At 36.4% G+C, this 144,179-nt stretch overlaps 1 protein-coding gene across 5 annotated transcripts; it reads right to left on the bottom strand.

Annotated features, from left to right (window-relative positions):
- Positions 1-22,948: 22,948 nt before the first annotated feature.
- PLSCR4 (phospholipid scramblase 4) lies at positions 22,949-74,825 on the bottom strand. Of its 5 annotated transcripts, XM_063093590.1 has the most exons (10): positions 74,752-74,825; positions 48,102-48,129; positions 46,878-46,988; positions 39,137-39,372; positions 35,600-35,642; positions 34,419-34,645; positions 27,191-27,352; positions 25,518-25,676; positions 24,739-24,812; positions 22,949-24,338 (listed from the first exon to the last, which is right to left on the bottom strand). In XM_063093590.1, exons 2-9 carry the CDS (start codon positions 48,106-48,108, stop codon positions 24,765-24,767), a joined length of 993 nt encoding a protein of 330 aa, XP_062949660.1. In that variant the 5' UTR covers positions 48,109-48,129; positions 74,752-74,825; the 3' UTR covers positions 22,949-24,338; positions 24,739-24,764. The 5 variants fall into 5 exon arrangements, with proteins under 5 accessions (XP_062949660.1, XP_062949666.1, XP_062949652.1 ...); XM_063093596.1 differs by having other exon boundaries at positions 22,949-24,812; positions 46,878-46,982; XM_063093582.1 differs by having other exon boundaries at positions 22,949-24,812.
- Positions 74,826-144,179: the final 69,354 nt, after the last annotated feature.

Consider the following 144,179-nt stretch of genomic DNA (forward strand, 5'->3'; position numbering starts at 1 on the left):
AGTTTGAGAAAATGCATTCTAAAAGTTTTAAAAGGTCCAGTTTTCAAATATAACCAAGAAACCAATATACATCTTCCAATCATAAAATAAATCTGTGGATGATCTGAAGTACTAGAGTGACAAACTGAGACTAGGTGGTCATAAATACCTAGAGTCACCATCAAGACAACATAAATCAATATTGTACCCTTCTTATCAAGCATTGCTGAAACTTTCACATGTTCGTGTATAAAAGAAATCTTTTGTGACTTTTTGTTGCACCAGTTGAAGAAAGTTTGGTTTGGTTTCATGGCCATATGGAAAGATAGTTATGGAATGTGGGCTCTAGGTTTTATGTTTCCCTGAATCATCACAAGGCTCTGCTAATATAATTTGAATTTGACATCATTGATGGTGCAACTAATTGCTTTGTACATTTCAGCAATAAAACATTTAGCCTCTCTTAGAGGGATATAGCAGCTGATTGTGAAAAGTAAGATGATTCCACAACGATGTGTAAGGTCACCTTTTGTGCCTTGACATCTTCCACTTCTTCAGTGAATTCTCATCATATAAGTTGCCTCAACTCTCTTTGTGGGTCCCTGATGCTTGCTAGGCCCAAAGTTTCATTAAGGCCTTATATCTTCTCATAGTCTGAACAACTCCCTACTAACTGCCCCGATGGAAATATTTGTAATTAAACTGAATTATGAATTAAGTTTATATAGCATTATTTGATATTTTCGTAGAATTGCTTGAGAGACACATATATAACAACTTTGATTGAGACAGAAGCAGGGTAAATCCCAACACATATTTTTAAAGTTACATCAATGCAATTCTGTTTTAGAGAACTTTGGATGCTAGTTTCAAGGAGAGGTTTTTAATCATGTGTGAGTTTCCAGCCTTATAAATGGTATAACTCCTGCTCTATACTTTTAAGCCATACACTACATTAGAAATAGTCACATTGTTTTTAATCTATAGTGGACATGAATAAGAATATGGATAGTGACTTTTCTAAAATGGAAAAAAAATCCTTTAATTTAATTTGCTGTTCAGTTTAATAAGATTTACCTAAGATGCCTAACTCCAAGTTTTTATCATTATAATTTTTATGAAATAATCTTTTCCTCATTCTTTGCTTTTCATGTGAGCTAAGTACAATCTGAATAAATGATATTTAATAACAACAAGAAAACTGTTAAGTTCTTCCATAGGAAGTTTCAGGAATTCAAAAATTCGTTTTTGATCATTTGCTATTATAAGACTTCATGCTCCTGGGAAGCTTTCTCTCCTGTTTCTGTAATGGCTTGTACAGTTCTTTATCTCTTTCCTCAAGATCCAGCCCATAATCTCAGTCTCAAAAGAATCCTGTCTTCTACGTAATAGAAAAAGTGGAAGCCATCACTATAAAGGTTTTGAGCTCCCTTCCTTCTCTGTTCCCCCTATAGATGTGCCTGCATTCACTGCATCACCAAATCTCCCAGGAAGGCCCCTCCACCCCTGCTATGGGTCCAGTCACTCATAACCTCCTCCCACACTGCACCCTGCCAGTGGCCCTATCTCCTGGACCCTCAGCACCTCTCTGTCCTTGCACTTAGATACACTGTAGATTCTATTATAATAAAGGCAAAAGTCCCACTTGTTTGTCCCTAAAATTCACCTGCCCAATTTCTAGGCCAGAGATGCTCAACTGTTTGGTCTTAGGAACACTCTATATTCTTAAAAATTATTAAAGTTCCCAAAGGCCTTTTGCTTGTGTGGATTATATTTATTAATATTTATCATATTCAAAGTTAAAACAGACATCTTAATATTTATTCATTTTAAAATAATGGCAATGTGCTAACATAAATAATGTATTTTATGAAAAATAGTTATACTTTCCCTAACAAAAAATTTGATAAAAAGATTGGAAAATGTCTTAAATATTTATCTAAATAGAACACAGCTATATTTATATCTTCTGCATTCAATCTGTTGTGATGTTTTTGCTTTTGGGTTGAAGTGTGTGAAGAAAATCTAGCTTCATAAAATATGTAGCAGAAAAAGAGAGGATTATTTTAATAGCCTTTTCAGATAATTGTGGATATTCTTTTTTGATGATATAACAAAATTTGAAAAGTGGTAGTTTCTGAAAGTTTAGTTGTGATGTGAAATCTGAAAACATGTCAATTAATTCTCGGTACTCTGTTATGTTAAAATCCATTAGTCTATCATGTATTTGGAATGATATATTTTACCCATGCTTGATTTTTGTAACATTGTACATTGGAAGTTTGAAATATGTTGGCTTACCAAGTTATGCAGATCTTCCAAATGAACAAGGGAAAATTCTACCACAAACTTGTGAGATAATGAGTGAAAAAGGCACATAACACTTTAATATTGTAAAAATAGTTTTGACTATATATGGACTGTAGGGTCTAGTGACTAAGAGAGCTGGATCTGGTGTCAGACTAGTATGTATGACTACCACCTGTGTCCACCTCGAGAGAAATATGTGCCTCCATTTATCATGGGTATAATAAAAATATGTTTTTAGGATTGTCATTACGTTGAAATGGCATAATACATGTAATATCCTGGCACACAGTAAATGACCAAGAATGATAATTCTTTTTTACATTTCCTTTAGTTCCTAATTTTTCCTGTGCTTTCAATTTTTATCCATGTTCTTGACTTTTCCATTGTCTCCTTTTCTGATGCCTGACATTCAGGGCATATGTGGCCTTAGGTCCTAACTGAAGAAAAATTTTATGTTAGGATGTTCAGCTAAATCCAAGCTGGAAGACCAGGAGACAGGCTAATTCATGCTTTTTAGGAAGTGAGAATATAGAATTTGAAAGGCAAAGTATGTGAGTCCTTTAATGCTGGGGATCCAAAAGTTTCACAGAGAAGGACAGGACTTATTAAGAGAAGGATATGACTTATTAAAAGCAATCTCTAACTATTCTTAGGGTCTCCTTGCGTACCTCTGTAATAGGAAGCAGAGTTCCCCCTTCAGGCTGCTTAAGTTGTTGGAACACTTGGGATAAACATTATGTCAGCCCAGAACAGAAGTATGGTTTCATTTTGGCTCCTGGGCCGTAGGAAAATAGCTGACTTCAGTTCTTTGTAAGAAGTTTGGCTCAAGTAGAGTTCAAGTGTCCTGTTTTGGTTACTATTGCTGTGTAACAAATTACCCCAAAATTTGCCTGTGCAGCTTACAACAACCATTTTGTTAAGCTCCCAGATTCTGGCATCAGGAATTCAGACAGGACACAGTACAAACAGCTTGACTCTCTTTTTACATGTCTTGGGTCTCAGCCAGGAAGATTCAAAGGCTGTGGGAAACCCCACAGAGCTGGAATCATCTAAATGCTTGTTCACTTTCATTGTTGGGCTCAGTGCCCACACAGAATCTCCTGTCATAGCAGCCTCAAGGTAGTAGACTTTATGCAGTGGTTTCAGGCTCCAAGCATCAGTGTTCTAGAAAACAAACTAGAAACTCCACTGCCTTTCATGTCCCAGCTTTATGTTCCACACAGTGTCACTCACACCATACTCAACTGACTGGAACAGTCATAATCACAAGTCTGTCAATACTCAAGAGGAGGGGACATAGACCCCATCTTTCAATAGCATAGTGTCAAAGAATTTTTTGACCATGTTTTAAAACTTCCTAAGTTTCAGACATGGAACTATTCTTTGCAGCTGAAAATAAAAAACAGTTTAATCCTGTGAGCTTGGACTCGGGGATGGGGAACAACAGGAGAAGCAACAAAAGGCTTCAGAGCCCCGGGAGGCTGAGGTGAACTTGGACAGGTTTGGACCTGCCCAGTTGGGCTTGAGAAGTATAAAGGTTTGTCAGCAGCAGAGCCGAATATGAAGAGATTGAATAAGAAAGCTTGGAAAGGAAAATGGGGAAATACAGTAGAAATAAAGGAAACAAAATCACTCATAATACAACCACACAGACGTAACCAGAGTTTACATTTTGATGTTTCTTTTAGCATTGTTTCTGAATATATGTTAGAATGTTTATGATTTATGTATAGTGTGTGTGTGAGAGAGAGAGAGAGAGAGTGTGCATTTGAAGAAACACTTCAGTCACACCAAATAATCAGTTTTATGTCCTGTCTTTCAACTCAAGAATTGACTTACTTACTGGCATTCCACTCTGAAGAGATTTACATTTCAGCTTTATCCAATTCTGCTAAGTCAGACAAGTTAGTCTCACAGAATTCCGTTGTGCGTAAGTTTTTTTGCCCAGTGCCAACAACCTGCCACTGCGGGATTTTTGTTTGTTTTTTTAAGCATTTACCAATTTGAAAATGACTTTCCAGCCCAGAAAGACAGTCACTAATTACTCCCGTTCATAAACCTAAGGGTCAAAGGCTCAAATACAGCAAAGCTCCTGCCTTATAAACCAAACCCTGCCATTTTCCACTAATGCACTATTTCTGGTGCAGCAGCAACAACAGCAAAGAAAAGAAAAAGCTGTTAAAACAACCGTCACTCATCCCTTCCAGAAAGTATTGAGATGGTGCCAGGTTGCCCAGCTGGTGACTTAAGATCTCCTCTGGTTTCCTCCTTGTAATGTCTAAAACCATATAACAGACTCCTGTCCTCCAAACTGGTAGCTTCAGCTACCAGCCAGCAGTTGTTCTGCAACTGAAAATAAGCCAACTATCAGCTACCCTGGCTTTGGTGCTTACTTCTGAGACACCTGTTCCATTCCTGACCTCAGTTTCTAAAAGCAGAAAGGCTCTGCAGAATAATTTGGCGAGGAAGAAGATTATTATTCTCAGATATCTATCCCAGGACAAAACTCTAGCCAGGAGTTAAAAGTCTCTTTCTAAAAAGCTTAGAAGAGTATAAAAGCAGGCAGTCACTCTGAATATATAATGAGTTGCATTGTTAAACAAAAACTGTCTTTTTTATGGTCAATGAATGTTTCCAAATAAGCAGTGTCTCCTTTATAGTAGCTAAGGCTAGGAACACATTTACTCTAATGATGCTACTCTCATCCATAACCTTTTAAACTCCTCTTTGAAATTATTTTTATGAAGAACATCATATTATTTTGCCTATCCTCAATGGCATTTATTCAATATTTATTTAGTCCCTGCTTCTTTTTAGTCACTATGTAGGCAGTGAGGCTATAGTGTAAACCTAACACACAAAATCTTCACCTTTATTATACATGAACAAATAAATTACGTTTGTGATGTTGTTAAGTGCTGAGAAGAAGGAGGTGATGACTTGGCAGATTGGAAATATTTTAGACAGAGGGGTCAGAGCATGCCTTTCCAAAGAGGTGACCTATGAAGAAAAGGAGTGAGCTCCCCGAAGAGACGGGAGGAATGAGCTGGGCCTGTTGGGGAAACAATGCTTGCTTTAGGACGTGTAGGTAAATGAAAAGCCTCTGGAGATTTTCTGAGGGGAGTGATTTAATTTGGTAAATCTCTGAAGGTGAACTTGAGATAAGCGGGTGACTGTGCTGAGTGGTTCAACTGCATCATAGAGTTTATCGTGTGGACTGAGGTTTGTAGTTTGGGGAATGGAGAGTGGTTTCTAAAGATGATTTCCAAAACTGTATTAGCAAGAGACACCTTAGAAGTTTCCCTCACCAGCTTCACCACAACTAAGTCCTTGCCAAGAATGAATATCTTGCTAACAATGGAGATATAGATACATGTGTGTAGATATATGTGTATATATATATATATATATATATATTCTTGTCAGAATAACATATATATGTGTATATATATGTTATATGAAGGCAGTTACATTTGTAAACAATTTAGTATGTCTAAAAATTGAATAGATGAATTATATATAGGTAGATAACATGTTCACTCACATTTCTCTTGTTTTCTTTTGAGGAAGGTTAAATATGCTGTCTGAATTTTTTAAAACTGCAATAGTATACTTGAGTCTAGAGCTTGTCAGAATAACGTATTCAAACCTGAAGGACCCCAAAGTAATGTAGTCACCTTGAACTCTAAAAACAGAAATGGGTTCTAGTTCCTAAGGGGAACTTTGAACTAGCTAACCTAGACATGTGGAAACCTGGTATCCATGCACATCTCTTCCCATCCCATTCATGTTACCACTCAGACTTTGGGAACCTTCCCGTAAGTATGTCTGTGACTCAGCGTTAGTTTCAGATGACTTAATGCTTCCATCTAATCAAGGGAAGGGAACATGACTATTTAACAAATCCACGATTCCCAGTTAGGATTCCAGGAACCTCAGAGAGGGCTAATCTTGTGGCTTGGCACTTTACTTCTTTTCTTTTTCTTTAAAAAACCTGTGCTTATTGGCCAGCTAACCAGACATTTCTCTTATCCCCTGAGGATGTTTCTGGGTCCATTTGCTTTGATAGCTCTAAGAGACTGTATAAGAGCCTGGCTAAATTAAGGTTCCTACATTTCCTTCTTTTCTTGTACCTAGTAAAAATGCTAATGTTTGCAAAATCCAGTCTTAACCAAATATATTATCTCATTCAATATCTCACAACAACGCTATTAGAAACAATTCAGGCATTATGGCTTTAATTTTACAGAGGCAGAAATGGAAAAGCACAGAGCTTCCTATCTAGACTTGGGTCACTTGGCAAAGGTGGCTGCTGGGCTCACACCATAGGCTGAGCCCTACAAAGTCTAGTGCACTCTAACACATCACAATGTGTCTGTAGAAAAGATTCACTACTTACCGCCTGCAACTGAATATTAGACACTGTTACAATTAAAGCATTTGTTGTTCTCTTATTGTATATTTGTTACCTATAGTGGCAATTTGTGCAGTTAATGGAAAATTCTAGAAAATGAATTTTCCAAGTTGGCAGAGATAATAGTCCTTTCTCTTCAATAGACCATTTATAGAAGGAGACTCTTGTGGTCTGTATTTGAAACTGACACTGAAGCAGCAATCGGGAGATAAATTTACCTGAAGTCTTACAGTGACAGTAATACACTGTAGCTTACCTTTCCACACGAATGAAAGTGGAATGAAACATGGAGAATGGATCCTAACAGTTCTGCATGCTCATGTTCTGCACGCACACACACATGTGCACACACACATGCCCTGGTTAACCCATCTGTGCATTTTCTTGATTTGGAAACTTTTCTGTGTGGCTCGCCAAAAAAAAAAAAAAAAAAAGAAAGAAAAGAAAAAAGATTAGCAAAAACTAAAGTAGGTTTAATTGGGTGAAATTAGGAAGGGATTGAGTGTGGGAGTGGAAGTGATAGGAACAGAGTTTGGGGATTACTTGCTTGTTTAGTGAGTTGTGTGAGGGAATCCAGCAATGAAACCGAACCAGTTGCTATAAAGCTTAAGAATACTGGGGAATGGAGATGAATAAAGAAGACTTTTAGGAGGTTTGCCTGGACATTGGCAAGATAATTCCTCTTTGCTTTTTCCTCAAGTATTCAATCTCCTTAAAGCTCCTTTACATACAAAGAAAATCTACATTGCGGTTCAGAGATTTTAGAGTATCATTGTGTTTTGTTTGAAGGGTTGCCAGATTTCACAAATAAAAACACAGGAAAATACAGGAAGCCCCTCCAGAGAAGCAATAAATGTGTGTGTATGTGAGTCTCAAATATTGCATAGAATATACTTTTACTAAAAATTGATGTCTGAAATTCACATTTAACCAGGAATCCTGCATTTCATCTAGCAAATTGGCTAAAACATGGATAAAAGCAAGAAACTGTATTTTATTGGCTTACATGCAAGTTGGGGGAAAGTTTCTTGGAGACTTTCAGGCAGTACCAGCTGTTTCCAAACTTGGATGAACGTTAGAATCACCTGAGGACTTCCAAATGCAGTTGCTCTGGGATTCGACCAGGGCATGGGGTTTTTCAAAGGATCGCAGGTGACTGTTATATTCAACAATAAAGAGCTGGTGACTGATGTCCAGGGGTTCTCAAGTTGCTCTACACATAACAAACAGCTACAGGACTTTTAAATAATACTCATGCCCAGATCCCACCCTAGAGCAATTAAATCAATGTGTAGGGACAGGACCCTTGTATAACAATGCTTCAAAAGGTTCATGAAAACATTAGTACTGTCTTTGTATTCTATTTTTTCATGAACATTTTGAAATACACTCGTATTGCTATTATGAAAATGCTTCCAGTAAATTTTAATATTCCTTCAGTGTTAGAGAGCTGTAAATTGTAGTCTAAAAATAAATGACATCCTAGAGCATTTCAAGCTATAGAAAACTTTTAAAAGTTTATCTTCAATTTTTTAAATTATGAAATTAATACGTATTGTTATAAATTCAGGCAATGGCAGAAGCATCTAAAGTAAACGCCCCCAATTCTACTTTCCAGAGGTATCCACTGTCAAAACCTTGATCTGTATGTTTCATATGCCAAGCATACTATTATTTAACTTATTATAAATTTTCAAACATTTACAAAAATATGGAGAATTATATAATGAATCCCCTTGAACTCCTGATCCATCTTCAATAAATATCAACAAATGGACAGGCAACTTCTTTTGACCATTTCTAATTTAGGACTAACTTTACACACAGTTAGTACACAAATATCAAGCCAGCAGGCCGATTATTTTTTCAATATTATACAGACACCCACATGTCCACAACCAGATAGATACAGATTTCTATCACCCTAGAATGTTGCCTCCCAGTAATAGCATTCCAGTCAATACTCTCCAAAGATGTGACCACTTTTCTGACTTCTATCACCACACATTTGTTTTACCTGGTCTTGAATGTCATATAAAAGAAATCACTCAGTATGTATTTTGTCCAGTCTGGCATGTTTCATTCAAAACAATCTCTATTTGTATTTGCATTTGGGGCTATTGTGAGCACAGCTGTTGTGAACATTGTTGTACATGTCCTTTGGTGAACATGCACACGTCTCTCGAGCATATGCTAAGAGTGGGATTTCTAGGTCATAGGGTAAGCATATGTTTAGTTTTAGTAGACATTTCCAAATATTTTTTCCAAAAGTGATTGAAGCCATTTATGAGATTTCCAGTTGCTCTACATCCTCACTAACATTTGGGTGGTCAGTCTTTTAAATTTTAACCATTCTAGGCAGGTAAATTTTGAAGTAGATGAAATTTTACATACCTCTGCCTGTGGTTTTCCCACCACGCACAGGAAGGAGTAACTTCTTTTGTGTCTTTCAATTTACCTGTGTGCTATTTCCATTAACCCTCCCCCACCAACTCCCAGACATTTCACTGGTTTTAGTCAGCTGCCAAATAAATCCTACGTGTGAGTTGATAAACATGAAATAATAAACAAGAAAGGCAGCAGGCATTACCCTGCAGACATGTTTTTAAGATATAACTAGTTACCCATATTTATATATCAGGAAATTTCACATAATATTCTGGATCGCAGGCTATTTTGAAGAAAAAGAAGATAAAAGAAAAAAACCAAAAAACCCAAAACAAAACCAGAACATCCATGAGGTAGTATTTAGTGTCATTTACGAACTGTTTTCTGTCCTTCGAAGAAAGTGGTAAGATTGTACTTTTTGGTCATTTGATTACATATGTATGATTAGCTTTGGCCAAAAAATTGTGACTACAAGTGAGGTGTACTACTTATGGGCAGAAACTTTAAGAACAAGTCTGTGCGTTGTGGTGTCCACCTTCTCCTGCCTTAGTACTTATAGGAACGTGGGTCAAGATGGGGTCTTCACCAGCACAGATCCTTTTGTGACTGATGAACAGACATGTCCTGATGACCAGCATCAGATGTATAGCATAAGGAACAAATCTTTGTTCTTATAGGCCATTAAGATATTGGGGTTGTTTGTCACCACAGCATAACCTGGCCCACCCTGACTGGGCAATCTATCTGTGAAGTCCCACATGCTCCAATGGGATATAATCTGCTGGTGCTAAATATCAGCTTCTCTTTTTAGATGCCATGTATGGTCTGTCCAGTTTCTCAGTCTCTGGCAGTCCTAACTCACTCATTTATGGCACTTACTAGGCCTCCATGGGAATTTGAGTTTGTGATGTGTCTCAACTAGGGACAGTTTTATTTTACTGGGAAATTCTGGTAGGATAAAAATCCTATTGAATAATGATAAATGAATTTTAAATAGTGGAGTCTCTTTGGTGATATCTGTTGAGTTGCTCAAGCAAAAAAATGACTCTGTTTCTATTCTTTTATTGAGACAGGGTCTAAACACAGTCATTTGGAAGTTCTCATATTTTGGTAAAATAGGTGGGAGTGGTTGGTTAATTTGAGAATCAAGAGAGGGAGAGAACTGGAGAGCTGGGAGCTTCCAGTATGAGGTACACTCCTTCCTGTTTAGAGTCAAGGAAAGCAAACTGCCAGATTATAAGAAGGCACTTGCAGATAACTAAGTACACTTGTACTCTTACAGGAAAATGCCTTAGACAGAAAAATTTTGAAAATCAATTAAGTTATTATACTTAGATAAATCTACCAATTCTTGGACATATCTTAAAAAATGAATATATGGCTCATGGTTTGTATATTTAAAAAGCAAATGTGTTGGGGGTTAAATCTTTTATTATTGGGTTTAGATGCAGGTAACAGAGACCTATAGAAGACAGACATTTTATCCTTACATGAAAGTGTGTCATTGGATGGTCTAGGGATCACGTGGCAGCCCTGTGGTAGAACTACTTTATACTTTTCCTAAGAAATCCTCAGCAACCCAAGTTTCTTCTGTCTTCTTGTTCGACAGTTCATGGCTTCCATTCCCAAGGTCAGCTCATGCTCCAAGATAGGTGCTTCAGCGCCAGCCATCACATTCACACTGGAGTCCACAGGAAGGAGGACAGAATCAATGAGAGGTGAAGGATATGTGGCAGTTATCTTTTAAATGTGTCACACTTTTAATGGGCCAGCACTTTGCCATGTCTCTGCACCTAGCTGCAAGGAAATGCTGTGTTTATTCTGGGCTTCACTGTGAACTCATGAAATCAGAAGCTATAATATCAGGAAAGAAGGAGAGAAGACTTGAGTGGACAAGCACAACCTGTAGCACTATCATGCTCCACACCTGACATTTCCATGTAGAGACTGTGGCCTTAGAGGACTCTCTTGACCATTCTCTACCCCTCATTTACTTGTCTCAGGGAGCAGGGATAACTTACTCAACAAGTGAGTTGGAGAGAAGAAACTGAGCATGCGTTCAGTCTACTCTTTTTGTCTGTGTTCAGGGAGGTAACCTATCTGCAGGGAGCACACAGTCCTAGCTGGCTCCTCCATAGGGTAAGTTTTATAGGGACAAGCCTACACCACTGCCTGAGACAGGGAGGGTAACTGATTCTACACCATTCTGTAAACCTGTTTCGCCAGAGAATATGGCATGTCCTTAAAAGAGCCTTATCAGGATAAAAGTGATTTTTGCTTCCCTCCTGTGTCTATTTCTCAATTGATTTCATTCACAAAGTAATCTCTCAAAACACCGGCGATATATACATAGTTTCTTTTTGAAAGTTACAAAGCTATCAGTGAAGAGAACAGCATAATGTTCCCTGATTTCTGTGTCAAGGCAGGTCCTGTGACCATATCTCGAGCAAGTGGCATGAGTCCTCGGTAATCAGAAATACACAAGGCCATGTAGAATGGAGAGAGATACACAAACACAGGAAATATAGGGAAAAACAGAAATGTTATAACTACTAGAAAAAATAATAATAACAAAGCAATTCAAGGGGATAAAATAGACACTGAGCATAGCAAGGAATAATCTTCATAATTGACTGTCATCTGATTTACCAAAACTCTGAGCAAAGTATTCCTACATTCCCAGACATGTTGTCTGTTCCATGTAGTATGTCAGGCCAGCAGGCAGTGAGGTCACATCTGGGCAGGGTTTTATTCAATGCCCATTAGCTGTATTTCCTTTCCTCTACTCAGGTAATGGCTTGATTCTGTCTTTGATCATCTGATATTCCTTTTGAACTAATAATTACATTTTTTCAAAGCAAGAAAATCTATTAATGCCTTGCACACAAAAAAATCTAAATATACATATTTCAATAAAGACATTGAACTTGGATGTGAGTGGCAACTGCAGAAGAAGATATGAGTGCATCAATGTATAGATGTACAAACCAATAAAATAAACTTCTATGCTACCCATGACATAAAAGTTCTTAATATTTTTGTTGTTGATATTGTAACATAGCAATTTAGTTTCTCCTTTATGGTTAGAAGACCTCTGTGAAATTAGTCTGGTTTATTAAGGTGGAGTCTGTGAGCATGTGCCTGAAAATGATTTTGAACATTAAAATAATTTGTAACTGGGTTTTTACTTTTTACGGCTTAAAATGTCAATGTTATGAAAGATGTTGCATTAAAATGTTTTAAATCTCTGCTAAATTTTTGGTGTGGTGGCAAGAAAACTGGTTCTACTACTAATTCCCAGTATAACTTTGGACACATGACCTGGGCCTCTCTGTTTTCCTCATTTGTACATTAAAATGTAGAGCAGATCATCTTTAATGTTTCTTCTAACTCTAAAATCCTTCGATTCTATTCATTAAAACATATAGCTTAGTACTGATATATTCTTGGCTGAAAAATAGCATAGTTTAATTAGAAATCCATGAGTTGGTGCTGCCCCCTATTGTAGACTGTTTATTCAGTTTTCTGACATTGAAAGGGGAGCAGGCTGCAAAAGTAGGTAAATATTTTGTCATTATAATCGCTTCTGTTGGGTACCCTCCATTTGTCTCTTCCTGAAAAATCAAGAATTTAAGAAACTAATTTATAACTCTGTTTTTGTTATAATTTAAAAAGTTAAAACTCAATTAAATTATGTTTAATGACTGTTAGCTAGGACAATTTGAGCAAACATGTTTTTAAAACTATTCAACAAAAAGATTGTTCCTATAAATTCTTCAAATCTAAGTGGATTGTGGAAGAGCTGGCACCATATTAAATGAATGTCTTCTACTTAGCAACAGTATTATAAATATTAAACATATTTTAAAAGAAAATGGTATTCAACAATGGGATGATAGATAATGTCATCTCAAATAGAAAATAAAGATTTAGTTGTATATTAGGTGTAACAAATAGTAGTAGTTTGCATGTTCAAAGTTATTTTGTTATATTTGTGTTAAAAGATTTCCTCCTGATTATTTCATAGTTAAATTTTTTTTCTTCTTTTTTAAAAAAGCCACTTCCATTACTGGCAATGTTGCAAACATTAAAACCCTCTTGCTGTATAAGGCCTAGAAAACCTGACTGAAGTATAATCAATCAAGTACATGCAACGTGTAGCTCCTAGGAGAATAAGAGAGTTTAGTAGAGGTCAAAAATAAAGAACAATCTGAAATATCTGACTATTAAGCTTAGGCTGACACTTTCTTTGGCTTCCCACAGGAAGAGTCACCAATCTTCGTTAGCAAGGGGCTTTGATTTCACCCACCAGGATGAGGATGGATGTGAAGCCAATATTACACTTAAACAAGGTGTAATATTGGAATGGAGATACCTTAAAAAGTGGGCCCTCAAAGGGACACACACAGTGCAAAGGGTAAACTAGAAAAAAATTCACCCATTGGCAAATGAAGATTAAGAGAAAGCTTGAGTGTTTTGCCCTGTGCTACAGGGATGGAAACACCTTTCGCTGAAAATTCATAAATCAAGATTTGTTCACATTGTTTAGGGATTCATAATTAAAATACATACATAACTCAGGAAGCACCAAACTGAAAGAATAAGATAAAAAGTTGTCTTTGGTTGGTAACACCACTGGGGCACCAACAGAAAAGTGAAAGCAGACCTCTCCAGAAACCGTGTACCCTCAGACGAGAGCTCCTCAGAGCCTCATGTCTTTTCTAGCCATAATCCTAAATGTGAAAACACATGAAGTAACATGCCACCATTCTCATCTATTTCTGTTTCCCCGTGTTTCTGTGTTAACACATAAAGAAACTAAATATCGGGCCGGCCCCGTGGTGCACTTGGGAGAGTGCAGCGCTCCCACCGCGGGTTCGGATCCTATATAGGAATGGCCGGTGCGCTCACTGGCTGAGCGCAGTGTGGGCGACACTAAGCCAAGGGTTGTGGTCCCCTTACTGGTCACAAAAAAGACAAAAGAAAAAAGAAACTAAATATCACAAAGAGATGAAAGAGCTACATGGCATAATGATTTAGGGTGTAGCCTCTGGAGCCAACTTCAAATAATGGCTTTTAGACATATAGCTAGCTGTGTGACCTTGTGCAAAATACCTAACCTCAGTTTTCTCATCCCTAAAATGGGAATTAACACAGTAATCTATCTCATAGCCTTGTTATAAGAATTAAATGAGTTATTATATGGAAAGTAGTTAGAGCCAGAACCATGCCTGGAATATGATAGGAAGCACTCAAAAGAGATAGTTGCTATTAACATTATAAGCATCATTATCATTGTTATTACAGATAATTGGTCACATTATCTATCTATTGCATGATTAGGTTGGGTTGGTTTTTCTCCAAATATGCCCAGATGCATATCACTCTGGCCTGGAATTAAATCTTGAGGTAAACCTGGCAACTATGCATCTCAAAATTAGATAGCTTCACATGACTGGATTCTTTGCTGAGAAACAGCAAAACTAAGAATGGCAGGAAAATTTACTGGGCTGATTAGAGAACGTGTTTTTAGAATTTTTGGAAAAGGCACCACCATCACCCCAGCCCTTGCACCCCTCTCACCGTCGCCACACGCACTAGGGCACACTCACCACCAGCTCTGGGCAGCTGGGAACACAGGGCTAGGACAATAAGCCTCATCAGTTCTGGTTGGAACTGTAGAGATATAAAAACAGCTGAATATTTCTGTACTCTATAGCTCTGTGGTCACAAGCTTGTGCTTGTTTTAGCAAGAAAACCACAAGCTGTCAGCTCTCAGCTCCTTCTTGTGTAGATGAGAAGCAGGCTAGCTTTCTAAGACCCCTCCTCAGGTAACCACGCTTCCTGCCCTTATACCCAGGTGTGATAAGACCCTTACCCAAAAGCTCCCTTAAAAACATTTTTATGTGGAAAGTTTTATGCTCTGCTGTAACCTCCATATTTCAGCTTCTGCAAGCCAGCTGTGCTCATGGTTGCAGAACATCCTGTGTGCCTAACAGGATGTCACTAACTGCCAGTTTAAAGTTGGCATAAGTAACACCATTTTATATGAGGTTTTTCTTAAACTTCTAAGAGTAATGGGGGGGGGAGGGACGGATAGAAAGCCTTTGCTATGCTAACCACAAAATTAGCTTATGTACTCGAGGCTTGCTTGCATTGGCTAGTTTTAAAGTTGGCGATCATCTGATCGCCCAAGCTAAACATAAAAACCGAAAGTAACTTAGGCTCGGGGCCACCGCTCCTGTCCAGGAGACTGAGTGACCCCAGCATGCTGGAATAAACTCCTCTTGCTTGATTGCAATGGTCTCTGTCTCGTGGTCTTTGTGAGGTGAGCCATCCCGACACGTGGGATTTGTGCATGGTGCACAAGTCTTACAGAACCTTGAGACTTGAGACATTCCACCTCTTCTACTCTTTCTCTTCCAAGAGTTTTGATGTTTCTCACCAATTTATCTATTTATTTATTTAATGCCATGCCATAGGATTTTATTTTTTTCAAATAAGTCCCTTTAAAAAAAGAAATTATCAGTATACAATGTAGTTGATTTTTATGTCCCTATACCAATTCCTTCTTTTCCTTACTCCCTCACCTGCTGCCATCAACATCATAACTGTTCACTTGTCGTAACAAGTTCAAGGAATTGTTTTGATTGTTGTCTTCCCCCCTGCCATTTGTTTGTTTGTATATTTATTTATTTATTTTTATTAGCTCCCCCAAATAAGTGAGAACATGTGGTATTTCTCTTTCTGTGCCTGCCTTATTTCACTTAATATAATTTTCTCTAAGTCCATCCATGTTGCTGCAAATGATAGTATTTCATTCTTTTTAAAAGCAGAGTAGTATTCCATTGTGTAGATATACCACAGTTTCCTTATCCACTCATCTGATGATGGACATTTAGCCTGGTTCCAACTCTTGGCTATTGTAAATAGTGCTGCAATAAACATGGCATTACAAGTATCCCTTTGACATGATAACGCACATTCCTCTGGGTATATTCTCAGCAGTGGGATAGCTGGGTCATATGGTAGATCTGTGTGTAATTGTTTGGGGAACTTCTATACCATTTTCCATAAAGGCTGCACCATTTTCCAGTCTCACCAATGGTGTAGGAGGGCTCTTTTTTCTCTACATCCTCACCAGCATTTATCATTCTCAGTCTTTTGGATATTAGCCATCCTAACCAGAGTGAGACATTATCTCAAAGTGTTTTTGATTTGCATTTCCCGAATTCTGAGTGAGGTTTAGCATTTTTTTCATGCGTCTGTTGGCCATTCAAATATCTTCCTTTGAGAAATGCCTATTCAGCTCCTTTGCCAATTTTTTAATTGGATTACTCATTTTTTGGCTGTTAAGTTGTTTGAGTTCCTTGTATATACTGGTTATTAATCCTTTGTCAGATGTATAGTTTTCCAATATTTTCTCCCACTCTGTTGGTAGTCTTTTTGTTCTGCTGTTTCTTTTGCTGTGCAGAAACCTTTTAGTTTGATATAATCCCATTTGTTTATTTTTCCTTTGGTTGCCTGTGCTTTTGGGGTCATATTAATAAAGTCTGTACCCAATCCTACTCCCTGGAATGTTTCTGCTGTGTTTTCTATAAGGAGTTTGATTGTTTCTGGATGTATATTTAATTCTTTAATTCATTTTGAGTTGACTTTGGTATATGGTGAGAGCTATGGGTCTAGTTTTATTCTCCTACATATGAATGTCCAATTTTCCCAGCATCATTCACTGAAGAGACAGTCTCTTCCCCAGTGTGTAGTCTTGGTGCCTTACTTGAAGATCAGATGGCTGTAGGTACAGGGATTGATTTCTGGGTTCTCTATTCTGTTCCATTGGTCTGTGTGTCTGTTTTTATGCCAGTAGCAGGCTGCTTAGTTACTACAGGTTTGTAGTATAGTTTAAAGTCAGGTAGACTTTAAATGTCTCTGGCTTTATTTATTTATTTATTTTTGCTCAGCATTGCTTTGGCTATTCATAGTCTTTTGTTATTCCATATGAATGTTAGGATTGTTTATTCCAATTCTGAGAAAAATGTCAGTGGAATTTTGATGGGGATTGTGTTGAATCTGTAGATCACTTTGGGTAGTATGGACATTTTCACAGTGTAAATTCTTCCAATCCAAGAGCATGGGATATCTTTCCATCTTCTTGTGTCCTCTTTAATTTCTCACAACAGTGGTTTGTAGTTCTTATCATAGAGATTTTTCACATCCTTGTTTAACTTTATTCCTAAGTATTTTATTTTTTGGGTGACTACTGTAAATGGGCTAGCCTTCTTGATTTCTTTTCCTGCTAGTTCATTGTGGGAGTATAGAAATGCTACTGATTTTTGCATGTTGATTTTGTATCCTGCAACTTTGCTGAAATTTATCAACTCTAAGAGTTTTTCTGTAGGGTATTTAGGCTGTTCTATTTTTAGGATCATGTCATCTGCAAACAGGGACAGTTTGACTTCATCTTTCCCAATGTGGATGCTCTTTATTTCCTTCTCTTCCTTGATTACTCTGGCTAGTACTTCCAACACCATATTGAATAGGAGTGGCAAGACAGGGCATCCTTTTCTTGTTCCTGTTCTTAAGGGAAAAGCTTTCAACTTTTCCCCATTCAGGATGATATTGACAGTGGGTTTGTCATATATGACTTTAGTTGTGTTGAGATAATTTACTTCTATACCCAATTTATAGAGAGTCTTTATCATGACTGAATGCTGAATTTTGTCAAATGCTTTTTCAGCATCTATAGAGATGATCATCTGATTTTTGTTTTTGATTTTATTGATGTGGTTTATCACATTTATTGATTTGCATATGTTGAACAAACCTTGTATTCCTGGGATGAATCCCACTTGATCATGGTCTGTAATTTTATGTATGTGTTGCTGTATTCTATTAGGTAGTATTTTATTGAGGATTTTTGCATCTATATTCATTAAAGATATTGGCCTGTAGTTTTATTTTTGGTGTGTCTTTGTATGGTTTTGGAATGAGTGTGATGTTTGCCTCATAGAATGCATTTAGGAGAATGGGCTCTGTTTCAATGTTTTGGCATAGTTTGTAGAGAACTGATATTAATTCTTCTTTAAAGATTTGGTAGAATTCTGCAGTGAAGCCATCTGGTACTGGACTTTTCTTTGTTGGGAGACTGCCAATTACAGCTTCAATCTCTTTGATTGTTATTGGTCTGTTCAGATTTTTTATGTCTTCTTGGCTCAAACTTGGTAGTTTGTGTGTGTCCAAAAATTTATCCTTTTCTGCCAGATTTTCAAATTTGTTGGTGTATAGCTACTTGTAGAAGTCTCTAATGATTCTTTGTGTTTCTAAGGTATCTGTTGTAATATCAACTTTTTCATTTATAATTTTTGTTATTTGTGTTTTTTCTTTTTCTAGTTTGGCTTGCTAATGGTTTGTCAATTTTATTTGTCTTTTCAAAAAACCAACTTTTTGTTTCATTGATTTGTTGCATCATTTTGGGGGGGTTCTATTTCATTTAGTTTTGCTCTGATCTTAATTATTTCTTTCTGTCTACTAGCTGTAGGTTCAGATTGTTCTTGTTTTTCTAATCCTTTAAGGTGAAGTGTTAGGTTGTTTACTTTTCATCATTCCATCTTCTGAAGTAAGCATTTAATGTGATAAGTTTCCCCCTTAGTACTGCTTGTGCAGCGTCCCACAGCTTTTGGTTTGATATGTCCTTATTTTCATTAGTTTAAAAAAATTTTTTGATTCCCTGTTTAATTTCTTCTTGGACCCATATGTCATTAAGTAGAATGTTGTTTAATTTCTATGTATTTGTATAGTTTCCAGAGGTTCAATTGTTATTGATTTCTAGTTTTAATCCACTGTGGTCTGAAAAATACATGGAGTAATTCCAATTTTTTTGAATTTGTTGAGGCTTGATTTGTGACCTCACATGTGGGATGTTCTGGAGAATGTTCCACGTGCTGATGAGAAGAATGAATATTCTGAGGTTGTTGGATGAAATGTTCTGTAGATATCTGCCAAGTCCAATTGGTCTAAATTGTTGTTTAGATCTCGTATTTCTCTGTTGATTTTTTGAATAGGTGGTCTGTCCAATCTTTAGAGTAGGGTGTTCAGGTCCCCTGCTATTCTGGTATTAGGGTCTATCTCATTCTTTAGGTCTAATAGTGTGCTTTATAAATCTGGCTGCTCCAATGTTGGGTGCATGTATGTTTATGATTGCTATGTCTTCTTGATGGACAGATCCCTTTATCATTACATAGGGGCCTTCTTTATCTCTTTTTATGGTTCTTGGTTTAAAGTCCATTTTTATCTGATATAAGAATAGCTACTCCAGTTTGTTTTTCATTTCTATTTGCATGGTATATATTTTTCCATCCTTTCATTCTTACTCTGTGTGTGTCTTTACAGGTGAGGTGAGTCTCTTGAAGGCAGCAAACTGTTGGGTTTGTCTTTTTAATTTGGTCAGTCAATCTGTGTCTTTTGAGTGTGGAATTTAATCCTTTTATATTAAGAGTTATTATTGAAAGGTGTTGATTTACTCCTAGCATTTTATTGATTTTTGTTTTGGTGTTTTAAGTATCTTTTGTTCCTTTTTTTCTGATTTACTGTTTGTCTTCTGTGTTTGTTGGTTTCTTGGGCTGGTAGATAAACTGTTTTTTCCTCCCTTTGTTGGTAGCCTTTTTACATTACTGGTGGGATTTGTTCTTTCTTGAATATTCATGGTAGTGATGGTTGTTTTTCAGGTACCAAACCCAGTACTCCCTTGAGAATCTCTTGTAAGGCTGGTTGTGTGGTAGTGAACGACCACAATTTTTGTTTGCCTCAGAAATATACTATTTGTCCTTCATTTTAGAAGGATAGCCTTGCTGGGTAAAGTATTCTTGGCTGGCAATTTTTGTTTTTTAGTATTTTGAATATATCATCCCATTGTCTTTTGGCTTTTAGGGTTTCTCATAAAAAGTCTGATGTTAGACTGATAGGGGCTCCCTTTTATGTGACTTGACACTTCACTCTTGCAGCTTTTAAGATTCTCTCTGTCTTTGAGTTTTGCAGTTTGACTATAACATGTCTTAGAGAGGACCTTTTTGGGTTGAATATGTTTGGGAATCTTTGAGCTTCCTGAATCTGAAGATTTGTATTTCTCCATATGCCTGTCAAATTTTCTTCTATTATCTCATTGCATATATTTTCAATGCCATTTCCTTTTCCCTTCCCTTCTGGAATACTCATGATTTGGATAGTTGAGTGCTTAAGATTGTCTGTTATCTCTCTTAGATTTTCTTCTATTTTTAAATTTTTTTCTTTTTTTTGTTCCTCTTGTGTTATTTAGAACAGGCCATCTTCAAGGTGAGAAAGTTTCTCTTCTGCTTGTTCTAGCCTGCTGATTAAGCTCTCTGTTGTGTTTTTTATTTTGTTGTATGAATCCTTCAGCTCCACAAGCTCTGCTACATTCTTTTTCATGGCACTGGTTTCTTTGTACATTTCCTCTTTCAGGTCCAGTATACTTTTTTTCATTTCATGGTGCTGTCTAACGGAGCTTTCTTGTATTTCATCCAGTTTCCATAGAATTGTTGCTCTAAATTCTTTGTCAGTCATTTCAAGGACTTCCTGTTCTATAGCATATAAAACTTGGGAGTTGTTATATTCCTTTTGTGGTATCATACTTCCTTGGTTTTTCATATTACTAGAATCTCTGCATTGGTGTTTAGTGATTGTGGCAGAGGCTTTCACAGTCCACTTGTTCCACCCTGGTGTTTGCAGCAGTGGCAGAGAGTTTTGCAGATGCTCAGCTGCCTGTTGCTGCCTTAGGGCCTGGGGGTTAGTGGTTCAGGCCTCTTGGGTGTGGGAACTCACCTGGCCTGGATCCCATGGGGGCTGCCAGGTCAGAGCTGCAGCCTTGGGGCCTGGGGTTGGTGGTTCAGGCCTCTCGGGGCTGTTTCTAACTTTTTATCCTTTCCTTTGGTTATCCTTCTTTACAATTACAGCAGGAGGATGAAACTCCTCAGCACCCCAGGTCTTTGTTGCAATCATCTCTTGATGAAGTTGATTTTTCCTTTGAAAAAATGGGATTTTGAGAATCCAGTAATATACATTTTCAAACAAAAAATATTTTATTTTATGCAATAATTACTTAGTTTTCTGCTTCAAATATATATTTACTAGTTTTATCCTTGCTGAGGTATAGAGGACTACAGGCTTGTCTCAGTCTCCTTGAATATGTAGCACTGTGTCACACACATATTAGGACTTTCATTCATTCAAATTTTCATTGAGCATCTTTGATTTACCAGACATTGTCCAGAGCTCATGGTTTACTGTAATAAACAATCAGTCCCTGCTTTGCTTGATGAAATTTGCTAAATTCACCTTTTCAATTGCACTATGGACTCAACTTGCAGACATGGCTAGAAAATGCATGTTACTCACCTGTAGCAGTGCCAGTAAGCTTCCCTAGGCATATGACACAACCAGGCACCTAAACTGTTTGATTTAATGGACACAGATATATTATACAGCACCTGAGATGGTGCTAATGACATGGCCTGTACTGAGTGTGTCAACATCTCATTGAGCACATTTATTGTAGTCCTTAAAGATGGGTGTTTTTGCTTATTTAAAAGTCTGTCTTGTCCACTAGCCTTTGAACCCCTGAGCAGTAATTATGTATTTTTCATCTTTGAATTTCCCTCTGCCTTCAGAAATAGCTCAGTGCCTGAATTTAGTAGATGCTCAATAAAGTATTAATGGAATGAAATAGTGATAAGTATGGTAATAAAATTTTACTGCCTACAGTAATAAATATTTCAGAAATATATCCACTTACTGCATTACTGCAGATACTGAGTGCCATTATTAACCCAATTAAGTGGTTATCACATAGCATATTACGCTGCCTCACTTTGACTACATTTGGAATGTATCATTCTGCATTTTTCTTTTCTGGGATTTATAATTTAAGAGCCCTGGAGGCAACAGGAAATGCATTATGTGAATTTATGGAAAAATATCCATTTTAAACATTGGCTATCACTAACCAAACAGCTGAATCTGATGTTACTTTATTAAATCCAGACATAGGTTTTGCAAGCTTGTATCTTTCAATATGAATTAAATCAAACCTTAAACATTGGGGGAAAAGGACTGAAAAGTAGCCAGCTGCCCCAATAGGGGCCAGATGCCATACCCTGGAATCACTGTTTATTTTATGCTAGAATTCAATTTAACATCTAGGTAGTTGGAAAATTCAGCTAGGAAATTAGTCTGGTAACTAGCTTTTTTGAATAATTTCTGGAAAATCTGTCATTTAGAAAAATCATCTTAAAAGACGTCCTTCATGGACAGTTACAAATTCTAGCAGCTTTCTTACATGATATACTGACACTGAAACTACACTTGAAATTTAAATGCATCTTAAGTGGATTAGAAATAAGCATTAATAAATAACTAGGTTACACATGAAAGCTAGTTACCACCAAGCAACACTACAGAAATTATTTTAATAGTATTAAGTTTATAGAAAAAAGCAAGGACCCTGAATGAACCTAATAATTAATAAGAAAATAATTCAAAAATCCCTTTGAAAAAAAGTATTCAAAGATTTAATCACAAGTCAAAAAACAATATTTTACTATTAACCATATTATGTTTATTTAAAAGCCAAATACAATATGAGGAAGCATGAAAACACACAAATTTCAGAGAATGGCTTGTTTGCTTTTTAATCAACCTGATCAGTTTACACAATGAAATACCATTAAGAAATATAGGAATTATAATATGAATTGTATTATAAAAATATGACACGACATTTTTTAAGAAAAGAGAAATTGTAACTGTAAAAGACATGTTAAGATCACAAAAACTTTTAAATGGAGATTTAAAATGTCAAGTCAAAGCTAAATATATATACATATATTAGTATTATGCAGCAGGTCTTGGAATACAGGGATGTAGGCAAGTAAAAATAAAAAAAAGATAAACTTTGTGAATACTACTTGTCTGATTTTCTATATTAAATGCTGGATATCAGTATAGAAAATACATATGTCTGTGTAAGATTGCAATTGCCTTTTCAAATATAAGGCAATTATTATTTTAGAATGCAGCAGCTTTACTTTTTTTAAAAAAACGCTAGTAGCAGCATGTAAAAATGAACATTACAAGAAATTGAGTAAAACAACTTTAACCATGAAAAGATAAATATAATTAAAAAATGAGGCACCTTTCTTTAATTTCAAAAGAACTGTGGGCTAAGGCCCAAATCTCAGAATAACCCCACCTAAGGACACTGAGGCCTTCTTTCTTTAATAAGGCGCATAACAATACATTCCACTGGATGTACAGGCTGTGTTGAAAGAACATAGTCCATGTCCAGGTAAGAAGCTAAAGTGCAGTGGGGGCAAGTTAATCAAAGTGTATTCACTTATACACTGTGCTTTTAATTAGTTATACAAATAAGCACAATTGATAGTTTTTCCCTGGTCCTACATAGTCTTTATTGATAAGCTGTAGATCACAGAGAAGTAGCATCTTTGCTGTGTTTTGTTATTTTCTTTCTGTAGATACATATTTGCCTATCATGTAAATAAAAAAGCAGCAAAGCAGTTTTAAACAGTGTTAGAATTTGCAGCTTTTGCTCCTATAAAGTGCTACAGAAAATACCACATTTCAAAATTTAAAACATACATAACCCCATTTCTTGCCATTAGAACAGCATGGCAATCACCAGGGATCTTCTTGAAAGAAAAAACAATGATCTCTTCTGCGTCACATCACATAAGATACAAAGGTTCAATAGGCAATCTTAGAGATACAGCCAAACATATTTTATATATAAGGCATCTGTTACCAAGAGAGGTTATGTATTAAATGTATAAATGTATTATATATAAATGTATTAAATGCAATCTTCTTACTGATATCTCTAAATTGCTCAGAGATTGTGACTGGCTGTGGCTTCAGTCAGCTCCTTTCCTGATAGTCTGATCCTGCCTTCATATATAGGCAGCTCCTTATTGTCCATGCCAGGGAATGAGGAAACAGTCATGGAAAATATAAACCTTATAATTAAAAACATACATGTTTTATTTTGTTATAAAATCAAATTTCCCATTGAAACTTTTATAAACTTGGCAGAATAGATTTGATATCTGTATGCAAGTTAAATTTTCCTTGTACAATAAAATACAATGTTTCTGTGGGCCTTCCTTTTTGTTTTAAAAGAGTATCAATCTTTTCACCTGGAATCAAGTTTGTCTAACAGGACCTGTTGATGGAGAGGAGAGGTAAGAGACAGTTACAGGTAGAAGTCATGTTACCATGTCACTGCAAAGATTACGCTAAAGAGCCCACCATTTCACTACCTATTAATGTGAGAGCTCTAGGGCTCATTTTCACTTATCTTATGTTTATAGTGTTTTCAAGCTTATTTTGTGTATGTTTACTTGGTCGATGAGTAACAGTTTTTCAGGAAGAACTCCTTGTCTACTAAGTGGACAGACACTCAATTGAAACACACATTTAGATTGTGTTGTTGTACTCACACACCCAGCCTATCTGTCAAAGCTAACACCCAATAAAAATAATCTGCAAAGCAGAAAATACACTTGCAAACAATTGAGGGTTGACTCTAAGCCTAATCCAAGTTTTCCAATTTTTTTATTAACCGTAATTGATGATTTGTTGTATCCTTCTATCTTGATGAACGTTGTGGTGGAGATCTTTCAAAATACATGAAGTCCTGAAATTGGAAAAATAATTATATGCATACAGATTGGAGGAAACATAATCAGGTATAATGCGTACAATATTATACTTCATAATTTATCAGGGGAGTCTCCCATTCCAGTTAAAAATTAATACATCTAATAAAATCTTTGTGTAGAGAACCTAATGCAAAGAGCAGCAATTACAAACTTGGAACTGTTGGTAAACAATAAGCTTTCCATCTTGGGTGTCAATTAACTAAATTTAATCATTAAAAGGAGGAAAATCTTGATAAATCTAAGAATGGTACTACAGCAAGGACTATCCTGAGGCAGTCCTTCTGGCAGTCTTCCCCCCAAGGAAAGGGGAAAGAACATCAGCTTCAAAGGTATTTTATCTCATTAAGAAGTGCTAGGACAGGCATCTGTAAGCAGTGAGAGTGACAACGTGTTTCAATGACAGTCACACCCACTGCACGCCTAACATCTTCCAAGCACTCTGCTGGCACTTTACCCATGTGATAGGTAACATTCATAATCCTGAAAAATACAAGGATGTTTACTTTACAGATAAGAAAACTGAAGCGTGCAATTGTTAAATACTTTGCAGAACACGTGACTAGCAAGTGGCAGAGACAGAAGGGGCCTGCTTTCAAAGTGTGTTCCCTTTCCACCTCACTGCACTGGTTTTCAGCAGAAAGAGCGATTCTCTCAGGATAATTCGAAATCAAAAGGCTTACGATGAGGAAGCAGGCTCCAAAGACCATGGCTTTCATCTTCACATCCAGATCCAGTGGGAAGTGAATGTCAAAATGGTCAGCGTCTGCCATCGCTGACAACATGCCATTCCACCTCCTGATGACACTGCCAATGCTGGACACACCATCAAGGGATTTGACCTAAAATGACAACAGTGGGACTTTATGATGACTGAAAGGTATTAAAGTACACATTTTCACCTTCTATTTAGAAGCAATTTACACTGAGATAGCACATACAATGCAGGAAAAGAATACAGTAATTACATAATTTCAAATGAAGAAATTATGACAAAGAAAGGTTAAGTTCCTGTCAACTGGTTAATAAGTAAACTGGTGTATATTTTATAATTCTCAGGCCAGTGCTCCTTCTACACCTTCAAATGAGTTAATGGGGAGCTTTTCAGAGGATATATAATTTGAAGTGATTGTCAAATTCTTCTTCATAGAGCAAAGTGTGGGAATTGGAGATTGACATTCATTTCTAGTCTAGGGAAACCTATAAGCAAAAGCAGAAAGGCATGGCACTGTGTGCTTTACGTCACTCAAGCTTTTGTGGGCCAAATCCACTCTGTATTCTCAACATAGGTCAGGGTACCCAAGGGCTTCAGTCTCCAAAAGGGGATCTTGGCACTTGCCCCATACAAAAATACTGACGTCTAATGTCTCTTGGCCATGAGAATGATCACACACACACACACCCTGCCCTAGGAATTTGGCTTATCTACATTTCCCGCAATGGTCTTTTAATAAGCAATGCTTAATGTTACGTGATATACAATAAGAACTAAGGAAAATTTATTGGCTATCATAGGAAATATTGGAATGAGCAATTTTAGCAGATGATAAGCCTCACTGAATTGCAGGCATTCAGAAAGTACTCTTTAAGAAGCCCAGGAAATACTATGAATTTTCTTTGTCAGATTCATAGGGTAGCCACTGAGATAAAGGCAATATAAAAGGGCTTTCTTTTTCTTGAGAAAATGTCACAATATAACCTACTATGAATTTTATCCATGTTAATCAGTGTTATCCTATTTCTTGAGGATGCAGACAGACCTCTATCCTGCAAATAAGCAATTTACAAACGATACGCATACTCTATATGTTCTGTGATATACTGGGCTCTTGCATAACACCTATAACCTATATTCTCATCATGGAAATCTTTGGAAAAAATGGTTAATTAAATACAGCCCAGAATAAAATAAATGAATTACATCAGGCTATTTGCTCTCAGATGGTTTAATGTTTTAAATGATTTATTTTTATCTTTATCAAGCACTGAAATCATAAAAACGGAGCTCACCAAAGAAATAATAAATTTTTGGAATGATGAATATGTTAATTACCCTAATTTGATCATCACACATTGTATAAATGAATTGGAATATAATTCTGTACCCCATAAATATGTACAATCAACATGTATCCAGTAAAAATAAATAAATTAATAAAGGACCTCACATATTGGAAAACATTAAGCAATCTACTAACAATAATCTGAAAATCATTTGGTACCAACTACTACCAATCATTTGCTCATACTACTTCAGTCATCCACATGAAAAAAATTGCCTAAAGCTAGATCCTTCTGAATTCTGTTAGTACATGCACGAAAAAATAGTAGAAATATTATTTTTACATATGTTCACCTCAAAAACAGAATCTGAACCACAGCCGTAGGTTGAGCACGGCCCACGCACTCTCATCACATTCTCTTTCTTCTCGTTTTGGATGCTGTAAACTGCCCTGCACAGGTTCCAGTGTTCTGCAACAAAGCCAATGGTGACTCCAGGAGGACACTGCACCTCCAGCTGCAAATGAAGTGATGACAGAGGTCAGGATGCCACATACATATGTACACACACACACATCGACACAATCTAGATGAGATCTTCTACATGCAGCATCGCCTGGGCTTCTCTGCACCAACCCCTAGAATGTGGAGACAGGAACCTACACAAACATGCTGATGCTCATGCTATCTGCTGAGCTGTAATAATGTCCTTTGTCTCTTATCTAGGAATCTCATATCTTTGCACAATCCATGAAACAGTAACAAGCTAACCTCTTATATTTTAAATTGGATAAAACCAAATCTCAGATATGATAATCATAAAAGAAAAGAGAAAAGAGGCACATTGAAAATTGTATATTGTGAAAACAACAGAGTGTGTATAGTTTTTAAAGAGTTTTGTCCACTACCCAGTTTTATTTAATTATCTTTATAACATTCCTTTTTGAAGAACTAAAAATAACAAAAGAGTCATAAAATCTAAATTATATGGTAAAAGCCCAAAGTAAAAGTTCTATGGACTATTTCTCTGGTGTCATATGAACTTTCCTAAGAATTTTGGGAAAAGACTACAGAGGACATGGGGCAGAACCGCACAACTTCATGAATTGTCAAATCGAGATATTATTGTTCATATATGTGAATTTATAGCTATACACAAATACATAAATTTGATCGCTTCCTAGAAGAACTGATATCTCATATAAGTTTAAGCCTAAGAAATAAAAAATCACAATTGTATAAACATAAATTGCTTTTAAAAAATTCATACCACGATATACTACTCAGCCATTAAAAGGAATGAACTATTGATATACGGAACAACTTATATTAATCTCAAGGTAAATACACCGGGTGGAAATAAAACTAATCTTGAAAAGCTATGTATTATATAATTTTGTTTATATAACATTTTTAAAATGACAAAATTATAGAGCTAGAGTACAGATTAGTGGTTGCCAGTAGTTAGGGATGAAGAGGGGGAAAGAAGAGGGGGTGGTAATAAGAGGGGATTTTGTGGTGATGGAACTATTTGGTATTCGTTTGTAGTGGTGAATACAGAAATCTATACAGCTGATAAAACTGCATAAACTAAATTCACACACACATAAATACAAGTAAAAGTGGAGAAATCTAAAAAACAAAAAACCAAAAAACCCTAAATAATCTTATGGGACAAAAGATTCATAAATTGAATTGAGTTTGTAATTTTGATTTGCGTTACTCTATCCTCGCTTCTTGTGATCTCAGAAGGCTACCTTTATAGGCTTTGACTTTAAAAACAACTCACAAATATATTAAAAAATGCCTACTATATCTAAAAGGTTTGAGGATAAAATGTAGAGATCCACTTCAAATATAATGCTGTAATTACAAAGACAATAATGATAAAGCAGTAAGATATCTGGGAACAATACGTAATATTCATTGAGCACTATACTATTTGCCAGGCATTATGCTAAGGAATTGACATTTATTTACTACTTAGTCCTCAAAACAATCATCCTACCAGGTAAGTACTATTAATATCTGCTTTTTACAGGTAAATAAATTAAGGCACAGAGAGACTTATAAATAAATTAATATTTAGTTAATGCTGGTACTTGACATATCATTTAAATATCCCAGTAATCCTATCAGGTATTGTTCTATCCACTTTATCAATAAGAACACAGAGTCTCTGGGCAGTGGGGGACTGGCCTGGGCAGGGGGTCGTGTGGCACCTGCCTGTTCTGGCGTGACTGACTCAGGGTGTGTGGGCCTGGTGGCTCTTGGGCCTCTCTGGGTGGTGGGGACTGGTCTGGGCTGGGGTCTGGTGGTGCCTGCCTGCTCCCCAGGTGATACCCCCTGCCAGAATGACTAAATATCAAAGGAGAGATAAGAGAAATATGAAAAATCAACAAAGTACACCACCACCAAAGGAAAATAATAACTCCCAAGCTCTACATCCTATAGAATAGGAAGTCCTTGAAATGATTGACAAGGAATTTTGAATAATTCTATTAAAACTAAATGAGATACAAGAACACTCAGTTAGACAACACAATGAAATGAAGAAAAATATACAGGACTGGAAAGAAGAAATGTACAAAGAAATCAAAGCCCTGAAAAAGAACGTAGCAGAGCTTGTGGAGCTGAAGAATTCATTCAACGAAATAAAAAACATGGCAGAGAGTTTAACCAGCAGGCTAGAACAAGCAGAGAAGAGAATTTCTGACCTTGACGACAGGCTGTTTGAATTAATACAGGGAGACCAAAAAAAAAAAAAAAGAATTAAAAAAATTGAAGACAATATAAGAGAGACAATAGACAACTGAAGGGCTCAAATATCTGATTTGTGGGTATTCCAGAAGGGGAGGAAAAAGAAAATGGCATTAAAAACATGTTCAAGGAAATAATAGCAGAAAACTTCCCAGATGTATGGAAAGTCACAGATATTCAGATTCAGGAGGCCCAAAGCATATTCAACCCAAAAAGGTCCTCAGTAAGACCTGTTATAGTCAAATTGGCAAAACTCAAAGACAAAGAGATAATCTTAAAAAAGCTGCAAGAGAGAAGCAGAAAGTCACATATTAGAGAGCCCTTATCAGACTAACATCAGACTTTTCATCAGAAACCCTAAAAGCCAGAAAAGAATGGGATGATATATTCAAAATACTAAAAGACAAAAATTGCCAGCCAAGAATACTATACTCAGCAAGCCTATCCTTCCAAAATGAAGGACAAATAGTATATTTCTCAGATAAACAAGAACTGCAAGAGTTCACTACCATACAACCAGCCTTACAAGAAATTCTCAGGGGAGTACTGGGTTTGGTACCTGAAAAACCACCATCACTGCCAAGAAAACTCAAGAAAAATCAAAACCCACTAGTAAAATAAAAATGCTAACAATGAAGAGGAAAAAAAGGTTATCTACAACCCAAGAAACCAACAAATACAGAAGACAAACAGTAAACCAGAAAGAAAGGAACAAAAGACACTTAAGACATCCAAACAAAAATGAATAAAATGCTAGGAGTAAATCATCACTTTTCAATAACAGCTCTTAATGTAAAAGGATTAAATTCCCCACTCAAAAGACACAGACTGACTGGATTAAAAAGATGGACCCAACAATATGCTGCCTTCAAGAGACTCACTTCACTTGTAAAGACACACACAGAGTAAGAGTGAAAGTATGGAAAAAGATATACCATGCAAATAGAAATAAAAAATGAGCTGGAGCAGCTATTCTTATATCAGATAAAATAGACTTTAAACCAGAAACCATAAAAAGAGATAAAGAAGGCAACTATATAATGATAACAGGATCTACCCATCAAGAAGACATAACAATCATAAACATATACACACCCAATATCGGAGCAGCCATATTTATAAAGCAAAAGCTATGAGACTTAAAGAATGAGATAGATACTAATACCATAATAGCAGGGGACCTGAACACCCAACTCTCAACATTGGAAAGATCATCTAGACAAAAAATCAATAGAGAAACACAAGATCTAAATAACACTTTAGACCAATTGGACTTGGCAGATATCTACAGAACATTCCATCCAACAACCTCAGAATATTCATTCTTCTCATCAGCACATGGAACATTCTCCAGGATAGAACACATGTGAGGTCACAAATCAAGTCTCAACAAATTAAAAAAAAAACAAACTGGAATTATTCCATGTATTTTTTCAGACCACAATGGATTAAAATTAGAAATAACAAATGAAACTTTGGAAACCATACAAACACATTGAAATTAAACAACCTTCTACTTAATGATATATGGGTCCAAGAAAAAATTAAACAAGACATCAAAAAATATCTTGAAACTAATGAAAATAATGACACATCATATCAAAACCTATGGGATACTGCAAAAGCAGTACTAAGGGGGAAATTTATTGCATTAAATCCTTAGTTCAGAAGAATGGGAAGATGTCAAGTAAACAACCTAACACTTCACCTTAAAGAACTAGAAAAACAAAAACAATCCAAACCCCACATTAGTAGAAGGAAAGAAATAATTAAGATCAGAGCAGAACTAAATGAAATAGAAAAACCCAAAATGATGCAACAAATCAATGAAACAAAAAGTTGGTTTTTTAAAAAGATAAATAAAATTGACAAACCATTAGCATGACTAACTAGAAAAAGAAAGAAAACACAAATAATAAAAATTAGAAATGAAAAAGGTGATATTACAACTGATACCTTAGAAATACAAAGAATCATTAGAACTAGTATAAACAACTATATGCCCACAAATTTGAAAATCTGGAGGAAAGGGATAAATTTCTGGACACATACAAACTACCAAAACCAAGCCAAATTATCTCAACACAATTAAAGCCATATATGATAAACCCACTGCCAATATCATCCTGAATGGGGAAAAGCTGAAAGCTTTTCCTTTAAGAACAGGAACTAGATAAGGATGCCCACTCTCACCACTCCTATTCAACATAGTATTGGAAGTACTAGCCAGAGCAATTAGAGAAGAGAAGGAAATAAAGTGCATCCAGATTGGAAAAGATAAAGTCAAACCGTCCCTGTTTGCAGATGACATGATCCCATATATTGAACAGCCTAAAGACTACAAAAAAACTCTTAGAGTTGATAAATGATTTCAGCGAAGTTGTAGGATACAAAATCAACACAAAAATCAGTAGCATTTCTATGCTCCAATAGTGAACATGCAGAAAAAGAAATCAAGAAAGTTATCCCATTTACAATAGCCACCAAAAAAAAAAAAAACTTAGGAATAAAGTCAACCAAGGATGTGAAAAATCTCTATGAAGAGAACTACAAACCGCTGTTGAGAGAAATTAAAGAGGACACAAGAAGATGGAAAGATATCCCATGCTCTTGGATTGGAATAATTAACATTATGAAAATGTCCATATTACCCAAAGTGATCTACAGATTCAATGCAATCCCCATCAAAATTTCAATGGCATTTTCCTCAGAAATGGAAAAATCTATCCAGACATTTGGGTAACAGAAGACTACACACAGCCAAAGCAATCCTGAGCAAAAAAAATAAAGCTGGAGGCATTACACCACCTAACTTTAAACTATACTACAAAGCTATATATAATAACCCAAACAGCATGGTACTGGCATAAAAACAGGCACATGGATCAATGGAATAGAATAGAGAACCCAGAAATCAACCCATGCACCTACAGCCACCTGATTTTTGACAAAGGCACTCAGTCAACACACTGGGGCAGAGACTGCCTCTTCAGCAAATGGTGCTGGGAAAACTGGATATTCATACGTAGGAGAATGAAAATAGGCCTATACCTTTCACCATATACCAAAATCAACTAAAAATGTATTAAAGAATTAAACATACATCCTGAAACAATAAGACTCCTTAAAGAAAACAAAGTGGAAACACTCCAGGAAGTAGGAGTGAGTACAGACTTCATGAATATGACCCCAAAAGAAGGGGCAACTAAAGGAAAAATAAACAAATGAAATTATATCAAACTAAAAAGCTCCTGCACAGCAAAAGAAATAGTTAACAGAGTGAAGAGACAACTAACAGAGTGGGAGGAAATATTTGCGAAATATACATCTGACAGAGGATTAATAACCCGAATACACATGGAACTGAAAGAATTTTACAGCAAACAAACAACCCAATTAAAAAATGGGCAAAGGAGCTGAATAGGCATCTCTCAAAGGAAGATATACGAATTGCTAACAGACATATTAAAAAATGCTCAACATCACTCAGCATTTGGGAAATGCAAATCAAAACCACTTTTAGATACCATCTCACTCCAGTTAGGATGGCTGATATCCAAAAAACTGAGAAGGATGTGGAGAAAAATGAACACTCATACACTGTTGGTGAGACTGGAAAATGGTGCAGCCTTTATGGAGAATGTTATGGAAGTTCCTCAAACAAGTACAGATAGCTATTCCACTGCTGGGAATATACCTGGAGGAATGGAAATCATCATGCCGAAGGGATACCTGTACTCCCATGTTTATTGCAGCAGTATTTACAATTGTGGTGTGATTAATTACAGCTGAAATGTCCATCATCAGATGAGCGGATAAGGAAACTGTGGTATGTTGACACAATAGAATACTACTGTGCTATAAAAATGAATTAAATACTACCATTCCCAACAACATGGATGGACTTAGAGAAAATTAAGTGAAACAAGTCAGGCACAGAAAGAGAAATACCACGTTCTCACTTATTTTCGGGAGCTAAAAATAAATAAATACATATACAAATAAACTATTGGCGGAGGGAAGAAGACACAACAATCACAACGATTCCTTGAACAGGTTAAGACAAGTGAACAGATATGATATAGATGGGGGGGGGAGCGGGAGTAAGGAAAGGGAAACAGGTAAAGGGACATGAATATCAAATACATTGTACATTGAGAAGTTAAAATAAAAAGAAGAAAAAAATAACAGAGTCTCAAAGAGTTTACGCAAATTGTCCAAATATAAGTAGTTGGCATATCTGGAATTTGAACTCTGGTTGGTCTCTCTTAAAACTGTTTTTCTTTTCACTGTAGCAAACAACTTTCCTAAAACTGCACAGATTATAGGAGATTAAACTATTCTTCATCACATCTGCATTCTTATTCTAGCATACCAAGTGTGACACTCTTGTTAGTCACTTAATCTTTTTGTGTGGGTTGTGATGGGTAGTGTAAAGCTTTCTCGAGTCCCTTCCAATTCTAAAAGCATATGCTTATGTTCAGCACTACCTTATCTGATGACATGTAGTAATTTAGATAAATGTGTGTGACTATTCTATGTGATATGTAAATTTCTAATTAAGTAGATGCAACTGGTAGAATCACAACCCTAATTTCCTTGATCCACTGATTAGCCCTGAAGAGCAGAAACAAATACAAAAAAGCCCTCTCTAATTTTCTTTAGGTTAGATCATTTGGATTCCTCCCTTGCTATTATCATCTTCCATTCTGAATGGCAGAAGCAGGGAAAATCCCTCTTGTGTACTTTTGGAAGGAGCACAGCCACGCTGTGAAGAGTTGGATCAGGAAGAAACAATGTAGTAGACTTCTCTGTTCTCTGACCTCTTGCCTGGCTGAGGGGCAACAGAAACAACAGCAGGTGCATCTGAAAGGTCTCTGCATTGTCATGATTTCTCGGCCTGTACAGTCAGTTACCCGGAGAACGAAGGGCCGTAGTGTCCGATAAGCATTCCTGGTAAAGTCATCTGTGTCTTCAGTTACGATGTAAACCATCTGGTCTGAGTTGTTTTTAATATCATATCTATTATTAGTTTCAAAATGTGTCATCACTAAAAAATAAAACGAGAAAGACATCTCAAATTAGAACCACTGAAACTGGGCCTCAAGAAATCCTTGCTTAGGGTTTCTTGGGTACTTAAAGCAAAGTAACTTTTTAAAAATTTCAGGTGAAATATATATACCATTGATTAGAACACCAGAAAAATTCATATGCCCTACAAGTATTCAAGTAATTTTGAAAATTTAAGGTGTTTCTTTTAAGAAGTTCGGTGTAAAATGATTTTAAGACTTTTCCACATAAAAGCAAAGATTGAAACAATATTCCTGGATTATCTGAATTCAGAAAACTTTAATATAAAACCATTTAAATGAAATAATACATTAGACCATAAATTAATTGGTTCATAAAATATGCTGAGATGACTAGAGTCATTACTAATTGCCAATAAGAAAACAAACCAAGAAAAGTCAAAAGACCTGTGTGGTGGCCAAACAAGTACACAGAGCTGGTACAGCGAGGGCCGGTGATCTTGTAAGGAGGAAGTGAGCACAGGCGTCATTCTGACTGTGACCACTTCTCACTCCCAAAGAAAGAGCTCTGGACTAGAATTCAGAGATCTGGATTCCATCTCTGGCTCTGCCACTGACTAGCTGACTATGGTGCCCCGGGCTAATTCATTTAGACTCCTGTCTCCTTTTATGTTCTATGAAAGGTGAATATGGAACAGGAAGGATGGGTAAAGGGAGGGGAGAGGGGAGCTGACCAGATAAAATGTTAAGTCCATTTCAAGTCTAAGAGCTTATGACCATATGATGTACAGATAGAAAAAAATTGTAGGAAAAAAATTTCTTTTTGACTTTCTTAAAGACAGGATAATATAGGATAGTTTTTTTGGTCTCCGAACCAATAAAAAGTGATCAATGTAAAGAAAGATCTAGATATTGTATAATGCAAATTTCCACCTGATTACAATACTGTAGAACAACACAAAAATTATACATACTTTCCAGAGGACAAAAATGCTGAAGAACATGTATGTTGTCCAACTGTTGGAATAGAACAAAGTAATTAGAAGGTAGATATAACAGAATTAAATCAAATTAACATTATAAAGGAAACTGATGAGACAGGTATTAAAATGTATCAATTAATACCAAAATATATTTTTGACATTGAATAGAATAAAAAAAATTTATCAAGTGAAATTAGCTTATCTGTATCTGATCACATAGATATTAGCAGCACTGTCCAGATAAGAAAAACACTTTCTTCCAGTTCCCCTTTAAAAAACAAACGCTTGCCTGATATATAAAAAAATCTACTTGCAAAAGTATTAGTACCTAGAAGAAGCTACGTTTACAGAGATTGTTCCTAGATCATCTCTACTTACAGGTCTCTCTGACATGTCATCCACAGAATGGAGTTGCTTAGGAAGTTCAGAATGGTTTAACATGGACCAGCCATAGAGAAGGCAATTCTCTCAGTGGCTTAGTAAAAGCAGATAAGCCAGGGTGAGCCTCACACGGAGTGTCAAATTTTACATCACTTCACAGGCTCCTCTGAAAGCGGTTATCACACTCTCTTGTATTCACTTAAGTTGCTAATGCCAGGTTCTTCCCCAAGTGCATACTTTAATGACAGAGTCCATGAGGGCAGGAAAGGAGAGAACACATTCTTAAATGGAAACCCATGAAAAGGGAGGCTAGGAATACCACTAGAAAAACTTCTATCTTAACTTTGCTTGGGAATCACTCTAAAGATGGACAGTTTGATGAGCCCATTATTTGCTATATTTGAGAACATTCTTGCAGGAGAGAAGAAACCTCCTTGAGGCCAGACTGATTATATCTGTATAATTTTAGATCATTTATAACAGTAGACCATTCCTAACCACTGAGCCTAGAACATTCCCTGAAATGCTATTAAAAATAACTGGACATGAAATGTTTTGTGGTGTGATTAATTACAGGAAGGTGTACAGAGAACACAATCCATGCTTAATTAAAAACATTTTCTTATGAAAACACAAGCGAGAGGTCTAAAATTGTGTTATAAAATATCAAAAGTGGCTACTAAAATGATTTACAGTCCCTTTAAAAAATTCAGAATACTAAAATCTAGAACTGAAAAGCAAAACTATTCACTACATGGTAAAAGTTTCCACAGCAAAGCAAAATATTCTAAAGTACTGATGCCGTTAATGTGGAAAAAGTTTGCCCACTAAGATGCTGTTCCTGTTGAGAAACAGTTCTTTGACAAACTTGTGGAGTCACTGGCAAAGCCAGTCCTTTGAAAATAATATAATCCCGCTACTTTGGATGTTAAGGACTCTTGGTAGTCTTGCTCAAGATTCATGTACTCTGCATGTGAGATCTCAAAAAGACTAGGGTAGAAAGAGGAAATGATTGTCTCAATGTATTTTACACACATGAGAAGGTGTTTCAACTAATGATATCCACATAGCTGTCATCCATTGGGTGGGACGTGTGGGCCAAAAAATTGCACATTGCTAGCCTTATCTCATTAAAAATTCTCATAACAATCTGATAAGGCAGGCATTGCTTGTACTATTTTACAGATGATGAAATTCAAGCACCAAGAGGTTACAAAAATTCTTCAAGGTTTTGGAGCTAGTAGGGAGTAGAGATAAAATTAAAAACCAGATTTGTCTGGCACTAACCTGTGTTTTATTTGTTTTTCATTTTTTTTTTTTGTAATTCAAACATTCCTGAGAAGGAAAATAGAACTTAAAAAATATGTTAATTTAACTTGTCAGGGTAATAGAAGAAATTGAGAAACTGTTTTTTAATATTTAAATAAACAAAGCTGTACAATTTTAAAGACAAATAACTCCAGAAGATACCAGATTCCAAAAACAATTCTGTATTTATCATAGAATATAGAAACGAGACTTTCTAAATGTGGTTAATTACAAACACTTCATAAGATCTTGAAATAATGTAGAGGTTTACTGTGTTACTTTATCTGAATGACTGGCTCTGTATTTTGTTGATATTTTGCTCAAATGATAACTTTTTTTGTTCAAAAATAAAATTTTTGACTCATGTATTATCCAAATTTTCCTGATCCAACTATACGGATTTTCATACATCAGCACAATACATTGTACCAATGGTTTTCAACACACAGCATTCACAGGGTCCCTATTGATAATACAGAATTGAAAAGAGAAACATGTCACCTCCAAAGAATACTTGGTCAACTACCTAAGGAGACACGTATTGAATTGGGAAGTCCCTTGCTTATAATGTATTTCAATATTTCCTTTTTTCAAAAGCAAAACAATATTCAAAACTTTCTAAGGAATTTCCAATACTAGCTTTATCTTACTTTCATTAAGCAGGTTTTTTTCTTAGTTTCTAACATGGGTTTTTAAACAGTACTATTTTATGCCAACTTTGCATATTACTCCAGTTTTTTAACTAGATGTCCTAATAGCTCCAGAATGCTTATACAGATGGAAATTAGGGAGTTATCGTGTTGTGTGAAGGAGGTCTCTAGAACTTGGTCTGAAGCAATATCCTTATTATTAGGTCCCTTATTGTTATTCACATTATGTTTTGCGAGGGTGGCAGGAATGGCTAATGAGAACTACGGGTGGTGAGAAGCAAGGGGCTAAGGCCCTCAAATGTTCACCCACTGTCTAGTGTTCTGTACATTTTATGTCTCTTTTCTTGATGTTAACTCTTTACTTCTAAGCAAATGACACAGCTAGCATCTATGTTAGCCTTTTCCTATTCCTATTCTAATTTTTCTAATTTCCTTCAAGAGGACATCTTGAATGTCTTAAAACTGAACATAGATTCTTTATGAAAACCATACTCATCCGTTAAAAACATCCCTATACTCTACTTCTCCTTCACATTTCTTAAATTAGTATCACCTTTCCTACAGTCTCATTAACTAGGCATTTAAGTGTTCTTTGTATACGCAAGACAAAAATCCCTTCACAGAGACACGATTGCATGTATTTTCTTTCATTTTGCAGGTTTTCTTTTCATCTTCTTGAGAGTATCCACTGATCCATCTCCTTCATTTACTCTAGCTGTTGTCTCTCCTTGTTGATACCTGATGGCATTTGGATGTGTTGTCCCCTCCAAAACTCATGTGGAAATTTGATCCCCAATGTGGCAGTGTTGTAAACTGACTGAGTCATGGGGGCAGATCCCTCATGAATGGATTAGTGCTCTCCTTGGGGGGGGGGGGGGATTAATGAGTAAATTCTCACTCTATTAGTTCCCACAAGAGCTGGTTGTTTAAAAGACCCTGGCACCTTCTCTCTCTCTCTCTTTTGCTTAGTCTTGCCATGTGATCTGCTTGTACCTGCCACTTTCTGCCATGAGTAGAAGCAGCCTGAGGCCCGTGCCAGATGCTGCTGTCCCAGAATCGTAAGCCAAATAAACCTTTTCCTTATAAATTACCCAGTCTCAGGTAATTCTGTTATAGCAACACAAAATGGGCTAATATAATACCCATGGTCATATTTCATAAAAACATAATTTAGATTTGCAAGGAGTACCTGTGCTAAGCATTCCAGACCAGGAGGGCAGTTTGGCATAGGAGTTGGCCCTGGCATCCATGTTATTGGAGCAGACTGATAGGGCACAGGATATTTGCCAGGCTGATATTGGATGGGATGGGTACCACCAGTTGGCTGGTACAAAGGGAAAGTACTGGGCTGCTGTGGACTGTAGTATCCCATAGGCAAACCTCCTGGGTAGCCTGCAGGTGGAGGGACAGCTGGTCCAGGGGGCCCTATATTCAAAAACAAATGAAAGTGTTATAACACTATAATATATTGGAAGTTAGCATGACTCGTAACAAGAAGATGAAATGAATTACACAACTACTTAAAAATAACAAACTACTCCATTTTCTGTGTACCATGCAGTAACAGTATACTAAGAAGATTTATTTACATACTAACTAATCCTCTTAAACCTTATGAGAATATTATTCCCATTTCAGAGGTGCAGAAATAAGGTTTGAAACTTACAGGGCATAGGATGAGGACACAGCATTGAGGGAGTGTTAGCCTCTCAATGCATTAGGTTCTTCCTTTGGAGATAATATACTTACTACATTAGGTTGTATTAGTGGGATTAGTGGGATTAGTACAAGGCCCAGCCTGTAATTACCACTGTAAATTTTTGTCATTATGTTTATTACTGTTATTGTTCAAAGTCACAAAGATACTAAGATCTACTTCACTTTAAAGGGGTGCTTTTAATGACTATGTTGGGCTGCCTCTGACTCAATAACTTGTTTGTATCCTCATCGTCTAGCTCTCAGACTATTCCTCAATCCTGAGATCACTTAGATTCAGTACTTTAAACTTAACACCTTAGTAGTTGGGACTGCTATAACAAAAGACAACAGCCTGAGTGGCTTAAACAACAAGCATCTCTTTCTCACAGTTCTGGAGGCTGGGAAGTCCAAGATCAAGTGCCAGCACGTCAGGCTTGGTGAAAGCCCTATTCCTAGTTTGCAGATGGACACCTTTTTGCTGTAACCTCCAGCAGTGGAGAGAGAGATCATCTCTCTCATTTTTTTCTCTTGTAAGGGCACTAATTCCATCACAAGGGCTCCCCTATCATGACCTAATTACCTCTGAAAGGCCCCACATCCAAATACCATCACATCGGGAGTTAGGACTTCAATACGTGAATGGCAGGGTTGGATACAAATATTCATTCCATAGTACTTATCCATCCACCATTTCTCTCCATTCCATCTCCAACCAGAGATCTGATAAATTTTGTCTTTGTCATTATAAGTTAGTCAAGGGACTTGGATTTCCTAAAAGAGATACAACATTTTTATGTTTTCAGAATAGTACTCATAATAATGTGTCAGCACACAAAAACTAATGTGCAACTTTAGGATTTTTATCAAAGGTTTCTTAAGATAAGCAATGGCAACTTTGCATTTCACGGTAATTTTTTAAAATTCAAGGAATTGCCAGCATAGAGATGTGAGTGCCCATGCTGCTTAGATGTACCACTAATATCGATAATTTACTGAATAATTTTGATCATTAATAATTTTTTTCATTTTTGTCCTCCTTTTCAGGTTTTAACATTAATTGATTAAAATATGCAAGTAATGGGGCCCTTGTTGTCTACCAAGACATATTCAACAGACTCTAAGTTATTTGTAAGGTTTTATAGCCTTCACTGAAATCCTATGAGTGCAGAGCCACAAGCAGCCCACAAGCACTTTTCTCTGAACTGCCAGGAAGACCAGACCTAGATAAAGAAAGGTTTTCTTCCTCTAACACAAATTCAAGAAAAGAATGTCTTGAGAAAAATCTTGTGGTTGAAAACAAAAATAAATTATGTAAGTCAAGGTATTTCATGTTAAAATTCCAATATAGATCTATTTCAGTTCAAATGTATTATTTTACACATGGATATTGAGCTGTCTCAGCACCATTTGTTAAAAAGGCTATTCTTTCTCCATTGAATTATTTAGGCACCTTTGTTGAAAATCAATTGACCACAGATGTTTGAGTTTATTTCTGGACTATCAATTCTATTTTATTAATTTACATGCCTATCTTATGCCAATACTATATGATATGGACTACTGTAGCTTTGTAATAGAATTGGGAAATGGGAAGTGTGAGACCTCTGAAATTTGTTTTTCAAGAATGTTTGGGCTATTCTGAGTCCTTTACATTTCCGTATGTATTTGAGAATCAGCTTGTCAATTTCTGTAATAAAAAAAACCCTACTAGAAAATTGGGAAGAATTGTGTTGAATCTGTAGATCAATTTGAGGAGTGCTGCCATTTAACAATATTTACTTTTCAAATCTATAAACATGAAATGCCTTTCCATTTATTTAAGTTTTCTCTGATTCCTTTCAACAATATTTTGTAATTCTCAATGTAAAAGTCTTAGATTTCTTTATTCAATTTATGCCTATTTTATTATTTTTGATGTTATTGTATGTGGAACTGTACCTTTACTTTCTTTTTCAGATTATTCATTGCTAGTATATAGAAATATATATATTATTATATATTTATACATAATATATACTATTATATATATATTTCTATTTTTGTATATTGATCCTGTACCCTATAACACTGCTGAACTCATTAATGTTGTGTGTGTGTGCGCATGACTTAGTATTTTTTATTTTAATATACAAGATCATGTCATCTTCAAATAGTTCCTTTCAATCTAAATGCCTTTTATTTCTTTTACTTGCCAAACTGCCTTAGATAGAACCTCCCAATACTGAATACAAGCGGTAAGAGAATATATCCTATCTTGTTCTTAATCTTAGAGGAAATACTTTCAGTCTTTACTATTAATTATGGTGTTAGCTATGAGTTTTAGATGCCCTTTATCCAACTGAGGAAGTTCCCTCCTATTCCTAATTTGTTGAGCGTTTTTGTCATGAAGGATATCGGATTTTGTTAAATGCTTTTTCTGTATCTATTGATGTGATTTTGTGACTTTTGTCCTATACCCTATTAATATGGTATACACATTGACTGATTTTCATATGATCAACTGATCATTCATCCTTGGGATGAATCCCACTTGATCATTGTGTAAATTCATTTTTTATGTTGCTGGATTTGGCTTGCTAGTAGATGTTGGTGCATCTATCTATCTATCTTTCTCTCTCTATATATATTTTGTGTGTGTGTGTGTGTGTGTGACCGGTAAGGGATTGCAACCCTCGGCACAGTGTCGTCTGCACCGCGCTCAGCCAGTGAGCACACCGGCCATCCCTATATAGGATCCGAACCCACGGCCTCGGTGCCACCAGCACCGCACTCTCCCGAGTGAGCCATGGGGCCGGCCCTATATTTTTAAGAGATATTAGTCTGTAGTTTTCTTGTAATATCTTTTTCTGATCTTGCTAATTTGGTAATACTGGTTTCATAGAATGAGTTGGGAAGAGTTTACTATTCTTCTATTTTTTGGAAGGGTTTGTAAATAACTTGTATTGAAATGTTCATTAAGCATTTAGTAGAATTCACTAGTGAAGCCATCTGGGCACAGGCTTTATTTGTGGGAAATTTTTAAACTATTCATTCAATCTCTTTATTTGTTATATAGGTCCATCCAAGTTTTCTATTTCTTCTTGAGTTAATTTCAGTTGTTTGCATCTTTCTAGGAATTTCATCTAGATTTTTAAATTTGTTTGGCATACAATTGTTTATAGTATTCCCTTATAATATTTTTTAATTTCTGTAAGGTTGGTAGTAATATTCTCATTTTTTTTTTTTTTTTTTTTTTTTTGTCGTTTTTTTGTGACCGGCACTCAGCCAGTGAGTGCACCGGTCAGTCCTATATAGGATCCGAACCCGCGGCGGGAGTGTCACCGCGCTGCCAGCGCAGCACTCTACCAAGTGCGCCACGGGCTCGGCCCCTCATTTTTATTCTTGATGTTAGTAATTTGAGTCTCTTTTTTTTTTCCTTCATCAGTCTAATTTAAAGTTTCTTAATTTTGTTGATGTTTTCAAAGAACAATCTTTTGGTTTTGTCAATTTCTTCTATTCTTCTTTTCTCTAATGTCATTTATTTCTGCTATAATCTTCATTATTTTCTAATGCTCAGTTTAGGTTTGTTTGTTTTCAGGTGGAAAATTGAGTTGCTGATTTGAAATCTTTCTTTTCTTTTACCATAGGCATCCTGTGGAGGGCCTTGTGCCTGCACAGTGGAAGAGTGACTCTAGCTAGCAGCTGTCTTTAAGTCCTTTAGTTCTGCACCACCACCCCTCACCCCCTCGTGGAACATTACAGGGGCAAAGCAGTGGTCTGTAGTCCACCAAGGCTGAGAAAGTCCATCACCACCAGGAAGGCACATTCCTTAGGACTCCCAGAAGTTCTTTGGGATGAGAAATAGAACAAAGACAGCCCTTTCTGCAAGGCAAGTTGGAAAGAAGTTCAGACTCCTATGATGTGAACACGGAAGGGAAGAGTGGCCTTTGAAGGTGACAAAGTCTGGGGCATTTTTTTTACTCATAAAATCCCCACTCATAAAAGTCATGAACTGTGAAACTAATTCTCCCAATACTGTCTAAAAACAAGGCCATGAGGTAAATGAAACACTCCTTTATTTAGGAAAAGTTCCACAATCCCAAATCAAGGACCAGCTGCTGTGCTTGCTGCTAGAGACAGAAAGATGTACAAGCACATGCTGGTCTTCAAGGGCATCCAATTCTGTGGAGGATACACAAATTTATAAGAAAAAGTGAATGGTTATTATGAAGGGAGTAATTGGAGTAATCATAGGTAGATGCATAGTGTGTTAAGGGATTAAAAAGGACAGGCACCTAACCTATGCAGAGAAAACACACTATGACATAAGTGCTAACAACACATTTGACCTAGCCAGCACCTCCATGATGGGGAAAGGTTTTATAGGGAGACAGACCAGAGTGAGCAGGTGCACAGAGGCTCAGTCCTGCAGGAGTCAAGGCTGTGTGTGGAGATTTAGCAGACAAGGCTAAAAAGAAATGTAGGAGGGAGTGTAGATTATGAAAAACCTTATATTCAGTACAAAGAGCTAAACTTTGTGCCAATAAAAATGGAAAGTGGGGTGATTAGATTACGCAGGAGGTGCTTACATCCAAATCAAAGTCATGGAAGTCTGATTGTGGTGAAAGGAGCAGAAAGTAGACAAATGACAACTGACCTTTAAGAAACAGTATTGACTTAGTAATAGACTGGAGATGAGGAAAAATGACCAAGTTTCTGGCTTGGACTCCTACAGGACTCCACAGGGTGAGAGAGGAAGGCAGGACAGGGCAGGGCAAAACAGAGGAGTGGACCGAGGAACTGAGAGTGAGTAGAGACTAAAGGAAAAATAATAGTAACCTGAAACATTGTCAAATTAGAGCTAAGTGAGGAAATTAAAAAGGTCTAATGTCTTTAGAAAAAAATGAGAAAAATTGTGTGTTTAAGATTGTCATGAAGAATATGCTTTAATTCGTTTAAAAATTGTGTTTAAGGGTACCCACACTGAATTAGAAATCAGATATCCCTCCTCCTTTTTCTTAATCATTATTAAAAACAACAATGCAATTTAAGAGTCACATAAATTATCCTAAGAATACCAATCATTATATCACTTCAATGATCTGATGGTTATTTTACCATGTACTTTTAATATAAAAGGAACTCATGTAATAAAATTTGAGGGTCAATAAATCAGAAAGAAAATTATAATTTAGATCGTGAGGCTATTCAGTATAGAGATTATATTTCTAAGAAAAGTTACATACTCATATATGTAACTGAATTATTTTTGTTAATACGTTTATATGATCCAAAGAGAAGTGAAGGAAGAAGAACAAATTTTGTGTGGGAACCAGCATATTACACTCCCTACTGCATTTCAAAATTTCCTGGTTGTGCGGGAAAACAAAACAAAAAGAATAACAGATGTTTAACTTTGTGTAACTATAGTATTCCATACCTATTTAAATAAAGAACTTTGCCATGAAGCATTGTCCTACCAATACTAGTGTGAAAAACACAGCCTTAAGTGATTTGAGTTTTCTTATATTGTGAATATTATAATTATTTTTTATTTCAAGAAATCTTTTTCTCTTTAAACAGACTACATATAACAAAGATTCCTTTATTAACTATTGTTTTAAACAAGAATAATGGAAAAAAATACTTTCAGTGGGAACACCTATCCTGTATTATAATGCAAATGGAAATTACATAACTGAATTTAAATAAATTCATTAAAAACAAATATTTTAAGTATAGTATTTCAATTTTCTTTTTTTTTTCAAGTTTCTTAATGTGAATTATGGAAACAATTTGTATCATAATAAATAAGTACATAGTCCAGCCACTAGGTGGCGATCATGATAAATTTTTACTATATTTTATAACTGAAAATTCATTAGTTGTATGCCTGGCACTATTTTTTGAACTTGTCATTTAATTTGAGCAATGTTTCCTACTCTCTTGCTATTTTTTTTTTTGATATATAGAAGAATAGACAAATACCTTCCCAGATGAACAGAACATGATTTTACTAGTGTTTGCTTCTAAAAAACAGTGGAGTTTCTGTTCTAGTGAAAGCCAGTTTCCTGTATATAGAGTGGTGTAATATAAGGTAGATTGTGTATATCTAGATGAAAGTCTCTGAAGTGAAATGTAAGGAAATGGTCAGATAAAGCATGACTATAATTTAGGATTGTCAATCCCTTGGATTTAGAAGATGTTGAGCCAGTAATGTGGTAGGTTGTAATGGATCTTATCCACATATAACATGCACATGACAGTAGGAGAAGAGAGAAAGGAAGCCCTGCTGTTTTCAGAAAACGCTACAGGGGCAGAGGCTACCTGAGCTTTATGGATCATATGTCTAGAGCCAAAAGAGTATCTTTGCCATCATCATGTGGCTACTGGGGTTTCTATTGCTCTTTCATGGGCTAATCCAATGGTTTCCACCTCTAAATATATACTTGCATATATATATATATTTAAAGAAATATTGCTACACTATATCTGTTATTTTCTAAGTCATTAAAATGTACTTGAATATAATACTGATTGAAAATATTTCCTTAGTCAAAAGTAAGCGTATTTTTAATTTTTCAAATTTCACACATTGCCAAATAGCTGTTTAAAAAGACTGCAATAACTCAAATTTATACTAGCAGTGTACAAGTATCCATTTTCCTGAGTCACCACCAACAATGAATTCAGACTTATAAAAGTATTTGCCAGAATGACAACTCCTTAATCAACACTCAAGACCATTCACTTCCATTTCTCGGCAATTCTCCTGCCATTTGTCCCATGCATGCCTCATACCAGACCTTCATGATTAGATGCTTTTGGACATATGGTTCTTCCTGTGAGGTACCACCACTTCCCCCTTTTCTTTGACTGCAAAATTCTTATCATGAGAGCAAAACTTGACTTCCTCAATCCGGGCTTTCCTTAAATCTCTGTTAGAGTCAGCTACTATCTTCTGTGCCTTACAACATTCTCCTCATATTTCCATAATAGAACATGAACAGTGACATTAATGTTTGTACAACTTCCTTCCTCAGTAGGCTGTACATCCTACGAAGACAGGAATAGGTTTTAATTGACATATAGTAAAGTACATGGCACTCTATCAGCATTCAATATTTATTTATTGAACCAATCAATTAATCCATTTGTTAGTTTAAAAAGCAACTTTAACCATTAGTATGATCTTTTTAGGCGGGGTGGTGGGGGTGTGTGTGGGAAGAATCCCTTCTGAATATTTAACCTACCCAGGACAAAATGAGTACTGTAGTCAGGAGGGGCATCAGGCCTGGGATCTGGAGATTTTATCTGATTTTCTGTTTCACCTGCAGGCTGCTCAGGGGCTGAGGGAACTACACCTTGTGAAGAAGAGAGGAAATATAACTTACAAAGGAAATGATAATATGATAACAAAATGTGCTCATTTTTTCTTGTTGGTATGCATCAAGAAATATAATCAATATGAGATACACATATTTCTTACAAAACACCATAATTCATCATGATATATTAGACATAAATTTAATAAAGTCCATGAATTTTTAGGCTGAATGAAGATTAAAAAATATAACTAAGCAATTATATTGTGCTTGTGATCAAAGCAATGAACTTCCAAACTAGTGGTTCAGCTGACCTGATGCTGACTCATACCTACATAATCAATTCTTTGTACAATAACAAAAATTATTTTTCCTATTGTATAATATGAAGAATACAGGCATATATAGATAGAGTAAATTTGATATTTTTCCCTTATTCTTTTGGAAAGCGGTGTTTTAATCAACTCAAAACATGACACCATAAATACTTAATGATTTAAAAAGCTGTGGTGCCACACATGACTCAATTAGAGGTAGTTTAGTCTACATCTCCAGTGACTCACACTTTTACTGTATTCTTTCTAAAAGCAACCTAGGTCACAGTAATCGCTGCAAGGGAGATATTGAACTCACTTTTCATGATGTTAAAACTTATCCTCTTGCTGAGATTAGAGAAAGTTTTCTCTGGACTCACTATAAGCAAAACTTTGAATTTCCTAAACTACTGATTGGCTTTAATGTCAAAGAAAACACAAATCACATAAAGGTGGTATTTCTGTCCTTACATCAGTTACTAGAAAACGCAGGAACTTTCAGCCTTCTTCCATTAAGGCAGGATGTCACTGAAGGCTCTTTATTACTCACAACTCCCTTTGCAGATGTATTTTCCTACACTTGATCTTCCTTTACTTAATTTTCCTCACATACTTTAAAGATCTTTCAGTACATATGCACCAACATAAGTCACTTTTTAATCCTCTTCTGACAAAGATAGAAATGTTCATATCTATAAATGAATATATACATTTCTATTTATGTTTTCCAGATGCTAAATAAAAAACTTCAAAATGAAATAAGCTCCCTTTTTGAAAAAAAATCACACAATTCACATTTGAAAATAAAGCATATTCAAATTTATTCACAAAAACTTACCCGACATTTTGAAGAGTTCCAATTAATCCTAAAAAATAAAACATGTTGAGAATAAAAGACGTTGAGAATACAGCAGTAAACCAGACAGACACTCTGCTGCCTACTCTGCTGGAGCTTATATTCTAGCATGGTGAGATTTAAAAAAAAAAAATGCAAACAAATGTATAACTTTAAATTTAGATAGTACGGTAATGAAGAAAACAAAGTAGAGAGTTTAAGGAAAACATGGATGGGAAGTTCCAGGACAGCCTCTCTCAGTAGGTGACCTTTGAGCTATCTGAACTACGAAAACATCACACTAAAGTCATGGGAAAAAAGTTCCAGGAAGACAGGAAAGCAAGTGCAAAGGCCCAGAGATGGCAATGAGTTTGGGATATTCAAGGGAGAGAAAGAGAAAGAGGTCGGTGTGACTGGGTCACAGTGTATGAAGAGAACCGAGGTAAGAGATGAAGACAGAGGTCTGATCACATCTGGAGGCCATGGCAAGGTATCTGGAAGTTGTTGTTGCGACTGGGAAGTCTCTGGAGGAGTTTAACCAGCAGAGCTGGAGTGATGAGATCTGATGTATACTGTAGCTCGAGAGGGCAGGAGCAGAAGCAGGGAGCAGTGAGGGAGGGAGACAGTAATCCAGGTGAGAGCTGACGTGGGCTTAGACTGGGACGTAACACCAGAGAGGGTTAGAAGTGGTCAGAGGCACGACATGGTTTAGAAACAGAACCTACAAGAGTTGTTGATGGACTGTGGAAAATGAAGGAGTCAAGGGTTTCAGTTTTAGGCCAGGGAAACTGAGTTGAAGGTGACGCCATTAAGTGAACCAGAGAAGAGGATGGTGGGAGAAGCAGTGGGGACGTAGGAGGGTAGGAATCAAAAGTGCACATTGGGATGTGTTATATTTAAGAAGAGGCAAAAATATACAAATTAAGAATTAAATTTTAAAAAATATATGTGAACATTATAAGAATAACTCAGAGAAGGAAACTAGAAGTTAAGATGAATTTGAAACAAGGGGTGGGAGTAGAATCTGCTGGATTCAATTAGGCCAGAAAAAGGGCGGGGGACTATTATTAGAGAAAGGAATTTCAGTATTTCTGAATTTCCAAGTTCTGGGTGATGACAAATAAGGAGAACATCATCCACAAAGGCTATAATTTAGGGAAGGTTTATCAAGTGTTAGGAAAAAGGCCCAACACTGTTCATATATTATCTCTAATCACAACAGCATCTCTCTAATATATAAATGGCAACCATGCTAAAGGCAAGTACTCCTAAATCCAAAGCCCCTGTACTTTCTAATACACCTTCTGTTTATCAGAGTACAGAATATAGTCCTGTGTGTTGTTTGAGTGGAGGAAAAGTCACCAAAATACAGGAGGTCAAAGAAGCATTAGAACGTCATGAATGAGTCATCATTATGGATATTTAATTGACTCAGTGAAGTAGCATGAGCCAGTACGTAGAGTCCCAGCTCAAATAAGTGTCTTGCCAAGATGGGTGAGAGTTCAACTAGTCTTGGGCCTTCTTCACTCACCTTTGGAGCTGGCGTTAGTAGTACAGTGTTCTATGCGTCTCAAGAGGATAAAAAAAAAAAAAATTCTAAGTTGCACCAGAAGGTCAGATCTAATTCTGGGCCAGCCAAAGGAGTTCAAACAATCGATCCTATTCCTCACTGATGGTAAACCCTGTTGTTTAGGAAAATGACCACAGTTCTCTAAACTCGAAACCCTCCAGTCCTAAGTTAAGTATCTGCAAGTGACTCTTGCATATACACACAGCATGTACACACAAATGTTCTTGATACCACCGTTCATATTAAAAGAAACTGAAAACTTGCCTAATCTCTATCAATGGTAGAATGAATAAATAAATTATGGCATCTAATACCAGAAAAAGTTTAAAAGCTACTGAATCTAGGTGAACACAAAGATTTGAATATTACTTTTTATATTAATTTTTTATTGAAACATATCAATCATACATGTTTATGGGGTGCAGAGTTATATTTCAATACCTATATACAATGTGTGATGATCAAATCAGGGTAATCAGCATATACCATGCAATAGTATACCGTAGTGAAAAGAAACTATAGCCATAACAGCAACAGGGATGAATCTCAACAGTGCAACACTGAACAGAGAAGCAACTTATTGGAGGCTACATAGAGTATGATTCCACTTAAGAACGTCCAATAGCAAGAAATCTAAGCAAAACACTCTCCGATACATACTTGTATATGGAAAAAAGCTTTTAAAAAATGCTAGGGAATTAATAACACAAAATTCAGGGAAATGGTTACACGTGGGGGAGAAGTTATGAGGGGCAAGTGTTTAGCAGTGGCCCACAAGGTGCTCTAAGTCCCTGTCAATGTTCTAATTCTATCAGAGTGATGGGAAAAGGGGTGATGCATTGTCATTACTTTTTAAAGGGCACATATATGTTTAAATACATATATATTGTTTCACGCTAAACAAAAACCATTTGACAGTTACATGTTGAGTGTAACCTTCTTCTAACTAAGGATCTGTTGCTCCTTTCTATGTTAAGTCTGGGGATTGCAAATTATCAAGGAACCACAACAAAAACTAATTAGAACAGATGTATTAAGTGCCTCCGTGAAAAGGGGCCAAATTATCTATCTATTTATGTATCCATCCATCTATCCATCTATCTATAGTGGAAAACTGGATAGTACAGTACAAAAGTGGCAAAGTTTAAAAAATACTGAATCTAGGCAAACACAGAGATTTGAATATTATTTTTTAAATTAATTTTTTATGGAAACATATTGGTCATTCATGTTTATGGAGTACAGAGTTATATTTCAATACCTATATACAATGTGTGATATTCAAATTAGGGTAATTAGCACATTCCTCATGGCAAAACTTAATCATTTCTTTGTGATGTGAACATTTGATCTCCTCTCTTCTAATCATTTAATAACATGCAGTATAAATCATTGTTAATTATAGGTTCCTGGATGGACTGTACACCAATAGAACTTATGGTTTTCTATCTAGCTATAATTTTGTATCCACTAATCAGCCTCTAACTTTTCTCCCACTTCCCTTCTCTTTCCCTCCTCTAGTAACTAGAGTTCTTCTCTCTCCTTTTAAGAGTTCAACTTACTATTATTCATTTGTTCATTTCTTGTTTTTATTTTTTAGCTCCCATATATGAGTGGGAACATGCAGTATTTGTCTTTCTCTGCCTGGCTTATTTCACATTAAAATATTTTCTCCAAGTTCATCCATGCTGCTGTGATTGGTAGAATTTCATTCTTTTTTATGCCTGTGTAGTATTCCATAGTGTTTATATACCACATTTTCTTTATCCAATCGTCCACTGATGTATATTTATTTTCAAAATAAAACACGAAGGAATAAATACAGAATTCTGGTCCCCAAACCCAAAGTAGTATCTCTGGGGTTCAGGCCTGAAAATCTTAACTTTTGACACAGTCCCAGGTGATCCTTATGATCACGCAAGTTTGAAACTTATATAATATTAAGAAAAATAACAGTCTTCAATCATGCCAGGCAGAAACTAAGAATTCAAATAGGACCCAATTGATTGAATAACAACTTAAAAAAGTAAACCAATCAGTAAAATTTTAGAAATCTATAAAGTTTTAAAAAGCAAGTAGTATCAATGAATTTATTTATTTATTTATTTATTTTTATTTTTTAAAATTATTTTTTATTTTATTTTATTTTTAAAAATTTTATGTCGATATACATTGTGGCTGATTATTGCTCCCCATCACCAAAACCTCCCTCCCTCCTCCCTCCCCCCACCCAACAATGTCCTTTCTGTTTGCTTGTCGTATCAACTTCAAGTAATTGTGGTTGTTATATCTTCTTCCCCCTCCGTTTTTTTTTTTTTTGTGTGTGTGTGTGTGTGTGAATTATATATTAAATTTTAGCTCCCACCAATAAGTGAGAACATGTGGTATTTCTCTTTTTGTGCCTGACTTGTTTCACTTAATATAATTCTCTCAAGGCCCATCCATGTTGTTGCAAATGGCAGTATTTCATTCGTTTTTATAGCTGAGTAGTATTCCATTGTGTAGATGTACCACATTTTCTGTATCCACTCATCTGATGATGGACATTTGGGCTGGTTCCAACTCTTGGCTATTGTAAAGAGTGCTACGATGAACACTGGGGAACAGGTATACCTTCGACTTGATGATTTCCCTTCCTCTGGGTATATTCCCAACAGTGGGATGGCTGGGTCGTATGGTAGATCTATCTGCAATTGTTTGAGGAACCTCCATACCATTTTCCATAGAGGCTGCACCATTTTGTAGTCCCACCAACAATGTATGAGAGTTCCTTTTCTCCACAACCTCGCCAGCATTTATCGTTCAGAGTCTTTTGGATTTTAGCCATCCTCACTGGGGTTAGATGGTATCTCAGTGTGGTTTTGATTTGCATTTCCCGGATGCTGAGTGATGTTGAGCATTTTTCCATATGTCTGTTGGCCATTTGTATATCTTCCTTAGAGGAATGCCTACTTAGCTCTTTTGCCCATTTTTTAATTGGGTTGCTTGTTTTTTTCTTGTAAAGTTGTTTGAGTTCCTTATATATTCTGGATATTAATCCTTTGTCAGATGTATATTTTGCAAATATTTTCTCCCACTCTGTTGGTTGTCTTTTAACTCTGTTAATTGTTTCTTTTGCTGTGCAGAAGCTTTTTAGTTTGATATAATCCCATTTGTTTATTTTTCCTTTGGTTGCCCGTGCTTTTGGGGTCGTATTCATGAAGTCTGTGACCAGTCCTATTTCCTGAAGTGTTTCTCCTATGTTTTCTTTAAGAAGTTTTATTGTTTCAGGGTGTATATTTAAATCCTTAATCCATTTTGAGTTGATTTTAGTATACGGTGAGAGGTATGGATCTAGTTTCATTCTCCTGCATATGGATATCCAATTATCCCAGCACCATTTGCTGAAGAGGCAGTCCCTTCCCCAGTGAATAGGCTTGGTGCCTTTGTCAAAGATCAGATGGCAGTAAGTGTGTGGGTCGATTTCTGGATTCTCTATTCTATTCCATTGATCAGTGTGTCTGTTTTTATGCCAGTAACATACTGTTTTGGTTATTATAGCTTTGTAGTATAGCTTAAAGTCAGATAGTGTTATGCCTCCAGCTTTATTTTTTTTGCTCAGCATTGCTTTGGCTATGCGTGGTCTTTTATTATTCCATATAAATGTCTGGATAGTTTTTTCCATTTCTGAGAAAAATGTCATTGGAATTTTGATGGGGATTGCATTGAATTTGTATAATGAATTTAAATAAAGGAAAATACACCTACATATTGCCTCACAGGTTTCAGATGCTCAAAGAGGCTACCTACCTTCCCTTTCCTTTGAGCCACTAATCTGTTTCTTTCTCACTGCCCTATAGTCTCTTCTCTTTCTTATAAAATTTTATAATTTTAGCCAAAATGTTATGTAAGGCAGTGTAATTTCCAAGTTCATATAACCATGACTGTTAACTTATTTCTCCCCTAATATTCAGTAAATCCTTTCAGATTTCCCTATCCCTCAATAATAGCAAAAAGTGTCATATGTTGAAGAGACTGACTTTTGGCTTTGTATCAGACAGAAACCAGATTAGAAAACTCAGATGTGTCTCCAAAACAGGTTACTATTACAAGGTCCAGAGAGCTCTTAATAGCAGAAGCCTTGGCATTTTTGGGGATTAGGATGTGTACAAGTTGAGTGGAACATAATAAAGAACAAAAGGAGACATGAGATGGACAGAATGAGGTTGGTAAGGCTGGGGCTTTCTGCCTCACAAGGCAGCCCTGATAACTTAAATGGCATCCTACATCAAGAAAGTATTTACATGGATATCACTTGCTGCATTCAACATTGCACCTGTGTTACATGCTTGCTTTTGAATTTCACCTTTGTAAACAGTGACACACAAGCAGAGTTCAATAAAAGCACAAATTCTAGAACCCACAAAATGGATATCTGAAACTTCACTCACAAAACCCAGAAGGATGATGGTCAGCTCTTTCCAGTTGAGTATTTATTAATATCTACCCTGACCTCTGGGCAAGGGAGCCTCTGGGCAGGTGAGAATCTCTAGGCACGAAGCTTGGAGACCTGCACATGCATTCTAAAAAAGTGTGTCCTGCCTATCTCTAATGCCTTCAGCCTGAGAGGACAGAAAAGAAAGCAGGATGTCACTGTCTGGACAATTCCTTCTGCTTCTTAATGGAGGCTGCAGAAACGGTTCCTACAAAATCCTCTGCAGCTACCACAATCCCTATTTGGGTTTAACATGTAACTGTTAGAAGATGATATAATTTTAAAAAATAGCAAATTAAAACCAAAACAGGCATAAGAAAAGAAATAGAGATTAGAGTAGAAATAAAGATAATAGAGAATAGAAAAAAATAGGCAAAATCAACAAAACCAAAATTTGTTGCTATGAAAAGATTAACAAAACAGAAACTTTCAAGCTAGACTAATTAAGAAAAAAGAAAGAAGACTCAAATTATTAAAATTATTAATTAAAGAACACATAATTGCTACCAATCTTCCACTGAAAAGAAAGGAAGGATTATAAGGGAATGATATGAGCAAATATTATGCCAAATAATCTGATAAACTAGATGAAGTGGACAAATTCCCAGAAAGACACACATTACCAAAACTGACTGAAGAAGAAATAGAAAACCTGAACTGAACTGTGAGAAGAGACTGAATTAGTAATCAAAAAAAGTCCTACAAAGAGAACCAAGGCACAGAATTCTCTGGTGAATTCCACCAAATGATAATAAAGAATAAATACCTTCACAAGCCATTCTAAAAAATAAAAGGGTGAACATATACCAACTCACTTTAACATTTTCAATATGACCCTGATATCAAAATCAAATGACATCCTGAGATAAACTACAGTAATATCCCTTAAGAATAGACACAAAAATCCTTAACAAAATACTAGAAAACTGAATCCAGCAACATGTAAAATGCATAATACACCATCAGCAAGTGTGATTAATCTCAGTAATAAGATGTTTTATCTTATTAAAGAAAATCAGTGAATGTACCCTAGTAATAAAATGAAGAACAAAAACCACATCATCTCAAATAGACTACAGAAAAAGTAGTCAACAGAATCCAGTACTCTTTCTTGATAAAAACAACTAACATTCAACAATCTAAAAACAGAATGAAACATCCTTAATCCACAGCTAAAATGATATATATATACATATATATATTTTTTGCAACCTTACCTTTTAAAAAAATTTTTTATTATATATACATGTGGGGTACAATGTTGATTTTCAATAATTGTGTAGAATGTGTAGTGGTTAGATCAGTATAGTTAGCTTATTCATCATCACAATTCATAATCATTCTTTGTGTCCACTGACCAATTCCTCAATAGCCCCGCTCCCTCTCCCTCTCCCCTCTGCTCTTTTCCACCTCTACTTTTTAAAAAGTTCAGCGTATTACTGTGATTGTTGTTTGCTTCTTTCTCTCTGTCTCTCTTTATTCTTCTTTTGTTTATTTATGAATTCAGCTCCCAGTTATGAGTGAGAATATGAAGTATTTCTCTTTCTATACCTGGGTTGTTTCACTTAGGATAATTTTCTTCAGGCTCATCCATGCTGTTGCAAATGGTAGAATTTCATTCTTTTTTATGGCTGAGTAGTATTTCATTGTATATATATACCACAATTTCCTTATCCAGTCATCCATCAGTGGACATTTAGGTTGGTTCCATCACCTGGCTATTGTAAATAGAGCTGCAATAAACATGGAAGTGCAGGTATCCCTCTGACCTGATGTTTTCCATTCCTCTGGATATATCCCCAGTAGTGGGATTGCTGGATCATATGGAAGTTCTGTCTGTAGTTGTTTAAGGAGCCTCCATACTGCTCTCTATAATGGCTGTACTAATTTACAGTCTCACCAACAGTGCAGGAAGGTTCCTCTCTCTCTACATCCTTGCCAGCATTTGTTATTCTCTGTCTTTTTTAATAATAGCCAGTCTGATCAGGGTGAAGTGATATCTCAAAGTGGTTTTGATTTGCATTTCCCTGATGATTAGTGATGTGGAACATAGTTTCATATACCTGTGGGCCATTTGTATGTATTCCTTTGATAAATGTCTATTCAGCTCCTTTGCTCATTTTTTAATTGGGTTATTTGTTTTTTCTGCTGTAAAGTTGTCTGAGCTCTTTGTATATTCTGGATATTAATCCTTTGTCAGATGTATATTTTGCAAATATTTTCTATCATTCCATAGGATGTCTTTTCACTCCATTGATTGCTTCCTTTGCTGTGCATAAGCTTTTTAGTTTGATATAATCCCATTTGTTTATTTTTTCTTTTGTTGCCTGTGCTTTTGGGGTGTTATTCATGAAGTCATTGCTCATTCCTAAATCCTGGAGTGTTTCCCCTACATTTTCTACTAGGAGTTTTAAAGTTTCAGGCCTTATATTCAGGTTTCTAATCCATCTTGAATAGATTTTGGAATATGGTAAAAGGTACGGATCAAGTTTTGTCCTTCTACGAATGGACATCCAGTTTTCCCAGCACCATTTATTCAGAGGCAGTCTTTTCCCCAATGTATGTTCTTGGCGTCTTTGTCAAAGATTGGCTGTAAATATGTGGGTTGATTTCTGAGTTCTCCATTCTGTTCCACTGGGCCACATGTCTGTTTTTATGCCAGTACCATGCTGTTTTTGTTACAACAGATTTGTAATATAGTTTGAAGTCAGGAAGTGTAATGCCTCCAGCTTTAACTTTTTTTCTCAGGATTGCTTTGGCTATTTGGGATCTTTTGTTGTTCCATATGAATGTTAGGATTGCTTTTTCTATTTCTGTGAAGAATGTCATTGGTATTTTGTTGTCCCTGTTCCCAGATGACAAGATTCTACATATAGAAAACCCAAGAGACTCTACCAAAAAACTCTTAGAGCTGATAGATGAATTCATTAAGGTTGCAGGATACAAAATCAACATACAAAAATCAGTAGCATTTTTATACTCCAACAACTAGAAGAAAAAGAGATCAAGAAAGCAAGCCAATGTACAATAGTCTCCAAAAAAATAAAATACCTAAGAATAAATCTAACTAAAGTGGTGAAAAGAAATTCCTTGTTTGTGGATTGGAAAAATCAATGTAGTAAAAATGTCCATAGTACATAAAATTATATTCAATAGAGAGAGATCGAATGTTTTCCCCTACGAACAAAAACAAGAATATCCACAGTTATCACTTCTATTCAACATTGTTCTGGAGGTTCTAGTCAGGAAAATTAGGTTAGAAAAAAATGAATAAGAGATATCTAAATTAAAAATGAAGAAATGTGACATATCTTATATTAGGGTACTTGAAAAAATTCCTGGAAAAATGGAATTGAATGATAATATGAATCTTTCCGGGAACTTTTTGAAGTTCCCTTGTATATAGAAGATTCAAAGGAATCCACTAAAAACTATGAGGATAAACAAGCTTATCAATGTGACAGGACACAAGATCATTTTGTATTTTTATACACTGGCAATAGATAATCCAAAAAATGTTTCATTTACAATAGTATTAAAAAGAATAAAATACCTAGTAATGAACTTAACAAAAAAAAAAGTGCAAGATCTGTGCTTTGAAAACTGTGAAATAAGGTTAAAAGAATTAAAGAAAATTTAAATAAGAGGAAAGATATCTCAAGTTCATCTTAATATTGTTAAGATAGTAATATTTCCCAAATTGATCTACAGATTCAGTGTAATCCCTACCAAAATACAAATTGCCTTTTTCCAGAAACTGACAAGTTGAAAACAAAATGCATATGGAAGTGAAAGGGACCCATAATAAGAAGGACAATCTTTAAAGCAAAAAAAGAAAAGATGAAAAACTCACACTTCCTGGTTTCAAAACTTACTACAAAACTACAGTAATCAAATGGACTTAGAGAAAATTAAATTACGTGCAATAAGTCAGGCACAGAAAGAGAAATATCACATATTCTAACTTATTTGTGGGAGCTAAAAATAAATAAATAAACACAAAAACAAATAAAGGGTGGGGGGGGGAGAGACAGAATAACCACAAAAATTCCTTGAACTATTTAAGTCAAGTGAACAGATACGATGTGGGGGTGGGGGGAGGTGAAGGAGAAGAATGGGGAAAGGAGCATGAAAATCAAGTACAATGTATTTTGAGAAGTAAAATAAAAAATAATAATAATAAAAAATAAAAATTCAACTTATCATTATTAAACAAAACAAAACAAAACAAAACACTACGGTACTGGCCCAAAGGATAGACATATAGACCGGTGAGACAGAATTGAGAATCCAGAAATAAATCCTAACATTTATGGTTAATTGATTTCTGACAAGAATACCAAGACAATTCAACAGGAAAAAAATAGTGCAGGTACAACTGTATATCCACATATAAAAGAATAAATTTGGACACCTACAATACCCCATACAAATAATAAACTCAAAATGGATCTTAAACCTAAATATAAAAGATAAAACTAAGAAATCCTAGAAGAAAATATAGTAGTAAATCTTCAGGACCTCGGGTTAGGCAATGGTTTCATGGATATGATGACAAAGCATAAGTGACAAAAAAAGAAGTAAATAAATTGGGCTTCATCAAAATGAAAAAGGTTTGTAATTTAAAGGACACCACCAAGAAAGTGACAACACACAGAATGATAAAATATTTTGAAACTATATATCTGCTGATGGATTTTTATCCAGAATATATAAAGAACACTTATACTCAATAACAAAGACAACCCATTTGAAAAATAGCCAAAGGATTTGAATATTTTTCCAAAAATATACATAAATGGCTAATAAGCACATAAAAATTATCAATATCACTGGTTATTAAAGTAATGGAAATCAAAACTACAATTAGATACACTTCGCACCAACTAGGATGACTGTAATAAAAAAAGACAGACACTAGCAACTGTTATTAAATATATGGAGATGTTGAAACTCACATACACTGCTGGTGGAAATGTAAAATGGTACAGCTGCTTTGAAAAACAATCTGGAAGTGCTTCAAAAGGTTAAACACAGAGTTTAATTATGGTTAATATGGTTAACCATATGATCCAACAATTCCATACCTAGGTATATACCTAAGAGAAATGAAAGGAAATGCCCTCACAAAAAAATGTGTTCATAGCAGCATAAATCATAACAGTCAAAAAAAATGGAAACAACACAAATGTCTATCAACTGATGGATAAATTTTAAAATGTGATATATCCCTGCAATGGAGTATATAATTCAGCCATGTAATTTAGTACCAATACATGCTACATCCTGGATGAGCCTTGAAAACATTACATTAAGTGAAAGAAGTCTGTCACAAAAGACCATATATTGTATGGTTTCATTTATATAAACTATTCAGAATAGACAAGTCTATAGTAGCTTTGTGGTTGCAAGGATCTGAGGGAGAGGGAGACAAGAATGGGGAGTGATTACTAGGCATGAGTTTCTTTTTGGAATTATAAAAACGTTCTAATATTAAATTGTGGGATTGTGGTGATGGCTGCACAACATTCTGAATATACTAAAAATCAATGAACTGTACACTTTACATGAGTGAATATTATGGTGTGTAAATTATATATCAATAAAGTCATTAAAAGAAAAAGCTAGAGTGGTTGTATTAATATCCACACATAGACTTCACAGCAAAGAAAATTACCAGAGGTAAAGATGGCTACCACTGAAAAGAGTCAGTTTGCCAACAGGACATGGCAATCCTAAATGTAATTGCACCTAACAATGGAGTTTTAAAATGTGTGAAGCAAAACCTAACAAAATTGAAAGAAGAAATAGACAAGTCCACAATTATAGCTGGAGACTTTGATATTCTCCCTCAGTAATCCATAGAACCAGTGGAGAGATATTCAACGATGATACTGAAGAACTAAACAGCATCATCAACCAACACTGATATTTGTAGAAAACACCACCCAACAACATCAGAACATCCATTCTTTTCAACACACAGAACCTTCACTCAGACAGACCATATTCTGGGTCACAAAACAAATCTCAAAAATTACAAAGAATTAAAATCATACAAAATTTGTTCTCTGACCATAATGTAATGAGCTGGGAATCACTAACTGAAAGGTAACAGGAAAATCTCCAACCACATAAAAATGAAATATTACAATTCTAAATAATCTATGGTGTGATAAATACAATTAAATTTGGCCTAAAGCTGCTTTCATATGTAGTGAACTGCAACTATCTTAGTATGTAAATAAATTGCAACCTAACATAAAAGTATATTCTAGTAACTAGAAGCTGAGTCTCAGCCAATCACAGCAGCCAAGCATCAGGCAATTACAGGCTGCCAAAGGATCAGACCATGTCCATATAAGGCAAATGCCTCACCTCACCGTACCCAAATAAGGCAAATGCCAAGCTGTAACCGTTCAAACTGTTTCTGTATGTCAGTTCCTTTTTCTGTCTATAAATACTGCCTGGACACATTGGTAGGGTGGAGTTCTCTAAACTTCCCCTGATTCTGGGTGCTGCCCAATTCATGAATTGTTCTTTGCTCAAATAAACTCCACTAAATTTAATTTGCCTGAAGGTTTTTTTTAAACAGTTTGGTGTCAGAAGTGGGATATGAAGACTTCCAGTGATCTCCCAAGAGCACCAAGTGATCTAGCAAAGGTACCAACTGGGCCTATTATATCCATTGCTCTCTCATAAGAACTAGGGTCTTGGGGGATTCTCTCTTGGATTCAAGCTCCATAAACTTGTCTTTTGAGCTCACTGAGCTGCTTTGAGGCACTTTTTATTTGTACTAGGTTAAGAAGTCATGACAGACACAGGACTGGGTCCTGTAGAAAGGCCTCAGATATCTGACTGGGTCAGACAGATCCTGGACTTGGTTTGGTAGGTAGGTAAATTTAATAAAAGACAGGAAGGAAATCATAGGTTCATCTGGACTCAAGGAGGCTAGAATTCCTCCATCTGGAACCCCAGCCAAATTCATGTCTAATAGCTATTGACCCGGAACCTGTGCTTTTCTAGAGAAATGGGTGAAACTTGCCAAAAGTAACTTACAGTCACAGTGGCCACAGCAAGGAAACTCCTTACAAAAGACAGTCACATGTCTTGACAACCGCAACAGTTACAGGGACCAAAAGGTCTTCCCTGTACATATTTTAAACCAAAACCAAGGGGTCCCAAACCATAGAACCTTGTGCTCTAAGATGTCTTTCTTTAATGTAAACAGTCAGGCTATTGGAAAATAAATTGTTCACTTTTATAACAGTTATCTGATGGGCCCACTCCCTTTGGCCTGGACTATTTCCCTGCGAGAGAAAGCCCCCAAAAGCTTCACTTCTGGGACAATAATCAACTGATCTCTCAGAGAGGTAAAAAAAATTCTTTCTTGGGGATTTCAAGTCAAGTTCAAAAGGTCTCCATGTCCAAACTTGTCTGACACTTGGGCCATTTTCATAAACACATTTATAAGAATTAGTCCTCTCTGTTTTTTCTACTTCATCCTGCTTCTCTCATGGGAACCTGAGTCAACTAAAATTCCTCTTCTCATACCCCTGCTGACTATATGCTCTGACAACTCTGTCCACCTTTTTCTTGTTGTCATGATCTTTGCTGTGCTCCCAAACTCTTTATTGGAAAACAAACAAACAAAAACTGATTGTTTTCAAGACTGAATGACAAACCAAACAAAGAAGAATGAACCAGTCTCTGACTATAAGGTGAGATTAGAGTATCCATGATGCCAGGCATACAAAATGCTTTTTTATTATACCTGGCACATGACTAAAACTTTAGAATAAAAGCTATAAGATCTTTTGCTGTCTATTTGTTTATGTATGTCTATATGTGTGATATATATGTGTGATATTTTTCTATTTTCTTATGACATTGCCAAAATTAAATTTTAAAAGAGCTGTATTTAATTAGTTTAAAGAAAAATAAGTGCTTATATAAATTAAATATTCTCTCAGAAAAATAAGAACCAAATGCTTTTCAAGTTCATGTGACTTGGATAATCTTTGATAAATAAGAATATTATTAATTTGATTAAAACAGGCATATATCCAAGTTGCCAGCATAAATATATAGACATATGACTTTTCCTAAGTTTACTGGTAAAATAAGCTCATGTTATCTTTATTTTACAAAATTTGTCAAGAAAAAATAACTTAATTGCTAGCTGTTTACTGTCTCATCTTGATGAGCAATCCAAGCATAATTGTTAAAAATAAGTGAATTAATAGATGTAACATAAAATACCCACATAAGAGTTGTCTCCCCATACCAGAAGACTTTACCATTCTTATCTTCAAGAATAAAATGTTGAGGCTGAAGGAAATCTTTGCAAACAGCAGTTTAATTCTCAGGCCCAGCAAAAAAACCTAAGAGGATAGAGAGAAAATATTGCCTCCTCTACAGGTTCTTTTAACGGAGGGACTAAAGATATTTGGGAGTGTTAGTGAACATGTTCTGCGCCACATCAACAAATCGTACTATGAGAAAGCTCATGCTTCTAGAAATTATGATTCATATTGTTGTCAATCTACAGATTGCTCGTTGACAGTTCACAATTGCTTGCTCCCTAGTGTTCACTGGAAATTAAAGCCACTAAGGGTTAAAAATTCTAATTACTGTGTGTAACCAAAGTTACCAGGAATAATAAGGGGAAAATTCTATATGCAAGTATATGAAGAATGTAATGTGCTTTGGTAAGAAAAAGCTATAAGGATTGAGGATGTTTTGTTTCATTAAAGAAAACAGTAATTTTTGTCCTGAAGTAGAATGACTAGCTATTTCAAAATGAACAGTATAGGACAAAAAAACTGAATGGATAAGGAAGTTCTAGAAAGTTTGTGGAAGCTGAATCTTGTGAAAGGATGTTCATGTGTTATAAGATAATGTATAAGCTGACTAGAATTAGAAGGAAATTACAAGTTTTTCTAAAAATTGAGCATTAATATCAAAAGTAAACTCATGTAAAACTAAAATTTGATTTTCTCTGTTAAAATAACAAAGTTTTCTCAGAGTGTTCATCTGCTCTTAATAGGAAATTGTGAAAGATTTTTGTTTACCTTTTAGGTAATTGGCTAGAAATCAAAGATTCTATGTTTTACAAAGATAATTTCCTATGCTTTGTTTTGTCCTTATTAGGTATACAATAAAATTGAGTCCTCTCTATTAAAAGAGCAAAGATTTTTCTACAACTGTGTAACTTTCTATATGTGTCTTTGAAGTCTTTTAATTATCACTCTAGTTAAATGAATAACTATTATTTTACAGTGAACTATGATCCAATTTTTATCAATTGTTTGAAACCTTGAATATTTTTGGCAAATTTCCCAAAATCAAATTTTTAAGTCTTTTTCATGACCTCAAATTAACTTCGTGATTTTCTAGATAAGCATTTTGGAGATACCTCAAAAGAATATCTATCTCTCCTTATAAAAAGAGAGGTTTATTTGATATCAAATTATATGGAAAGCACTATCAAGTAATAAGTAATGCTAAACCTTTTCTGAGTTATATTTCTTTGGATGTATTACTAATGTGTTCTAGAAATTTTAGAAAATTGATCATACCCTTGGACTGCATAAGCATTCTCAGAACTCTAATAAAGAACCTGGTTGGCTCATGAAATTGCTAACCCAACATCAAGTAGAACAAGAATTAATTAAACACCAAGGAAATGCTTGGCAGATTTTCATTCTAGCTCATCCTGAATGGAAATTGTTAAGATATGCAATTTGAGTGAACTTCATAAGATTGATCCAAGTCAAATTACTTAGAATAATCTATTTAATAAATAGTGCTATGCACCTAAATTGGAGAAACAAAGATTGTAATTAGGGGTATGTAAATCTCTATGCACTCATGGAGAGCCTGAACAGCTACTTAGTCTTTCCCAAGTTCTTAAAGTTTCCATTATTAAAAGCTCTGCTCTCTAGACTTATCACAAAGTGGATAAAATTAAAAAAATACAAAAAATAATTGGTGGATGACTGTTCTAAAATTGCTAAATGTTTGGTTTGTCAAATCCATAATTCTGGTAAGACAATATAAACTTCAGGTGATACATTTCTCACACCTGCTGGATTAACTGAACTCTTACAGATGGATTTCCTTCAATTACCACCTCCAATGCATGTTTTCTGCTTGTATAGAAGCTTTCCCATGCAGGAAGATCAATGCTGTAATATAGTAGCTAAAAGGTTATCAGAAAATGTTTCCTTTGCCGTGCATTCCTGAAGAAACGTCCAGTGATAGAGGTACTTGTTTCACTGGACAAGTTGTAAAATAGTTAAATAAGGCATTACACACAAAACAGCATAAGGCAATTCTAACTGAATCATTGGGTTGTCTTGGTTAAAGGTATTACTGATTGATGACAATCAGATTTGCCCCAGTGAAAAACACAGATTGACCCCTTATGAAATAGTTACCGGAAGGCCTGTGCCCCTAACAATAGAACCTCATGTATCCCCTGCTCTTATAAACTCTAATATAATTCAGTATTGTAAGGCTTTAATGCATTACACCAAAGTATATTTTCACCTGGCAAAAGAAGAACTTTGTGACCCCAAAACTGATGACAACCAAATCATTTACAATATAGAACCCAGAGACTGGGTCTTTTGGAAAAGACACTACGGAAAGACAGCTCTTGAACTTCATTGAAATGGACCATATCAAATTCCTCTCTATAGTAAAACTTCCAGAGTCTGAAGTCTTGGATCCACATCTCTCAACTCAAGAGGGCCCCTCCAGACTCTAGGGACTGTACATACATTGGAGACCTTAAGGTAAAACTGACCAAGATTTCTCCTCATAAGCAGGTGTCATCCTAGATGCAGACAGCTTTCCCAGGATCACAGATGAAGACTTCTCTCCTCTGTTGCCAATCAGCCTTTGTTCCCTTTGCCCTTTTCCCTGTGATTCTTTACTGTTTAAACACGGCAAGATGATATGATAATTAAGATTTCATAATCAATATCTTTCACAGGGACCTCAATTGATAGTTGGATATGTCATGTTAAACCTAGATTCTTACATAATCTTAGAGATTCTCTGGTTCACCCTGTATCAAATTTCACTGATATTCCAAGTGGGACTGTTTGTTCAAATTGCACATCAGGTTCTTTCTATAGGGTTTAGGTTTCTACATTCATGTATTCCAACTCCTTATTTAAACCAAGGAGGAGGCAAAACCTATAGTGAGGATTTTGCAGTTAAATTATGCCAGAAATTGAATAAGAAAACCAAAAGAAAGATACCTAGACAGTTCGTGGACAAATTTATAATACTAATCCCTTAGATTGTCAGTATCCTCCAATTATGCCATGATTCAATAATGGAGCCTTAGACAAATATTACTAATGATTCCCTTCTACTGACCCCAATACCTAAGGCATCCTAGAGCAAGCTGTTTACTTCGTCTCTCTAAGATATAATTCTATCTGTACAGAATTTAACTAAACACATGTGTGGGCAAAACCCTGTCCCAGTAAGTGGAAAATAAGTGGCCAGTGGATTGGGGATTCTAACTACCACTTTCACTCCATAACCAATTGGAAATTGAACATTGGTCTACAGCTCTTAATTTGCACCATGGAAATTTTCCAGCAGGCATAAATCTCTCTAAATGGGTATCTTTTGGTAGAATGCTCCTTCCCTGGCTTGGCATAGTGTAAATGAAGTTATTAGATATCTGTCTCAAACATTAGCTACTGTAGCTGACTCTACTGCAAATACTATATTTATCAAGCAAATACTTTCAAATTCTCTTGCTACAGTTGTTCCAGATAACATGATAGCTTTAGACTACCTGTTGCTATCTGTTGGCTGAACAGGGGGAAATGTGTAAGATAGCTAACCCCTCCTGCTGCACTTGAGTAAATACTCAGTTGTAAGAAATAAACGAACAGGCTACTTTTAGAAAACACACGTATTCCTCTTCTGTCTCATTTTTTATATATTTGATTTTAATTGGCTTGATTCATAGGGGATCCTGTTAAGGAATCTCTTAGTATTAATTTCCTAGTAACCATCACAATAATCTCCGTGATGTGCTGTATCCTCTCAAGAGTCTTAAATATTATAAATGGCCATTTATCATGTCAAATGGTCTCACTGCAATTAGAATAACAAAAACATGAAAACACTAAGAACATAATCATTCAACTGACTTGATGTTGTGAATTGTGAATTCCATACTGAACTAAATAAACAGGTTCATTATGATGATAACAGAGAGGGGCATTAATGCCCAAGGTTGTGGTCAATCTCTCAAAATCGAGAGCCTGACCAAAAGGGGGAAATTGTTAAATCAAATTAAATTCGGTCTAAAGTTGCTATGTATGAACTACAACCTAACTTTTTATGTAAACAAACTGAAAGTTTACTTAAGAGTATATTCCTGTAAATATCACAGGCTGCCAAATGATCCGACCATGGCCATATACGGCAAATGCCTCATCATAGCATATTGAAATAAGGCAAATGTCAAGCTGTAACCATCAAGCTGTTTCTATTGTCAATTCCCTTTTTGGTCTATAAACACTGCCTGCTCATATTGATGGGTGGTACACTCTGAACCTCTCAAGAAACTCAAACAACTCAAAAGCAAAAAAAAAAAAAAGACCAAAAAAAACAACCAAAACCAAAACCAAATAATCCAATCAAAATATGGGCAAATGAACTAAATAGATGTTTCTCAAAAGATATACAAATGGGGCCTACCCCGTGGCGCACTTGGGAGAGTGCGGCGCTGGGAGCGCAGCAGTGCTCCCGCCCGCGGGTTCGGATCCTATATAAGGATGGCCGGTGTGCTGCTCACTGGCTGAGCGTGGTGCGGCCGGTCACAAAAAGACAAAAAAAAAAAAAAAGATATACAAATGGCAAATAGGCATAAGAAAAATACTCAACATTACTAATCATCAAGGAAATTCAAATTAAAGCCACAATGAGATATCATCTTACTCCAGATGGAATGGCTATTATCAAAAAGACAGAGAATAACAAATGCTGGCGAGGATGTGGAGAAAGGGGAACACTCCTGCACTGATGGAGGGACTGTAGGTTAGTACAGCCATTATGGAAAACGGTATGGAGGTTCCCCCCAGAACTACAACAGAACTACCATATAATCCAGCAATCCCACTACTGGGTGTATATATCTAAAGGAAAGAAAATCAGAATATCAAAGAGATATTTACACTTCCATGTTCATTGCAGCACTATTCACAATGGCCAAGATATGGAATCAGCCTAACTGTTCATCAACAGAAGAATGTATAAACAAACTGTGGTATGTATATATACACAAGGAAATACTATTCAGCCATAAAAAAGAATGAAACTCTGTAATCTGCAGCAACAACGGATGGGCTTGGAGAACATTATGTTAAGTAAACCAGGAATAGAAAGAGAAATTCTGCATGTTATCACTTATAAACTTGGAAGCTAAAAAACTTGATCTCATAGAAGTAGAGAATAGAATGGTGGTTACCAGAGGCTGGAAATGGTAGGTGGGAGAAGGGATAGAAAGAGATTTGTTAAAAAATACAAAATTACAGCTAAACAGGGGGAATAAGATCTAGTGTTCTACAGCACTGTAGTGTGATTATAATTAACAATTTATTGTATACTTTCGATGAGCTAGAAGAGAGGATTTTGAATGTCCCCAACACAAAGAAATGATAAATGTTTGAGGTAACAGGGGAAAAAAACTTAGTAGTTTCCAGGGTTTCAGGGGAGAAGGGAGGAAGGGAGGGATAAATATGCTGAGCACATAGGATTTTTAGGGCAGTGAAACTATTCTGTATGATACATTATGCATTTGGCAAAACTCATAGAACTGTATAAAACAAAGAGGGAACTCTAATGCAAAATGAAATTAATAATAATAATACATCGGTACTGGTTCATAATTGTAACAAATGTACCACACTAATGTGACATGTCAATAATAGAAGAAACTGTGGGTGGGGGAGGGGAAGGCAAGGTCATGGGAGTATGAGAACTATCTGTACTCTGCTTAAATTCTCTGTAAACCTAAAAGTGCTGTAATTAGGAAAAAAATCTTTTAAAATTAAATTAAATTAAAAGGTTAAAAAACTAAAACCATTTTTTTAAAATAAAAAATTTAAAAAATAAAATAAAACATTAAAAACTTTAAAAAATTTTAAAAATTAAAAATGAAATAAACAATGGAAAAACAATTGAGACAATAAAATTGAAATAAAAATTAACACTTTCTGTAGCCAAAAGGGGTATTTTATGTGGATATTTAAATTTGGTTAAGTTTCTAAAATATTTTTTAAGTATATATTCTCTGATTATGACATTAAATCAAGTGTTATTTTAAAAACTTTTGTTAAAATACTATTTGGGGGTAATTCATTTAATAGAAATTTTTTAAAGAATGATTCATAGGATATGCAGTGTTCCTTCAATGAATTTCCCAAATATTAGCTAACCATTGGATGTTAATATTTCCAAAAGGAATATAGACATCTCCTTGCCTTCTTAAACACTCCAATATTGTCAAGAATGTTTATGAAAGTCAAATTTGCTAAATATATCATCAAATAATATAGTTCAGCTTGTTTGTGTGACACTAAAAATTATAACACTTTCATAGTTTGAAACTAAAGAAAAACTGCAAATATTTCATAAACAGAGCTTCAATCACACACAGAACACATACAGACAAATAAGTATACAAGAATAAAAGTTTGAACACCTTCAACTTTTAAAAGGAGAGAACAGAACTGAGGCTACAAGAGGAGAGAAAGGGAGAGGGAGATGAGGGGTTAGTGAGAAATTGGTAAAGGGCCACAAAAAGTGAATACATGGTGTAGGGATATATATACTAATTATCCTGAAAAAAAAAAAAAAAAAGTTTGAACAAACTGATATCCAAGGTTCTTTTCTGCACAAAAATTCTGTACCTCAGCAATCAAATACAATGATTCTCAAAGAGTGAGGTACTATATAAGAGGAATTTGGGACTATTCCAAGTACACCTTAAAGCATATAAGAATGTCTAGGGCAGTGTTTTTCAAACGTTGGTGTACTCAAGAATCACTGGAGGCATGCATAAAACAGACTGCTGAACCTCAGCCCCAGAGTGTCTGATTCAGTAGGTCTGGGATCAAGCCTAAGTATGTGTACTTTTAAAAAGGTCCCAGGAAATGCTGGTGCCCCTATAAAATCATAGTTTGAGAAAGAATAATATAGGGAACTTTTCATCCTAAGTATAAAATGTTTAAAAGCATTTACCAAATGATTTTGATATGTCCACCCCTCTCCTCACATACACACAACCTTAACTGCAGATCTATAACATTCTTCCCCCATTTAAATAAAGATCCATCTGCTATGGGAATCATAATAAACTCAATTAAATCCTCAATTTACCAATACAATACTTATCTAAGTTTTTTTTCTCAAATTTCATTTGTAAACAAAAGTAAATTTATTCTACACAAAATTCCAGGAGAAATCCAGAATATGCTGTATATGATTTTTATTTTAAGCAATTCTCATTGTGAGAAAAAATGTACAGTGGAAACAGTAGTAAATGTAAACTACATAAATGTCTAGCACAATGGTTAAGTAAACATATTATAATAAAACATTATGATAACATCATATTACTTTAAAATGATTTGGCCACAGTTTTGTAAAAATCACAAAATATTTACATTTAAATGTTAAACACAGAATCTGGATAATTATAATACTTGTTTTCTAAAATATGAAAAACCTGGAGGAAATATGCTAAAATATAAACAATATTTCCTCTTCAAATGTTCTACAATAAATGCATAATAGATTTTATAATCTGAATTGAAAAAAAAGAGAAAAACTGACAATGTACTCTCTTTGTAGTAAAACCATAACTAAAAAGTACTTCAAGTTCATCAAAAGTACATTTCTCTTTATAGATTTCAAGCCAAACTCTTGGCACCTGTGGTGTACTGTGTTGATTAGTTTTATAGATTTCTTGGTAACCAGAAAACTGGATAGTTGAGAGGGCTCAACATGAATGGATTAAAGTCCAAGGACTGTGAAGGATTCAGTCATTCCCATTCACACCCTGGCAACCTAACAAGTTGCTGTCACATGGGCTGAAATTAAGAGACTATTCTACTCAAAAAGCAATTATAGTGGCTTGCATTAACAATATAAACCTATATCTGTTGAGAACAATATGCAGTGAAAATGTCCCACAGATTAGAACGATACATGTACATACACTCATTTTAATTATATCTTTCCATAAAATCAATTTTTTAAGAAACTTAAGACAAGTAGTGATTTTCACTATGAACAAATGAAAGTGTTGGCAAAATGTAATCAATTGTATAGTGTTGTTTTTATAACCTATATGAACATATATCTTATTTTATTCACACTATGACACCTTCCAAAGAAAAGGTGTATGGTAGAATATTTCCTTCTTTTTAGCAAATGTTAAGGATCTTAGACGTTGGTTATTTGGCATTATTTTAAAATAAAAGATGATTTTAAAATAAAAGAAGCAAACTGATAGCCACAGTCCATAGATTACTTATTAAACATATAAAATTAGCTCAAATTGTTTAAAGAGAATATCAAGACTCTTCATTTTAGCTTTCAAGAGAGAATGTTTTTGTTACTTGGAGTACAAAACATATCTGAAGAACAATATTATCATAATGTTTATATAATACATTTGAGGAAACATTACCATGCCAACTATATCTGAAAGATTACCAGATTACCTCATTGTGTTGTTTTCTGGTCAGTATTTTAGTATTAAAAATTGTAGTAAAACAGGATGTCATGTGGCTTACAATTAAATCATTTTGATAAAAAAGCTTTACGTTTATAAAAACAGACATTTTAAAATAGGAGTTATGTGCAAATAAACAAATAATAATTGACACTGTTCAGCAGTACATAAATTTATGGTAGGAAAGATCTCTCCTACTCCAATCTACATTTCCCATCTCAAAAGGCAACCACAGATATTAGACTTTTTATTTTCCAAGAGATTTCCTAAGCACATACAAACTAATATATATACATTTCCACACAAACAGCAGCCTTCTATGTACTTTTCTCCATTTTTTTATTTATTAAAATGTCCTGATGATGATTACATTTGTTCATATAATCTTATTCTTTTTAATAGCTGCACCATAATGTATTGAACTTGCTGCTTAATGATGAAAACTTAAATTGTTTCCAATTATATATTATTACAAACAATGCTGAAACAAAACACATACATTCTTTGTGCACCTGTGCATTAAATTCCTGAAAGTGGATCTGCAGATTAAAGTTTTGTGCATTACTGACAGATACTGTCAAACTGAACTCCCAAGAACTGGCATCACACATCAGACAAAAAGTTACATTCCCAATCGTGTGTTACCAAAATTTATGTCATTGCCACTCTGATAGGTAAAAAAAATTTTAGTTTTATTTTCTATATATCTTATAATGAGGAGTTTGGGTAGCTTTTATTACATGTCTAAAAGTTATTTGTATATCCATTTCTGGGAACTGTCATTTGTCCAATTTCTCTCTTTTTTTTTCTTTTCTGTTCTTTATATAAAGGGTATTAAAATTTTATTTTATGTTAAAAGTTTCTTTTCAAAATTTGTCACTTGTCTTTACTGAACTTTTGTTATGCAATTTAACAATTTTTTTTGTAGTCCAATTTTAGACAGTCTCCTTTTTAAAGAACAGCACGTCGATCTCTCTCATTCTGAAAGATGATTACTGTAAAGGTGAATTTTAGTACAATGCTGGTGAAATATATAGGTAGTATGAACATTCCTGTATTTTCTGCTTATAAATTTTAACAGACTGTGAAATCAGTCAGGCAAAATTTTTCATTTCTGTGCCTACAATAAACATAATCATCAACATTGGGGAAGAGAATAAGGAAGGGTTTTCAAAGGATGCAGCTGAAAAAGAACATTCAAAGACAAAGAAAATGAAGAGAACAATGTGGAAAGCTTTGTGAAAAATAATATATTTCTTCTACAGTGAATGACAACTAATATAGATTAGTAAATTATTCATAATACATGTATATCATTAGCAATTTATCACACTATATAAATTACTAATCAAAAACACTTGGGAAATTTCTTATTTTTCCTATTATAATATTAGCATTTTCCTTATAAACATGCATACATTATAAAAATATGTTACTAGAACATGAATATCCATAATAATATAATTCAGTCTATATTCCAAATTATTTACAAAAATATTATGTTACTGTACACACATAGACACATACACACATATATAAGGGTACTTAGAAAAGTTCATGGAAAGATTCATATTATCTTTTAATTCTATTTTTCCATTAACTTTTTGAAGCACCCTTCTATACTATTCCACCTTTGGATGTACCATACATTATGTAACCAAATCCCAGTTAATGGTTACAGAATTGTTTCCACGTTTTCTGTATTACAAACAATCCTACTGTGAAAATCTTTCACACAGATTTTAATTGGTACACTTGGGAGCATGTTCTGCAGGATAAATTCCATTAAGTGAAGAACTTTTTGAAAATTTTAGTAGCTATCACTTTTTAAAAAAGTTTTACCAATTCACATTTCCACTAAAAGTTTGTAAAAGTGTATTTTCCTCCCTTATCATAATATCAACATTGAGTATTATCAGACTCTGAAAATTTGTAAAACAGGCAAAAATTGATGTCTTACTTTAATTGCATTTTTTTGATAATTAGTGTTTTGAGAATCTTCATTCTGCTATCATTTGCATTTCTCTTGCTTTGAATTGACTTTTTTTATCATCAACTAGGTTGTTGATTTAAAGGTCATTAATGAGAGTCCTAGCCATATTAGCAAAATTATTGCTTTTTTCTATTAACAGCATACTGTTGTTTGTATCTGTGTTTTGCTTACAAATATTGATAAAAATCATGTTTAAATGGGTGAAGGCTTTTAACTTCCCCACATGCCATGTGCACAGATACTCATTCAGGTTTTCTTTTTTTATTATTAGGCTTCATATATTTAAATTAGTTAGCCTTCTAGACAACATTTGTGTATTAAGAATGAGGAAAAGTTCCAGTTTTCTTTTAGTTTTCCCAAATAAATAACTGGTTTCCAAGCATTATCTATTAAATGTTATTCCTCCCCCACTCCGATTTAATATGTATGTTTATCAGATGCCAGCTTTCCTTTTATTCTGAAATCTATCTCTTCAGTTTGATTGACATGTCTGGTAGTAAGTCTACCCCACCGTCTTTCAATCACTATAGCTTTACATAAAGTCGCCCAATATACATATAAAATCGAAAACTTCCTAGCTATTTTCAAATGTTTGTTCTTCCATATGAGCTAAACAGTCTAATTGAAAAACGAACAAAAAAAAATTGGTTAGTATTCTATTTAATTTATACATTATTTTAGAGAAATGATATCTTTATCTAGATAAAACTTATGTATATTACTGGATTCTCATATAAACATGTGAAGTATTTTCATTTAAGTCTCTAGAGTTTTACATCTCTTTTCAAAATAGCTTTTTCAATTTTGTGTTTCATGGCAAATTGAAGTTTATTTTGTTCTAGTGTATTTTCTAGTTTATGCATACAACATCAATTGATTTCTATAAATTAAGCATAGTGCAATTGTTTACTTTGCTAAACTCACGTATTCTTCCTATGAGCTTTTTGGTTGTTTCCTTTGGATATTCAACATACAGAATCACATCATGCTTAAAGTGACAATTTTGGGTCTTCTTTCCTAATCAGAATGTTAATGTCTTCTCCTGCCTAATGTCACTGGCCCACACAATTCGCAACAATGTCACAGAGTGTGATAATGAGCATTCTTGTCTATCTCAAATTTAATGGAAATGATGCTAGTGTTTTGCGATTAACCATGATAGCACATAGACAGATGAGGTTACTTATCTACCCCTTATTCTGGTGGAATGTAACTTAAAATAGGATGAAAATCAACCTTGCTTCACCCGTCCTTATTTGGTGGCTCTATTTCACATTTTAATAAAATTAAAAACTCAAATTGTAGATCTTAAAAGAAGATAAAGTCACAGAATAAAAGAAAATTCTAAGTCTTGAAATATGACGTTTTATTTTCTAGAAACAATTCAAGTCCACCCGCAAATAAATCACGTCTCCCCTCTGTCCTGTAGCCCCCTCCACCCGCCGCCTGTCACGACGTGGTCACACCTCTGTCCCCGCGGGCGGCCCGAGACCTAGGGCGCCGCACCCCCTTGGTCCCGCCGAGAGGGGCTCAGGAGGAGCCGCTCACGGGCCTGGCCCGCGGAAGGGAACGCGCGGCGGCGAGGGCGGCCCCGGCGGCGGAGTGTGGCCGCCTGTGCGAGAGCGCGTGTCGTGCGCGTCCCTACGGGAGGCCTCCAGCCCGGGCCGCCGCTGCCGCGGTCAGATCCGGGCCCGTCCTTCCCCAGCGCTGGAGCCGCTCGCCCCCAGAGCCGCCGCGGGCGCCCCGGACGCCCACGACCACCCGAGGACGCGGCGCCCCGGCCGGGACGCCCGCCCGTCCCGCGGCCTCCCCGGCTCCGCCACCCGCTCCACTCACCGACCCGCGACGCCGGAGAAGGCTGCGGTTCAGTCCCGGAGGAAGGAGAGGGAGGAGGTGGGGAAGGGGGCGGAAGAGGAGGATTTTAAAATGAAGGCAGAGCGGACGTGGGGGGAGGCGGCGCGGGGCTCGGGCGCGGTCCCGCCCACCCGGCCCCTTCCCCGGCCCCGCCCGCCCCCGCGCGGGGGACAGTGGCCGCCCAGGGCGCGTCGTCCTGGAAGGCACCTGAAGGCCGCCAAGACCTGCGGACGAGCGCAGCGGCGGGGGACGGGGAAGGACGGTCACTGCTCTCACGGGAGGTGGAGGAGAGAGGACAGCCCGCCCGGGGCTGCGTCTGTGAACCCTGTAAGGGCCGGTCCTTCCAGAGGGATCCCCAGTAGCTAACTGGGACTAACTTCTGAATGCCGCGGAGTAGCCATTTGCTAATTAGAGGTTACACGTGTACACTTATGGGACTTCCATTTCGTCACCTGAACTTAATCAATGGACTGTAAGCTGTCAAATGTTAACGGACCAGAATTTAGGAAGCAGAATCTCTCCTTTGCATAATGGATCGAACCAATCAGGACTGAACAAGCTTGAATCCCTCACTTGCATATAGGACCTGAGCGGAATCTGGACAGGAACCTTTGCTTTATAAGACAGTCTCTCTTTGCTCTGGCAGAGCGTACTTTTCGTGATGTAGCTAAGGCTGTGTCTTAACGGTTTGCACACTCTTTGCCAGATAAAGTCTTCCTTATCTCCAAATTCTGTTTCAGTGAATTTTATTAACCTCTGACTAGAGAGAGGTAGGTTCTAGAGCCCAGGAGAAGGAGCTTTGCTGATAGAAGATTACTGAACTTAGAAAAATAAGCCACTCTTCCTGAAGATCAACCTATGGAGTCTGCATTTGCTCCCACCCCAGACCCTTGGCTTGGAGAACTGGCCTTGGCAACGCAGTGCTGCTGGCTGGAAACACTCAGGCACTGCGCCCAGGCGTTCTGTTTTCCACTGGGCTGGAGGAGGCCACTTGATCACGGAGGGAGGGAGGGACGCCAGGAGAGGGGAGGGGCGCTGGGGTGCCCATGTTTTCTGACACTGGGAGAAAAATGCCATCTGTTGATTGCCTTATATTAGGCACAAATACTTCTTTCACATTAATGGGATTCTGTGGTGCTTCATGGGGAGAAGCACAAAACTGTGACAGGAAGTGGGAGGTCCCAAATGTCCTCTGACCTTATAAAGGGTCGGAACTGGACCGAAGTAGATCTGATTGAGTGTGAGGAGTACTTGGCTCTGCTCCACTGTGGGAGAAGTTTGGATAGAATTCATGTGAGAGTAAAGTTCTAAATTTTCCATTTCCCCTTGGTGTGTATGCTATTTGTTAGTAATCGTGTGAATAGACTAAAAAATTCGTATTCTATTTCTCAGTAATACTTGCACAGGTATTTCTCAAATGTAGAGATAACGTATTATTGAAAGCGTAAAGCAAGAAAACTGGCACCCAAATTATAGCAAAATACAATCATATTTATTACTTTTGTTTTAAATTCATGACAGGGGCCAAGAAACTGAGCTAATGAACATAAACATCTACAACAGACACATGAAAGATGCCAAAAAATTTAAAAGCAAAACATGTCTTGTGAAACGTATTCCTTTGAGATATTAAAAAAAACCCAACAATTGAAAATGTCACATATCCCAAATCACAACTTTTGAGGTGAAGAAGCATTATATAAGTCCATGTCTTTCAGAAATTCCTGATCTGATGACTGTCCAACTGGAGCACTTTCAGGGATAACAAACTATTTCTCGTACTAATCCCATTTTAGTTTCTCTCCTCCTTCATAGCTGTATCTCTGTTGTGTTGCTATAACAGAAATACCCAAAACTGGGTAATTTATAAGGAAAAGAGGTTTATTTGGCTTATGATTCTGGGACAGCTGCATATGGCACCAGCCTCAGGCTGCTTCTACTTGGGGTGGAAAGTGGCAGGCGGCGGGGGGCGGGGGTGGGGTGGGGTGGGGGTGGGTGGGTGTACAGGTAATCACATGGCCAGAGGAAGCAAGAGAGCGGGGTCTTTTAAACAGCCAGCTCTTTGGGAACTTATAGAGCGTGAACTCTCTCATTAATCCCCGCCCCCCAGGAAGAGTATTAATCCATTCATGAGGGATCCACCCCCATGACTCAGTCAGTTTCCAACACTGCAACACTGGGAATCAAATTGTTTTGGAGGGGACAACACATCCAAACTCCATCGATCTCTTTGTATTCTTTTCTTTTTACTGATTGTTCCTATGTTACCGCAGTCCATTTAGAGTTAGTATGTATCACTTCATAAAAATTAATAAATGTGCAAGAGGACTTTTCACTTCCTGAATAGTATGTGCCATTTCTGTCCTGTTTCACATACACGTAAATTATACACTACACAGCAAAATGTTGTGTTTTGCTTCAACAGTCATTTTTCTTTTACAGAAATTTAGAGAAGAAAAAGATAGCTTTTATATTTTCCCACATATGTACCATTTTGTGTGCTCTTCATTTTTTTCTTGTAGATCTAAGTTTTATCTATTGTCACTTCCCTTTAGGCTGGAGACTCTCATTTAATATCTCTTATAGTGCAGAACAGCTAGAGACAAATTCTCTTACCTTTGTTTTAATCTAAAAATATTTTTATTTTGTATGCATTTTTCTAATGGTACTTTACTAGATATAAAATTCTGGGTGGAGAGATTTTTCTTTTATTTCCCAATAATTTTGACCTCCATTTATCTGATAGGATTCATATTAGTAGTTTTAAGACTAACTTTTTATCTTTAGTTTTCTGTAGTTTGCCAATGATGTGTAGTTTTCTTTGAATTTATCCTTCTTGGATTCTATGCGCTTCATAGATACATAAGATGATATTTTTCACCATATTTTGGAAACTTTCAATTATTTTCTTCTTTAAATTACTACCCTGCCCCATTCTCTCTCTTGTTTCTTTCTGGGAATTCAATTAAATGTATATTAGATAACTTGATATTGCCTCACAGGTCACCAAGATCTTGTTTGCATTTTTCAGATTTTGTTTTCTGTTTAAATTGAGTAATTTCTATGGATCTCTTTTAAAAATATACTGCCCTTTGTTTCAACCTGCTGTTAAGTTCATTACATATATTACACTTTTCATTTCTAATATTTCTATTTGTTCATTTTTGCAGCTTCCATACCTCTTAATGAGATTCCACATCTGTTCATTTATTAAGACCATTATGTTCTTTAACTTCTTGAACATAGTTTAATAACTGTTTTACTACTCTTTGCAGGCATGTGCTCCATAATGACATGTCATCAATGATGTACCACCTATATGATAGTGATCAGAGCAATAGGCTGCCCTGTAAGCCTAAGTGTGTAGTAGGCTATAACATCTAGGTTTGTGTAAGTACACTTTATGATGCTCACGTAATGATGAAATCACCTAATCATGCCATTTCTCAGAATATATTTTTGTCATTAAGCAATGCACGACTATACCAATATTCGTTTCACTCTGGGATCTATTTTTATGGTCTGCTTTTTTTTTTTGACTGAATAATAATTTCCTGTTTTCTTAGAATGTATTTTTTTTTTTTTACTATGTACAGGACATTGCAAATGATACACTGTAGATTTTCTGATTTATGTCTTCTTTAAAGAAGATTAATCATTATCTGGCAAGCAGTTGAAAGCTTATTATCTTTAACTTCTAGAGCCTTTGGCTTATACTCTGTTTGGGCAGGTGTATTGAGTACCTGACGACTTTACCAAGCTCTTCTCTCCTTGGCATTACTCAGATTTTAAACTTTGCATTGCACAGCAATTGAAATCTCTGTCCTGTGCTTTCACCTGCTGCTTTCTGCTTTCTGCTAGTATAACTGGAGTCTCCTCAACACATGCACAGTTGAACAGTCAAGGATTTGAAGGCTATTTATAGGCAGGTATTGATGCTCTTCCCTCTGCCTTCCTACTTTCTGGGATTACCCTCAATTTATCCACTGTGACAGCCTAAAATCTCTTCACTGACATTACATCTCAAAAATTGTAAAGCATTCTATATGAGTTCTAGCTGCCTTGAACGTGAGGACTATGAATACACACAGGGGAAAGTCTGTATAAATAAAGGTCTCACTCAGTTATTGTAATTCCCTTCTTTTACTAGTCAGATCCCTTACAGTTTCTGTCTGCTTTTGACTGCCCTCTACTATCTTCAAATAGTTATTTAAAAATATTTTTCAAGAGTTTATTAATTATATCTGTGTGAGGATTATTCTAGTATATGCTGACTTATTATTATTGGAACTGCAGCTCTCACAAACTCATAACTTTTTTTTTTTTTTTTTTGTCTTTTTCGTGACCGGCACTCAGCCAGTGAGTGCACCGGCCATTCCTATATAGGATCCGAACCCTCGGCGGGAGCGTTGCCGCGCTCCCAGCGCCGCACTCTCCCAAGTGCGCCACGGGCTTGGCCCACAAACTCATAACTTTTAAAAGTAGTTTATTGCCAGATGATCCAAACTGTTAGAAAGCACTTTTTATTAAATAAAACCTATATTCATAAGACATTCTTTGTTCCAAAAAAGAAGATATGTTTTTACTTCTTTAATACAACAGCCCTTTATGTTTTTGTAAGTAGCTATCAACTTTTTCTTAAATATTTTCTTCCTAAGACTAAACATCCTTATTTCCTTTTGCTGATTATATTTTTCTTGATTGCAGATTCCTTACTTTGAGATTACCTTCCTTAGGCTTATTCATTGCCTTCTAATATTTTATCTGATATTTATATAATACAATGAGATATCCATAGATCTCTATTAATGAGGCCCAATTGCATGAGATTTATTGGCATGTTAATCACTTGTATGTTGGTGGTTAATTAAACACCAACATTAATTACACTGTAGCTATTCTTTTCATTGTGTACTAGAGAAAGAGTTGTAATTATTGGTGTTTAATAGATGAACTTTCACTTCCTGTCCTCAGCTCTTTAGTCCAATAAGTAATATATGTGAAGACTAAGGGAAACCTAAAGAATTTTAACAAAGAGCATACGAAGGTGGCAAGAAACTAGAATGGTGGGAGAGAGGCTCTTTCCAGCAACTGAAGTAATGGCTTGGTGGTTTTTCCAGCAAACAATATAAGGCAAATTGTCCACAATTTTCAATGCTAATCCTCCATGCTACCTTCAAAATTTTTGTATTTAAAGTACTCTATGGATTCCACAGTGTTTATACATTTTCACATAAACCAAGATGATAAACTTGCCTTCCGACCAATCAGCAAGTGAAGAGCATTTGGACAGTGGGAAACATTTCTATTTCAGTGCAGCATAACATCAGCAATGTGTTTCAGGGTGGAATTTCACACGATCAGATTCCTTCTCGTGGACGGACTCAACTCAAATGTTATCATGTTGCAAACTAATTTCTCTGAGCCATTATTCAGGAAAATTCAAAAAAGAAATCCTTGTCATGAAATTATTTCTCTAAAGCACCCATAATGGGAGTTGTATATGCTCTCTTTAGAAACTTACCTGATGATTTATGGCTAAATTAGGGAAATCTCCAGCCAGGAATTCATTCAATAGTCTCACATCTGACTAGCCATGTTGAAGGGTCTTATCAAACCAGCTCTTTAAAGCTACAGCTATGATTATTGTATGGGCAACTGTTTTTAGTTTTAGAAACAGAAACACATGTTGTTCTTGCATAATTTCATCTTCTTCATTGAGCCCATTTAGCTTCTCAGGCTTATGACTAAAATCAGATGTAGCCTATTGAGGTTAATTTAAATCTATATTCTGTTTACCTATCATGTTAGCTTTTTTCTTAGATTTTGTCATATGAAATTTGATAATCTGCTTTTTTTATGTCTACATTCATGTCACTAATGCAAATGTTGGGCCAAATAAAGAATGCAATAGGTTACTTCTAGAGACTAACCTCTGACGTTAGAAATTCAATAATCAATACTTTCTATAATTGTTCAAAGAGCTAAAAATCCACTTAGATTTTGCTGTAACATAATCTAGTTTTTAATTTCATGCCCATAGCAATGAAAATTAAAATTTCTGTTAAATGTGTTTTAAACACAAAGTAAATCGTGGTATTCTCATGATTTTTTTATGCCACCAATCAGAAAAGGGAAATGAGTCCACTTTATGCGATTTGATATTCAGGAACACAACTTTGTTAATGTTGTTTATCACTCTCTTTGGTAAGTGCTCATAAACAATTATCTTAAAATGTTATGCTATAAGTTTGCCAAAGATTTACACTGTGATATGCTGTGGGTTGAATTTTGTCTCCTCCCTCCGCAAATATGTTGGATTCCCAATCCCTGGTACCTATGCATGTGAGCTTATTAGGAAACAGGTCTTTGTGGGATATAATGAAGTTACAAGAGGCCGTCCTGGATTAGGATAGGCCCTAGTCCAGCAACTGTCCTCATAGGAAGAGAGAAATTTGACACAGAGACAGATGAACAGGGAGAACATCGTGTAACAATAGAGGCAGAGGTTGGAATGATGTGTCTACATGCTCAGGAACACCAAAGATTGCCTGCCCGCAAGCACCAGAAGCCAGGGGAGGGGCATGGAGCAGATTCTTCCTGTGAGCCTTCTAGAAGGAACTAACTCTGCCAATACCTTTTTCTTCAGACTTCTAGCCTCCAGAACTGTGAGAAATTAAAATTCTCTTATCTAAAGTGATACAGTTTGTGGTCATTTGTTAAAGCATCACTAGGAAACTAATACAAAATGTGTGTGGGTGTGTTTGTGTAATTTCTACAAGTCAATATTGTTTTTCTCTTTTTGAAAATTGAAACAGTTCACCTTTCACTAGTTTTCTGAATCTTCAAACATGCTATGACGTTGAAAAGATAATTGACAGCAGTTTTGAAAAGATATTTTTATGTTATTTGGTGCTCATGGATAAAGTTTATATGATTTCAAAAGCTTGAACTCATTTATATTATATGGATCAAATTGACTTTGATACATGGAGTGGAAACGGAGTTGTATCTCCAAAAACATGGGTTGCTGGTCAGTTACTCAGTTGGCAAGAACATGGTATTATAATATCAAGGTCAAGGTAAGGTTAAATATTTGGATCCCCATATGGGATAGCTGCAAAAAAAAAAGTGACAAAAACATGGGAATAAAGAATGTAAAAGAGGAACTGAAGTGTTTGGGGAGCACATGGAACTCCTAAACTCTTATTAAAATCATTTTAATATGACCTCAAGAGGCACAATTAGAAATGATTACTTAAAAAGACAAAAGGATCTCAAATTTTTCTTAAGTGAAATAGCACTTAAAAAATATGGTGGGTGATTTTCTGTTAAAATTAATTTCCCATATACATGTACCTATATGAATGTAGATGTATACAACATGCACATATGTATGCATATACTAAATATGCTTATACATGATTAGATAAGTATAGAGAAAAATGGAAGGACAAATCACTGTTACAAACAGGAGCAATCTGGGATCTGGTGGTAGTTAAAAGACAAAAGGAATAAGAGAACTGTAGCTTGAGAGAATAAAGTAACTTGGCCCAACAGGTGATAACAACTGAGATCTGAACTAAAGTTTGTCTTGAATCTAAAAACAATTGTCATAAGCTTTGTTCAAAATGTTACAATATGTATTCAATTCAATGTAGAAAGAGACATTAGAATAATCCCCTTAAAAAAGTGTGTTCTGTTGCTTGAACTTTGTCACATTTTCTTCTTTTCCTTTCACAGAGTTTCAAAGTTATATTAAATAACTTTTCTGTCCATTCATCTAGATATATTTAAATCTTAATTCTTTTTTATCCAACAGTGTTTCATCTTAGGTCCACTTCAGACTGAATAATACATATTTGTGTGTGAAATGCATAAAATATTTTTTTAATATATTTATATTTCAGTAATGTCTAAGCCATGTGATCATCAGATATTTATGCATTTTTGCAAAACCTGTAAATGCTTAATGGGATTCAACAAAAATTTGAGGAAGTACGAAATTTTAGAAGTCAGCATTCCTAATAGCAAAAAAGAGAAAAGGAAATATTTTTTGAAGTCAGGCAAGTAATTTAACTATATGTGGATGAGAAGAGTATTTCAAATTCAATTTTTATACATGGCAGGCCCAAATGCCACAGTCTGCATAATTATTATGACATCAAGGTTTTTGATTCAGTGGTATGAATGTTTATGTTGGGACTAAAAACCTAACAGTTGGCCATTGTCCTTAAATGTGCATAAATACTTAAAGAAGCTTCTTTTTAAATACTGTTTGTATGCAAAGTGAATTATTTGTTGATTTAAAAAATTTGGGCTGGATCAAAAATTTTATGAATATATTCATGAATGTGAATTCTTAGGGCAAGTTACAGAGTTTTAAAATGATGAATTTATAAAAATTTACTATAGTCTTCTAATTAAGACACATAAGGAAAAAAAATCTATTTCCCATACGAGTGCTCAGGAATTTCTCCTAAAATACAAAGCTCATGATGTCACTTCTTTGATAAAGTCTTTCATTTTAAGTTTGCATTTTATAGTCTATAATTTTTAAGAAAACTTTTAACATTTATCCTAGAACATCTTACATCTGCTTAATTTTTTTTGCTTGACCATCTACCACTCCCCTCCACATTGTCCATGTTCTAGTGATATGGTAAATACTGCACAAATCAGTTTACCATTGCATTGTGTTGGTTCATGACACTGTTTGTGAGGCTCATAAACTCACAAATATTTTGACTCTCTCTTATCCCCACTTCTCCATCTAGCTACTTTATACTTATTTGCCCAGATTGATTTCAAATATCACCCCTTTTGGGAATTTTTCCTTGACCTCTCCATTCTGATATACTGAGTACTTGAGGCCATGTTTTGTACTAGACGCTGGAGATCAGAGGAGAATACAATGGGGTCTTTACCATTGTACAACTTGCACTCTTGTCAAGTGGGAGTCCATAAACAAACAAATGAATTACAAAGTAATTTCAGAGCATTATAAGTAGTTTAGAAGCAATAAAACAAGGTCATATGATAAGTGACAAAGGATGGAGAGGTGGTACTAAATCACAAAATGCTGTTCAGGAAAGGCATCTTAGTCATCAGAGAAAGTGACATTCATAGAAAATGATTAGAAAGAATTATCTGTGCAAATATATGGTGTTTATCAGCACTCCAGAAAGACAGAACAACAAGTTTAAAGATCTGAGGGAGAAGGCATATTGCATATTTAAAGAAAACAATACAAAATGAAACAAAAAAATGGTGCTGCTGGAGCAAGAGGGAGAGGGCATGAGAATAATCTTCATTTTATGAATTCATTCCATGAGTAAATCGACCTTTGTTAGAAGTTTCTCCATGCAGCTCCCTGGCTACACCTTGCTAGTCCTGTTCTGTTTACTCGTAGAGCAGATCATCAGCATAGAAATTCCCAAAATGACATTATGCTCTGCAGATTACTTTTTGCAATTTTGGCCTATATATTTAGATTTTAAATTTGGTCTGGATATATAATGATTTATATTCAATATACAGTATATTTAAAGTAGGTATATTCTGAAATATTATCTACTACACATAGCAAAGGACATGATACAATTATAAATGATGCCAGTAATTTCTACTAAGTTGGTATGGTGTTTTCCAAGAAGGAAGAATCTAGAACTAGAAACCTATCAAACTTGAAAAAGGTTTGAAGCTGAACTTATACACAGAAGAATATCAGCCAGTTTTCAAATTTGAAAGGCTAATAAATTCTGTCTTTAGAGCTCTAATGGAACAAGGGAGTTAAAGTACACATCAAAGCACTATTCTGTTATTTCATTCAACAGATATTTAAAAATATCTCCCCTGAGTCATCTGCTTGGACTCCTTGGGAATAAAAATAAGGAACAAGTAGTGGAGTAGTGACTCCATTTGAAAGCACAAAACAAACCAAAAAAAAGCGTTCTTCTTTTGAATGTGTAAAAAGAAAAAGGAATAACAAAATCTGACTCAGAAGCGTGTGGTCTATATGATGGTTAGAGGAGGTACTATTTGAGGTGAGACCTGAAGCAGAAGGAGATAGCCTCTGTCTTACACCCATGAAGGCATGCATAAAAGAAACTCTGGTTTGGGTACAGGTGATAGACATTCTACTTGTGACTTTAATGATGTAATAATTACTGCCCACATCTCCACTAACTACCACCTGCTCTCACTGTACCTCAGTATTGCAGGATGCTATTCACACTTATTATCCATTCCTAGTTTCACATCTCTTCCATATTAATGCTTTTCCAGCCACCTGCAGGGATTGAATGAATACACCATATCTGGAAACAAAAATTTTTTAAAAAAAGAAAGAAAATAAATCCTTGATTGTGAAAAGAAAAACAAAAAATAGAAGAATTGTGGTTTCTGTTACCTTTCATTTCTCAACAAGTCAGTCTTGCTACACTTTGAGAAAGAGAAGGGCAGAAGGTAGGGAATAGAGAGACAAAGTGAGACAGTGCAGCCTAAAGAACTAAGTTTAAGTTTGTCGAGCAATATATAGTTGTTAAATGTCTGAGGGACCCATGTTTACATAGAATTGTAAATAATAGAGCACAAGTTCAAGAAAGTAAGTCTCATTGTTAGTTAATTGGATCCTGTGAGAGAAATTTTGCAGGTAGTAGACTATGATTTTACAGTGGAGGAGAGGATAATATATGTAGAGTGGACCAAAGAACTGAGACTTCCTAATGCATGAGAAGTATGTTGAACAATGCCACAAAAGCAGGAATATTACAGCTTCATAAACGTAAATGGAAAAGAGTGCATGACATTCAGCTTAATTAGAATGGAATCTACCTGTCAGATGCACCAAAAGATGAAAACAAGGGCAGAAGGTTTAGTGGAAAGAATGTCCGATTGTGCTGATTGTTTCGTTAACTTGGAAGAAGTCTGAGTGAAGCTAAGCAAAGTGCCTGACATACAAGTGGCACTACATTATTTGCAGAATGAAGGGATGAATCCAAGTGAGGAAGCAAGGCAGAGAAGCCACAGCTAAAATGAAATATCTTGCTTTGGCAGAGTTTGCTATGAAATAAGCAACCAACTTACGTTAATTCAAACTATAAAGTACCAAAGCTTAAAAGAACATCAAATGAATGGTACCACTTAAAACTTTTCCTTTCTGGTTAAATTTCCTTTAATATCTGGATGATAAAGATTTTTTTAAATTACAGTAAAATTACATTATTATATTATTGAATTAGGCCAACCTATCAAACTAACAAGAAGTACAAAAGCAATACTTCAAGAAGAGACCCACTAACAATGATGGGCTATGACTTCAAGGAACAACTATTATGAGTATGTAGGGAAATGTTGCTAACCTATGCAGATGGCTAGATACACAGTCACTATGGCTCTCTAAGGAAAAAAGTACCTGGACCCTCATTGAACATTAAAAAAATGAACAAAATTATCCCAGATTGGAGGCATAGTGATATTTATTGTTCGGGTCAAGGCAATATATGAATTTACTTTACTTATATTTACTCTATGATCAAGCAAATTTCTGGGCATGACAGGCTCAATTCAAACTATGTGAAGATGCTTTTTACAAATATAACTATTTCTTTCATGGCTATAGATTAAGAAAGAAAATAAAGAAACAAATCTGAGTGATGAACTGTTTCTGATATAGAGAATTAGGTAACAAGTTAAAGAGAAGGGGTTTATAGAAATAAAATTTAAAGGAAATAATGTCCAAAACATGACGAATAATCTAGCACATTAAGTATATATTAAAAATCTGGAGAAAATGCTGCCAAAGAATGAGAAAAGAGATAATAAACATTTGGCTCAAATTTTGAAACAGGAAATAATGTTCCAAAGAGGTTTCTAATTTGACAAAAACCACCTTTCTAAGATTGTACTTTTAATAAAAAAAGATAAAACTTCATAAATTATTAGTGTCTAGTTTCCAATATGGAAGACTGACATGTTTCCTACTTAAAACACAGATAGATTTCCTGTTTAATTTCTTCTTGGACACTATGTCTTTAAATGGAAAGTTGTTTAATTTCCATGTATTTGCATAGTTTCCAGAGTATTGTTTGTTATTGATATCTAGTTTTAATCCATTGGGGTCTGAAAAAATACATGGAATAATTCCAATTTTTTTGAATTTGTTGAGATTTGATTTGTGACCTAACGTGGTCTATCTTGGAGAATGTTCCATGTGTTGATGAGAAAAATGAGTATTCTGAGGTCGTTGGGTGGAATGTTCTGTAGATGTCTGCCAAGTCCAATTGGTCTAAAGTGCTGTTTATATCTTGCATTTCTCTATTGATTTTTTGCCTAGATAATCTGTCCAATGTCAAGAGTGGGGTGTTCAGGTCCCCTGCTATTATGGTGTTAGTGTCTGTCTCATTCTTTAGATCTAACAGTGTTTGCTTTATAAATCTGGCTTCTCCAACATTGGGTGTATATATATTTATGATTGTTACGTCTTCTTGATGGATAGATCCTTTTATCATTATATAGTGCGATTTTTAATCTCTTTTTATGGTTTTTGGTTTAAAGTCTGTTTTATCTGATATAAGAATAGCTATTCCAGCTCATTTTTCATTTCTATATTTGCATGGTATATCTTTTTCCATCCTTTCACTCTTTGTCTATGTGTGTCTTTACAGGTGAGGTGCATCTCTTGAAGGCAGCATATAGTTGGGTCCACCTTTTTAATCCAATCAGTCAGTCTGTGTCTCTTGAGTGGGGAATTTAATCCCTTTACATTTAGGGTTATTATTGAAAGGTGTTGATTTACTCCCAGCATTTTACTGATTTTTGTGTAGATGTCTTAAGTATCTTTTGTTCCTTTCTTTCTGGTTTTGTTTGTCATCTGTATTTGTTGGTTTCTTGGGGTGGTTTCTTTTTTTTTTTTCTTTATTGTTAGCATTGTTGTTTTAATGGTAAGTTTTGTTCTTTCTTGAGTATTCATGGCAGTGATGGTTTTTCAGGTATCAAACCAAGTACTTCCTTGAGAATTTCTTATAAGGCTGGTCATGTGGTAGTGAACTCCCAGTTTTTGTTTGTCTGAGAAATATACTATTTGACCTTCATTTTGGAAGGATAGCCTTGTTGGGTAAAGTATTCTTAGCTGGCTTTTTTGTTTGATATAATCCCATTTGTTTATTATTTGTTTCTTTTGCTGCCTTTGCTTTTGGAATCGTATTCATAACGTCCTTGCCTTTGTTTTTTATGTCTCTGTGACTGTGAGACTAATCACCTCCCACCTTATGTTCTTAAAAGTAGTCCTTCCTCATGTTTTACCCATCATCAAAGATGCATTTAAGTTTGTATTTCCAAGTCTTCTGAAGCAACAAGTTGTCCAGTTAGAAAAAGCAAAATGAAACAGAACATAATCTGGTTTCTTTGCTCTCATGGGTGCTTTATCCTCCAATCTCTGCATTCATCCCTCTGTTATTGGGCTTTGTCAAAGGAAGAAGGGTTTTGGCATTGTCCCTACCACAATTACAGCCTTCCAAAAACATTAGACAATTGCTCATCTTGGCTTCCATATGGTCTATTCTGAGCCATGCTAGTAGCCCTCATGTCATAGGAGATTAGCAACCTCAACAAGTATCTATTTCTCCAAACAACTGGGAAGGTGGGGATGAGGAGAACATAGTGGAATTGGACCAAGAATAAATACACAGTTCTGGATTCTGCAGCACAGGATCCTGGACAGGTGGTGACTGGAGGGTCACCCTGCCTTCCACCACCAATTCTGAGTGCTTGTTCCTTGGAGTTGAATAGATGTTCATGCCCAGGCTGTCTGTGTGTAAGTGAGGCACTGCATTTTGTGGTGGCCATGTAGTGGGCAACAGATGAAGATCCATGAACTCTTATGCTGAATGAGTCCCTGAAGCCCAGGATTCACATATTAAAGCCAAAAAGAAACTGAAGCGTGCACAGATCCTTCCTACTCTATGCATAGGTGAATAGAAGTATTCTAGTATTCAACTGGGTTATCCAGAGGTTTCCTTCAAATGTCTTAGAAAAGAACACTTGACTCGCTTGCTTTTATTTTATCAGTCTTTTCGGAGTGGAAGCCAGAGTCCTCACAATGGTCTACAGGATCTGGTAGCTCTGGCCTCATCTCCCATTCCTCTTACTCTGTGCTTTTACTCCAGCCACAAGGCATCTTTCTGTTTCTTGAACATCAGGGTCACACTCCTACCTCAGGATCTTTGAAATTGTTGCACCCTCTGTCTTTCTCAAATACTATGTATTTTTCATATTTAAAATTATTATATTTATGAATGCATCCATTAAATTTATTTTCCACTTCTCCCAAGCAATGCTACCTTCACCAGTCCTAAGAAGGGAAAGAGTAAAAAACAAAAGAAATCCATGTGCAATAGAGATAACTTTAGAATTTAAGAATAAATTTAATAAGAAATGGCCTTCATGCAGGGAACTTAAATTTTGATGAATATTGTAAAATACAGGAAATGTAGTCGGTGCTTTTGGAATGGGAAGATTCAAGATGAAAAAAAATCAATAATACATAGTTAACATATTAATTTATACACAAATCCCTAACTTTTTAAAAATTGGCTAAAATAATCTTCAAATATATGGGGGAAAATAAATGCCCCAAATAGTCATGGAAAATATTGGAAATATAATTTTAAATATAGTTCACAGTAAAAGGGTCACTGAATATTAATTTATAATGACTCAATAAAAAATAATTTTGCAAACCATGCCCATTAGCTTTCAAAATCTAACTTCTCTGTCAGCAACCCAATGCTCTCTACTAACAAATATTTAACAATTATCAAAAGTTTTGCTAATCTTTTTTCTACTCTTTCTTGTTCATCCTTCATAGTATATTTCCTGCTATCATAATTATACTGTGATAAGTTTTAAATCTTACAGAAACTGGACTACTAGAAATAGGTTTGTCTATAAAAATTAAAAACAAATAATGCAAAATAATAGAACATTTAAAACGAAGTCTGGTTGCTTCCAGTAAATATGTAGAATTTATTTGTTTTCAACATTTGCATATTTGTTTTTCCTGATTAAGTGTATGTGATCTTCTGTGTCTGGTGCATTCTCAGTTTATGTTACCAAAGAAACTGTTCATTCCTCATTCATAGTTGATGTTTTCCTTCAACTTTCCTAACCTGTTGTTATGTTCATAATGAAAATACTCAATATTTTTCTAATTGTGAAAATAATCTATGAAAATTCATATAAAGAAAATTCAGACAGCACAGAAGCGAGGAAACTGGTCTGTCAGGTGAGAACACAGACACTCAAATGTACCCAGGATGCAGAACACAATTCATTCTGAATTTCAGGGTTATATTTTCTAAATTCAAAACATATTAGTCCAGTCTGGGGATATGAGAAAGCAGGGGGTGACAACCTGGTCTGGTGGACTCCTTATGGATTAACCAACCTGTACCACACACCGTGTCCACCTTTGGGCCCTGGGCACACGATGTTGCCTTTGCGGATTGAGAACATACACCAGACACCATCTACTTCTTCTCTCTCTTCTCTTCTGTCCTGGCAGTCCCTCTGTTCTTTCCATATCCATCCCTTTGAAATGTCCACCTCCTGTGTCTTCAATGACTTTATTTCTGTTTTCTTCCTCAGCCAAAACTTAGGCATACCTGTCTCATCCAAACCAATCCATATATTGTTTCCATCTCTCCCTGTATACACCATCTGGTTTCTCTCCTCTTCTTAACCAAAATCATTTATTCATTTCCCAACTACTTAAAATCTGACTTTCTTTCTTAATTCTCTTTGGAAATGATTCTGACAGTTCATCAATGACTTCTGCATTTCCAAATTCATTGGAAACAATTAAGTCTTTATTTTTGACTCTCTCTGGCTCTCTGTTCTATGTTATCACACCCTTCTGGTACTCACACTTTTGGAATTCTTTTCCTCTTTCATAACTTCTTTTTTCCACATAACCCTTAAATGGCCATGTTCCCTGGGATGCATTACTTGGCAAACTCCTACTGGATAGTCTCATCTTTTTAAATGTTTTCAATGGTTATTCACATATTAAAAATTCCCAAACCTCTTGTTCATACATAGATCTCTGTCCTTGGCTACAGACTCACAAATCCAGCTGCCTACTAGACATTTTCATCCAGGTATCACATGGAATCCCAAATTCACTAGGTTCAAAACAAAACTGACTTTACCCCATCTATGCTCTTATTTATTCTTTGTCTTGATTGGTAGGACCGCAATCTGCTTAGCTAGAAACCAAGATTCTTCCTCAAAACTTCTCTATACTGCACTAACCTGCTTCTAATCAATTATTATATGTGTATAGATCTTGTCTCCCAAATATTTTTCAAATAATTTTCAAATAATTTTCCTCTTTTCCTCCTTAATACCACTAAAGTGTTTAAACTATCTCTGTCTTATGCATAGTCATAATGACATGACCAAAACACAATTCTAACCATATTAGTGCCCTGTTCAGTGTCTCACTGACACATTCAGGATAAAGCCCAGCCTCTTAGTTTGGCATATATATATGCCCCCTCTATCTCTCTATTGTCTTTTCTCCCATTACTTCCTAACATTGCGTTCATTAGAACCTAGTTGCTAACAAATGCCCCCTACACTATACTTTTGTCACACCTCTGCTTTTGCTCATGTCACCTCCAACTTCTGGAATCTCATTCTACTTCCAGTATCCACTTTCGCTCTTTACCTGGTGCTATGGGTTGAATGTCCCCCAAGAGTTCGTGTGTTAGAAACTTGATCTTCATTGTAACAGTGCTAAGAAGGTAGAAGATCCTATTACGGTATTGAAAGGTAAGGCCTTTAAGAGGAGATTGGATCATGAGGATTGTGCCCTCATGAATGGTTTAATCCATTCATGGAGTAATGGGCTAATGGTTTAGTGGGTTATCAGGGAGTGGTTCTGATAACTTTACAAGGAGAACAAGTGAGCACATCAACTCTCTTGCTCATGCCATTTCCCGCCATGAGACACCCTGGTCACCATGGGATACTGTAGAGAGTTCCCACCCAGAAGAAGGCCCTCACCAGATGTACCACCTGGACTGTGGACTTCTCTACCTCCAAAACTGTAAGAAATAAATTTCATTTCTTTATAAATTGCCCAGTTTCAGGTATTCTTTCATAAGCGACAGAAAATGGGATATACACCTGCATAACTCCTACCTAAGACTTGACTCAGGCCTTATGCTCAAATCCTTTCTAACTCCTTCTCCTTGCTGCCCTTCACCCTGGTGGGTTAAATACTCTTCCTATGGGCTCACCAGTGCCTCTCCTATCATCATTCTCACACAAGATGTTACAATCAACTTTGTAGGTTCATGTGTGCATCTTCCGCACAGACTCTAAGGTTAATGGGGGCAAACACTGTGTCTGTGTTGGCACCTGTGTAACCCCATTTCTTAGCATAATGGCTGATACAGGGTTGGATTCAATACATATCTTGCATGGACAGATACACTACGTCTCTTACTAGAATTCTTGAATAGTCAGTGAGTGCTAATGAAATGGAAAGTTGCAGAGCCACCGTGGCCAAGGATGTATTGTTTGTTCCATTTTTCTGATTTTCCACCATGTTTTAATCATATTAAGATCCAAGAACATTTGAAATTGCATCCTGAAAACTAATTAACAGTAAACTGAACACATATTTGTAAATTAAATGTTCCAATGTCATTTGGCATGGTAATTTTTTCCCTCCATTACTATGGTACACATCCAAAGAGGAGGTTAAAACCATTGTTTTATTTAACCATGTTTATACATTCCTATTCCTTTACCCTAACGAAGGTTTTTAATTTTGTGGTTTTCAACAAAATTAGAATATTCTTGAATGTAGGAACAAATATGATAAATGTTATTCCATCTACCATAAAATTAGTCTTGCACTAGATATGATCAAATAATATCCATTAAATGTTTATTTACATTTTATATGTATTTGTACTCTGCTAGGCCCGAGCCAAGTCTTAAATGATTACCTTAAATGATTGGCTTAAGTAAATTAAGATGTGACTGAGCTTCATACTGGTAAGAAAAAAAAAAAAAGATGTATTGTCAACTATAACATGTATGCATTTAAAAAAAATTATAAAACATGAACATTTTTAGATAAAAATTTAAAGAAAGTATTTTATATGAATCATATCATTAAATTCATAAAATATGATTTTTATATATCTTTGATATTTCTGGTAACTCTGAATACATTAGAACAGAAAATAAAGTTACTTTCACATACCAGAGGGTGCTAACATCGAGCCTTGCAGATCAAGAAAACTAGTGTAATCCCTCTGCTATTTTCTTAGATCCATAAGTAATGTCTTAACCTCACAGTTTTTGACTGTGCTGAGAGTCATGGCTGGGAGATGCTATTTTACTTTCAGTTCCATACATTCACAAAAATTTTAACATCTAAGGAACTTGGGGTGATTACTAGGTACACAGGTTCCTGCCACATTCTCTCTTCTTGATTTATTATCTATCCCAACAATATACTTTTTAAAAATAACAGCTTTATAACAACTCATGTAGTATAAAATTCATCCATCCAACGTGTACAGTTCAGTGATTTTTGGCATATTTAGAAAATTGTGCAACAGTCACCACTGAGCAATAATAACTGGCCCCAAACACACAATAGTCTGGCTCTCATCCCAGACTGTTTCAACTCTTATGTTCCTGGCCTGCTAACTCTTAAATTCCATTTCCATCTGTTTCCTGACTTTTGATCCCTTTTTTCATTTAACACTTGCTAATGCCCTGGAAACTTGGCATTTGTGTATTGTCTCTGGTTTATGACAGTCCTTTAGGGACTTGGACTTGGAATTGCTCACCAGCTCTTCATTTTGGTTACCTCTGGAGATTCTCCTGCCTTACTTGTTCTTTAAGAACCTACCCATGGATATAGCCCACCACAGCCACTCCAGCCAGCATTTTCCTATAAGAAGATATTGCTTCCCTATAAGAAGGTCATTCAAACATATTGCTTCCAAATTTTGTTTCTTAGGAAAAATTTCTGGCATGCCCTCAGGAACTGGGAATTGCTGCAAAGCCACACACATAAACATATGATGTACACTCCAGTGAGGTATAGATGAATTGCCTGTGGCTCTTGATTCTAGATCACCCTTCAAGACTCCACATAGTGATTCTCAGCACAGAACAAACCAAATCATAGAGTTTGTATTGGAAATGGGAGGGGGTGTGTGAGGGATCATTTGTGGTTGTCACTTTAGATAGGGACATTGCTACATTGAAAGGGCAGAATACAGAGATACTGGACCTACTGCAATGTAGAGGGCAGTCCAGCACAAAGAGTGTTTTTGGTGTCCAGCTTGACTTTGAATGCCTAATGGGGAACATAAAACATGTATGTGTTATCAAGTGTTTAATGAGTCAGATAAGTTAAGGACTGTTAATTTATTTTAGCTCTGCATTTCTGCTTTAGCCTTACACTCTGCCTTAATCAGTGACTTGAGCCACAACCCCTGTCCTACCCTCCTGGAGATTCCCTGCACACAAACCTGACCCCAGATGGGGAGATCCTTCTCTTCCCTTGCTTCAGGATAAACTGGTTATGTGGCCCAGGAACAGCTATGTTTTGGCTGCTCTCTTAGCTCTGGGAAAGGATTTCCGAGCATGTGAGTGTCAGTACATCTAGAAAGTAAGAACAGAGACTCTGGACCCACACCACTTGGATTTGAACTACAGCATTGCAACTCAGTAATACTAAGGTGGCTTTGAGGAAGTCACCAAACTTCCTTTGGCCTCATTTTCTTCCACTGTTAAAAGGAGGTCATATTAATACATGTAAGCAGTTTGTTGTAAAATCAAATGTGTCAATAAATGTGAAGTGCTTGTGAGAGGATCAGGTATAGAGTAAGTAATCTGCTAGGTATTGTTTTTCAGAGGCCTGCATCGCCAATGATTTATCTTGGAATAGGATGGTCAAATGCCACATCAGTGTTGATCACTGGGTTTGTGATCTTGGGCATTTCACTTTGTCCATCTGACTTTAGGTTTTTCTCTGGTAAAATTAGATTAATAATTCCTTGAGGACATTGTGCAAAGTGAAATAAGCCAGTTGCAGCAGGACAAATACTGCATGATTCTACTTAGATGATGTATCTAAAATAGTGAAACTCATAGAAGTAGACAGTAGAATGATTGCCAGAGGCTGGAGGGAGGAGGAAATGGGGAGTTGCTGTTTAAAGTGTATAAAGTTTCAGTTTTGCAAGATGAATGTTAAAGAGATCTGCTGTACAAAATTGCATCTATAGCTAACAATACTGTATTATGCAATTAAAAATTTAAGAGGGTATATCTCATGTTAAATGTTGCCATAACCTTTTTTTAAAAAAAGCTGTAATTCCTGCCCCCTTTATCCCACAATGACTTAATATGGTTTATCTTGCAAAGGCTCAGGACACACAGCAGCAAGCGTCACAAAATGCACTTGGGAAATCACAGGCAGAGTGTCAGAGGGAACACGGGTCCCTGTTTCTGAAATATCCTGGAGAGATGTGCTTGGACAATGGGGCTGGATACAGGCAAAGATACTCTGCCCCCTGTTGCTTTCTCTTTTTAATGGAGTAACCATGACATTGATCTTGCTCAAAGGAATAGGTACTTAAAGCATTGGTGCCAGTTTCTTAATGATGTGGAGAAAAAGCCAGCTCTTCCCTCAGAGGAGACAGGCCACCCAGAGAGAGAGTTCCACAGTCAAGAAAAAGCATGCCTGCTTTTCTATACAATACTGAGAGTAAATCAATCTTTAAATTATTAAGCTTCACGTAATTTAAATTAATCTACCTATGAATACCAAAAAGTAATGGTGAAAGATTACAATAAAGAGTACAATATGCAGAATATATCATGTACATGATATTATGTTCCTAATTTTAAATGTATAACTTTTATTTAAATATTAAAAACATCTTATCTTAAAACAATATTTTTGTGGTGAATTGAACTTGTGATTGGTAGCTCACAACCAGGACTGAGAGATGAAACCAATAGCCAAGGGGACAAAAGACAGAAAACCAAATATTGTCTTAATTAATGTAATTGTTATTCCAAAACTAGTAATAGCAATATTTTAAAGCCACTAATTTTCGTATATTTTTATTTTATAATACATTCTGTTATTTGTAAATTCACAAAAATAAAATTCAGATGTATTACTCATATGAGATTTTGGATGGAAGCTTAATTTTCACAGCCACATTTCAATAGTGAAACTAAGTAACTTGCCCCAAATCCTATATTTGGTATATGATGCAGCTAGGATTTGGATCTGTGCTTGCTTTATTCTAATCCCTATGATATCCCATGCTAAACAGAATGGGAAAGATTTAGTTTGCTTCAGTATTTAAAGTGATGCTGCCGTCTGGCCAGGGTTGGCTTCACAGGCTCTAGAGTGGTGCCACGGCACAGAGCACGCACTTGTGGTTTAATGTGTTCCTGTCCCTGACTTGAAAGGGCCCAGCATTTTTAGTTTTCCCTGGGCCTAGCAAATTATATAGCCATTTCTGTTTCTGGAAAAGATCTGGACAGCTCTTCAAATAGTGTCCATGTTTGTAATCAGTGTGATAAAATCCCAACCTAATCAACCAGCAGAATCGTTGATGGGCAACCTTGGACTGATCCACTTCTTTTCATCAATACTGAAATAGCCTCACCTCTCAGATTTCAATTTTCTCTTTCTTGCGAGGAATGGTACTCAGCGTGCTCACTTGTTACTGAAGTGTTATCCACCCATGGTGCTGTGTCCTGGAGCTCTCCAAAAGAGGATGCCCCACTGAGTCTTTCTGTAGCTTCTAGAATGTTCTTCATTAGGCTTAACCTCTTACTTCCACAGGACATGGAACAAATGTGACTTCCTCTAGTTTTCTGAAGGGAAACCTTGACCCTTCTTGGAATGTATCCTCAAAATGAAGCAGAAGGGGAAGCGGAAAGAAGGAAAGGAGAGAGGGGTAAAGGAGGAAGAGAGAGAAAGCAATTCAGAGAGAAATTGAGATTGTAACAATGTCTATAGATTTTGTCTCGTACCTAGAAAAAATGTATTGTTCTGTCATTGTGTTCCTGTAGCACCTTATGTGAACCTTTGTAATTGCCCTATCCAACTGGTAGAGATTTAAATGTGTTGCTCCTCTACTAGGCTCCTTAAGTAGTGGAATAGTGTCTTGCTCATCTTTTTATCCTTGGACCACCAAAACTCTGGAAAATTTTGATGAAGTGGGTGATGAAATGAAATGAAATGAAATTTAAAGTTCCTCTTGTATTCAATGACGTTGGTTTCCTTCAAAATTATGTGTTTTTCAGGTGAGTTATGTGAAAGCTTCTCCAAACTAAAACTTAACGGATCTCTAAAATGAATGTGTAAGTGTTTCATTACCTAAAAGCAATGTTTCCAATTAGTAACTGCCTCTGGGTTTTATTTTCCCAATGCAATTTAGCTAATGTTTTAGCTAAAGAGAAAGTGAGTCACTGATTAAATTAATGTCTTAGCATAACATAAAGTGAACCACTATTAGCATAAATCCTTCTTCAATAGCATTTGACAAAAACCACTGCTAATTGTCTAGCCAACTACAAATGCACTTGTCAGACAGTAGGATCATAAGGTTCTTTTTGTGCTTTGATTTTTCACATTTCATTTGGTATTCTTTTTTCCTGGAATATGGCACTTACAAATTAAATAAGAGTAATTAAAGATACAATGTGATTGAGGCCATCCACGTCATAGAAGAGGAAGATTTTTCCAGCTTAGAATATTTAATTTTCAAGAGTGAAAGGATCAGTGTTCAAACTCATCAATCAAAACCCAGTGAATGCTAAAAAATATTTTAAAGAGAAAACAGTAATGCCAATTTTGCATCAGTTCTTTTAGAGAATAGAGCACGATTCCCAACTTGTTTTATGAGGTCAGAACAGGAATGTGCTGGAGAGAGCTTGCCCAAGCTCACAAAAGCTAATTGTGAGCATCTCTTCCCGACGCTGCATTTTTGTATGTAATAACTATCATTACATAACAAACAGAACTAAACAAATTATAATGTCAACAAAAATTGTATATATGCATCAGTGAAACAACATTAAAATTTGTAAAATTTGGGAAAAATGGAAAAAAAAAATAGGAAAAAATGGAAATCATAAGAAAGATAAAATTGTATATGCATGGTCCCTGGTTAAATTTCCCTGGAGGGCTGTGTTCAACTTGATTAATGAAGTGAATGTGCAAATAACAACTAATAAAACAAATGTAACATTTTTCCTAATATTTAACTATAAAAAATTTTAAATATACAGAAAAGTTTAAGTATGTTACAGTGAGCACCTAAATACCTGTCATCTAGACCAAAGCAAGACTGTTTTTGTAAAGCTCCCAGGTGATTCCAATGTATAGCTAAATCTGAGGGCAACTGCATTATTCTAGTAATTCTTATTTCAGTAACAATTAAAATTACCATCAGAGTTTGTTAAAACATGGATTATTGGGCTACATCTCTAGAGTTTCTGATTCACTAGGCCTAGGGTAGGGCCCACGAATTTGCCTTTTTAGAAGGCTTCAGATTATGTTAATGTCGTTGACTCAAAGCCATGCAGAGTAACACTGCTTTAGAGAGGGAGACTGAAGATTAAAAAAAACAAAGGGGATAATTGATTGGACAAGGTGCTTTGGGAGGCTGGAAGCAACCAGTGTACTGGTGGTGTGTTGCCTTTTTATGGGAGGAAAGGCAGGCACCTCTTCCTTTTGTGATAAGCAGTGAAAAAAGGAAGTACAATGTAAATTCCAATAAATTTATTGGCAGATTAGCAGCAAGTTATGGAAGGCGTGGTTCTGAGGGCTTTAAAATCAGAGTGTAGGAGGAGCTATCTCTCCCTCTGCTCTACCATTTTGCAATGTGATGCCACCACCAAGACCATCATCAGATGTGTTCCCTGAACTTTGGACTTCTTAGCCTCTGAAACTGCAAGCAATAAATTTCATTTTCTTATAAATTATCCAGTTCAGGCATTTTTGTTATAAGCAACCGAAAAGAACTAATACGTGGAGTATCCCATGCTAGTTTCCACTGCTACAGACCATATTCTGGTTTGATGTCTCCAAAGATACACATTGCCATAATGTGTTCAATAGAGGCCAACTGAGGCAAGAATGCATCTTGCTCTGTTTGCCATTCTCTTACATTTAGCAGGGGCTCATCTAGCCTTCCTAAACTGTCATATGGGGCAACAGGGCCCACTGGATTTTCATTCATAGGTCTAATAGCTTGTGGCAACACTTTTATCCATATAGCCAACCCCCATAAGTGCTTTTATCTGCTGTTTGAGTACCATATTTCTGCTCCAATAGCCCTACTGCTTGTAGGTTGTAGGGTAGATGGAATCTCCACAGTTCTTCATTTTGTCTTGCTGACTCTTGTGTATCATGTCCTTTGCGTTCCTCCATCACTATTTATCCTGTGGGGCATACCACACATAATAATCTTTATAAGCCTCCATCTGTGGCTTGTTGGTTAGCTTTACACACCAGTGCATACCATGCTCCCTCACTCATGGGTAATGGGCCAGTATAATCTAGCCACCATTCTTTGACAGGTGCGAAGTCTCTATGTATCTGTCTGGATAGCTTAGGCAAGGCCCTGGGGTGTCCCCTTCAAGGAAAAGGTGGGACTCGGCTCCGCCACCTGTGGTATAACACTAAATTTCACAGGCACACCTGTGCCCTAGGCAATTTTCCATCCTACCTTTGCCCCTCTATGTCTACTTCATTTATGAGTCTACAGTGCTATGTCCAGTGCTTGTAGGGCCATAGCATGTACTTTGGCAAGGGCATCTGCTTCCTGATTGCTTGGTGGTGACACAAGGGCATGAGCCACTATAGGGTACACTTGAAAATCAGCATGGGGTTCTTGTAGCCTGTCCCATATATTTCTTGTCCCCAAGTGGGATTTCCCATGATTGTCCACCCCTCCTTTACCCATTGCTCCATCCAAAGAGTTAAGTCTTTCATGAAGGCCCAACTATCAGTGCAGAGTATTAAAGACCAGGGTTCATGCACAAGCACCACCCATAAAGCCCACAACTCTGCCCACTGGCTGCTCTGGTGTTCCCTGAACTCAACCCAAATTGTATCTGTCTCAGGATGAAACTGCTGCCCATCAGGAAGGATTGTTTTTTTAATACATCTGTATGCCCTACCCTTCAGGGATGGATCTGTCTCCTTCCCTTACTGTTGATGATACTGCCTCAGGGATCTGGCAGACAATAGTTTCCAGGTCTTCATAGATCACAGCCCTCAGTAACATTTGCATTTCCTTGATAGTGGGCTTGTAGATATTGAACTGTGCTGTTGGAGGTATATGTGCCAATTTGTAAGTATAAGGGTTTCAGTGGTGGCAGAGCATTGGCTTTTGAACATACTATCTACCCAACCCTTGATGGGGTGAGCAGTCCTGACAGTGACTGGGCTGTCTTTGGGTGGGGGTTCAGTTAAGAGAAGGGCAGTATGTACTGCAAATAGCTTTCATACCATCCTAGAGTAGCACTGTTCAGCTCCTCTCCACAGCTGTGACCAAAATCCAGATGAGACTCAGGTCTTATTTGCTGCCATATAGCCTATCCCATTCCATCTTTGGTGACATAGCTGGTTCATAGGACAACCCCTCATGGACCACCCGAGAGCCTTATCCTATTGTACAGAGCCTTTGCCTTTTCAAGTCTGTTGTTGTTCCTGTGTACAATCCCAGACTACTTCGTTTTCAGTCAGCCAATACAGGGGCCTGAGACATTGGGCAAGGTGTGGTATTTGACTCTCCAGTACCCCAACAGTCCCACCAAAGCTTATATTTCCTTCACAGTTGTAGGTACAGGGTAAGGCTGAACCTTATGTATCACCACTTCAGGCACTACCCGACTTTTACCTGACAACTCCCAGGAAATGTATGGAGGACTCTATGTGTACCAAAGAAGTATGTCTGGCACAGCAGTGTGTAAGGGAGACACCACTTTGCTTAGTCCTCTGTAATCACTGTCATTTTCCATGACTCATCTGGCTTCCTCACTGGCCACACAGGGCTATTAAAGGTATTTACACCAGTCCCACTATCTCTAGCCTTTGCAACTCCAGAATGGTCTCTCCTATTTCTTTGTGAGCTCCTGGCAATCTGTATTGCCTAGTGGGCACAATCTGCAGGGGTGGAGAAAGAGTGATTGGCTTACAGTCTGCAAGCACATGCAAGATAGGTTGTATTACCTACACCCATAGGGGAAATTCCCCCAGGGTGGTTTGGAGAGTCCTTCCAAGATGTCAATACCCAAAATGTTATCAGGAATAGGCAAGATTGTAGACCATACACTGTCTAGGGGGACTCTGTCCAACTTGCAAAGTAAGGGACACTGGTTTTACTGTAATGGTGCACACTCCATAGCTGTTTTTTAGCACTTACAGGACCCTTAAAGTGGCTAGGATTTCCATGTGTGAGAATACAGTGTGCCCCAATGTCTACAAAAGCCACGACCTTTTGCTTATTTGGGGGCAACCAATGTATTGTTACCTCCACATGTGGTCTCTAGTTGCCCCCAATACCCCATTCTTCAGGGTGATTTTGGCTTTCCACCCCTAGACCCTAGGGGTTGGAAGGACCCAACCTGTAAAGGCTTATTTCCTGGAAGCCTACCTGGGTGGGGCAGAGGGGGTGACAGAATCAGGGACTGGCAGTAGTCTCAACTACTGTTCTGGCTTTGACGTCTTCCCTAGCCCCACAACACAGCACTAGGTGGTCTGTTTATCTTTTCCACAGGAGTCCCAGCCTCTACCAAATCTACCCGTATTTGTTTTCAATCCATCCTTGGAGGTCCCCATGCATTTTCTTTTACTAGGGTAGCATCCTTCTTTAGGCTTAGCCTCTCTTCTTTTGTTAGTGCCCTTACTTTGCCCAGGAATCTGTCCACCTCTGCCAAATCAGCAAAAATCTATCCCACTTTATAGATTTCCTGGGCTACTACAGAGCTAAGCATGCAGATCAAGGTTCTGTACCAGGTGGATGGAGCAGATCTCAAGATACAGTTTTTCATTCCTTTGTAAAAAAGTATCCATGTCCTGGCCCTCAAAGAGAGCTGTGTATACTGCCTGGAGCATTCCCAATTCCCTTAGGATCTGCTGTACTTTCTCTTTAGATTCCCAGTTGGGTATGCTACCTGGCAAGTCCACCTCATTGGGCCATGCTTGCTGGTGTGAGTTAATAACCCAATCCAACAGTGAGTGGTGCCCAACATGACTCCTGCCCCACTTAAGCGCTGTTACAGGGCAGGACGGGTAGTTACAGTTCTCATCTCTTCTTCTTGAGTGGAGAGAGATATGCTGTCACCATCCTTATCCCATAACCCCACCAGCTGCACAGAAATGCTCTCCTACGTTTCTGTTGCAATTTAGCAGTAAGTATGTACTTGTACTCCCGCAGGCTGCAGGTCTTCTGCATAGGCAGTCTGGCCCCAGCCTGTGCCTGCATCTGGTCACCTTACCCTAAGAGGCTGGACCTTGTACAGTCTCTCTTCCTCCTCCTTATCTTCCACTACCACCTCAGTCTCACTATGAGCTCACATTTCAACGGGTTCCATGTCTTTGCGTCCCAATGTGCCCATGACACTACGGCATGCACCTTCACCTGGGGGAGCTTTCCTCCCAATAACACCGTACCTGCACGCCAGAGTTTCTAATTTCCTCTCCTGATCTCCAACCTTAAGGGCTAGCCTTGTCGCCAGCAGGATAGTGGACATCTACATGTCCTTTTCTCATTTCAGTTCCTCCCCTTGTGTCCTTACTTTGGCTTCTGCCGCTAACCGCGCATCCGTTTGCCTCTTGCATTGCCCACAACTGGGGCCACCAGACCACAGCCACCATCCTCTTCTCTTCCTTACTGTGACATCCTAATTTTAATTCCTCAAACAGGGTGAGGAGACCTTGGGGCGTTTTCGGGGCATTCTCGTACTCAAGCGCAGGTCCAGGCGCAGCATGCGGGCCTCTGGTCCCACAGGGACGCAGCCAGCCACCCGGGATTCTCCCCGCAGGTACCTCATCCCCCAGTCCATTTCCTCGGTTGGCTCCTGGCTGGCTGGCCAACTGCTGGGAAAAACCCCTGCCGGAACCGAGAACCGCCCTAGGAAGGTGAGTTCAGAACAGAGACGGAGACAGACCTCCGGGTTGGTTGATGGTCAAAGATTTACTCGGGGAATTTACGACGGAGACAGACCTCCGGGTTGGTTGATGGTCAAAGATTTACTCGGGGAATTTACAGATGAAGCCGTCTTGGACGGCAGCAGGACAGGGGGATCTCCGTGTTCGCGATTCATGCCTGTCTAGCCTTTACACCATGGAAAGAGAAGGAAAAGAAGAGGAAGGCAAAAAACAAAAAAAAAAAACAAAAAAAAACTGGTCAACATCCCTAAGGGGCAGGGTGGAGGAGGGAATGTTCCAGGCAGCAGCAGTTTTCTTGGCACCAGCACGGTTCCTTCAGTGGTCACCGCGTTGTACAACTCACTTGGTGCTCATGTACCCAGAACACATTTTCACAATTATCAACATTTGGTATTATCAAACTTTCAAAATTAGTACAATAGATAAAATGTCTTGTTTTAATTTGCATTTCTCTGATACCGTGGCTGAACATCTTTACTGTGCTTATCATTTGCATTTCTCCTGCTGTGGATTGACACTTTTTATCCTCAAACTTACCTTTTTATTTTGAAAATTCTAAGAGTTGTAAGTACATCAGCAAATATTATATATATTTTTTGTGTATGATGTCCTTAGCTTGCATCTGCTTTTAATTCAAGTATTTAAAAACAAATATTAAAGAAACAACTATCTATTTACTTAATGGGTTCTTGCTTTTATATCACATTTAAAAATACCTTCCCAATTGCCTTGTACACAAATATTCATCCAGGTATTTTTCTAATACTTTTAGGTGTCACACATTAAATATAAATTATTAAATCATCTAGACAATATTTGGGACTTAGCAATTGCAAAAAATTCCAGCCTTATCAGTTTTCCTAAATAAATACCTTGTTGTCCAAGCATGATCTATTAGGTGTTTCTCCCCACCTCTACTCTCTCATTTAAAATACCAGCTTTCCTTTTATTCTTGGGTCTCAGACTCTGCAGTGTCATCAATCTATCTGGTCCTAGGTCTTTTCCATTGTCTTTTAATCACTAAAGTCTTATGATACTTTTTATTATCTGGTAAAACCCCCACAAAATTTCTTTTTAAAAATCTTCCTGACTATTCTTATGCATTTGTTTTTCTATATGAACTAAACAATGAAATTAAAAACAAAATCCAATTTATAGATTCTTTTGGGAAAAAAATATATCTTTCTTTACAGAGAAAAAAGTTATACATTTCCATATACATATTTTATGTATTTTCATACATATTCCTTCGACTATTTCCCATACTAATAGTTGTATCTTTTAAAAATATATCCTGTGTATTTCATGTTGTTGATAATCTGAATATGACTTTTTAAGTTTTATTGGCATCTATGTACAAAAAAAAATAATGTTTCTGTAGATTCAGATTAAAATTGTTGGCTAGTTTACTAGAACTCTTTTTTTCAAGTTAACTTTTAAGCTGTTTCTTTTGGATATTCAAGGAATACAATCATATCATGTGTATAAGTGGTTGTTTTGTGTCTTGATCAGAATGTTAATTTGTCCTACCTGACTTCCTTAGTTCTACAATTCACAACAATGTCACGATGATGATGTGATGGTGAAAATTCTTATCTTTCAAATTTAATGGAAATGATGCTAGTGTTTCACCATTGAACAAGATGTCAGGTAGATTGAAGATGACCCGCGTATTCCTATCAGCGATGCGTGCAGTGTGAAATACTGAATCTGTCTCTCTTTAAGCAGGTGGGTCAACCTTAGCGCATATTTTCTTTACTTGGACTTGTTCTGTGGGCTCCAATTTTAAGTATGTGATATCAAATTAAAAACAATATAGATCCTCAGTAAAGGCAAACAAGGCGAGAATATAAATTAAGAAAAAAAAATCTAAGTTTACAAATATAAATTATTTTATTTTCTAGAAACAATGCAAGTCCACCCGCAAATAAGTCACGTCTCCCCCGTTCGCCGAACTGACGAGGTGGGGTCTGTCTTGCCCCCTCCACCCGCGGCCTGTCACGACGTGGTCACACCTCTGTCCCCGCGGGCGGCCCGAGACCTAGGGCGCCGCACCCCCTTGGTCCCGCCGTGCGGGGCGCAGGAGGAGCCGCTCACGGGCCTGGCCCGCGGACGGGAACGCGCGGCGGCGAGGGCGGCCCCGGCGGCGGAGTGCGGCCGCCTGTGCGCGAGCGCGTGTCGTGCGCGTCCCTACAGGGGGCCTCCCGCCGGGCCGCCGCTGCCGCGGTCAGATCCGGGCCCGTCCTTCCCCAGCGCAGGAGCCGCTCGCCCCCAGAGCCGCCGCGGGCGCCCCGGACGCCCACGACCACCCGAGGACGCGGCGCCGCGGCCGGGATGCCCGCCGTGCTCCCCGCCGCCCGCTCCCGCGCAGGGACAGCGGCTGTCGCGGGCTCGTCGTCCTGGAAGGGGCCTGAAGGCCGCCGAGACGTGTGGACGAGCGCAGCGGCGGGGACGGGGAAGGATGGTCACTGCTCTCACGGGAGGTGGAGAGAGGACAGCCCGCCCGGGGCTGCGTCTAATGAGAGAGAGGCAGGTTCTAGAGCCCAGGAGGAGGATTACTGCGCTTGGAGAGAAAAATAAGCCACTCTTCCTGAAGATCAACCTATGGAGTCTGCATTTGCTCCCACCCCAGACCCTTGGCTTGGAGAACTGGCCTTGGCAACGCAGTGCTGCTGGCTGGAAACACTCAGGCACTGCGCCCAGGCGTTCTGTTTTCCACAGGGCTGGAGGAGGCCACTTGATCACGGAGGGAGGGAGGGACGCCAGGAGAGGGGAGGGGCGCAGGCGTGCCCATGTTTTCTGACACTGGGAGAAAAATGCTATCTGTTGATTGCCTTATATTAGGCACAAATACTTCTTTCACATTAATGGGATTCTGTGGTGCTTCATGGGGAGAAGCACAAAACTGTGACAGGAATTGGGAGGTCCCAGATGTCCTCTGACCTTATAAAGGGTCGGAACTGGACCAAAGTAGATCTGATTGAGTGTGAGGAGTACTTGGCTCTGCTCCACTGTGGGAGAAGTTTGGCTAGAATTCATGTGAGAGTAAAGTTCTAAATTTTCCATTTTCCCTTTGTGTGCATGCTATTTGTCAGTATGAAAATAGATTTTAAAAAACATACTGCATTTTTCATTAGAAATTACACGGGACATTTCTCAAACGCAGAAATAGTATTTTAACGTATAAAAGAAAGAAACAATCATCAAAGCTACAGCACTCCAAAACTAAGTCTTTCTAAAATTCTTGATATGATTGTGTTCCAACTTAAATACTTCAGGTCCTAATAACTGCATTATCCCTCTCCTTCCCCCCCGCCCCCCAGTCTTTGATTTTATTTGTTTTGATGAGTTTTAGCTCTTGGGTATCAGAACACAATACCTCAAAGTATGATTTCTCAGTATGCTGAATACTTTAAACTGAAGGAAAGGGGCTGAGAAACAAGGTCTTTCTTCTTTCTAACTCTATCATCCCCCCCCCCTTCCCTTTCTTTCCCAAGGCAGGCTGTAACAACTAGAATCCTTCTTCCACAAGGTGGGTCATAGAAACCAGAATCTCTGTCCCCCAAAGCTAGCCATAAAACCTGAAAATATTACTTCAACTCCCCCCTGCCTTTCTGTGTAAGAGCTGGCCATAAAGATATTTTCTGATTTATCTTGTCTGAAAGGAAATCGTCAGACCCTCATTTCAGAAAGGGTCCTGCCCCATCCTGTACCTGGGAGGAGAGAATGCCATACAGAGAGGCCACCAAGAATCTGGACAAGCCTTGCTGGGTTTTCCAACTCAATCTATTAGGATTCCCGTTTTGTCCATTCACATTTCGACATAGCTGCCACTCTTCATCAAATCTAAGCATAAAAATGGAAAGTCTTTGCTTGGGTCTTTGGGTCTTCATTCTGAAGCCTCTGTACCACGTACAACTTTGGCTAAATAAATGTTATGCATTTCTCTTGTTAACCTGTCTTTTGTTATAGGACTGTCAGCCATTACCTTTATGATGAGGGGAAAAGATATCACACCCTTTCCACCCCTACATAGCTACATTTTTTTGTGTGTGTTTACTATTATTATTATTACTTCTTTACTGGTTGCTCTTATGTAACCATAGTTTATTTAGAGTTAATATTGTACCACTCGTAGAGCTAGAGCTGGGGTATGGAGCTCACAGACCCCTCAAGCTGGTTCACAAACCCTTCACATGCAAGTCAATGAGCTATGTAATTGGCAAGAAGGTCCTTGGAGCCTTGGTTGAAACAGGAACAGCCTTCATTCAGCACACACACGTCTGAGAGCTAGGCAGTACAAAGAGAAATTCAGAAACTCAACTGCTACAGGCATAGTCCAAAGAAAAACTGAGCAGCTGCCAGCAGAGTAAACATGCTCTATTTTTAAATGCGAGCTCTGCTGGGCCAGCTCAGCATCACAAACTCAAGAACACACAATAGCAATAACTAAAAAAAATACATGGGTGCACATGTGCACTAACTCCACCCACACACAACTTGTTTACAAGAAATGTGCTGCTCGACCCCCAACCAGACCTGAGCCGAGGGATCCTGACTAAATTATCCTATTTTCCCCACATGACTAAATCCAGATTTAAAAAATTTGCAGCAATAATTTTAGTTCCTCAATTTTTGTCCCATTGTCATATATTTTACATGTGTATAAGATATACATTCCGTATACATCATTATAATTTTGGTTTAAACAGTTGTCTTTTGTTTCTTATTTTTGAATTTTTTTCTTTTTTGTTTTTTAAAATTTATGACTGAAATAATTGTGCTAACTTATGGGATACAACTTAATGTTATGATACATGTATACATTAGGTAATGATCAAATTAAGATAATTAGCATATCTATCACCTTAAACATTTATCATTTCTTTGTGATGAGAACATACAAAAACCTCTTTTCTAGCTCATTTGAAATATACTATACATTATTGTTAACTCTAATCATCCTACTATGCAGTAGAACACCAGAACTTATTCTTCCTGTCTAACTGTTCCTTTGCACTTCTTGATCAATCTCTCACCATCTCCTCTCCCCTCAACTCTCCCCATCCTTTAATAATCAACATTCTACTTTCTACATCTATGAGAACAAATTTTTATTTTCTAAATATGAGTGAGATCATGTGGTATTTGTCTTTCTGGGCCCGGCTTATTTCTATTAACATAACGTCCTCCAGATTTATCCGTGCTGCTGCAAATGACAGTATTCCATTCTTTTTAATGGCCGAAGAGTAATTGTGTATATGTACCACATTTTCTTAATCCATTCATTGAATGATGGACATTTATGTTGATTCTATATCTTGCCCAGTGTGAATAGTGCTGCAATTAACTTAGGAGTGCAGCTATCTCTTTGACATATTGGTTTCATTTCCTTTGGTTATATAGACAGCAGTGGGATTGCTGGATCATATGGTAGTTCCACTTTTAACTTTTTGAGAAAGCACCATATTGTTTTCCATAATGGCTGTACTAATTTACATTCCTACCAACAGTGTGAAAGGGTTCTTTTTTCTCCACGTCCTTGTCAATTCTTAACTTTTGGTTTTTGATCATAGCCATTCTCATTGGAGTGAGATGATATCTCACCATAGTTTGGTTTGCATATACCTGATGATTGGTAATGTTGAGCATTTTTTCATATATCTGTTAGCCATTTGTGTGTCTGCTTTGGGGAAAGTTCTATTCAGGTCTTTTGCCTATTTTTAAATTGGGTTATTTGTTTTTTTTCTGTTGAGTTGTTTAAGTTCCTTCTGTATTTTGGATTATAACCCCTTATCATTTGTATAGTTTGCAAATATATTCTTCCATTCTGTAGGTTGTCTCTTTAATCTGTTGGTTGTTTCTATTGCTGTGTAGAAACTTTTTAGTTTTTGTAATCCCATTTGCCTGTACTTCCTTTTGTTACCCATGCTTTTGAGGTTTTATCCAAAAAATCTTTGCCTACACCAGTGTCATAAAGCTTCTCCCTATGTTTTCTTCTAGTGGTTTAGTAGTTTTGGGTCTTGCATTTAAGTCTTTCAACAATTTTAAGTTAACTGTTGTGTACAGTGAGAGATAAGGATCTGGTTTCATTCTTCTTCATGTGGATATCCACACCAACACCATTTATTGAAGAGGGTGTTCTTCCCCATTGTGTGTATGTGGCAACGTTGTCAAAAATCACTTGGCTGTAAATGGATGCATTTATTTCCCAACTTTTTATTCTGTTTTATTGGTCTGTGTGTCTGTTTTTATGCCAGTAACATGCTGTTTTGTTTACTATAGCTTTGTAGTATATTTTGAAGTAAGGTTGTGTGATATTACCAGCTTTGTTCTTTTCGCTCAAACTTGCTTTGGCTATTGGGTATCTTTTGTGGTTCCATGCACATATTAGGATTTAAAAAAAATATTTCTGTGAAGAATGTCATTAATATTTTGATAAAGATTAAATTTGTAGATTGCATTGGGTAGCATGGACATTTTGACAATATTAATTCTTACAGACCATGAACACAAGCTACCTATCATTTAAAAATTTTTTTGTCTGTAATTTTGTTAATCAGTGTTTTATAGTTTTCATTTTAGAGATCTTCTACTTGGTTAGATTTATTTCTACGTTTTTTGTAGCTATTGTAAATTGAATTGCTTTGTAGATTTATTTTTCAGATAATTTGGTATTGGCATATAGAAATGCTACTGATTTTTGAATGTTGATTTTGTATCCTGCAACTTTTTTCATTTATTAATTCTAATAGTTTCATGGCAAAGTCTTTGGTATTTTCTATAAATAGATCATGTTGTCTGCAAACAGGGACAATTTTATGTCTTCCTTTCCAATCTGAATGCCCCTTTTTTCATTATTTTACTTGAGTTCTCTGGCTAGGACTTCAGTACTATGTTAAATAAAAGTTGTGAAAGTAAGCATCCTTGACTTGTTCTAGATCTTAGAAATCTTCAAGTTTTCCCTCTTCAGTGTAATGTTGGCTGTGGGTTTGTCATATATGGCCTTTGTTATGTTGAGGTATGTTCTTTCTATACCACATTTATTAAGAGTTTTTATCATGAAAGGATGTTGAATTTTATCAAATGCTTTTTTTTTGCAGCTATTGAGATCATGGAATGGTTTTTGTCCTTTCTGTTGATTAATGTGTCACATGTATAGATTTGTGTATGTTGAACCATCTTTGCATTTCTGGAATGAATTCCACTTGATCATGGTGAATTATTTTTGATGTGTTATGGATCTGGTTTACTAATATTTTGTTAGGGATTTTTGAATTTATGTACATAAATTATCTCAAAAGTTTTTCTTTTATCTTGTGTTTTTGTCTGGTTTTGGTATTAGGGTGATGCTGACCTTGTAGAATGAATTTGAAAGAATTTCCTCCATTCAGTTTTTTGAAATAATTTGAAAAGAATCAGTGGTAGGTCTTCTTTAAAAGTTTGGCACAAATCAGCAGTGAAACCAGCAGGTCCTAATTTCCCTTTCTTTATGATTCATTATGGTAGACTGTATGTGTCTAGTAATTTATCTATTGCCTCTAGGTTTTACAATTTCTTGGTGTATGGTTATTCAAAATGAACTGTAATGATCATTTGTATTTCTGTGCTGTGAGTTGTAATGACTCATTTTTCATCTATTGATTTTATTTATTTTAGTCCTCTCTATTTTTTTAGTTAGCCTCACTAAAAGTTTGTTAATTTTTTATATTTTCAAAACCCCAACTCTTTATTTTGTTGATCTTTTACATTTTTTTCTTAGTCTTTACTTATTTATTTCTACTCTGATATTTTTTATTTCTTTCTTTATTATTTTTGGTTTGGTTTATTTTTATTTTTCTAGTTCTTTGAGTTGCAATATTAGGTTTTTTTTGTTTGAGATCCTTTGGGGGTTTTATTGATGCATGCATTAATTACTATAAACTTATCTCTTAGTACTGCTTTTGCTATATCACATAGATTTTGGTATGTTGTGTTTCCATTATCATTTGTTTCAATAAATTTCTGAAATTTCCTTCTTAACTTCTTCATTGACCCATTGTTTTTTCAGGAGTATGTTGTTTAATATTGATGTATTTGTACAGTTTTGCAAGTTCTTCTTATTGATTTCTACTTTTATTGCATTGTAGTCAAAAATAATACTTCATATGACTTCAGTTTTTCAAAATGTGATGAGACTTGTTTTGTGGTAGAATATATGATTTATCATAGAGAAAATTCCATGTGCTTTAGAGAAGAATGTGCTTTCTGCAGCTGAATGTTTTGTAGTTATCTGTTAGATTCATTTCATCTTTGGTGCAAAATAACTCCATTGTTTCTTTGTTGATGTCTAGCCTGTATGAACTATCCATTGATGAAAGTGGGGTGTTGAATTACCCAACTATTATTCTATTGGAATCTATCTCTCCTTTAGATATAAAAATTGCTCTGCGGTTACCAGGAGGCTTGCAAAACAAACAAACAAAAATCATAAGTTATTTTATGCTGATAACAACTTAACTTTCATTATAAAGATTGAAAAAGAAACAAAACCCAGCAAAATAAAATACTCTGTACTTTAACTTCATTTCCCCCCATATTAGGAATTTTTGATGTCCCATTTTACATCTTCTTATACTGCATATTTCTTGACAAGTTAATGTAGTCATTATTAATAATTTTGTCTTTATATTTTTCATATTAAAGACGTAAGTGGTTTATGCACCATGTAAGGTATTAGAATTTTCTGAGTTTGTCTGTATAGTTACTCTTTCCAGTGAGTTTTATACCTTGAAATGTTTCACTTTAGTGTCTCTTTCTTTCAGTTTGAAGAACTCCCTTTAACATTTCTGATAAGACATGTCAAGTAGTAATAAGTTCTCTTACCTTTTGTTTGTCTGAGAAAGGCTTTATATCACTTTTTTATCTGAAAGATAGCATTGCTGGCTACAATGATCTTGGTTGGCAGTAGTTGATTTTTTTTTTTTTTCCCATGGATCATTTTGATTATATCATCCACCTGCCTATTGTCCTGTAAGGCTTCTGCTGAGAAGTGTGCTGCTAGGCAAGTTGGAACTCCCTTATGTGTAATTTGCTTTTCTTTCTGGTTTTAGAATTCTTTCTTTGTCTTTGACCTCTTATAATATATCTTTGGGTTGACTTACTTGTATTGAATCTGATTGGTGACCTTACATCTTCTTGTAGCTGGATATTTGTATCTTTCTCTGGGTTTGGGATGTTTTCCATTATTATCTCTTTGAATAAGCTTACTAACAGTATGTCATTCTCAAGACCCTATTGAATCCCAATGATCAAAACATTTGTTCTTTTGATGCTGTCCATAGTTCCTGTAGGCTTTCTTTTTTCCGTATCATTTCTTTTTCTCCACTGAATTTGTATTTCTTATATCCAGTTTTGAGTTCACTATCTTTTTCTCTCTGATAATTCTGCTATTGATCCCCTCTATTAAATTTTTCATGTGGTTAATTATATTTTTTACCTCCAGGATTTCTGTTTGATTTTTTAAAAAATATTATTTCAGTTTCTCTGTTTTCTCTGATAGATTACTGAATAGTTTCTCTGTATTTTCTTGAAGTTGGTTGAGTTTTCTTTATTTTGTTTTATTTTATTTTATTTTTTTTACTGGTTATGAATATTCATGGGATACAAAGCAAATTGTCACCACTCATGCCCAAGATGTGATGGCCAGAGCCATACTGGTAGCATGCACATTACCACAAATTGTGATTATACTCCATGTCCCCCATCCAATTATCCCCATAATTATCCCTGACCTCTCTCCCCAATCCCCTTTCCCAACTCCACTTTGTATCCCTAGGTATGTTCTCTTCCTCTTCAAGTCCAATGCACCAATGTGGTCTTTCATTCCCCTTCTTTCTCTCTTAGTGACCACTTATGAGTGAGTACATACAGTATTTATCCCTCTGTGCTTTGCTTATTTCACTCAACATAAGTTTCTCCAAGCTCATCCCTATTGTTGCAAAAGGGAGAGTTTCATTCTTTTTATGGCAGAGTAGTATTCCATGGTGTATATATACCACAGTTTCCTTATCCAGTTGTCCATGGATGGACATTTAGGTTGGCTCCATATCTTAGCTATTGTAAACAGAGCTGTGATGAACATGGGGTGCAGGTGTCCCTTCAACATGATGATTTCTATTCCTTTGAGTATATACCCAAAACTGGGATTATTGGATTGTATGGAAGATCTATCTGTAGTTGTTTGAGAAACCTCCATACTGTTTCCCATAGTGGTTGTAAAATTTACAATCCCACCAACAGTGTAGGAATGTTCCCTTCTCTCCACATCCATACCAGCATTTGTTATTCACCATCTTTTTGATTATAGCCCGTCTAACCGGCATGAGATGATATCTTAATGTGGCTTTAAATTGCATTTCCCTGATGACTAGTGATGCTGAGCATTTTTTCCTGTACCTGTTAGCTATTTTATGTCTTCCTTTGAAAAATGTCTATTCAGTTCCTTTGTCCATTTTTTAATTTGGTTAGTTGTTTTTGTGTGTGTGTGTGTACAATTGCTTGAGTTCCTGTATCTCATGGATATTATTCCCTTGTCAGATGCATAGTTACCAAAATTTTCAGCCACTCTGTAGGTTGTTGTTTCACTGTTGATTCTTTCCTTTGCTGTGCAGAAGCCTTTTAGTTTAATATAGTCACATTTATTTATTTTTTCCTTTGTTGCTTGTGCTTTTGGGCTCATGTTTATAAAGTCTGTGCCCAGACCCAGTTCCTGAAGTGTTTCATCTATATTTTCTCTTAGTAATTTTACAGCTGCAGGTCTTATACTTAAGTCTTTCATCCTTTTGAGTTGATTTTAGTATATGGTGAGAGGTGCATGTCTAGTTTCATTCTTCTGCATATGGATATCCAATTTTCCTAGCACCACTTATTGAAGAGGCAGTCTTTTCCCCAATGTGTATTTTTGTTGGCTTTGTCAAACATCAGATGGCTGTAAGCCTGAGGAGGGATTTCTGGGTTCTCTATTCTGCTCCATTGGTCTGAGTGCCTGTTTTATGTCAGTACCATGATGTTTTGTTTACTATAGCTTTGTAGTATAATTTGAAGTCAGGTAGTGTTATGCCTTTGGCTTTATTTATTTTGTTCAGGATTGCTTGGGCTGTTTGGGGTCTTTTGTTGTTCAATATGAATGATAGGATTGCTTTATCCATTTCTGTGTATAATGCCATTGGTATTTTAATGGGGATTGCATTGAATCCGTAGATTGCCTTAGGTGGTATAGACATTTTTATAATGTTAATTCTTCCAATCCAAGAGCAAGGAATGTCTTTCCATCTTTTTGTGTCTTCTTTAATTTCTTTCAATAGAGGTTTGTAGTTCTTATTGCAGTGATCTTTCATCTCCTTGGTTAAATTGATTCCTAGGTATTTTATTTTTTTTTGTCACTGTTGCAAATGGGCTTACTTTCTTGATGTCTCTTTCTGTTAGCTCATTATTGTAGAACATAAGTGCAACTGATTTGGCGGCATTTATTTTGGATACTGCAACATTACTGAAATTATTAACCAGGTCTAGGAGTTTTTTGATAGAGTCTTTGGGTTTTTCTAAATATAGTATCATGTCATCTGCAAATAGGGACAGTTTGAATTCATCTTTTCCAATCTGGATGCCCTTCATTCTTTCCCTTGCCTGATTACTCTGGCTAGTACCTCCAGTACTAAGTTAAATAGAAGTGGTGAGAGTTGGGATCCTTTTCTTGTTCCTGTTCTTAAGGGAAAAGCCTTCAGTTTTTCTCCATTCAGAATGATACTACTTGTGAGCTTGTTGTAGATGGCTTTTATTGTGTTGAGATACTTTCCGTTTATACCTAATTTGTTGAGAGTCCTTATCATGAAGGGATGTTGAATTTTGTCAAATGCTTTTTCAGCATCTATTGAGATAATCATATGGTCTTTGTCCTTGAGTTTGTTGATGTGATGTATCACATTTATTGATTTTCATATGTTGAAACATCCTTGCATACCTGGGATGAATCCCACTTGATCAGGTGTGTAATTTTTTAAATATGTTGCTGTATTCTGATTGCTAATATTTTATTGAGGATTTTTGTGTATATGTTCATCAAGGATATTGGCCTGTAATTTTCTTTTATTGTTGTGTCCTTATCTGGTTTTGGTATCAGAGTTATGTTCACCTCATAGAGTGAGTCTGGGAGCATGGCTTCTGTTTAAATTTTTTGGAATAGTTTGAGGAGAATTGGTATTAATTCCTCTTTGAAGGTTTCATAGAATTCAGCTGTAAAGCTATCTGGACCTGCCTTTTTCTTTGTTTGAAGATTGCTGATTACCACTTCAATCTACTTGCTTGTTATTTGTCTGTTCAGGTTCTGTCTCTTCTTGTTTCAGTCTGGGTAATTTGAATGTGTCCAGAAACTTGTTCATATCCTCCAAGTTTTCACATTTGTTGTCTTATAGTTAATTATAATCGTCTCTTTCTGTGGCATTGGTTGTAATCTCTCCCTTTTCATTTCTGATTTTTGTTATTTGGGTCTTTTATCTTCTTTTTTGTTAACCTATCTAATCATTTGTCTATTTTATTTAGCATCTTGACAAAACAACTTTTTTGTTTTATTGATATTTTCTATCATTTTTTGGATCTCTATTTCATTTAGTTTTGCTCTGATCTTGATTATTTCTTTCCATCTACTACTTTTAGGATTGGATTGTTGTTTTTCAAGTTCTTTGAGGCATAGTGTTAGTTCATTTTTTTGAAGTCTTTCCATTCTTTTGATATAAGCATTTATTACAATGAATTTGCCTCTTAGTACTGTTTTTGCAGTATCCCACTGGTTTTGGTATAATGGATTTATTTTCATTAGTTTCAAGAAAGTTTTTGATTTCTTGTTTAATTTCTTCTTGGACCCATAGGTCATTCAGGAGCCTATTGTTTAGTTTCTATGTATTTGTATAATGTCCAGTGTTTTGCTTGTTATTGATTTCCAGTTTTAGTCCATTGTGGTCTGCAAAGACACTTGGAATGATTTCAATTTTTTAAACTTTTCTGAGCCTAGGATTGTGACCTAATATGTGGTCTATCTTGGATAATATTCCATTTGCTGATGAGAAGAAAGTATAATCTTTAGTTGTTGGGTGAAATGTTCTGTATGTATCTTCCAGGTCCAGTTGGTCTAAGGTGTAGTTTAAATCCTGTTTTTCTTTGCTGATTTGTTGCCTGGTAAATCTGTCCCATACTGAGAGAGGGGTGTTCAGGTTACCCACTGTTAACATATCAGAGCCTATTTCTTTCATCAGGTCTAAGAATGTTCGCTTTATGTATCTGGGTGCTTCAGTATTGGGTGCATACATATTTATGATTGTTATGTCTTCAAGCTGGATAGATACTTTAATCATTATATAGTGGCCTTGTCTCTTTTTATGTTTTTTGTTTTAAAGTGTATTTTATCTGATATTAGAATAGCTACTCCTGCTCTTTTATGGCTTCCATTTGCATGGTATATTTTTTACATCCCTTCACTTTTAGTCTGTGTGTGTCTCTAGAATTGAGATGGGTCTCTTGAAGACAGAATATACTTGAGTCCAGCTTTTTAATCAAAGCAGTTCAATCTGTGCCTTTTGAATGCAGAGTTTAATCTATTCACATTTAAGGTAGTTATTGACAGGTATTATTTAATTCCCTTCATTTAACTGCTTTTTGTTTAGATGTTTTAAATATCTTTTGATCCGTACTTCCCCTTTTATTTCTCTTCTTCAATGTTAGTTCGAATTCTGAGGTGGCATGATTTAGCTTCTTTCTCTTTCTCACTAGCATTTTTGTTTTAATGGCAGGTTTTGCTCTTTCTTATGTATCCATGATAGTGAACATCATTATTCAGATTCCAGATGCAGGACTCTCTTGAGAATTTCTTGCAGGGCTGGTTGTTTGGTTGTGAAGGCCTACAATTTTTGTCTGTCTGGGAAACACACTATTTCTCCCTCATTTCTCAAGGAGAGCTCTGCTGGGTAAAGAATTCTGGGGTGGCATTTTTTTTTTTTTTTTAGTATTTTGAATATATCATTCCACTTTCTTTTTTCCTGTAGGGCTTTAGTTGAGAAGTCTGCTGTTAGTCTGGTGGGAGTTCCCTTACAGGGGAGTTGATGCTTTTCTCTTGCAGCTTTTAGAATTCTCTCTTTGTCTTTGAGCTTTGCAAATCTGACAATAATATGTCTTGGAGAGCATCTTTTTGGATAGACTCTGTTTGGGGAACTTTGAGCTTCATGGATCTGAAGGTCTGTATCTCTTCCTATACTGGGAAGTTTTCTGTTTTGGTTCCTTGAATAGATTTTCAATAACTTTTCCTTTCTGCTCCCCTTCTGCAATACACCCACAATTCGGATGTTAGAGTAGTTGAGGTTTTCTGCTGTCTCTCTTAGATTTTCTTCATTATTTTAAATTCTTTTTTCTTTTTTCTTTTTTTTGTCTCCCTGGGTTATTTCAAAAGGACCATCTTTGAGATCTGAAATTCTTTCGTCTGCTTGCTCTAGTCTGCTGTACAAGCTCTCTGGTGTGGTTTTTATTTCATTGAGTGAATCTTTCATTTCTAAGAGTTCTGCTGCACTTTTTATTTTTGGGGTATTAATCTCTTTGTAAATTTCCTCCTTTGTATTCTGGATATTTTTTCTTGTTTCCTTGTGTTCCCTAATTGAGTCTTCTTTTATTTCTTTAAACTTTCTTGAGATCATAACTTGGAATTCCTTTTCAGGCATTCAAGGATTCTCTGTTCTATGGGGTCTGGAATTTGAACCTTACTGTTTCCTTCGGTGGTGTCATACCTTCTTGTTTGTTTGTAGTTCTAGTATTTTTTTGTTGTTGTTGATATTTGTTCATCTGGTAGAGGACTTGCTGTTTCTGTTACTCTGGGGTTTGCTAGGAGGATAAAGATTTCCTCCTCCATTTGCACGCTCTACTGGTGACTCTTCCTATATCAGTGTAGTTGAGTGAGTGGCAGGTTGCTGTAGAGTGGCTCTGGCTGCTACTGTGGTGGTGACCTGTCCTTGTGGTGACAGAAGGTGTGGCGGTTTCCATATTTCACCACCTTGGCTCCTGTTTCAGGTTTCCATGGTCTTAAACTGGACTCCAGTGCCACACATTTCTCAGCTCACCTGGCTGCTGCTGGGCCATAGGCGCTTTCCTCCAGACCTAAGACAGAGACACGTTGAGTATTTTTAAAACAGCAATTTTCAATTCTCTGCTTGAGAGAACACACATCTCCACTGCTTCAGGTCTCTGGTAACTTATTTTGTTTTTTGATAACATCATAGTTCCCTGAATCTTCTTGATGCTTGTGGGCATACGATGACATCTACACACTGAAGCATTAGGTATTTATTTCAGTCTTCACAGTCTGGCTTTGTTTGTGCTCATCCTTCCAGAGATTCTAAGCAGGCTGATTTATGTTCTATAAGCCTATGATCACTGCTGCTGCTTCAGCACTAGAGGGTGCCCTAAGCCAGGTTTGCTGCAGGTCCGCTGTTGGTGTGTGTGGGGAAAATAGAATAATTTAGTAAGGCTTCCTTGGCTCAGGTCTGGCTGGAGGTGGGTCAAGCAGCACATTTCTTGTAAACAAGTTGTGTGGGTGGAGTTAGTGTGCATGTGCACCCATGTATCTTTCTAGTTAATTGCTTTTGTGTGTTCTGCAGTTTTGTGAAGCAGGCTGGTGGCAGAGAGCTCATGTCTAACAATAGAGCATGTTTACTCTGCTGGCAGCTGCTCAGTTTCAGTTTTTCTTTGGACTTTGCCAGTAGCAGTTGAGTTTCTAAGTGTCCCTGTGGACTGCTTAGCTCATAGTTTTGGGTGTGCTGAATAAAGACTATTCCTTCTTCAACCAAGGCTCCAAGGAACTTTTTGCTGGTTACCTAGCTCATAGACCTGTGTGTGAAGAGTTTGTGAATGGGCCCAAGAGGTCTGTGAGCTCCAGACCCTAGCTCTAGCTCTATAGTGTGTCTTTAAGGTTGGATGAACTAGGAAGGGCTCAGAAAGTGTAGTCTCTCCTGCTGGGTCCAGTAGTTTCCATCTCGGGCTGAGAAGGGTTTGGATGATCTGTCCATGGTTAGTGGCCTGTAGTGATGCTGCAGGGCTCTGCCCTGCTCTGTCTCACCATGGTGGGTTTGTCACGGGACTCTGAGGCAATGTCTTTGTCCTCTCACCTCCAAAGCAGACAATGTCTTTCTCCACACTGTGCTTCCTGGCATTGAGGGAAGGATGGGCAAGAAAATCCCATGGCCTTTGTGGTTAACAATGTTTGGTCACACCTGAAGTGCACAGCTGATGAGACTAGCACAGCATAAGGAGGTCTGTGCTACTGTGGATTCCTACTGGTGAGATTTATCTGTGGCTCTGACAGTAATGTGAGCCAGAACAAATGACATCCCACTGGGACTGTTGGTCTCTTCCTGTCACCAAGGCAGATCTAGCAGCTCTAATTGCAGGCCCTGGCCTTGGTTCAGAGTTTGTCTGATTCTGCTTGGTGTTGGGTTTTGCCAGGGCAGGCCTGGCACTGAGTTTCAAGGCCAAGCCTCATATGGACAGCCCAGAAAATCTCGAGCCCACACCTGTACGTCTGCTTTTCATTCTGCTTCTGTAACACAGCCACTTTTTGCATCAGCCTAGCCCCTGCCACACGGTTTCTGAGAAAATGAAACTTAAATACCCCAGAACAATGGATCTATATAAACTCTTGTAAAACCTGATTTGGGGCTCAGACTTTAGAGTGTGAACTCCTCTGGGCCCACAGGTGTAATAAAACTTCGAGTTCTCCAACCCTCCAAGTGATGCTTGGTTTCTCGGCAGCTTGTCTGCCTCTGTTCCCGTAACAAGACCTGCTCTTTAATTCCCTCTCCTTCCCTCCTCAGATGGAGCAACTCTCAGTGCTCTGCTGCCCAGGTTTGGGGAATGGACGGGGGATAGTCCCTTGGCCAAAAAGGCTGATATTAAGCTCGGTTCCACCAGAAGCCCACAGTTGCCGGGCCAGTGTAGCCCTAGAGTACAACACTGGTCTATGCCCCTATGACTTTCCGGCTGCTGAAGGTCACTTGTGGCCTCATTGTAGATAGCTAGCAGTAGTGCAAGCTGAAACATAAGACAATCCTGCTTGGGCCACAGTTTCTACCCAGCACTGGGGCTCGTCTAGCTCCTCTGACCACAGGCCTGGACTGTAGGTTTCTGCCTAATACTGGGTTTGACTGTGGTGGGCCCAGCAGTGGGTGCTCATAAAAGCCACACACTCTTTTTCCTCTCCCTCCCCTAAGTGGATTTTGTCCCTCTCTGCACTATGCTGCTTGGAGTTGGGAAAGAATGATGCAAGAAACTTGACCTGTCCTTTCTACCCTCTTCAATGCATCTTGTTTTATTATTATGTTAAAACCTGGTACTGCAATCTCTCACCTGGTTTTCTTAGCTCTTGTGAAGATACTTTTCTGCATGGATAGTTGCTTAAATTGATGTTTCTCTGACAAGAGGATCACTGGAGTGTCCTTTTCAGCCACCTTGCTTCATTTTTCCTCCAGTCAGTTCTCTTTTACAGAAATTAAGAGAGAGAAAAAAAGATAGATTTTATATTCACCCACATATAAACAATTTCATGTACTCTCCATTTTTTTTTATGAGGATTTGAGTTTTATCTAGAGTCACTTTTCTTCAGGTTGAAGAATCTCCTTTTTGAAATCTTAGAATGTAGATCTATTGACAACAAATTCTCTCAGCTTCTATTTATCTGAAAGTGTATTTATTTTGCCTTTATTTTTAAAGGTCATCTTTGTTAAATATAGAATTATAGATTGGCAGGTTTGTTTTATTTTTTAATACTTCGAAGACATTATTTCTTCAACCTCTATTTTTATCTGATGAGAAGTAGGCTATCATTACTTTTAAAATTACAGTTTAATCTTTGGTCTTCTACAGGTAGGAAATAGGTAGTTTTCTTTGTATTTTTCTCACTTGGGGTTTTCTGAGCTTCTTGGATATGTCAGTTGATATTTTGCACTAATTTTGGTTAAATTTCAGCTGTTATTCTTTTAAGTTTCTTCTTTACTCATTCTTTTCCTTATTCCTAGGAATACAATCAAATATATTTTGGTACTCTAGATATTGTTCCACAGATCACTGAGGCTTTTTAAAAAAATATTTCTTTTACCCTTTTGTTAGAATTGGATAATTTCTATGATTTTTTCTTCATTTAGTAACCTCTATTTCAATCTGCTATTAAGCCTGCCCAGTGATTTTTCCATTTCAGATATTCTATTTTTCAGTTCTAGTATTTCTATTTGGTTCTTTATTATAGCTTCCATGTCTTTGCTGAAGTCCCCCAGGTGTCATTTATTATGACCATCTTTTTCATTAAGTTATTATTGAACATATTTATAAAAAGTGTTTTTACAATTCTTTCTTTCTTTTTCTTTTGGGGAGGAGGGGCTGCAAGTACAGGGATCCAAACCCTTGACCTTAGTGTTACCATCCCATGCTCTAACCAAGTAACCTAACTGGCAAGCCTGTTTTTACAATTCTTTTGTGCTTATTCAATATCTGAGTCATATTGGGCCTGTTTCTATAGATGCTTTTTTATTTTTTATGACGAAGATCATGATTTTCTGTTGCTTAGAAGGTATAATTGATACATACACATCTACACATCTGTATGATGACATAGTGTTTGGCATTAAGGAAAGTTTATATGTTCTGTTATAAAGCAATTTCCAGTTCCTCCTCCCACTTGCAAAAACAAGCAAACCAAAAAACCCCCAAACACAAAAAACCAAAAACACCAGGAGGCAGAGAAAGGGAATGGGGGTGGGGAAGGCTTATATAGATAGGCTACATAGGTAGATGACAGAGCAGTAAATGCTCATCTATGCACTGATACATTTACCAGCATATACAATCACATAAGTGATTGAGTCTAAGGAGATCAAGAGGGATGGAGGGATACTTTCCACTTTAGGCCCCTATGTATTTTTTAGGTGCTTTATTGAGATATACTTCACCCATTTATAGTGTACAACTCAATTGCTTTTAGAATATTTGCAGAGTTGTACAACAATCACCACAATTTTAAAATGTTTTATTATTCTCAGAAGAAATCCTGCACTCCAAAACCCCAACCCTAGCCCTACACTACTATCAATCTAGTTTCTGTCTCTATAGTTTTGTCTACTATGGACATTTCATATAATTAAAATCATACAATATGTGGTCCTTTTTGACTGGCTTCTTTCACTTAATATGTTTTCAAGGTTTATCTATGTCATAGCATGTATCATACATCATTTCTTTTTATTACTGACTAATAGTCTATTGTATAGCTGTATCATATTTTATTTATCCATTCATAAGTTGATGGGCATGCATTTTTCAAAAATTTCTACCACTTGTATGTGTTATATTTAAAAAAAAATAATGAAGACATTATTAAAACCCAAAAAGTGTCTTTTTGGAATTATGTATCAATAATCACTGGACTTAAGTCTGGAAGCTTTTCAGCACTGGACAAGATAGGAGTTATTTTCAACAGACTATTTTGGGTGTTTTGCAAAGGGAAAGAACCTAGAAATAGAAAACTAACAAGTTTCTAGTGGAAGATTCAGAGCTTATTCAGATAAGAATATCATATAAGTCTCAGAATTTATAAACATATTAAATTCAGCCTTTAGAACTCTACTGGAACAAGGGAGTTAAAACACAACAAATCATTTTTCTATTGTAATTTTTTTTTACGTGTCTATGAGTCGTACATTGGGTTTATTGGACATCAAAATGAGGATGAATGGTGAAATCCTGCCTCCTCTTAAAAGCACAAAGCTTAAAAAAATCTGAAAAAACAAACAAAAAACCCACGCTTTTAAAATCTTTTTTAAAAAATAGAAATAACAAAAACGGACTCAGAGCTCATGCTCTCTCTCACATCTGTGAAGATTTGGTTAAGGAAACTCTGGTTTGGGTATGGCTGATAGACATTCCTTTTGTGACTCTAGTGATGCAATAATTACTGCCCATATTCATTCTCACAGTCAGTTCCCAGTTTCACATCTCTTTCATTTTAATACTTTCCTATCCACCTACCAAGCTGAAGGGATTGGATGCATACAGCATGTTCAGGAAAAAAAAAAATCTTGTCCTGTGAAAGAAAAATGAAAGAATTGTGGTTACTGTTTCCTTCCATTTTTTAACAGCACCTCAATATTGTCACACTTTGGAGTACAGATGTGTAGAAGAAGGTCAGGAAATGGAGAGGCTGTGTGAGACAGAATTGCCTAAAAATATTAAAAATTGTATGGCACAATATAGATGTTAGGTGACAACAGGCCCCACAGCTATGTAGTAGGTGCTTAGAAAACATTCTAGCAGGGAATATCTAATCTTTTCTTTAAGAATCTTAAAATGTCTTGCAAGGCAATAGAAGAATGCAGTTCACAAAAATGTAAACATGGAACTCAATTTAAGAAAATAAGTTTCAGATTAATATAGGACGGTAACAATTTTGCAGTGGAAGAGAGATAATATATTTATATTATGTCAGAGAATGAACATATTGCTTAATGCATGAGAAGTGGGTTGAACAATGCCACAGACAGAAACATTACAGCTTCATAAAGGTAGCCCCAACAGAGTTCATGATATTCAGCTTAGTTAGGATAAAATGAACCTGTCAGCTGCACCAAGAGACAAAAACATGGGCAGAAGGATTTAGTGGAAAGAATGTGCTGTTGGGTGCTAGAAATTCTTTGCTAGTTCTTTCACTATCTTGGAAGAAGTTGGAATAAAGCCAAGCATAGAATCTGATAAATATCTGGCACAAAATTATTTGTAGAATGAAGAAATGAATTCAAATAAAAAACAGGGGATAGCTTGTGTGGAGAAGAGGTTGATGCAAATAAGACACCAAGTTACATTAATTTAAGGTATAAGTAATCCAAGTAAAAAGTACCCAAAACAAATGGCCTCATTTTAAAATTTTCTTTCTTGGTGTAAAAAGCAAGTGCTAGTGTGGTAATAAATGGAACTGCTCGACAGAACCCCCGCCACGTCTGAGTGTCCTTCAACCGGGCTGTCTTTGGGGGGTCAGCGGCTGTGCTCACCTCTCTTCACGGCTCTCTTCCCCCATCTTCTTCCAAAGGGGACAGGAGGGAAAGCGGAATCCTGGGCTGTTCGCTTGTTCACCGAAAGGAACGAGGCTAGGGCTGTTCGGGTCAGCTGGCGGCAGCAGACCCGACAGTGAATCTATCCATCCATAAGATGAAATAATTTTCTACCTGTCCATCAATGTTTTTTTTTCTAGCTTTTGGAAAACAAATAAATTAAAGGTTTGCAGAAACCCATAAAATTTGAGACATTTAATTTGCATCAAAAAGTGAAATTTCATCTCCTGAAAAATCAGGATAAGTTTAGGAGGAGGGAAAAAATGTGAGACTAGTTCTGGGGTATATGCTATTAGAATGAGACAATGAAACTATAATAACAAAACCAAAATGCTAAAGTGGTCTACATTGAAAAATCAACAAAATGGAAGTTGTAAGTTCTTACCTATCAATATTTACCTTGAATGTAAATGGATTAAATTCACCAATTAAAGATATAGAGTGGCTGAATGGATAAAAAAAATGAGACCCAACTATATACTTCCTAAACTAGACTCAGGTCACCACTAAGGACATCCAATATCAACACACCTGAATATATAAAGCAAATATTAATAATTATAAAGGGAGAGATAGACTCCCAATACAGTAACAGTAGGGACTTACATCAAAAAAAGAAAAAAAAACTCAAAAACAAAAATCTAATATTGCACCTGAAGATACTAGAAAACAAAATCAAACAACCCAAAATTAGTCAAGAAAGGAAATAATAAAGACCAGAGCAGAAATAAAATATAGAAAAAACAAAAATCAACAAAACTGAGTTTGTTTTTTGAAAAGATAAACAAAATCAACAAACCTTTAGCTAAACTAAGAAAAAAAAGAGAATACTCAAAGATCAGAGATGAAAAAGAAGACCTTACTGCTAATACCACAGATATTCAAAGATTCATGAGCCTATTATGAATATCTATATGCCAATGGATTAGATAACCTAAAATAAATGGAAAATTCCTGAACACATACAACCTACCAAGATTAAATTATGAAGAAATAGAAAATCTGAACAGAATAATAATGAGTAAGAAAATTGAATCAGTAATTCTACCTGACTTTTAACGAAGAACTAACACCAATTATTTTCAAACTATCTCAAAAAATTGAAAAGGGGGGAATATTTCCAAACTCATTTTGCAAGGTTAGCATTACCCTGATACCAAAACCAGAGGAAAAAACAAAAAAGAAAAATACAGGCTGATATCTCTGGTGAACATACATGCAAAAATCTTCAACAAAATACAAGCAAACTGAATTTAATGTCACGTTAAAAAGATCAGACCCATGATCAGGTGGGATTTATTCCAGGGATGCAAGGATGGTTCGACAAATGCAAGTCAATGAACATGATACATCACATTAAGAGAATGAAGGACAACAACCATAGAATCATCTGAACAGATACAGAAGTATTTCACAAGATTCAACATCCCTTCATAATAAAAACTCTGAACAAATTCAATATAGAAGGAACATATTCTAACACAATAAAGGCCATATATGACAAACCCACAGGTAACATTATACTAAATGGGGAAAAGTTCAAAGGTTCTTTTCTAAGACCTGGAACAAGACAGGATGCCCACTTTTGCCACTTCTATATACGTACTACTGGAAGAGCCTGCCAGAGAAAGAAGGCAAGGAAAAGATATAAAAAAGTTTCCAAACTGGAAAGAAAGAAGTAAAATTGTCTGTTTGCAGAAATGTAATCTTATATAAAGAAAACACTAAAGATGTCACCCCAAAATTGCTATATCTAATAAACAGATTCAGTAAAGTTTCAGGATACAAAATCAACATAAAAAAATCAGAAGTGTTTCTATATATTTAATGAACTATCTGAAAAAGAAGTCAAGAAAACAACCCCATTTATAATACGTACAAAAAAAAAAAAAAAACCCAAACAAAACAACAACAAAAAACACTTAGCAATAAATTTAACCATGAAGTGAGAGATATCTATACCGAAAACTAGAAAACACTGATGAAAGAAGTAGAAGATAGAAATAAGTAGAAGGATATCATGTGTTCATGGATTAGAAGAATAAATATTGTTAAAATGTTCACACTACCCAAAATGATCTACGGATTAATTCAATCCCTGTCAAAATACCAATAACATCCTTCATATAAATACAAAAAAAAAAAATTCTAACAGTGAAAGCAAACTTGAGAAAAAATAAAAAATTTGGAAGCATCATACAACCTAATATCAAAATATGTTATAAATCTATAACAAACAAAACAACATGGCACTGGCATAAAAACAGACACATTGACCAATGGAACAGAACAGAAGACCAGAAATAAATCCATGCATCTACAGCCAACTGATTTTTAACAAATGTGCCAAGAATGCACAATGAGGAAAGGGTAGTCTCATAAATAAATGGTTGTGAGAAAACAGGATATCCATATGCAGAAGAATAAAACTAGACCATTATATCTCACTACGTACAGAAATCAACTCAAATTTTAAGTCAGAGAAACTTATGTTTTGCCCAGGACTTTCTGGCATCAGCACTTTGTGGCCTGGGAACCCTCCCAGTCCCAGGCAAACTGGACAGTTTGCCTCCCTAGGCCACAACTATTTTTGAGCTTCAGTTTTCAAATTTTAAATCTGAATCTCATGACTTACCTTACAATATTGTAAGGTAAAGAAATAAATGAAATAATGTTCATAAAAACATTTTAAAAACTGCAAAGCACAATAACAATAGAGGTGTTTATGTTTATTAGTAGTTACTATTTGCTAGACATTGTGCTAAGTGAATCACATGTATTATGACTTTTTGTCTTCCCAGGAATAATCTTAAATAGATGCTATTATAACACCCTATTTACAGATGGGGAAATAAAATTATATAGAGATTAATATCCTTCCCAATAGCACATGCTATTCCATGGTAGAGTCAGACTCTCCATCCAGGTGACCTTACTACAGAACCTGGGCACTTAGACACACTATCACGTATTCTCAACAATGATGTGCATTTAGAACCACCTGGGGAATTTTAATAAATACTGATATCAGGGTTGCAGAAAAATTAAATCAGAGTCTTATGAAATGGGATCCAAAAATTGATGCTTAAAAAAAATTTCCCAGGTAATTCTTATGCATGGTTGAGGTTGAGAACGACTGCTCTATCCCTTCTCTTTTGTAACATCATTTAACAGATGTTACAAAACATTAAAACCTAGGGCTGGATTCTTGGTCCACTATTGACTAGCTGTGTGGCCTTGAGCAACTTACTTCTCTTAGGATCAGTGTTTTTGACTATACAATGGATACAATAATAACTTTCTTATCCATCCCATAATATTGTGAGGTTCAAATAAGATAAAGCATGTGAATGTTTTATGAATGTTGCACCTTGTCACAGAAATGGAAACACCACAGAGAGTTCTCACTAGGACAAGCCATGAAAGTGATGCCGCCCCTGATACCCTAGAACTGTAGAACTACCAGTGTGCAGCACCAGCCCGGAAGAACCACAGGCACAAGATTCCCACTCATGAGAGCTACTGCATGGACTGACACCAACAAAGCCATAGGGACAGGGCTGGGTTTTAGGGACATTCTAAAACCCAGGATTACACTTTTTATAAGTAAAACTTCAGGACTGTTAGTGAATTCTGAACAAGTAAAATGTGACCTTTTGAGTCGCAGAAGTGAAGGGAGTATTGGGACAGAAGGAAAAATATCGGTGGGACCTGTACCTCCCTGGCTTCTTTCTGTCTCATGTCTATGCCTTGAGCCTGCTTGAATTTATCTTGTTTCATTTTCAGTTTCAGCTGAGAAATAGTTAATCTTTCTTTGGGAATGTTTCCAAAGCAGCATATAGTTCTATGATTTCATCCATCTCATGTGTGCTCAAACTTTAGCTTAAGAACATTCGTTGGTTAATCCAAATGCTGTCGTCTCTTGTGGCTGAAATCAAAGGCATGCCTCTACAATTGCGTCCAGTGAAAGTCTGATCACAATCAAAATTGCTAAAGTAAAACAGCTGTGTGCCTAAATAAATGATTAAATAACCTGCTAGTTTTGGGTTATTTCTAAAACTTCATTGTGTTTTAATTCTTGTTCCAAATGTGGCCTAAATTTCCAAGAACAAGTTGTACAAGTCATATATGATTCCAGTAATTAAAATATACCTGTCACCTGGTGAAAGAGTTGATCACAACATTGTATGAATTCATAAATAAGACTTAAATAAAAAGTGCTCGAAGATAATTTTATCTAAAATATATGTGCAATAGCTTTGATCTGTCACAATATGTATGCTGTCTTAGTCCATTTTTGCTCCTATAACAGAATACCTGGGAATGCCTAATTTATAATGAACAGAAATTTATTGGCTCACAGTTCTGGAGCTGGCAAGTCTAAGATCAAAGGCCCTGATTCCAGTGAGGGTCTTCTTGCTTTATGCCATGATAGAAGATGGAAGGGCAAGAGAGGACCAGTCTCACTCATGAGGGTGGAGCCCTCATGAAATGATCACATTTCAAAGTTTCCACATCTTAGTGCTGTTACAATGGCAATTAAATTTCAACATGAGTTTTGGAGGGGACAAACATTCAAACTGTAGCATCCTGCCCTGGACCCCCCAAAACTCCCATTCTTCTCACATAAAAAATATATTTATTTCATCCAAGTTGCCCCCAAATATTAATTCCTTACATCTTCAACTAACAAGTTCGAAGTCCAGAGTCGCATCTAAATCAGATGTGGGTGAGACTTAAGGCATGATTTATCCTGAGGCTAATTCTCCTCCATCTGTGAGCCTATGAAATTAAACAGGTTCCATGCTTCCAAAATACAATGGTGGGATAGGCATAGGACAGACATTTTTATTATAAAATAGGTAAACAGGAAAGAAGAAAGGAGAACCAGGTCCCAAGCAAGTGCAAAATCCCAAAGGATGAACAATCCTAAATCCTAAGGCTTGAGAATATTTTTATTTGACTCCATATCCTGCCTTCCAGACACACTGGGGTGGGAGTTGGGTCCACAAGGCCTCAGGCAGCCCTGTCTCTACGGCTTTGTTGGTCTCAGTCCATGCAGTAGCTCTCATGAGTGGGAATCTTGTGTCTGTGGTTCTTCCGGGCTGGTGTTGCACACTGGTAGTTCTATAGTTCCAGGGTATCAGGGGTTGCATCACTTTCATTGCTTGTCCTAGTGAGAACTCTCTGTGGTGTTTCCATTTCTCTGACAAGTCTCTCCTGAGCCCCATATTGTCCATGACATCCTTTGAAATGTAGGGGGGAATCTGCTATGTTTCTACAGCTCCTGCATTCTGCATTCCTGTAGAATTAGCACCATGTGGTGGTTGCCACCACAGTTTATGGCTAGTTCCTTCCAGAGCAGCGTGTTGAACTTCATCTGGGCCCACTTGAGCCATGGCTGGGGTGACTGAAGAACAACCAAGGAGTGCTTACCTACACGCAGGTTGTAGAGACTTGAGGCAGACCTGGGCAGCAACCCCCAAAGTCCTGATGGCACCCTAGGCTTCTCTTTTGACATAGTTTCTTTTCCTAGGCCTTGGGACTCTGGTCCTGTGATGGAAGGGGTGGCACCAGTAATCTCTGATGTGTCTTCAGGGTCATTCTTTCATTCTTTGAATAGCCTCTGGCTTTGTTCTATCCATACTAATGTCCTTATCAAATGGTCACTTGGCCACACACTCAGTTTTCTCTTCTGAAAATGTTCTTTTATTCTCTACTACATGGCCAAGCTGAGAATTTGTCAAATCCCTACATTCTATTTCCCTCTTAACTATAAATTCTATCTTCAAACGATTTTTTGTCACATTGTATTATGTAATCAAAAGAAGCCACATAGCATCTCGAAAGTTTGTTGCTTAGATATTTCTTCTGCCAGATATCCTAGTTCATTCCTCTCAAATTTTGCCCTAAATGAAGCCTTCACACATGGACACAATTTAGCCAAGTTCTTTGTCACTTTATAACAAAAATGGCCTTTACCCCAGTTTCCAATACCCTATTCCCCATTTTCATCTGAGACTTCATCATAATTGCCTTTACTGTCCATGTTTCCACCAACATTCTCATCATGACCACTTAAGTAATCTCTAAGAAGTTTCAGACTTTCCCTGTAGTTCTTCTCTTGTTCTAAGCTCTCACTGAAATATCCTTAATGCTCCATTTACAGTAATACTAGCTTTTTCTAGCCTGCTCTTCCACATTTTTCTGGCCTTTACTCAATACCCAGTTCCAAAGCCACTTCCACATTTTTAGGTATTTGTTATAGCACCACCCCACTTCTCTGGTGCCAGTTTCAGTCTTAGCCCATTTTTGCTGCTAGAACAGAACACCTGAGACTGGGTAATTTACAATGAATGGTAATTTATTGGCTCACAGTTCTGGAGGCTGGAGGTTCAATATCAAGGAGCCAGCATCATGTGATGTCATCCAGCTTTCTTGTGGTGTCACCCATGGCAGAAGGCAGAAGGGTGAGAAAGAGCAAGAGCGGGCTAAGTTCACCCCTTTATAAGAGCACAAATCCCACCCATGAGAGTTGAGCCCTCAAGACCTAATGACTTCTTAAAGGTTCCACCTCTTATTACTGTTACAATGGCAATTACAGTTTAACAGTATGGAGTTTTGGAGGGGACAAACATTCAAACTATAGCATGTACATATCACACTGGTGGACAGAATTCTTTAAAAAGCCATATCAATACTGGCAATTTTCTAACATATAAATCCTCAGAAACCATCAGATCATTAATGTTTGCAAAAGAAAAAAAAATAGAATTTAATTCTTCACGAACAAGACATGAGTTGCTTTTTCATAAGTCCAATCATTTGTTTATATATCTTTAATAAAATTGCTAACCCCATCTATTTTTTTCAAACAGATAACTACTATTAACAGAAAAATATTTGGAAAAAACTCATGATATGAAAAGATAATGAATTAATTAAAAGTATATCATTTAAATTTTAAAAAGCAACAGGTAATGATCACGCAGGTCTTTTCAAACACCTTTTAGAGTGCTTCATCTTTAATCTTCCTTAAACCCAAATCATAGATGAGTAAACGTAAATGGTAAGAGGTTAGTTTTTTAAAATGCTTATGACTGTTGTTGCAGTGTTTCAATCTAGATTTTCTGACTTTAAGTCCAATTCTCTTTTCACAACATAGACCTTTATTTAAAAAAAACAAAACAAAACCAGTTAAATGCTAAACTGCAAACTTCCATGCAAAATAAATAAACATGCAAATAAACAAGTCAGCCAGCTCCATGAGTCAGCTATTTCATATGACTGCCAAAGAAATTAACAACAACATAGTCTATGTTAGTAGATTAGAACACCACACTGATGAGAACATACCTGGAATATCATGTTTATTTCTTGCAGCCTCATTTCAAGTGGAGTTGTAGAAAGTGAGAGTATTTTAAAGAATAACCATCAGAGTGAGAGAGTGTCTGTGCAGGGTTTCATTTCAAAAAGAGCTGAAACTGGCATATTTACAACAGCAAAATAAAGATTTAGGACAGAGGATAAGTTGTCTTAAAACATTTGAAGAACTACCACTTAGAAGTGTCTTTGCATCTCAGTGTGTTAGAGCTGAAAACATGGAATTGAATTTTCATGGGAGGACAACAGATTTTCAGTTAATGTAATGTATCACTTTCTAATCATTATATGTCTTCCGGCAGCTTTAAATGACTATCTTATTCATAGTCACAAAGGGCAATGTGGCAAGTATATTGTACAGAGGATTCCAGACTTGCACAGTCACTGCCCGGCTCCCAGCAGTTTAATCTGAGAAGGGAATATCAGAGAGGTTTTCTTTTTAGTGCAATAGATCACACATAATACTTTAATCATGAAATAAGCTTATCTACAAATACTGATGATGATGATGATGATGATGATGATGATAGTGAATTATACCACACATAGTGTTTTCACATTTGGGAAGAGGAGAACATTGCATTCATTCTATTGCTTTCTCACTCCTGAGAATTTAAATTGATGCAAAACATTTCACTATTTAAAAACAACCTTTGGTTTTCTGGAAACAAAATGAAAAGCAGAGGTAAAGTGTCCTCTATATAGAAGCTGCATTTGAAAGACAGATTGTGCCCTGGAGCTAAAAATGTAATTGTTAGCCTGCAGCATCCTGGCAGAGGTTAGAGTAGACAGCCTTTCCTGTACAACTCTCCTTGTTGAAAGCTGAATGATGCTCACTGAAATAAGTCTTGAACTGCTCTTCTTGTCTGTCTAAATAGGCCAACTGAAATCAACAAGTCTGTGGCACAGCTTGTCTTTGCAAATGCTTTGTATCCTTTAGGTTTGGATACTTCCAGCGTTTTTGGTGATTTTGTAAACAGTGAACAGAGGTTACATCCCCTGGATTTGGAGTCAGACAAGACTAGGTCTGCCACCTGACATGTGTGTGCCCCTATATATGTCCTCCTCTTGATGCTACAGGAAGGGTCTTGGGGGTGCCAATAGCAGGCCTCAACCCATCCCGTCCTCTTACCAGTTTCTTGACTCTGCCACAGGAAAGAATTCAAGAGCAGAGTCACAGTAGAAAGTGAGAGCAGGTTTAATACAGTGAATCAGAGATATAGATTTCACAGAGAGAGTGCATCATAGCTCCAGATACTGAGCAGGGCTCACACCAAGTTTAATACAAAAGTAAGAAACACACAAAGTTTAGCACAGAGTGCAGGCTGGCTCAAGAGAGTGAGCAGCCACCTGCTAAAAGTAAGCTTAACACAAAAGTAAAGCATATACACCTCAGCCAGAGAAGTGCAGGTTGGCCCCAGGAAAGTGAGCAACAACCCCACCTTCTGTTGGAATTCAGCTTTTATAGTTTTGCTATCCAATGAATATTCAATTAAGGAGATGGTTCCCATTTACACATCATAGTCTTGAACATCCTCAGTTGGTCTCCTTTTGGAGCATCTTCATTGGTCCAATTGTATCACGTGCATCAGACGTATTCAAGGATATTCTGTGCTCTTTAGCACCCCGAATGGAAGCTCATTTAAAGGATAAACTCCCTTCCACTGAGCATGCCTTGCTACCAGGGTTACATAATCCTTCTCTACTGAGCATGCCCAGCCACTGGATTTGCATAAGCCAGCCTCCTGAGGTCTCAATTTCCCTGTGCTGGTGAAGAAAATAGGTGTAATTAGCAAAAGTAACTTTCCTCTAGGGGAGGGTTTAGAGGAGGGGCCTAAGACCTCAGGGAGTAGCTTGAAACCCAGAGGTGTGTCCTGTAACCTGAGCACATAGAAACTGAACACCTCCTATCTCACTTTGTAATAGTAAAATATCAGTAATGGGTACCATACTGGGTCATTTTGAGGATTGAGATAACCATATGCATAGATGATTTAGCCTAATACATAGGAAATGAAAAGTACAGAAAAGATATTATTTATGTTTTTGATTGTATTTATGCTCTTTATTTCAAACAACATGATATTTCAGTCACAGATAGCCCTGTGAAGAAGCTAGAGATTCTTTGTACACTACCAAGACCTTTTAGATTGCTGGTTTGCCAGTTGTCTACAACAAAATACTGTTTGTTGAATACCAAACAGTCAAATAAGTACTTGTATGAATGCCATCTGTCAGAATACAGAAACAGATTAATTTTGATTTGTGACTTTTTATTTTATCTTTTCTGGGATATGGAAAGGTAGGAATGAAGAATTGAACTGAAATAAATATAATCAAATGTTCTGAAGGAGAGGATTCTGTAAAGGTCTCCATGGCAGCTCCCTTCTCTCCACTACCAACTCGTATGTGTCTGTATCTCCTCCCACAGTCCCTGAGAACTTCTTCCTAAAATGTTGAATCCCACAGGTGTCTTTGTGCATGTGAGATGTTGGTTTCCCAATGGCTTTGCACTGGGAAACTAATGCAGAGCTATGCACATTGGGGTTTGATAATCCTGCAAGCCAGGACTTGCATAGCATGGACAATAAGAAATTGACCTTCATGCCCCTCTGTGTAGGAGAATCCTAGTAGGCTTGGGTGTTGAAAGTCTTCCTCCAATTGCCTCAGAAAGAGCCTGGTGTCTTTCCTGTTTTTATCCCAACAGTCCACTCAGAATATATCTCAATATCCTGCACAGTCTTGCAGTTCAGACCTCATCTCCTATTGCTATCTCATTTCTTATTTTTACTATAGTCACATTGGCCTTTTTTTGTTTTTTGAATATCTGAGGCAAACTCCCACCTCAGAATCTTTGCAAATGCTATGTCCTCTGACTGGAATGCTCTTCCCCACATAGCCACAAGTTTTGCTCTCTGACCCCCTTGAAATCGTTCCTTAACATGAAGCTTTTCATCATCATTATACTTAAATGTTCAAATATCAGAACTCTGTTTTTTCCCAACATACTTATAAATTTTTCAAATACTTGTACATGTTATTTTGTCAAATACTATATATTTTACTTATTTAAATTTGATATGAATGAATTTATTAAATTTATATTCTGTCTCCCCCAAAGGACACAAGATTTAATAGTTCAAGAGAAGTACAAATTTAAAAAAATCCATGAACAATAGAGACAAATTTTGATTTTAAGAACAAAATTAAAAAGGAAGGTATTCATGAGGTAGATGATAAATTTTCAATGAATGTTAGAAATGTAGAAAATGTAACCAATGTTTTTGAATAGAATCACTAAAGTTAAAGAAAAATCAATTCATCCAAAATTGATGTATTAATTTAATACACAAAAATCCTAACCTTTAAAATATTATTTAAAATGATGTTCTAATCAGGGATAAGTGCTTCCAAGTAGGCAAAAAAAAAAAAAAAGAAAGAAAGAAAAAAAAAAAGACTATAACATGTCTTGGAGAAGACCTTTTTGGGTTGAATACAGTTGGAGATCTTTGAGCTTCCTGAATCTGAAGATCTGTGTTTTTTCCTATACCTGGGAAGTTTTCTGCCACTATTTTGTTGAATATGTTTTCAATGCAATCTCCTTTTTCCTCCCCTTCTGGAAAACCCATGACTCGGATATTTGAGCGCTTAAGGTTGTCTGATATCTCTCTTAGATTTTCTTCAATGTTTTTAATTCTTTTTTCTGTCTGCCTGTGTTATTTCAAACAGCCCATCTTCAAGGTCAGAAGTTCTCTCTTCTGCTCCTGCAAGCCTGCTGGCTAAACTCTCTGTTGTGTTTTTTATTTCGTTGAATGAATTCTTCAGCTTGGCAAGCTCTGCTACATTCTTTTTCAGGGCATTGATTTCCTTGTACATTTCTTCTTTCAAGTCCTGTATACTTTTCCTCGAAATATTGTCATTTGCAACAACATGGATGGACCTAGAGAGAATTATATTAAGTGAAACAAGTCAGGCACAGAAAGAGAAATATCACATTTTCACTTATTTGTGGAAGCTAAAAATAAATAAATAAATACACAAATAACCTGCAGCGGAGAGGGAAGAAGACACAACAATTACAATTCCTTGAATTTGATATGACAAGCAAACAGAAAGGAGGTTGCTGGGAGGGATTGGGGAGAAGTAGGAGGGAGGGAGGTTTCAGTAATGTGCCACAATAATCAACCACATTGTACATTGACAAAATAAAATTAAATTAAAAAAAATAAATGAATTTCATCCCTTTTCAAAAAAAAAGTTAGAAATGTAATTTAAATGATAGTTCAAAGTAACAGAATCAGAATATTTTTCACATCAGTGATTCTGCACAAGAAATGATTTTTCCAATCCATATTCATTAGCTTTCAAAGTGTAACTTCTCAATGCTCTATACTCACAAATATAATAATTGTTAAAAGTTTTGCTAATCTATTCTATACCCTTCTCTTGTTCAATGCTCATAATGTATTTTTTTTTGTCATAATTATACAGTGATGTGTTGTAAATTTGGGGAAAAAATTCAAAAAATTTTGATTCTTAGAAATTGTTTATTTATAGGCTGTACAAATAAAGAGTAAAAAATTATAAAATATTTTTCAGATGTTTATTTACAGTGAAGATATAGAATTTGGTTCAGTTCAATTTTTATATATGTATTTTCCAGACTTTAGCATACATTATCTGTGGTTTTAGTACCTTCTCAGTTAGTACTACAAAGAAAGAAACTGTTCATTTTGCATTGATTAAATGTAGTCATGTTTTCCTTCAACTTCTTCATCCCATTGATTCTTGTTTTGTATGTAATGTATATTTATCAGTGTTCTCCAGAGAAACAAAACCTATAGTGTGTGTGTGTCTGTTTATATATCCATCTATCTATCTATACCCCTCTCTCTCTCTCAATATTTATCTTAGGAAATTGGCTCATGTGATTGTGGAGGCTGGCAAGTCCAGCATCTACAGGGTAGGCAGCAGGCTGGAGACCCAGGGAAGAACTGATGCTGTGGCTGGAGTCCAAACATGATCTTCTGGCATAATTCCCTCTTTGACAGAGGTCAGTCTTTTTCCATCAAGGTTCTCAACTGATTGAATAAGTCCCATCGCTGATACACACACATTATGGAGAGGAACCTGTTTACTAAAAGTCTGCTGATTAAATGTTAATCTAATCTAAAAAAGACATTTGCAGAAATATCCAGAAAAACATTCTGTCAAATATCTGGGAACCATGGCCTAGCTAAGTTAATGCATAAAATTAACCATCACGTACTATAAATACTTTCAATATTTTTTCCAACTCTAAAAATGATATATGCAGCCCGGCTGAGTGCATGTTGACCAGACAGGTGCCATGCGAGAGAGGCCCAAGATCTGTGGAGACCACGTGCCCAGCAGCACCCCCAATGCGTGACATAGTAGGTAGGCCTGGCCACCACTGGATCCTATCCCCAGCCTGGCTGAGTGCATGCTGACCAGAGAGATGCCCGCTAGAGAGGCCTGAGATCTGCAGAGATCATGTGCCCGGTGGTGACAGTGTATGACTGGAAAAAAAAAAAAAGAAAAAAGAATTAAAAACATTGAAGAAAATCTAAGAGAGATATCAGACAACCTTAAGTGCTCAAATATCCAAGTCATGGGTATTCCAGAAGGGGAGGAAAAAGGAAATTGCATTGAAAACATATTCAACAAAATAGTGGCAGAAAACTTCCCAGGTATAGGAAAAAACACAGATCTTCAGATTCAGGAAGCTCAAAGATCTCCAACTGTATTCAACCCAAAAAGGTCTTCTCTAAGACATGTTATAGTCAAACTGGCAAAACTCAAAGACAAAGAGAGAATCTTAAAAGCTGCAAGAGAGAGTGTCAAATCACCTATCAGGGAGCCCCAATCAGACTAACATCAGACTTTTCATAACAAACCCTAAAGCCAGAAAGGAATGAGATGATATATTCAAAATACTAAAAGACAGAGATTGCCAGCAAAGAATACTCTATCCTGCAAGATTATCCTTCTGAAATGAAGGGCAAATAGTATATTTCTAAGACAAACAAAAACTGTGAGAGTTCACTACCACAAGGCCACCCTTATGAGAAATTCTCAGGAAGTTCTGGGTTTGTACCTTAATAATAACTACCACAGCCATAAAATTTCATGAAAAATCAAAACACAATAGTAAAATAAAAATGCTAACAATGAAGAGAAAAAAAATTTGTCTACAACCCAAGATACCAACAAATACAGAAGATAAACAGTAAATCAGAAAGAAAGAAACAAAAGACACTTGAGACATCCAAACAAAAATCAATGAAATGCTAGGAGTAAATCAACACTTTCAATAACAACTCTTAATGTAAAAGGTTTAAATTCCCCATTCAAAAGACACAGACTGACTGACTGGATTAAAAAGATGGACCCAACTATATGCGGCCTTCAAGAGACTCACCTCACCAATAAAGACACACATAGACAAAGAGTGAAAGGATGGAAAAAGATATACTATGCAAATAGAAATGAAACACAAGCTGGAATAGCTATCCTTATATCTGATAAAATAGACTTTAAACTAAAAACCATAAAAAGAGATAAAGAGGGCCACTGTATAATGAAAAAAGGTTTTATCCATCAAGGGGACATAATAATCAAAAATATATACACACCCAATGTTGGAGCAGCCAGATTTAAAAAGTGAATGCTATGAGTCTTAAAGAATGAGATAGATACTAATACCATAACAGGAGGGGACCTGAACAGCTCACTATCAACATTGGACAGATCATCTAGTCAAAGAATCAGCAGAGAAACACAAGATCTAAACAACACTCTAGACCAATTGGACTTGACAGATATCTACAGAACATTCCATCCAACCACCTCAGAATATTCATTCTTCTCATCAGCATGTGGATCATTCTCCAGGATAGATCACATGTCAGGTCACAAATCAAGTCTCAACACATTCACAAAAATTGGAATTATCCCATGTATTTTTTTCATACAACAATGTATTAAAATTAGAAATCAAGAACAATCAAAATTCTGGAAACTATGCGAACACACAGAAATTAAACAGCATTCTACTTAATGACATATGGGCACAAGAAGAAATTAAACAGGAAATCAAAAAATTTACTGAAACTAATGAAAACAATGATACATAATATCAAAACCTGTGGGATACTGCAAAAGCAGTACTAAGGGGGAAATTTATCACATTAAATGCTTACTTCATTAGAATGGAAAGATGGCAAGTGAACAACCTAATACTTCACCTTAAAAAAGTGCAAAATCAAGAACAATCCAAACCCAAAGTTAACAGACAGAAAGAAATCATTTAAATCAGAGCAGAATTTAATGAAATTAAAACACAAAAAATGATACAAAAGATTAATGAATCAACAAGTTGTTTTTTTTGAAGCAATAAATAAAATTGACAAACCATTAGCATGGCTAACTAAAAAAAGAAGAAAGAAGACCCAAATAACAAAAATTAGAAACGAAAAAGGTGATATTACAACTGATACGTCCGAAATACAAGGACTCATTAGAGACCGCTATAAACAACTCTATGTCAACAAATTTGAAAATCTGGAGGAAATGGATAAATTTCTGGACACACACAAGCTACCAAAATGGAGCCAAGAAGATGTAGAAAATCTGAAGAGACCAATAACACTAAAAGAGATTGAAGCTGTTATCAGAAGGCTCCCAACAAAGAAAAGCCCATGACCAGATGGATTTACAGCAGAAATCTACAAAACATTCAAAGAGGAATGGACACCAATTCTCTACAAACTATTCCAAAAGATTGAAACAGAGGCAATTCTCCCAAACTCATTCTATGAAACAAACATCACCCTGATACCCAAACCAGGTGAAGATACCACTAAAAAAGAAAACTACAGGTTGATATCCTTGATGAATATAGATGCAAAAATCCTCAATAAAATACTAGGTAACAGAATACAGCAACACAGATGAAAAATTATACACCATGATCAAGTGGGATTCATCCCAGGGATGCAAGGTTGTTTCAACATATGCAAATAAATATATGTGATAAACCATATCAATAAAATAAAACACAAGGACCATATGATCATCTCTATAGATGCTGAAAAAGCATTTGATAGAATTCAATACTTGTTCATGATAAAGACTCTCTACAAGTTAGGTTTAGATGGAAAGTATCTCAACATAATTAAAGCCGTATATGATAAACCCACTGCCAATAACATCCTGAATGGGGAAAAGCTGAAAGCTTTTCCTTTAAGAACAGGAAATAGACAAGGATGCTCACTCTCACCACTCCTATTCAACATAGTGTTGGAAGTACTAGCCAGAGCAATCAGAGAAGAGAAGGAAATAAAGGGCATCCAGATTGGAAAAGATGAAGTCAAACTGTCCCTGTTTGCAGATGACGTGATCCTATATATCGAACAGCCTAAAGCCTCTACAAAAAAACTCTTGGAGTTGATAAAGGATTTCAGCAAAGTAGCAGGATACAAAATCAACACACAAAAATCAGTAGCATTTCTATTCTCCAATAGTGAACAGGCAGAAAAAGAAATCAAGAAAGCTTGCCCATTTATAATAGCCACCAAAAAAAAAAAAAACAAAATACTTATGAATTGAGTTAACCAAGGAGGTGAAAAATTTCTATAATGAGAACTACAAACCACTGCTGAGAGAAATTAGAGAGGATACAGGAATATGGAAAGATATCCCCTGCTCTTGGATTGGAAGAATCAACATTGTGAAAATGTCCATACTACCCAAACTGATATGCAAATTCAATGTAATCCCTATCAAAATTCCAATGACATTTTTCTCAGAAATGGAAAAAACTATCCAGACATGTATATGGATAAATGTAGACCACACATAGCCTAAGCTATGCTGAGCAAAAAAATAGAGCTGGAGGCATAACAGTACCTGACTTTAAGCTATACTTCAAAGCTATAATAATGAAAACAGTATGGTACTGGCATAAAGACAGACACACTGATCAATGGAATAGAATGGAGAATCCAGAAATCAACCCACACACCTACAGCCATCTGATCTTTGACAAAGGCACCAAGCCTATACACTGGGGAAAAGACTGCCTCTTCAGCAAATGGTGCTGGGATAACTGGATATCAATATGAAGGAGAGTGAAACTAGACCCATACCTTTACCATACACTAAAGTCAACTCAAAATGGATTAAAGAATTAAATATACACTCTGAAACAATAAAACTTCTTAAAGAAAACATAGGAGAACCACTTCAGCAAGTAGGACTGGACACAGACTTCATGAATATGACCCCAAAAGCATGGGCAAAAAAAGGAAAAATAAACAAATGGGATTATATCAAACTTATAAGCTTCTGCACAGCAAAAGAAACAATTAACAGAGTTAAAAGACAACCAACAGAATGGGAGAAAATATTTGCAAAGTATACATCTGACAAAGGATTAATATCCAGAATATACAAGGAACTCAAACAACTTTACAAAAAGAAAACAATCAACCCAATTAAAAAATGGGCAAAAGAGCTAAATAGGCATTCCTGTAAGGAAGATATACGAATGGCCAGCAGACATATGAAAAAATGTTCAACATCACTCAGCATTTGGGAAATGCAAATCAAAACCACAGTGAGATACCATCTCACCCCAGTTAGGATGGCTAATATCCAAAAGACTCTGAACGATAAATACTGGCAAGGTTGCGGAGGAAAACGAACTCTCATACATTGTTGGTGGGACTGCAAAAATGATGCAGCCTCTCTGGAAAATGGTATGGAGATTCCTCAAACAATTGCGGATAGATCTACCTTATGACCCAGCTCTCCCACTGCTGGGAATATACCCAGAGGAATGGAAATCATCAAGTTGAAGGTATACCTGTTCTCCAATGTTCATTGCAGCACTCTTTACAATAGCTAAGAATCGGAACCAGCCCAACTGTCCATCATCAGATGAGTGGATACGGAAAATGTGGTATATCTACACAATGGAATACTACTCTGCTATAAAAAAGAATGAAATACTGCCACTTGCAACAACATGGATGGACCTAGAGAGAATTATATTAAGCGAAATGAGTCAGGCCCAGAAAGAGAAATATCACATGTTTTCACTTATTTGTGGGAGCTAAAAATAAATAAATAAATACACAAATAAACTTGGCGGGGGGGGGGGGGGAAGGGAAGAAGACTCAACAATTACAATTCCTTCAAGTTGATCCGACAAGTGAACAGAAAGGAGGTTGTTGTGGGGGAGGGAGAGGGCGGCGGGAGGGAGGTTTTAGTAATGGGCCACAATAATCAAACACATTGTATATTGACAAAATAAAACAAAATTAAAAAAATAAAAATAAAAATGATACATGCATTTTAATAAAACTTCAACACAGAAGAAAACACACACACGGACCACACAACACAGAAATTACAATTTCTTTTTAAATTTCAGGATCCTTTTTATAAAATAAAAAACATACAAGGCAGTTTTGGGAATGTGTGTCAGTTGAATGTGGCCTTGTGGTCTAGATGACTCCATCTCAATTAACCATCCAGCACCGTGACACATTGTGCCACCCTCTAGGTCCTGGAAACAGAGATGTTTTCTCTGTGAAATGAAAGCATCCACCAGACCTTGTCGCTCATCCTCAGATCTCTCTTCTTCTTCGTCGTCTCAGACCCTTTGTCCTTTCCACTCCATATCTTTGAAATAAACACCCACTTCCTCAAAATTCTTAAGCTCTTCTTATGCTTAGGAAATCTTCTGATGTCAGGTATGTGATGCGAATCACAGGGTTTCATTTGTGTTTCTGCCATAATGAAAAAGGAAGGAGAAATCTGGGTTTCTGAGAATAGACAAATGTAGGTATTCAAGGTTGTGTGGATTCTAGGTGGCAGCTGTTTCTTCCCCATTCAGGTTACCTTGGTTACTTAAACATACAAATGAAAATATTGGCACTGTGTAATTGAAGGGTTAATTTATTTTGAATATTAGCATAAATTTGGAATTTATTAGACTCAAAGGGAGGACAAAGCACATGTTTTATTTTTCCTCTTACCTTTATGTGGTGAACAACATGTTTCTATTCTGGGAACCTATGCATGACCATTCAATTGCCTCCCCCTGCCTGGTAAATTTTTTAAATTTAGAAATAATTATATATTTTCAGAAAAGTTGTGGGAATAGTACAGAAATTTCTGTATAATGTTCACCTGCATTTTTCTAAATATTTTCATTTTCTCACATTTTCTTTATCATGTTCTCTCTGTGTCTCTCTCTACATGTACAGATGTAGAGAGAGTTCTCTCTCTATATATAGAATTATTTTTTTTCTGAACCATTTAAGAGTAATTGCAAACATGATGCTGCTTTCTCCTAATTATCTTAGTGTGCATTATCCCCAGACAGGAACATTCTCTGAATATTATCACAATATAATATTAACATTGATATAATATTATACACAATCAATTGCTCCTTTCTGATTCTTTGGTTAATAATTTACCTCTAAACATTATAACACACATGCTGTTCAGTAATCTGTGTTTTCGTTTTTCACTCAATAATAACTATAGAACGTCTTTTCAACATGATTAACATAGATCTATGCTACTGTCTTTATTCTTACATATTACACTATGAATTCACCATAGGTTAGTTGATCAATATGATCTTTAAGCTTTTGTGGGAAAACAAATGCCCAGGAATATGCAAGCAAAATGGTGGAATATAATTAAAATTACAGTTTGTCACAATGGAGCCTTGTGAGACAGCCCATATCAGTTGGTGAGCATCCCAGGAGCTCTTATAGACTCTACCTCTCTTATAAAGGCACTTGTTGCTCTGTATTGTTACTGCACACATGCATTTTCAAATACCACAGGCAGAAATCATGTCTTCCTCACTAACCAATGCATTGTGAATATTAAATCAATTGCTTGAATGAACAAGTGAATAGTAAATATGGCATGAAAACTGATCTAGCTGCTAACTTATTAAGAAACTCAAGGCCATCAAGAATGAGCTTCCTCAACATTGTCTTATCTACCCACACTTTCATCAGTATTCACACTGTTCTCACCTTTTTTCTAACTGCAGAAGATGAAGTATACCCTCCTCATGTCTCCTGCTTCCCATTCCATCCTTACTGTTCCAGGCTCTTGCTACATTTTATTAATAGTATTTCTTTCCTGTATCTTCAACATTTTTTTTCCTGTTTTCATGCCTTTTGCAAAAACTTACATTAATCTCTCTCATAAAAAAAAGACATTTATTATCTCTTCTTCTCTTAGCCACCATTTAGTCTCCTTTTTACTCTTTTCAATGGTTTCTTTAAAGCATAGCTTATTATCTATTTCTACTATCTTATTGTGTATTTATTTCTCAACTACATGTAATCTGAATTTTGTTCCTAACCCCTCATGAAGGCAGTTCTGACTTAATTAATCAGCGACTTCTGTATTTACAAATTTAGTGAAAATAGTTCAGTTTTTATTTCCTGATCCCAATGGTCCTCTGCTCTCTGACATCATGATCTCTGGTTTGTATACTTTGGAATTCTCTGTCTGACTCTTTCAAGGACTTATCTTTTTCTACATAATCCTTAAAT

This window comes from Cynocephalus volans, chromosome 1 (assembly GCF_027409185.1).
Source record: "Cynocephalus volans isolate mCynVol1 chromosome 1, mCynVol1.pri, whole genome shotgun sequence".
Taxonomy (NCBI): Eukaryota; Metazoa; Chordata; class Mammalia; order Dermoptera; family Cynocephalidae; genus Cynocephalus; species Cynocephalus volans.

Excerpts from the sequence above, each read along its gene's own strand:
- PLSCR4 (XM_063093590.1), bottom strand. Across the intron at positions 27,353-34,418 it reads GCCCCTCAGCCAGGCAAGAG|CTGGAGGTGCAGTGTCCTCC; the intron begins GTCAGAGAACAG and ends CTTCATTTGCAG. Across the intron at positions 24,813-25,517 it reads TTGGAGCCTGCTTCCTCATC|GACTTCATGTATTTTGAAAG; the intron begins GTAAGCCTTTTG and ends TTCCAATTTCAG.